Raw genomic sequence first — 144,179 nt, 5'->3', positions numbered from 1 at the left:
GCTTCGGGGGTCGATTGGCACGTTTTGGACCAAAATCACAGAACCCGTCTCCTTCCTGAGCGCCCTACGATGGCCGCACATCCTGTCATCCTGTTTGTCTTTGGTAGAATATGCCTGGAAAGCATTCCGATAACGCCTAAACTCCTGCTTTCAACGATATCTACAGTACGTATGCTGTATCTACATGTCTATATATCTACATGTCTACATATCTACATGTCTATATATCTACATATCTACATGTCTATATATCTACATGTCTATATATCTACATGTCTACATATCTACATGTCTACATGTCTATATATCTACATGTCTACATATCTACATGTCTATATATCTACATATCTACATGTCTATATATCTACATGTCTATATATCTACATGTCTACATATCTACATGTCTATATATCTACATATCTACATGTCTATATATCTACATGTCTACATGTCTATATATCTACATGTCTACATATCTACATGTCTATATATCTACATATCTACATGTCTACATGTCTATATATCTACATGTCTATATATCTACATGTCTACATGTCTATATATCTACATGTCTACATATCTACATGTCTATATATCTACATGTCTACATGTCTATATATCTACATATCTACATGTCTATATATCTACATGTCTACATGTCTATATATCTACATGTCTATATATCTACATGTCTACATATCTACATGTCTATATATCTACATGTCTACATGTCTATATATCTACATATCTACATGTCTATATATCTACATGTCTACATGTCTACATATCTACATGTCTATATATCTACATGTCTACATGTCTATATATCTACATGTCTATATATCTACATGTCTACATATCTACATGTCTATATATCTACATATCTACATGTCTACATGTCTATATATCTACATGTCTATATATCTACATGTCTACATGTCTATATATCTACATGTCTACATATCTACATGTTTATATATCTACATGTCTATATATCTACATGTCTACATATCTACATGTCTATATATCTACATATCTACATGTCTATATATCTACATGTCTATATATCTACATGTCTACATATCTACATGTCTATATATCTACATATCTACATGTCTATATATCTACATGTCTATATATCTACATGTCTACATATCTACATGTCTACATGTCTATATATCTACATGTCTACATATCTACATGTCTATATATCTACATATCTACATGTCTATATATCTACATGTCTATATATCTACATGTCTACATATCTACATGTCTATATATCTACATATCTACATGTCTATATATCTACATGTCTACATGTCTATATATCTACATGTCTACATATCTACATGTCTATATATCTACATGTCTACATGTCTATATATCTACATATCTACATGTCTATATATCTACATGTCTACATGTCTATATATCTACATGTCTATATATCTACATGTCTACATATCTACATGTCTATATATCTACATGTCTACATGTCTATATATCTACATGTCTATATATCTACATGTCTACATATCTACATGTCTATATATCTACATATCTACATGTCTACATGTCTATATATCTACATGTCTATATATCTACATGTCTACATGTCTATATATCTACATGTCTACATATCTACATGTTTATATATCTACATGTCTATATATCTACATATCTACATGTCTATATATCTAGAACACCGCGGTACCTTTGCTCTCGCTCTGACGTCAACTCGGGAAAAAATGGAAGAAAAGCAGTAATTTTACAAGAAAAAAGTCAAAATATTCAAAGAAAAAAAGTCGGAACCTAAGAAGAAATTCTCTTAATTTTAGGAGAATAAAGTCAGAATATTTTGAGGAAAAGCGACGTCATTTTCATATCATGAAGTTGAAATATTCAAGAAAAAAGGGTTAAAAATATGAGAAACAACAACAACAAATACAGCTGCTGTTTTTGGAAAATTAGGTTGTGTAAAAACATTATGAAAAAAGAGTGAAAATACTCTGAGAGAAAAAAGTCGTAATCTGAAGAAAAATTGTCATTTTATACGAATAAAGTCCAAATATTCAGAGGAAGAAGTTGAAACCGAAAGAGAAATTGTCGTCATTGTAGGAGAAGAAAGTGATCACGCTACGAGGAAACATGACATCATTTTGCTAGCATCAAGTTGAAATATTGAAGAGAAAAAGTCATCAAGTTTTTGGAAAATTAGGTTGTGTAAAAACGTTACGACAATAAAGTCAAAATATTGTTATTTTAATATTTTTTTATATGATTTTTATTGGTCCGTAGCACATTAGAAATCAAATAATTGATTTAAAAAAAACACCACAATCATCAATCATTTTACAAGAATAAAGTCCAAATATTCCGACGAAAGAAGCTGAAATCTAACGAGAAATTGTTGCGGTTTCAAGAGAACAAAGTGATAAGATTCTGAGGAAAAGTGATGTCAGTCTTGTAGCATAAATTGAACTTTTTAATGAAAAAAAGTCTTAATAATGAGAAACAAAGAAGTTTTGCAAAATTAGGTTGTTTACGAGAGTAAAGTCAAAATATTCCGAGGGGAAAAGAAGTCGTAATCTAACGAGAAATTGTCGTAATTCTACAAAAATAAAGTCAAAATACTCGGAGAGAAAAAAGTTGTCATCTAAGGAGAAATCGTGAGTAATTTTACAAGACAAATATTCAAAATATTCCGAGAAGAACGTCTAATGGGGACCAAGTCGCCATTTGGTGAGGTTCAACTTCGACCATCCCATTTTAGTAGCGTGGATTTGAAATATGAAAGAAAAAATGTGTTCTTTTTCTTTGTGGTAATACTCTGAGAAACAAACCAACATCGAGTTGGAGTTTTTGAAAAATTAGGAACAAGGTACACTCTCTCTAATATATATATATATATATATATATATATATATATATATATATATATATATATTTAAAAAAAGGTAGCAGTATTATGTAAATCTTTGGGAAATTAAAAACCAGCAGGTAATTGGTGGAAAAAAAGAGCAAAAGTTGTTGGTAGGAAATCTGAAAGTGGCAAAGGAATTCACCTCGGCTTCTTGATCAGCCTGCTTTCGTGGGCCCCCGTGGCGGGCGGGGCGTCAGGTTTGGGGACAAACGGACTCCTTTGTTACGTGCCGTGTTGCACCAAAACCCGGGCCAAGGTTTCCTTCGTGTTTTGCAGAAGAGCGAAGGATTGCTGTGCCTGTAAAAACATGCAAACGGTGCCGAGTGCACATGAGCTCATTTGCCCTCCTCGATGACGATGATGATGATGATGATGATGATGACTATTGTGTTTTTTCGACTCTTTACTTTTGAATGTAGAAAGCGTGTTGTTGGTTTCTTTCCCTCCATTTTCCTTGCAGCTGCATGGAAGCTTCTTTGTGTTGTCCAGTAGATGACGGATAGCTCGTGTTTTGATTGGTTGATTGATGCCTTCTGGCGGCTCCGCGGCTTCCTGACTTCCCCACGCGTCCACGAGCAGCTCCTTCTTTGCACTCATCCTTGTGTAAGACAATAAAAGACCTGTTTTCTCTTTCTCTGATGTCATCTTTTTCAAATGGGACTCCGCTGGAAACAGCGTGACCTCTGAACTCGGCGGCTAGCACGTCGAGCTCGCTGGAAAACAAACCGAGTCTGGAAAGTTAACCTTATGTTTTTATTTGATTTGATATTTAATGTATAGCTTCTATTTAATTTAAAGCCGTTACAAAAATAGCAAGTCCTAATGTTTCAGAAATCTGTTCAAGTATATTTCTATTTTGTATTTCATTTAAAATATAATTTCTTTTTTAGTTTTACTTGAATGCTATTTGAAAGAACTCAAATACGTTTAGTATACTTAGAATTTATATTTGATTTCAAATGTAGTTTGTTCATTTACATTTAATTTAAAAGTATTTAAAAAAGAATAGATATAAATGTTTTATATTTAGAGTATATTTACTGTATATTTTATATTTAAAATGATGAAAAGATTAATATTTTATAATAATAATGAGTAGTAATTATTTGATGTTTATAGCATATTTCTAATTTATATTTGATTTCAAATGTAATTTATCTTCTTTATTTAATTTAAAAGTCTTTAAAAATAATAAATGTAGTAATAATAAAAATATTTTATATATATATTATATATTACTATTACAAATTAAAATGGCATAATGACAAGAATGATTAATAAAATAATCATTACTGTTATTATTAAATAATTAAATTGTTTTTAAAAATAAAAATACATGGACTTTATAGTATATTTATAATTTATATTTAATGTATTTTTCACATTTAATTTAAAACTATTAAAAAATTACCAAGTAATAAGAATGGTTTATATATATATAGTATATATAGTATTTTTATAGTTTATATCTAATAAAGACAATTATTTCTATTTTATATTTAAATTAAAATGTAATTTATCTTTTATATTTATTTTTAAGTGACTTTTATAAAAAAAAATATGTAATAGTTATAAGTGATATTTAATTTAAAATGTAATTTCTCTTACATTTAAATTAAAAAACTATTAAAACTCTTAGAAAACTACCACGTAATAATGATGACTAAAAATTGTATATTTATAGAATATTTATATTTTATATTTAATTTGAAATATAATTTGTATTATGTTTAATTTAAATGTTTGCTTTATAGGCCGCACGGTGGAGATGGGAAGACCTGGGTTGGAATCTCCCTTGGGCATTTCTGTGTGGAGTCTGCATGTTCTCCCCGTGTGTGGGGGGGGGTTTTCTGGGTACTCCGGTTTCCTCCCACATTCCAAAAACATGCATGTTAGCTTCATTGGAGACTCTAAATGGTCCATAGGTATGAATGGGAGTGTTTGTCTATATGTGCCCTGCCATTGGCTGGACACCAGTCCAGGGTGTACCCCGCCTGTCGCCCCAAGTCAGCTGGGATAGACTCCAGCATGCCCTCGCGACCCTCATGAGGAGAAGCGGTATAGAAAATGGATGGATGGATTTAATTTAATAATATTTATATTATATTTTAATATAATATAATATATATATATATATATATATATATATATATATATATATATATATTTAATAATATATTTTTGAAATTCTGGAAGTGCAGTGGAATATTTCATCTTTTTTTTCGAGTACTTTGGCCATCTTGCAATTTTTTTTCCTTGAGGATTTTTTCAGCACTGTTACATGATCCATGGGTGCCCAAAATGCAGCCTGGGGGCCATTTTTTGTTTTTATTGACCGGCGGCACATTCAAGAAATAAAACCTAAAATCCCAGAAAAAAAATGGAAAAATAGTGCTAAAAAGGCAAAATGTCAAGAGGATCAGGTCCAATTTTGATATCGAGAACTAATAATAAACAAAAAAAGCTGTGCTTTAAAATGTTGTTTTTTTTTAGCCTTTTTACAAAATTTAAAAACGTAGCTAAAAATATGCAAGTAAGAACCCTTAAGAATGAACACCTTTCATGCTTTCAAAATGTGTTGATGAGCGGGTGAGGCGCATTTAGGCTTAAACCTCAAACCTTTTCAAACGGGGGTGAGCAAAGTGCGTACCGCAGCTGTTTTTTTTGTTGATTCATTTTTGAAAAATATATTTGAGAAATTCAATAATTTATATGAAAAAAAATACAGAAGCAGAAAAGGAAAATCACCAGTAATTTGCAATAATAAAGTCAAAATATTGAGAGAAAAAAGAAATTGTCCTAATTTTAAGAAAATACCAAAAATATTGAGAGGAAAAATTGTTTTCATTTTCGCAGCATAAAGTTGAAATATTACAGGAAAAAATTAAACAACAACAGCAAAAATGGAAAATCATCAGTAATTTTAAAAGAATAAAGTCAAAATATTCGGAGAAAAAAGTTGTAATCCAAGTGGAAATTGTTTTAGTTAGAAGAGAAAAACGTCTTGTCAGGACAAATAACGTCATTTTCATAACATAAAGTTGAAATCCTAACGTTGTTCCAATAATATGAAAAACAACAAATAAAGTTGTTGTGTTTGTGGGAAACGAATAAAGGCCACACATGATGGGAAGAAGGTCATCATTGAAAGGGGAAAATTTAACAAGAAGAAAGTTGAATTAGTTTGACATAAAAAAAGACAACAGCAAAATAGTTGTCATTTTAGGAGAATAAAGTCAAAATATTTCAAAAAATGTCCTCCTCTGATGAGGACAAAGTTTCAATTTTACGAGAATAAACTTGTAACATTATGAGGAAAAATACCGCAATTTTAGTGGCATAGAGTTGAAATATTAAAGAATGTTTTTTTTCCAAAAAGTCCTAATATTATGAAAAAACAAGCAAAACAACCAATGAGGTTATCACATTGTGGGAACAAAGTCAGAATTATGAGAAGAAAGTTGAAATAGTTTGAAAATAACACAAAACAACAACAGCATTTTACGAGAATAAAGACAGAATATTTGGAGAAGACGTCTTTTTCTAACGAGGACAAAATTGCAATTGTTTCAAGTTGTAATATTGTGAGGAAAATAATGCCGTTTTAGTAGCGAAGCGTTGGGAATGTCAACATCAGCGTAGCAGGAGAGTTTGTAGGGGGAGGAGCGAGCCTTCCATCTGTCCACTTTCTACTGCTTATCCGAGGTCGGGAAGCAGGCAAGCCCGGACTTTCCTCTCCCCGGCGACTTTGTCCAGCTCCTCCGGGTGGATCCCGAGGCGTTCCCCAGGCCAGTTGAGAGACATAGTCTTTCCAACGTGTCCTGGGACTTCCCCGAGGCCTCCTACCGGGCGGACGTGCCCTGAACACCTCCCCAGGGAGGCGTCCGGGAGGCATCCTGATCAGATGCTGGAGCCGCTTAAATGCAGAAGAGCAGCGATTCTACTCTGAGTTTTCCCAGATGATGGAGCTGCTCACCTTGTCTCTAAGAAAGTGCCCCGTGTTAAAACCCTTGTCGCCTGCTAGTGCAAGACCCCTCCGTGTGTTGAGCAGGCGCACCTACCTCTCTGACTTCTCCGCTCCAAGGGTTAAAGGCCCCTGTGTTAAAAAGGACACTTCTAAGTCACCTTGAAGGAAACTCACCCAGGTTTTCACAGCTGGTGTAGAGGCGGCCCCGCTACATCCAGACCAAGCACAACACACTAACCACATTGATTTGTACTGCACCCCGCACCGGACCCGTCACTTGCATTTGGTATCGACCTGGGAGATTTTACCAATCTGTTAGCGATCAGAAGGACCTGTTTGTAAGCTTAAAATAATCACTGGAACAACATCCCTGGAATTCTCTCAGGCAAAAAGCCAACTCTTTTATCACACAAGACGTAAAAACAACAGTAAAAGTCAATGAAGGAAATGGAATAGTCAAGCAGGCAAGACAAAAACAGGAAGTAGGCAGAAACCATACATGACTTCGTCTTAAAGATGTTGGTGAGCTCCAGTTACATACATGAAGAAAAGTTGTAAAAATGTCCAAAGTGGTCTAAAAAGGATGACTGGGTCACTGCCACCCTCTCAGTTTCATCCCAAAATGAACAAAAACATGCCACAACAGCATCCAGATAAAAAAGCAAAAGACCAAAGTAATCCTCTCTGAGATCCACTGCTGGGGGGAAAATCCTCATCCCAAAGGTGGGACTCGTCAGTGTACGTTCGATGAATCCTCTTTGGTGTCCTTCAAGGCTCCAAGTGGCACATGGAAGCAGGAGAGAAGGAGAGCTGCATCTGTGTGTGGCTACCTCCGATGTCCCGGAACATTCCTCTCCTCCCCAAACTGCGCCTTGTTGGTCGAACACTAAGTTTGCAAAGTCTGTGTTTCTTTTGACGAGAGAGCAAGTTGCTCTTTTCCTTCCCAGAACAAAGTCACAGGATTGGTCAATTTCTTAGAAGCAGCTACACGTAGTCCGGGGACTCACACGGAAGAAAAAGCCCCGATAGTTTTTTATCCCTTTTTGAGGTTTTTATACCTTCTCACCCTTTGGTGTCATAGCCCCCACCTTCTGATTTAAATATTCTCTTAAGTTAAGTGACTTCGCGGAACTCGCCCTTCTCGGAACGTTGCAAAATATTCCTGTAAGTTTTGCCTCAACCCCCCCCCTTTCCAGCAGTGGAGTCACATGTCATAACCATACATTTCTCAAGCAGGCTGCAAAAGGTTCAAATCAACACTTCCCTTTTTTGGGTGACTGGTCTGTGTGTGTGTGTGTGTGTGTGTGTGTGTGTGTGTGTGTCACAGTGTCCCTAACAATGCATTCACTCTAAACTAGGTGAAGGTTCAACTAACTTGTGTAGAAAATGTAGTTACTTGGTTTAAGTAATTGTAATAGTAGCCAATAATGATCGCTAGCAAAATAAGCAAGCTTAAAAGGTTTAAAATGTATCCCTCCTGTGAGCATAGCCATCTTTCAATAACCATTGTGTCACGATCTATGAGTTAGCCTGCGTGACAGTTTAGTGTGTTTACACTTGTATGCCTTAGTTCCTGTTCTGTGCTCTTATTTTGGTAGTATTTCCTGTTTTGCCTGGTTTGTGTCCCTGCTTTGCTTTCTTCTTTATCTCTTGCACCTGTTGCTAATTTGAGTTGTCCTTCTATTTAGTTCAGGTGCGTGCATCTTACTTTGTTGTTGCATTGTCGGTGTTTGTGTTCGTGTTCGTGTAAGCTTGACACGCTACTGCAAAGCTTTCTTTCTTGACTTCCTGCCGCTGCGCTGCAGCCATCATTAAAAGATAAGCTTTTCCTGCAAGTCGTGCCTGCTTTCTGCATACTGGGGCCATCGCCACTATGCCAAAGACAAGACGTGACAGAATGCAACAACCAGAAGAAGATGACCTCGCAGAGAGCGATTTCTGGACCTGGCAGATCCTACAGGCTATGGAGGAGGAGTGCACGATGTTCTCTCCAGAGGAGCTGGAGGACATGGTGTGGGGGCCGGACGGCACGCTTATTCCTATGGCGTGGGTGTACCCGGGACCCACCAAAGGCACATCTGACCATCCGCGACGCCAAGGCATGTTTGGACCGGCTCCAGCGAGAGGTTGACGGCGTAAAAGGGTGAAGCCTCTCAACTCCTCCTCGCCACGCCAAGCAGAGGTGCAACTCCCTCCTTGCAATGTTGCTGAGTGCCGGCTGATGGCTCAGCCCATTACGGTCCCCGCTCAGCGTCAGCACGACGAGCTCTGGCTGCCCCCCTCCTCCGTTTCTCTGCTTCCCACGCAACGCCAAGAGGACGTCAGTTTCCTTCAGATTCCCGCTTCCCGAAGCTCCGAGCTCCAACTGCCTTCCGTTGTTTCCAAGTTGCTTCCCAGGCAACGCCAAGAGGTCAGTTCTCCTCCCACCCCTGCACCTCGGCTCAAAAAGTGTCAGACTCACCCTGTGCCCACTCCACGCGGTGTGAAGTCACAGACGCTGCTAGAGCCCACACCACACAGCTTCAAGCTTCAGTCCCTCCCGGTGTCGGTGCCGTGTTGCTTGAAGTCACAGACTCCCCCGGAGGCCACACCTGGCTGCCTCAAACCTCATAACCCCCCGGTGCCCACCCCACGGCATTTCAAGCCCGTTCCAAGACCACGCCTGAGGCCACCTGCAGTTCCGTTCGGGAGGTCAGAGCAGGTGGAAGTCCTGACCCGTCGCTTTTAAATGATGAGCTGGACCAACCTGTAAGAAATTCACTGCGTACATCAAAGAAGGCTCAGTGTGACTCTTATATTTTTAGAAAGACAACAAAATGTTGATGTGAATTACGTTAATCCCAGAACCCGTTGGTGGACATCAGCGGCGCCGTCGAGCTGAATAAGGAGTCCTATCGGGCCTTTTTGGCCCTCAGGCCAGGTGTCCAGGGCCCCTCTCAATCCTGGTTCTCCTGACCTCCACGGCAGCACACTGGTGCTGCTCTGATTGCGTGTCTGACATGAGGGCTCGCCGTCGGACGGGCCAGGTGTCTATGGCCCCCCTCAATCCTGGTTCTCCTGACCTCCATAGCTCCTTATCGCCGTACACCTCCGTGTCCTACCAAATGTTCAAAACAAAAGCACAGAAGCACAAAAGCATGACAAAGGAAGGAGTCACACCAGCAATTGTAAGTGGCTGTAGTGCAAATGGAGTATTTCCCACGTGGAGACACGTGATGAGGATTTAAATATAGTGATGTTGATGTGAGTCACTGCTGGAGAGCACAGAAGAAGTTAGTGGAGTGGCAAAGAGGACAGACAGGAAAATGGATGGATAGATCGAAAGAGGAGGACAGCACAGCCTCTTCTTCCCGACCACCACCGCCGACGTCCGGCCTCGGCCAGCCAGGCGTAAAATAAAAAGTACAAAAAACGCCCACAATCTCCCCGAGACCAGCAATGGAAGGAACGCCACCAGAGCGTGAACGTTTGCAAGCATAGCTTGTTGGCCGATTTTACTTTATTCTCCTAAAATCACAGCAGTTTTTTTTCATTTCGGCTCTTTTTTTACATTTTACGAACTTTCTTCTCGTTGATTTTCTTCCCGTAATTCTGAATTTATTCCCGTCAGAATCATTTGGCTTTATTTCTGTAATGTTACGACTTTTTGCCCGACCTAATATTCCCAAACATTCCAACTTTATTTTTTCTTATAACATTACAACTTCAAAACAACTCACACATTTTTTAACTCTGCAATAAAAAGAGTTATTTAGTTTATTCCTGCAAAAATGAAACTTTTTTTTCTCCTTCGAATACGACTTTTTCTTTTAATGTTTTGACTTTATTCTCATAAAATGACAGCTATTTGTTTTAATTTCTGCAGTTTTTCTCCCAGCTATTTCCACCTTCTTCTCCTCATAACATTATGATCTATTCTCATAATATTTCGACTTTATTCTCCTAACATTACAACTTTTTTCGCAACCTAAATCACCAATAATGACAATTTTATTCGTTGTTTTGTTGTTTACAATTTTTTTTAAAATGTCTTTTTTTTCTCTCATATTTCAACGTCATGCTACTAAAATGACAAAATATTATGACGTTATTCTTGTAAAATGGCCACTTTTTCTTGTTACATTCCAACTTTTAGATATCTACTGTATGTGGTGTTGGACTGGCTCTGCAGGTCAGAATGAAGTTATAAAAGGGCGCCCGACTCTGCGGGCACACGCTGATGATGAACACAATTCATGAAATAAATTCCAAAGAGGACTAGAGACATGTCTGTGAGTTGGAGATACATTTATGGTGTTGGAATTGCACTGCTCTTGATGTGTTTGGGTCAGAATAAAACAGTGGCAGACTCTGTGGGGACACACGCATGTTTAATTACGCTAAAAATGTTAACGTAATTAATTAAATAAATTAGTCACTGCTATTTCTGACAGCCCCGGTAATAACATCATGAGATGGTGATACATTTATATGTTTTCTGAGTTACATACCGTAACTGTGATGCGGCCCACGCTGAAAAGGAGTTTGACGCCCCTGCACCAAATTTTCCAATCATCTAATCATCAATTCGTTGCTAAGACGTTTTGCTTGATGTTTTCCAACCAATCTTACTCAAACCTGGCACACATGTGCCTGCCAGTCCCCTGAAGGTGTGTTCCCAAATTTCTGGCGACTCACCTAAACACCCTAAAGTGACAATGGACGTTTTGTTGTGCTACGTGAGAAATTCCAAGTCCATTTGACTTTTGGGGTTTAATAACAACTCCACCATGTGGTGTTCTGACCCATTTTCACCCTTTAGTGTTCAGCGCTTCTGGAGATGAAGATGCAAACATGGGGACACCCCAGGGGGTTGAGATGAAATCAAATTGGATGAGAAGCTGACATGAATCTCCCAACAAGCCCAATAAAACCCAAGAGTGTCATTCCTGCTGACGTAATGCGCCACCCTGGGGCCAATGCAGCAGCGACACATTGGCTGGGCCACGGCGGCACCGAGGACCGTGGGCTCGTCTTTATTCATTTAAAGACACCCACGGAGCTCATTATGCTGGGGGAGCTTTTTGGACACCGAGAGAGAAAGACAGCAGACGCTGGGCTGGAAAAAAAAAAAGACATCCCACAAGAGGGATGTCCTGAAGCGTCCCACGGCATCGTTGCTCGCACCTGTACGGGACTGACGGCACAGCTGCTATGCTCGCAGGATGCAACGCAGCATAGTATCCTCCTCAGACGCCGTAAATAAGACCTTACGTAATGACGAGGACAAGAGAGAGGAGGTGACCCTGGCTCGCCCTCCAGCGGGTCGTATGCGCGCCCATCTGGCCTGTTTGTGTGCAACCACGACCGCCCATGCCACATCCTGGCTGGCATCCACTCGTGGAAATTGCTAACTAGAGCCAGCTCTTCCAGGACGTGTCACCATTGTCTCCAGCAGCATGGCACGTCATTAAAAAACATCCGAATGTCACAAAAAGAAGAAAAGAACACAAAAAGAACACCCCTATAGTCACCTTTACACTCCTATTACCCAATATAGTAGATATAATCAGAGTAAATAGGACATACAAGACACAGAAAACCTGTTTACCACCTTCTAAATATGCTTTCTAACATGAATAGAGCCCTCTGGACATGAAATAACACCCCTATAGTCACCTTTATACTCCTATTAGCCAATATAGTAGACATAATAGTTGTTATTATACATGTAATAACACCCTATAGTCACCTTTATACTCCTATTAGCCAATATAGTAGACATAATAGTGGTTATTATACATGTAATAACACCCTATAGTCACCTTTATACTCCTATTAGCCAATATAGTAGACATAATAGTGGTTATTATACATGTAATAACACCCCTATAGTCACCTTTATACTCCTATTAGCCAATATAGTAGACATAATAGTGGTTATTATACATGTAATAACACCCTATAGTCACCTTTATACTCCTATTAGCCAATATAGTAGACATAATAGTGGTTATTATACATGTAATAACACCCCTATAGTCACCTTTACACTCCTATTAGCCAATATAGTAGACATAATAGTGGTTATTATACATGTAATAACACCCTATAGTCACCTTTATACTCCTATTAGCCAATATAGTAGACATAATAGTGGTTATTATACATGTAATAACACCCCTATAGTCACCTTTATACTCCTATTAGCCAATATAGTAGACATAATAGTGGTTATTATACATGTAATAACACCCTATAGTCACCTTTACACTCCTATTAGCCAATATAGTAGACATAATAGTGGTTATTATACATGTAATAACACCCCTATAGTCACCTTTACACTCCTATTAGCCAATATAGTAGACATAATAGTGGTTATTATACATGTAATAACACCCTATAGTCACCTTTATACTCCTATTAGCCAATATAGTAGACATAATAGTGGTTATTATACATGTAATAACACCCTATAGTCACCTTTACACTCCTATTAGCCAATATAGTAGACATAATAGTGGTTATTATACATGTAATAACACCCTATAGTCACCTTTATACTCCTATTAGCCAATATAGTAGACATAATAGTGGTTATTATACATGTAATAACACCCTATAGTCACCTTTACACTCCTATTAGCCAATATAGTAGACATAATAGTGGTTATTATACATGTAATAACACCCTATAGTCACCTTTATACTCCTATTAGCCAATATAGTAGACATAATAAGAGAAAATCAGACATTTCAGACATAGCAAACCTATTTACTACCTTCTAAATTCACTTTTTAACATGATTAGAGCCTTGAAGACATGAAATAACACCCCTATAGTCACCTTTATCAATCAGTATTTATACTGCTACTGTACATGCTTGACCAGTAGAGGGTACTGGGACACTGCTAATGGGACCAACAGTTACAGGCAGACTGGGGATGAGAAGTGAAGAAAAGCTACTGTAGCTTTATGATACAACCCGGACAGAGCGTGTGAATAAAGTTTATGAAGAGTTAATAGGCTTAATTCTACACCACCCACACAACACTACCTCTTTTAGAAGAGTCTAACCACCACCACCATTTGTCCTTTTTTTCAATAACTCCTCCTCCTCCACCACAACGACGTATGCTGGACCACTCCTCTTCAAAGGTAAATAACATTTATCATTATGTATTATTATATCACTTTTATTATTGTTTTTTTCATTAATTATCCTGGTTTAATATTACTACTGCATCCAAAGTCATATTTACATACATACACATATACTGTATATGTATACACGTACATGTAGTACTTATATCATTGGTAATAACATACATACACATATACTGTATATGTATACACGTACATGTAGTACCTATATCATTGGTAATAACATACATACACATATACTGTATATGTATACACGTACATGTAGTACCTATATCATTGCTAATATTACCTTTTCCCCTTCTTAAGAACAATTCGACTTAAGAAGGGTCGTCTGGAACCAATTGTGTTCGTAAGTTGGGGACTTGGTGTAATTTTGGAAATGGACGGCAAATGCTGGCCAGGTGGGCCCGCGTGTTCACGACGTCCAATTTAACACCGCTTCTGTTTCCCTTCCACGAACCCCCACCTCCTTCCCTCTGCCGCCTCCAGGCTCTAACCAAGGCATCTCTGCGGGGGCCGTCTCCTCACTGCAACATCGTCCTCACCATCTCTTCAACCTCCACCTGTGAGGTCCGTCACCTCCACAGATCTACGCTTGGTCTAACGTACACACGCACACACACACACACACACACACACACACACACACACACACACACACACACACACACACACACACACACGCATGCGCACACACACACAGTTAAACCCAAACTGATCCATATCCTGGCCAAAATTCAAGTGACATAGATTTTCATCTTTTAATGAAATAGATCACAGGTTTTCCAAGTTTTATAAGTCGAACTCATAGAAACACTTTGTGCCAGTATGCTAACGTTAGCATAGTAGCATTTCTGCCATTATTATGAGATTAGACGTACGCCGACACTTAAGACGGTTTGCCATATTGTTAGCAAGCTAAAGATGCTAACAGGATGCTAACAGGATAACGTCAGTTGGACTCATGCAGCATATTAATGACACGACAAGCAGCGCTAAACAGAAAACACACCAACCGGGGCAGATGCTAGCCGAGCTTCCGTGGTATGGTCTGTATGTTTGAGATTTTTAAAATGATGCGAAATATAACTCATTTTAATATCATACTAATATGTTTCCAGTATGTCATGATTTTCAAGGGTTTTCAAGCCCATTCTTCATTTTCACACAAAAAAGGGCTATTAAATATTAAAGCTACAACAGCATTTGGAGAGCGCAGATCTCCGCCAAGCGCCATAGTTCCCCCCATATTTTGATTTACACAATAAATATTAGTTCTCCATTTATTTTATCTACTTATTTAGATTCCTTCACCATGAAAACATACCATGTAAGGGTCTGAATGACTTAAAGAATGCTTAACACCTAGCACTGCATTCCATTTTCCTCCGCTTATCCGGGTCCGGGTCGCGGGGGCAGCAGTCTCAGTAGAGAAGCCCAGACTTCCCGGTCCCTGACCACCTCCTCCAGCTCCACCGGGAGGACACCAAGGCGTTCCCAGGCCAGCTGTGAAACATAATCCCTCCAGGGAGGAGTGGATGAGAGGGGAACAAAAAAAAGGGAGACAAGAGACAAGGATAACAGCAACAACAACAATTGTGACAACAAGAACGGAACAAAAGAAACATACAGAACTACATCAGCAAATAAATGTCTGTGACAACTATAAAGACGAACAAGGACATAAGGACAAAACAATATCAACAACCACAATGACAATGCTGTCAATGACAATCACTCATAATAGTAGTAATGAAATGATGAACTATGATAGTGATCACAATGATAATACTGCATTAAAACAGTCACACATAATAGTAGTAATGAAATGATGAACTATGATAGTGATCACAATGACAATACTGCATTGAAACAGTCACACATAATAGTAGTCATGAAATGATGAACTATGATAGTGATCACAATGACAATACTGCATTGAAACAGTCACACATAATAGTAGTAATGAAATGATGAACTATGATAGTGATCACAATGACAATATTGCATTGAAACAGTCACACATAATAGTAGTAATGAAATGATGAACTATGATAGTGATCACAATGACAATATTGCATTGAAACAGTCACACATAATAGTAGTAATGAAATGATGAACTATGATAGTGATCACAATGACAATATTGCATTGAAACAGTCACACATAATAGTAGTAATGAAATGATTATCTATGATACTGAACAGAATGATAATTACTATAATGCACATCATTGTAAAAAAAAACATAGTCGCACTGCTGATATCACCGTCGCTGTAATAAAAGCAACAACATAATAACACCCTGGTTAACTCAGTGAGTAATGTGGGGAAGTACGTATGTACTGTGAGTGTGCATATGTACAGGTATCTCTGTATGTGGGGAAGACTTCATATATATATTGTAAAGGTGCAAGAATGTGTGGGCGTGTAGTTGTCACTGAGAATGCATGAAAGGAAAGGGACCGCCTTCCACTTCCCAGAGAGCCCCGCCCCCGCCCCCGCCTCCGCCGCCAGAAGGCCACCAGGCCCACAGGGGCAGGCAGCACAAAGATCAGTGCCCCAAGGGCCAGCCCAGAGAGCCCTCCCCCCGGGAAGACCAGCAAGGGGCCGAAGAGAGGTAATCCCAGCCAAGGACAGGGCGCCGGCGGGCCGGAGGACTGCCAACCCCTGAGACCAGCGAGAGATCACACCCCACAAAGGCAGACGAGTACCGGGGGCCACAAACTGGCAGGCCCAGAGACGCCCCCACAACCAGAAAGAAGCCCGCCCGCGCCGGAAGTGCCAATTCCCACCCACCGCCACCCCCACCCCCAGGGAGCGGAGCCCGGCCCTCCCCGGGCCAACCCCCGCCCGACACCCGACACAGGGATGCAGGAGGCACACCCTCCACCCACCCGGCGGAGGCACGGGCGGCAGAGATGTATCACCCAGCACCCAACCCCACGGAGCAAACCCCTGTATGCCCCCCCCCCCAAAAATAAATAACTGAAATAAATAAATAAATAAATAAATAAAAGTACACACACGCACGCACATACACACTCTTACGCACCCACACGCACGCACATACACACTCCTACGCACCCACACGCACGGACATACACAATCCTACGCACCCAAGCGCACACACACACGCACGCACGCATACACACATGCGCGCGCACACACACGCACGCACACACACACACACAGTGGTCGACTGCCCGACACCTGGAAGCCTCACCCTATCCCCCGTTGGTAACCCAAGGAGCAGCGGAGCCGGGGCCCCGGGGTCCCAGACATACAATCCAGAACCCAGGCGCGGAGAGCGCAGACCGCCGGGGAGCAGGAAGACACCAGGCCACACCCTCCCAACGGTAGGACGCCGCCAGCAAGGCAGACAGAGGAGCCATCAAGGAGGAAAGCGGGAAACCGAGCAGGCGGGTGGGAAAACGGGCGAGCAGCCAGGCAAACCACCACACAGCGCCGACCGACACCAAAGCTTCACACTCAGATGCAAACCGTCCCAGTAAACGCTGCAGGTCACAGCCCGATGAGGCCATCAGGATCACATCGTCTGCAAATAGCAGAGATGAGATCCTAAGGCCCCCGAACTGGACTCCCTCGACACCTTGGCTGCGCCTAGAAATTCTGTCAATGAAAATGATGAACAGAATCGGTGACAAAGGGCAGCCTTGGCGGAGGGCCAACGTTCACCGGAAACAGGCTTGACTTACTGCTGGCAATGCGAACCAGGCTCCTGCTCCGGTTGTACAAGGACTGAATGGCACGTAGTAGCGCCACCAATCCCATACTCCTGGACAACCCCCCACAGGGCACCATGAGGGACATGGTCGAACGCCTTTTGCAGGTCCACAAAGCACATGTACAGTAGACCAGTCGGGCAAACTCCCAAGTACCCTCCAGTACCCTTGCAAGGGTGTAGAGCTGGTCCAGCATTCCGCGACCAGGACGAAAACCACATTGCACCTCCTGTAGCCGAGGTTTGATTAACAGTCGTACCCATCTCTCCAGCACCCTCAAATAGACTTTCCCATGGAGGCTGAGGAGTTTGATACCCCTATAGTTGGAACACACCCTCAAGTCACCCTTCTTGAAAAGGGGGACCACCACCCCAGTCTGCCAATACACGCAATGTTGAAGAGACATGTCAGCCAAGACAGCCCCTCAACATCCAGAGCCTTGACGAATTCAGGGCGAAACTCGCCCACCCCCGGAGCGTTTTGACTACCCCAGATACCTCAGCCATGGTGATGGAACTGTCCGCCTTCGTGTCCTCAACCTCTGCTTCCTTCATGGAAGGTATGTCAGTGGGATTGAGAAGGGCCTCAAAGTATTCCTTCCACCACCCAACGATGTCCTCAGTCGAGGTCAGCAGGCACTGCTTCCCCTTTCTGAGGCGCCGGACGGTTTGCCAGAACCTCTTCGAGGCCGACCGAAAGTTGTGTTCCATGGCCTCACTGAACTCCTCCCACATCCGAGTTTTTGCCTCGACCACCGCCGAAGCTGCATGCCGCTTGGCCTGCCGGTACCTATCAGCTGCTTCAGGAGTCCCACAAGCCATCCATGCTCGATAGGACTCCTTCTTCAGCTTGACGGCAGCCCTGACCTCCGGTGTCCACCATCGGGTTCGGGGCTTGCCGCCACAACTGGCACCGACCACCTTGCGGCTGCAGCTCCGATCGGCTGCCTCAGCATGGAGGCACGGAATAGAGCCCATTCGGACTCACTATCCTCGTCCTCCCCCGGGATGCAGGCGAAGCTCTGCTGCAGGTGAGAGCTGAAGACTGGACGAACAGGATACTCTGCCAAACATTCCCAGCACACCCTCACTACACATTTGGGTCTCTCGGGTCTGTCCGGAATCCTCCCCTGCCTTCTAATCCAACTCATCACCAGGTGGTGATCAGTTGACAGCTCAGCCACTCTCTTTACCCGTGTGTCCAGAACATGCGGACGCAGGTCTGATGATACGACTACAAAGTCAATCACAGACCTGCGGCCTAGGGTGTCTTGGTGCCATGTGCACTTATGGACATCCTTATGTTCGAACATGGTGTTTGTGATGGAACTGTGGTTCGCACAAAAATTCAACAACATCACACCGCACGGGTTGAGATTGGGGAGGCCGTTTCTCCCAATCATGCCCCTCCAGGTCACACTGTCATTGCCCACATGGGCGTTGAAGTCAAAGTTGAAGGGTCCGGTGCATTGTGCTTTGGGTGGCGGTCGAGGGTGGGCGCCTAGGCGACCTGGTCTTCGGCGGCCAAATCTGCACGCTCATCTCGCATATGCATAAACCCACATCACATCCTCACTTTAGTTGGCTTAGTTCATTCAGGATTACTATATTACACTTTGCCTATGTACAAATTAAGCATACATTTAAATGTACTGTATATACTCCCATGATTTTTACTTCCAGGTACACATACTTCACATTTGATCTTGTTCACACACACATCACTAAAGCTATTCTAGGATGAACTCACTACAGTTTGTCACTTGGAATGTCAGGGGAGTTGGGTCGATAGAAAAAAGACAAAACATTTTTAACCACTTGAAGAACACCCAAGCAGACATTGTCTTATTACAAGAGACTCACATGTCCAAGTCAGCTGTCCATACACTTCACTCACCACAGTTCCCACACACATATTTAGCAAGTTACAACTCCAAACAGAGAGGGGTAGCTATTTTAATGAACAGGAGGGTGAATTTTACACTCCACAACACTATTACAGACACAGAAGGGAGATATATAATAATGAACATAGCTGTTGATAATGTACATTTCTGCATTGCCAACATATATGGTCCTAATGTTGACGACCCCTCCTTCTTTCACGCCTTCTTTTCTTCTCTCTCTGCACATTTGGATACAAGTATGATCTTGGGAGGGGACCTCAACTTAGTATTTAATCCAGAAGTGGACAGGTCTAGCCCAGCTGGGAGACATCGTGAGTCTCAATCAACATCGATACTAAAGAAATACATGAATGATTTTGGTCCTTGTGATGCTTGGTGCTCTTATCACACTACTCACAAACCATTCTCCCAGCCCCCGCCCGACCCCCGACACAGGACCGGGCCGGACTGGACAGGCCCAGGGATGCAGAAGGCACACCCCTCACCCACCCGGCTGAGGCACGGGCGGCACAGATGTATCACCCAGCACCTGACCCCAAGGAGCAAACCCTGTATGCACCCCCCCCAAAAATAAATAACTAAAATAAATAAATAAATAAAAGCACACACACATATACACGCACATACCTACTCCTATGCACCCACGTGCATGCACACACACACACACACACGCACGCACGCGCACACACACACACGGACACACATTCTCGTTTCCATGTTTTTTGAGGACCATATTTTTTCTCGTCACTTGTGAGTACCACCCTTTCTAAAGGTGCTACAAGGATGAAAAAAATCAGGTACTCTAACCACATTTTTATAAGCTTATACACGACTTCAAATATCTGAACTGTTGATGTAATGAATTTTCTCGTGCTATGTGGGGACATAACAAAAATCGAGAAAACACGGTTAATGGGGACCTCATTAACATAATATTTGCATACTTCACACCAAGTCCAATGTGATTAGTGGGGACTTTGCAACAAGTATATTACCAATGTGATTTGAAGGGACTTTGCAACAAATATATTACCAATGACATGTTCAGATTGTTACATATGTTAAAAAGGTTTTTGATCAAGAGATCAAGAAATCAACTATTACTATCACATTTCAGATTTCAGATTTAAACATTTAATGGACACTAATGCAACAACTATACATTCATTTGTGCTCTGATGTCAGCAGTGTAAATGTTTCGCTCCAGAAACTTCAGATGTAGGATGTACTGGTCACAGGTCATATTGTCTGTGGATGAAAAATGTGGATAAAACTGATTCTCCAATATTTTCACAAAGAGTGTGTACCCAGACTCTGGTGGAAGGTGTGTTGTGGGGACGCCGTAAATGTCCAAAATACGCTGATAATTAACAAGGAAAAAATATTCCTGTGAAGTTTAAATTATGCTACAAGTATTGCACGATCACTAAGTTTCTACATATATTACATAGAACATCTGTCAACAACTTGTGGGCATGCCACACACACACACACAGCCATTGAAAACCATGGGTTGTGGGCCAATGCTAAAAACCACATGGGCACCTTCAGAACAGCTTCTGGTTAATTTAAAACTATTTTCTTTATGGGGACCTGATTTTTGGTCCCCATACCGAAATCGGTCCCCATGACATGACTGTGTAAACAGATCTTTGTCCCCACAAAGATTAGGATTACAAACACGCACACACACACACACGCACACACACACACACGCACACACACACACACACAGTAGTCGATTGCCCGATACCCGGAAGCCTCGCTCTATCCCCCGTTGGTAACCCAAGGAGCAGCGGAGCCGGAGACCCCAGGGTCCCATACATACGACCCAGAACCCACGGCACGGACACAGACAACAGCCCAGCAGAGCACAAAGAGCAGCAGCGACAAACGCCCAAGCGCCCGGCAGAGCACGACCCCCCCAGCAGGCCCGGCCCCAGGGCACAGGATGCCCAGTCCGGCCCACCCAACCCTCCAGAGGCGATACCCCCAGTGCCCCCCAACACTGGAGCCCCACCGGAGGTCGCGTCCACAGCGCCACCCCCAAACCGCCAAACACCACGGACCAGCCACACGACCCAAGGCAGACCCGACCGCCACCAGAGCAGCGGGAAACGCGCCCACGCGGTCCCTGCATACCACCACGGCCGGCAAGGGAGCAACACTACGGCGACCACAAGAGAACTGGACCCCACATAGAGCAGAGCATGGCCACACCCACGAAGCACGCAAGCCAGAGGCGCCTAGGAGGGACAGAGAAGCAAGCACCGCACGACAGGGCCCACGAGAGGTCGCCCAAGCAAACGACCCCGCCACGCCGCAGACCGGCCACCACCCCATCCCCCGCCCATCCACCAACACGCCAAGGGAGAAACCCCGGAGGGAGGGAGACAACCCCCAGCCAGGAAGCAGAGACTAGCCAGACACCAGCAAGTAGCAGGGACCGCCCGCCAGCCCCCCTCCGATCAAAGGGAAGCTACACTACACTTTGGCAGCAGTCTCAGTAGGGAAGCCCAGACTTCCCGGTCCCTACCCACCTCCTCCAGCTCCACCAGGAGGACACCAAGGCGTTCCCAGGCCAGCTGTGAGACATAATCCCTCCAGCGTGTCCTAGGTCTTCCCCGGGGCGTTCTCCCGGCTGGGCATGCCCGAGCTACACTTCCCTTTGATCGGAGGTGCGAATGGAAGGAGAGGATTAGACCACAACTCCTCCCAGGCTTAGTGTAAGGAACCAATAGGAGGAGGGTGTTGGCACACCAATTCCGCCCACTCTTACTGTATTTAAGGCCTAAGCTACCAGCACTTATTAGTTCGCTGACGAAGCTCTTCGGATGAGGAGCGAAACGTCCGACACCTTCTTCTCAGAAGTACAGATGACGTCTCAAGAAGCCTTTCCCTCGTAGAAGAAAAAGTAGTTTTGTAACAACAAAAATGCGCAATTTTACGAGAATAAAAATGTCATTTTAGTGACAGGGCGTTGAAATATGAAATGTTTTTTTTTCAGTCGTAATATTATGAGACATTTTTGAAAAATGAGGCTGGGGGAACAATTGTAATATGACAAGAATGTACGACGTGTATAGACTCATAATCACGAAAAGAACATATTTGAAAGGATCTTTGAGTTTTGACTGACATTTTTGCATTGTATGCTTAAAAATAGCAGGGCGCTCCTGTCATTTGAGGGATCTTTGAATTGCCTTTTTGCAGTAGGTCCTTCAAAACTTTGGTTCTTTGACTAGTATTTTTGCCATTTGTTGTGCTTCTGTTGTATAGAAGATCTTTGACTCCTAGTTTTGCTTAGATATGCTTAAAAAGAGCAAAAGAGATGAGGAATGCCGTCACATCTGCGCGGGTTACGTAAACGCGTGCTGGTGGTGCGTTTGCGCAGCGAAGACAGAGAAGGGGGGTGGGGGGGCTGTCATTTACGGTGTGAGACTTTTGATGGTGAAACACTGAAGCCCGCATGAATCAGAACTTGGCTTGTAACGAGCTCCCGCTGCTCTTTCGACGATGCAGGCCTGCCTCCCGCGTGAGCGTGAGCGTGCGCGGCGTGGGCAGGCCGAGCCAGTTAGAGCAATTTCACCGGCGTTCCTCTTAACCTTCCTACATGTGCTCGGCTAATAAGGGCTCGCCGAGATCAAACACGGGGCCAGGACTTCAAAAAAACCAAAGCCACATCCAACACAATAAAAGCCCTGAAAGACGGCAGCCTGCAGAATTAGCGGCGCTATTTCCAGTCATTTGTGGGACGCCGGGCCTCTGTGACATGAGCGCATGCAAAATTGCTCATTTTCATCCTTACGCAAAGAAAGCAGCGTGACAACGGAGCTTCCTCTCCGGTTCCAAACTCTTCCACAGGAATATGAAATATTCCTTAAAGGCGAGTGCGTTTTCTTCACAAAAGGGCTTCTTATTATTAGTTACTTAGTTTTCATGCATTTATTCTACCAAGTCTTTTGTTCAGTTCAAATGTTTCAAAAGGGACATTTGTTGATCATATGTACAGTACAGTTATTACTATATACAATACTATATACACAGAAACCTTTAGACGTACTGTGTACTTGTATATACTGTATATCATGTTCACTTACGTACTTTACACAGAAAAAACATACTTAAAAAAAAGTACTTTACGAGAAAAAAGTTTTAACTTTACAAGAAAAAAGTTGTAACTTTACGAGAAAAAAAGTCGTACATTACGAGAAATAAGTCGTACATTTATGAGAAAAAAGTCGTAAATTCAAAAGTTGGAAATGTACAAGAATAAAAGGTGTACATTTATGACAAAAAAAGTCATAAATTTATGTCCTAAAAAAAAATCTCAGATTTTGAGAATTTTGACGGTGTAAAAAGTCATAAATATAAAAGAAAAAAGTCGTAAATTTCAGAATAAAATTTGTAAATTTACAAAAAACAAGTCATAAATTTATGACTTGGGGAAAGAAATGGGAGATTTTGAGAATAAATCCTGTAAATTTACAAGAATAAAAATCGTGAATTTACAGGAAAAAAGTTGCAAATTTATGACTTGAAAAAAAACCCCTCATATTTGAGAGAATACCAGTTGGACATTTATGAGAATAAATGTCAATTTACAAGAAAAAAGTCATAAATGTAAAAGAAATAAGTTGTAACTTCACGCGAAAAAAGTTGTAATTTTACAAGTATAAAAGTTGGAAATTTACAAGAGTAAAAGTTGTACATTTACTAGAAAATCATTGTAAATTTACAAGAAAAAAGTTGTCAAATTATGAGAATAAAAGTTGTACATTTACGCCAAAAATTCGTAATTTTTTGTCTTGAAAAAAAAATCAGAGATTTTGAGAATAAAATTAGTAAATTTACAAAAAAAAAGGCATACATTTATGACTTGGAAAAAAATGGAAAATTTAGAGAATACAATAAAAAAGTTGTCAATTACGAGAATAAAAGTTGTACATTAACAAGAATAAAAGTTGAAAATTCAGAAGAAAAAAGTCGTAAATGTACAAGAAAAAGTTGTAAATTTACTAGAAAAAAGTTGTACATTTAAGAGAATAAAAGTTGTACATTTAAGAAAATAAAAGTAATACATTTACGAGAATAAAAGTTGTAAATTTACGAGAAAAAATCGTAAATTAATGACAATAGAAGTTGTAAATTTAAGAGAATAAACGTTGTACATTTATGAGAAAAAAGTTGTAAATTTACAAGAAAAAAGTTGTAAATACAAGAAAACAAAAGTTGTCAATTTACGAGAAAAAAGTTGAAAATTTACAGAACAGAAGTTATAAATTTACAAGAAAAGAGTCATAGATTTATGACTTCAAAAAAATCTGAGCTTTTGAGAATAAAATTCATAAATTAATGAGGATAAAAGCTGAAATTTCACAAGAAATAAGTCGTAAATTAATGAGAAAAAAATCGTAAATTTGCAAGAAAAAAGTCATACATTTACGAGAACAAAAGTCATAAATTTATGAGCATAGAAGTCATAAATTTAGGAGCATAAAAGTCGTAAATTTATGAGAATAAAAGTCAGAAATTTATGAGAATAAAAGTTGTAAATTTACAAGAATTAAAGTTTAAAATTCACAGTAAAAAAGTCATAAATTAACCAGAAAAAATTGTAAATTTACAAGAACCAAAATTGTAAAAGTACAAGAAAAAAGTGGTACTATTATCGCTGACCAAGGCCAAAGGTCACATAAGTTCCCCATTTTCACAGCTGTTTTAGGCAATGCTTGTTAAGACGGAGTATTAAAATGATCGGAAAAATCATGTAATATTACAAGAAAAAATGTGGTAAATATTGGAGAATAATAATTTTGGTAATATTGCGTGTCGCACGTGTCAGCGGGAAAATAGAGCATAGTTCTTCAGGAAGGAAGGAAACTTTTATTTATAAGGTGGCAGCAAAACACAGCATCATCTCACTTCCGCCTGCCTTACCCCGCACGCTCCACATAAGTCCCTCTTTTAACAGCTACCAACTTTATTCTCATAAATTTATGACTTTAATTCTCATAATGTTATAAGTTTTTTGAAAAGAAGTCATAAATTTACGACTTCCATTCCATCCATCCATTCCATTTTCCTCCGCTTATCCGGGTCCGGGTCGCGGGGGCAGCAGTCTCAGTAGGGAAGCCCAGACTTCCCCACTGAAATTTACGACTTTTATTGTCAAAATCTCAGATTTTTTTTCCCAATGTGGCCCTAGTACTCGTAATTAAGTGTAGTACCGCCAGATTATGGAGAAACTAAATGTATAATAAAAATAAATACATAAAAAAATCATAAATATTACTTTATCACAGTTTTGTTGACAGCACAATCTCTTAAACGAGTTATTGTACCAATTAAAACATTATATTTGTCTTTACCTACACATTTCTTTGAAAATGTCAACACGGAGGGACATTCTGTACATGGACCACCCCCTTCAATTAGCACCTAATGGTTCGGTCCACTTCAAGCCGGTGTAGCTATGATACCGTAGCCAGCTGGTGCAAAGTGAGGTTGCAAAACGCCAGTTGTTGCTCCCCAAAACAACGAGACAAGAATCCAAATGAAAATAAATGAAGGGAGAGATGGAAGGAGGACATTATGTCACCATTTTGTTATCAAACAAAGGTGGGTGTCATATGAGAGAGCTAAGCTAACATATTAGCATAATGTCCACAGTAGAATGCACTGTGTAAATGTCACTGATGCTAAATGTCACTGATGTGTAAACACCTCAGCTACAGCCAGTTGTCCCTTACCTTCTAAAAGCAGGACCAGTACTAGTACCAGTAGACCTCCCCATTGACCTCCTCAACTTAATGAACCGTCTCCAGAAGAATGGTAGCTGCATTGTGATGAATGTCAGCATGGTTGCATCATGGCTTTTTCAAGTGATTTCATGCCAGAGGCGTTTCCCATAGGATACACTGGAAATAGAAAAGATCTATTCCTTCAGAAAACTCACAACATTTCTTCAAACTGGGAATGCAGCAGATTCCTAAAAAGAGACCTCCTGTCATATAGAGAATGTTTGACTCGCGTTTTTGCTGTAGGTCCTTGAAATCAGCAGAATTCTCCTTTCATTTGGAGGATCTTTGACTTGACTCTTTGGGGCAGTTTCTTAAAAATAGCAGAGTTTGCCTGTCATTTGGAGGTTTATTGACTTGCATTTTTGCAGTAGGTCCTGAAAAACATCTCTTAGATCTCCGACTAGTGGTTTTGCAGTCAGGCCTTAAAAGGAGGATCTTTGAATTGACTTTTGACGGTATGTCCTTGGAAACATCAGTTCTCCTGTCAGTTGGAGGATCTTTGACCTGTATTTTGCAGTAAGTCTTAAAAACATGGATTAGAAGATCTCTGACTAGCCTTAAAAGGTGGATCTTTGACTTGCCTTTTTGTAGTAGATCCTTAAAAACAGCAGAGATCTTTGCCTAGCGTTTAGCAGCAGATTTGAAAAACAGCAAACAGCTTCTGTTCTAATACATGACTTTATGACCTTATTTATTATTTCTTATGTATAAAAATAAGAATATCGGAATAGTGAAGGGAGAAGTCGGGCCCTTAGTGGTCCTTAGTTTTCTGGGCACGTGGCCCCCAGAAGAATTTGGTTGCATAGCCGTGCTTGAAGGCAATATGAAGTCATATTGTGGATGTTGTTATTGGCTCCCCGAGGTTTTTACACCATTGACGTTGCAGAGGCCTTTAGAATCGCGCCAGACAACAACACCGAGGAGCTAATGGCACTTTTGACCTTTCGGACGGTGTAAAAAGCGACGTGGTTGTCGTGTCGATGGGCCTCATTGTGAAGGAAGGCGGCGACGTGCATGTCACAAATACACAATTACAAACAAGGCAACCTTTAACGCGAGCCATCAGCGACGAGGCTGCTCCAGTGGGCTGTAATGAAGAAGGAAGTGCTTGATAATGACATTAGCCGGTTGAGATCTCAGGAATAATTTGCCTTGTTGTTGTCTTTCCCCAAAGAAAACATATTTATAGACCATTATCAACACATCCACCGTTAACGACTATTGCCACATAAAAAAGAGTTTCTGCCTGCACGTAATGTTGCTGAACAACTTTTTTTGTAAAGAAATTGCCGCGATCAATGGCACCATTGGGTCGGACCTCTGACTGTGACTTCCGAGTCCCATGAAAGCCATTACTGGTAAATTTGGGAAAGCTATCTCAGCATCTAATCTGCTCGACCCTCAATCAGCAGCCTCACAGGGCCTGTAGTGTACAGTGCGGGGCAGCGGGGCTGCCTTCAAAGTCTCAGGACGATAATTTTAAAGACGTTTAAAGGGGACCTATGCTACATTTCCAACTTGTCAGACTTCTGTATATGTTTAAAAGCTGCACTCTTGTTCTACATGATGTGGAAGTGCCATATCCTGAGTTGTCCATCCATCAACCCATCCATGTTCTTCCGCTTCCGTCTGGGTCACGTGTCAGCAGTCTCAATAGAGACTTCAAGGTCTCTGGCCAGCTCTTCCAGCTCCACCGAGGGGCCACCGAGGCCAGTTTCCATGCCAGCTGCAAGACATAATCCCTCCAGCGTAGGGCTACCCCGGGGCCTCTTACCAGCTGGACGTGCGCGGAACTAGGCATGGGCCGGTGAGCGATTTCAAGGTATACCAGGGGATGAAAAAGTCACAGTTTCAAAACCACTAAAATTTTGATGAGAGAAAGTGGAGGTCCAGCGCTGCCACGATGTAGAAATACTTTGTCATTTACAACATCCTGTGTTATTCCTCACAGTGGAAACTGGGCTTCCATGTGTTGAAACTACAGGCGTGTGCTTTGTTGTCTTATGTCGGGCATATAGGGCCCTATCAAATCTGTTTTTTTGCCCCAAATTCCTTATTTGCCATCATTTTTTAGAATTAGATTTTTTTACATTTTATACTTGGTTGCACGGTGGCCTAGTGGTTAGCATGTTGGCCAGAAAGTCCGGAGATGAGGAAGATCTGGGTTCGGATCTCTGTTGGTCATCTCTGTGTGGACTTTGCATGTTCTCCTCGTGCGTGCGTGGGTTTTCTCCGGGTACTTTGGCTTCCTCCCACATTGCAAACATGCATGTTTGGCTAATGGGCGACTCTAAGTTGTCCATAGCTGTGTTCTGTGTGTGCTGAGAATGTCCGCTGACGATTAAGACGAGCTTGGTGCAAGAATAAACGTGCTTCTCATCTTTTTTTAAGTCAGAGCCTGCATATTACGTTGGCTTGTCATCACAGCTCGCGGATGGTCACTTGTCGGCAACGTCACAACCCAGCTTTTTGAGATTTTCCCACTCAAAAAATACAGTTTCAGGGCACCCAGAACGCCGTTTCCGTGTGGATGAGAGGTGGAAATAATAAAAATACTTTGCCCTTTTGACCTGAAAATGTTACCATGTTGATAGCCCCTTACTCTGTATGCAACTTGAGATTTCTGGAGTATTTTATTGAGAAAAAAAATTGCTATACTGGCCCTTACTATATGTATATCACGCCCTTACTATGTTATACTAGACACTGGCTACTGAGCCCTCAGAGCCCAGCCAACGTGCCATGACTGAGATGGACGTGCCATAGCTGAGATTGTGTGAAAAGAAGGTTCTCCTCTCATTCTGTGTGGAAGTGGTAAGTTTTTGGCTTCCTTGTCCTTCATTGTCTCCCACTCCATTTGAAACACTTTCTTGTGTTTTGTCCATGCAGTGATCGCATAGCCTGCTCAATGTGTGTGTAAACATTTCATGTCTACAAGGCTGTAATAATGTTAAAATCCATATTTAGAAGTCATAAACAGCTTTTCTATGCTCTAGGTACAACAATATTCAGTTTTTTACTTGTCGCAGTTGGGTCTGGAAGAAATTAACTGCGATAAACGAGGGAAGATTGTAAATACACTGTAGTTCCAGGTAGCAGAGAGTGAACGATCCATCACGAATGTCAGTAGGGGCTCTGGACCAGGGACTTCTTCTCATGTGGAAAAAAGCCTGTGATTTCCCTCACGCCACCCACTGCTTGTTTGACTCTCACACATCACATCCTTGAGATTCTTTTCAAAAAGAGCAAACAGAAACAAAGTGTGCCTTGTTTTTTTTCCCCTGAAGGCCTTGATTCTGCAAAACAAGTGGATCAGTTTGACACTTTCAGCGGTGCTCGTCCTCCTGGCTTCGAGCGCCAACAAAGAGTGGGCGTTTCCTCCTTCAAGTTCAAGATCCAGCATGAAATTGTCCTGCAGTCTCTCCGCCTCACATCGGTCCTAAGGTCTTTGCACATTTCCTCTTTCACCCTGCAGAAAGAGCCACGAGAAGACTGATATGATGTTTGGGATGACATGAAAAGGAAGGCTTCCTTCACATTCCTGTTAGTATTCTTGAAGCCTTATCACCTCCTTCCCTGCGCTGCCCACCTCATTTCCAGTCCAGTAAAATGAGAAACGCATCACTGACATCAGAAATCATTTCTCATGCTACTTTTGGAAGTCAGTCATAGCTGTTTTTAAGGAAATCTAATACATTTTTGAGAGCAAAAGTAATTTCTCATTGTGTTTAAGGTTAGGAAAGAACAAAACAACAAAAAGACAAAAGTGCAAAACAGCTCCATTTTAAAGAGACTCTACAAAGGAGGAGGTCATCAGGCTATGTCCACACGAATATGGAATTTTTTGGCCTCTTTTGGAAAGTTCTGGCCAGGGTGAAGATTTTGGACAACTTTGGCTTCAGCGTATGTGTGTGGACGGCGAAGACGGAGCTTTTGGCTTGTTGCCGACGAATGACGTAACAATTTTGTGCTGTCATTTCCACGCTAGACGTGAAGAAGTACAGTGGTGCCTCGGTTTATGTCATTAATCTGTTCCAGAAGGTCCGACTCAAACTAAAATACTTTAAGACTTTAAAAAAAGCAAATCCCATAGAAAATAATGTAAATCCAATTTATCTGTTCGACACCCAAAAATATTAACACAAAACACATTTTATAGCTAATTTTAGTTTTACATGCAGAAAATGATGCAAATGTAATTACAAATGACAAATGAATGGACAACTGGTAGTGACGTCGTGAAAGTGCGCCAGCAAGGATGCCTGCTGCTGCTGTTTTGCTATCTAATGTGGCAATGATGCTCCTGCCAACGATGGCGATTTGCGAGAAGACCCGATGGGACCTGTAGCTGGTGGAACAAGCTAGCAGCTAGACAGCGCGCCTGCTACTATTTACATCCATTCTCGTCATCAGCCATGGCAAGCTACGGAGCATGTGCAACAATCCATTCGCCGGCAGCCCAGGCTATCCCGTTGTTTATAAGACACTCTGTCTACCGATTGCTTCTCTTGCGTCTCCACAATCCATTCGTGTAAAGATTTATGGCTGTTTCTTGTCAATACAGGAGGCTGCTACACGGCGTAGCTGAATCATTCGCTTGTCAAACAGGGTGCCGGTCGTGTTGGTTTATTATTCACAACCCTACCAACAACCTCCAACAAGGTTTTATGGTTTTCTATCCATGCTGTGAGCATGCAGTTACGTTTTGCTAGTGGCCTGAGGCTATGAGCTAGCTGGTGTAGTGTGGCGAGGTGTCACTACGCCAGTACTGTAGTTCTTGGGCGTAACAGTCTTAATAATAATAATAACAATGTCGCTGTAGCTTGGTTAAAAATGTGCAGGTCACATTATGTAAACGAAGCGTTGTTGGCGCTTTTTTAAGGTTTTTTTAGAGGCCTTTACAGTCGACTTAACTGCCTCGTGCTAGCTGTTTTTCTCTCTTTAGAAGGCAGAGAAAAGAGAAAGACGTGTGCTCATGTCTCACGTAAGGATGGTGGATGATGGGTTTTCCTGTAAGGAATGACGTGTCTTCTCCTCAGCCATTTTGAACACATTTATTCACTTCTAGACATCCTGCCACCGTGCAGAAATACGGGTGGGCACGTAATTAAAATGTTGCCATGGCGACACTTTGCTTGAAATGAATGCGAAGGGCGGTTAATGAATGAATAAATAGTGACACGAGAAGAGACACACCTGTTTGCGACACATTGCAGTGCAGCACGTGGAGGAATGGTTGTCATCTCAAATATGGGACGTGATTGTTATTTTATAGGGGAAGGACGCCTAGATCTATTTTGTTTAATAGCAATGCAAAGTCGGTAGCAAAGGTCTACTTAGGATTCCTGAATCTGCCAACAAAAATGTAGTTTAGGCCGAGGTGGACGCACGCACGCATGAGGTCGTGTGCGTCGTAGAAAGCCATGAAAGTGTTGTAAGTCTTAACGCTGAGCAATACAGCGGGGGCTAAGCGGGGGCTTTGCAACAGTGATCCGCATGTGGTTGTGTGGCTTTATGAGAGGGCAGATGGCATCACTCAGGCAGGAAGTGATTGACATAATGACACGGCCGACCACGAATACATGTGTGTGTGCACGCACTCAATCAGCATGTGTGTGTGCCTGCACATAACCATACGTCCTTGTTTACGTCCAGGCTTTTGCATTTTTATGATAGTTTGCCTGTCAAATTTAAATAAAATGTACTTGATTGAGTATAGTGAAAATGAATCAATTAATAGTGCTTATAATGTGGTCACAGAATCTCTCTCTGAATGTTCTGCACTCCTGCTTTAATGCTATAATGCTGTTTGGTAAACTTACAATGGTGTGAAAAAGTGTTTACCCCCTTCCTGATTTCTTATTTCTGTGCATGTTTGCCACAATTAAATGTTTCAGATCATCAAAGAAATGTAAGTATTAGTCAATGACAACACAACTCAACACACAATGAAACAAAGCTACATGGCCCTGTGTGAAAAAGTGATTGCTTCCCCCTGTTAAAACGTAACTTAACTGAGATGAATTGAGATCTATCAGTGTGGAAAAGGTTTTAAAGCCATTTCTAAAGCTTTGGGACTCCAGCCAACCACAGTGAGAGCCATTAACCACAAATAGCCAAAACATGGAACAGTGGTGAACCTTCCCAGGAGTGGCCGGCCAACCAAAATGACCCCAAGAGCACAGCGACGACTCATCCTAAAAGTCACAAAAGACCCCACAACAACATCCAAAGAACTGCAAGCCTCACTTGCCTCAGTTAAGGTCAGTGTTCATGACTCCACCATAAGAAAGACACTGGGCAAAAACGGCCTGCATGGCAGAGTTCCAAGACCAAAACCACTGCTGAACAAAAACAACATTAAGGCTCGTCTCAGTTTTGCCAGAAAACATCTTGATGACCCCCAAGACCTTTGGGAAAATACTCAAAAGTTTAACCTTTTGGAAGGTGTATTCCCATTACATCTAACATAAAAGTAACGCCGCATTTCAGAAAAAGAACATCATAGCAACAGTAAAATATGGTGGTGGTAGTGTGATGGTCTGGGGCTGTTTTGCAGCTTCAGGACCTGGAAGACTCGCTGTGATAAATGGAAGCATGAATTGTGCTGAAGGAGAATGTCCAACCATCTGTTGGTGACCTCAAGCTGAAAGCAACTTGGGTTCTGCAGCAGGACAATGATCCAAAACACACCAGCAAGTCCACCTCTGAATGGATGAAGACTTTGGAGTGGTCTAGTCCAAGTCCTGACCTGAATCCTATTGAGATGCTGTGGCATGACCTTCAAAAGGAAAAGCCTCCAATGTGGCTGAATGACAACAATTCTGCTAAATTCCTCCTCAGCTCTGGAAGAGACTCATTGCAAGGTGATTGCAGTTGTTGCTACTAAGGGGGGCCCAACCAGTTATTAGGTTTAGGGGGCAATCACTCTTTCATACACGGCCATATACTGTAGCTGTGGATGTCTTTTCTCCCTTAATAATAAAAAGTTTCATTTAAAAGCTAAGCAGTTTTATGATCTCTGACTGACACTTAAGTGAACCCAACTGTGACCTTAAAATTGAGGCATGTACCAAACCGTGCTTATAGGACATCGTTTCATGTTCCAAATAACCATATGACAGGTATCATGACGAGGAGGGTCTCACTTTTGTGCCCCTCTTAATACGCAGGATGACAAAAGACCACATCACCCCGCCGCTTCCCGTGCGTGAGGTCGCCGAGTGAGGCATCGCCACCAACACTTGTTAAGGTTGAGCCGGGAATAGAAGAAAATAATTGCCTTCATTTATCATAACGACTATAATAGATACAGTCACCGAGTACTCCCCGCATGTGTTTTTGCTCTTATCTTTCAGATGACGCACACACATTAAGGGCACGGGGCCGGCACACAGAACTAAATTCCAGTTAGTTCAAAAAGTGCTGCTGCTCGAACACGGCCGCCCACTGTGATCCTGGCAACTCAGGTTCGATGTTGAGACTCTGATTTCATGTCTTGCTGGGTGTTTACCTTGTACAAAATGTACGGGAGCCTTTTCGTCTACACAAAAGTGGACAGACAGCATGCCAAAATTATCTTAGAGAATGGTGTGGTTGCGTGTCTGCGTGTCTCTCCTGCACGTCTCAGTTCGTTCAACATGTAAATAAGAGAGGAGCCTTGCATTTTCCTAGCGTCACTATAAGAAACGTTGTCGATATGATTAGTTTGACAGGCTGGCAACAGTTTAAAACACGTTTGTGGCAGCTACGGAACTGAAGTGATACAGCAACAAGCCGATCGTTAGCTTTGTGTCGTTGGTGGATCTTAAGGAGGTTCTAAGCAGAGCTTCAAAATGCAAAAAGAAGAAATGGGAGTCATACAAAAAAGCAATTTATTGCAACAAAGCATTCAAGTGATGTAGGCTGTTCGTCAGCTGATCAAAAGCTTAAAAGCACAGCCTATAAAAGGCAAACTGTTAGCAAAAATGTGATTTTCAGGTATTCACGCTCATGATCTCTTGATGACACAGGCTCTCTGAACGCGGTGGGATTGTTGAGCTGCATAAGCAAGGCCTCTCGCAGCGCACCATTGCTGCTGAGGTTGGATGCAGTAAGACTGTCATTTCAAACTTCTTCAAACCTCCTGAGGCTCGTGGAACAAAGAAGTCAAGTGGTAGACCCAAGAAATGTCACCAGTGTGACCAAGGGTTTTAAGAAGAAAAAAGCTCTTCAAAGGCCTCGTCTCCTTCAAGGTTTGGAATTTGAAGGAGAGCACCAAACGTTGGGACATTGAAGGGTAGAAGAAAGTTTTATTCTCCCTTGACGATCCTGATGGCTTCCCAACTTTACTGGCATGACAAGGAGATCCCACCGGAGATGTTTTCCATCATCATGATCCTTCAGTGGAACAATGGTGCTTGAGGTTGCGCAGGGGCGTCAAACGACAGCCGGCTATGTGGAGATGTTGCATGGGGCATCCCTCATGACTGAACGCCGTCGTCTGTGTGGTAATGACTGGCTTTTTCAACAGGAAAATGCTGCACTTCACAAAGAGGAATAAGCTCACACTTTTGGACCAGACAGTGGATGCCCTCTGTGAAGCCATCTTCATTACCTGCAAAATTGTGCAGCTATACCTACTGTATTGCACTTTAATGCTTGTTTACAATAAATTGCTTACTCAATTAATTAGTACTTGAGATCCAACAGTGCAAAAATGTACATTGTATATTGTAAGTATATTGCACAACACAGCAGGAACAGAACCAATGTTGTAACAGCGTTAAGGAGCAAAGGCGGTTAAATGAATAGAAACATTATTTGGAGCATTTGCAGTTTAGGTCACTTGAAACTTAATACACAAGCTATTGGATCATGGCAGGGACACAAGAGACAGCCATTGCTTTAACCATTAGCAAGCTAGCGAGCTAACTAGTTGGCTTGCAGTTTATTTACTGGCAAAAAACAGTAAATAAGCCAAAAACGTACCACTTCCACACAAAATTGGAGGAGAACTTCTTCTCACGCTATCATGTTGGCCATGCCATGGCTGACTCCATGCTGTATGACGGTAATCTAATGTCATGTCTCAATAATGGAACATTAGTGGTCAGAATAGTACGTATACCTTTTGTCTTTCAGTATTTTTTGACTAATAATACGCCATAGTCAACCATGAAACAGCCATTAATACATATTTGAAAAAACGCATAGAGCGAGGAAACTCATTTTTTTCACTGTGAAGTGTGCTCAAACAGGAGGCTTCAACAACGCAAGAGGGTGTTTGGAGCTCTGATTTCTCCTTGGCACTCGCACTAGCCACGACTCCCACTATAGGCAAAGGCTGGGCTGCGCTCTGTTTGTTTATCGAGTAGACATAGCGCACCTATACCAGCAAAGCAGTTACACTTCCTGTCCCTCGCTTCACGTGTACCGTGTGGGAACTAAAAAAATGTGGTTCCATATACATCGCATGTCTGCACTTGCACCATTGAACATGTCCGAATACGAGTAGGAAGAAGCAGATCTTATTTAATCCAACCCCTTCTCAGCAGTTTCTGATAGTTTGATGTTAAAAGGATAACGAATGTCTGAGACTAAAGTGTTACGCCCCGACTGGGGAAACACCAGGGCTTAACATAATGTTGAAGAGGTCCCAACTCCTTCAAGCCCCAAGTACCACCAGTTCCACTCGTCAGGCTGTACCAGGAATTGATTTTACAAAATGAAGAAAAGAAAACAGCAGATCTCTAACATAAAGTGTCCATTTGTTCAAAGTCCAACACATCCAAGGTGTGGCAAGTTGGGAGGAGAGCGAGATGGGAGGTGCTCTTCCTCTTGCCTCTCTTGTAGGAGGCGGTTCCCCTCCTGCATTCAATCCGGGGAGCCAGGGTCCTCCAAGAAAAGAAAAAACTCAGCTGCAATATTTTTGGGCAATCAGGCCCAAAAACACACAACAAAATTCTTACGCCCCAAGGTTGTAACACCCTCCAACCCAAAATTGAACATCCCCCGCCAAGGATAGGGTATCTGCCAATATATTCTCAGCTGCCTTCTTGTGCAGTATCTGCAGGCTCAAATCCTGCACAAGAAGGGACCACTGCATAAGCCGGCGACTGTGGTTCCACATCCGGTGCAAAAAAAAAAGGTTGTGGTTGTGGTGAAAACCTGCACATGGGACCTGAGATAAACTTTGAAGTTTTGTAGTGATATTAATAGGGCGAGGGCGTCTTTTTTGATGGTACTGTAGTTAAATTGGGATTTATAGAATTTTCTTGAGAAGTAGCAGATAGGATGATCTGTGCCCTGTTCATCTTCTTGTAGGAGGACGGACCCGGCGCCTCTAATTTGAACATTCGTGCGAAGTCAGGTGCAGCGAGAACTGGAGCACTACACGATATCAGTTTGGCAACTTTAAAGAAATTTTGGCACTCGGAGGTCCAAATGAATGATGTTTTTGGGATTACCAGGCTTGTAAATGGTGCAACCACGTCAGCAGAATCTTTGGTAGTAGCCATACATTCCCCGGAATAAGCGCAACGATTTTCTCATCTGGGATACCGGAAAGTCTCACTGCTTGAATGTTTGCGTCAACGGGATGCACCTGTCCCTGCCCTGCTTGTTTACCCAAATATGTTACTGTACCTTTTCCAAACATTTAGCCAGGTTCACTGTGAGAGAAGTATTACGGATATGTTCACCAATTTTAGCAGTGCTAGATTTTCCGCTACTCCAAACTAGAAAATCCTTGCGCAGATTCCAGGCTCGTAACAAAAATTGTTTGCATATAGTTTATTCCGTGTTAAATTAATAAAATGACAAACACTACCTTAAATGGTAAAACTACAGGAGTAATTAATACTCCATAAGAATCTGGTCGTGAGCTGTGGCTTTTTTCTTACCAATTAAATTTGAAAATGGACTCAGCCTGTGAGGAAATGAAGCCGCCTGATAAACATGCAAGCCTTCACATAGGGTGTTAATGACATGAGAACATATCCATCCTCATTACGCAAATGCATATTACCTGAGAATGCCTCAATGCAACAAGCCTGCAAGATTATTATGTGCACTGATACAGTGCCCTTCAAAAGTATTGGAACAGTGAGGTCATTTTTTTGGTTTTCTTCTTTTTTCATAAATTTTTGCTATGGACTGAAAACATTTGGGTTTGACACCAGATGAAGCGCAGAGCAACATTTCAGCTTTTATTTCCTGGTATTTACATCCGGATCGGAAGATAGTATCTTTTATTTGAACACACCCATTTTTCATTTGAACAAAAGAACTGGAACATGTGACTGACAGGTGTGTTTTTACATTTACATGAATCATTCAACAATAAGTACTTTCACTTTCAGATTGGGTAGGATATGAGAGAAACTTTATGAGAGTCCAAAATGACAGTTAGCGATGTCAGCAACATCCTGCAGAAAGCAGAAGTGAAAGTATCATTATGTACTGTTCAAAAGTACAATGGCTGATTCAAGAGATGCATCCATCCATCTATCTAACCACCTTCTTCCACTTATCCGATATCGGGTCGCGGGGCAGCAGCCTAAGCAGGGAAGCCCATGCATAATGCATAGTCTCTTCAATGTGTCCTGGGTCTTCCCCGAGGCATCCTACCGGTCGGACGTGCCCCGAACACCACCCCAAAGAGGCATCCTGACCAGATTGGCTCCTCTCAATGCGGAGGAGCAGCAAGTTTCTCCCGGATAACAGTGCTTTTCACTTTATCTCTAAGCCTGCAGTCTCCCTGCGGAGAAAACTCATTTTGGCCGCTGGTACCCACAATCTTGTCCTTTTGGTCACTACCCAAAGCTCATGACCACAGGTTAGGGTAGGAACGTAGATGGACGGGTAAATTTAGAGCTTTGCCTTTTGGTTCAGCTCCCTCTTGATCACAACGGGCCGATGCAGAGTCCGCATCACTGCATATGCCGCACCAATCCGCCTGTCCATCTCACATTCCATCCGTCCCTCACTCATGTACAAGAACCCGAGGTACCTACACTCCTCCATTTGTGGCAACTTGAGAGGACAGGTTCCAGAGCCCTTGCCGTGCGTTGAGGTGCGTTGAGTCCGATGATGTCTAGCCGTTACCTCACGTACCAGTTCAGGCTCTTTCCCATCAGGTACAGAGAGCTTCTGCAGCCGAGGACCAGCTCATCAAGTTACCTGCATTTGGCTGCCACCCAACTCTCCCTTCACCCGACATCTTCAGCCTCTTCTATGAGTGGTGGGCTCATTGGAAGGGGGACAAATGTTGCCCCTCTGGGCTGTGCCCGGCCAGGCCCGTTGAGTGCAGGCCACCACATGCTTGCCGCTCCAGAGGGGGGCCCCAGTGACCTACATCTGTGCAAGGGACACCTTGCTCCATATATGTTGCACGTCATAGGGGTCTATTTGGGCTACTGTTTGTCTGGTCCCTCACCTACAAGCTTTTTATGTGCCCTGAACACCAGCGCATGGAGGCGTCCGGGAAGTATCCTGACCAGATACCCGAGCCACCTCATCTGGCTCCACTCAAGGCGGAAGAGCAGCAGTTCTAATCCAAGATTCTCCTGGACGACATTGCTTCTCACCTTGTCTCTAAACCTGCAGCCACCCTACGGCGAAAACTCATTTCGGCCGCTGGTACCCGCCATCTTGTCCTTTCGATAACTACCCAAATCTCATGACCACAGGTGAGGGTAGGAACCTAGATTGACAGGTAAATCAAGAGCTTTGCCTTTCGGCTCAGCTCCCTCTTCACAATAACAGACTGATGAGCTAGCGATATATGTTGCTTGTCAGGCATCTGTTTGAGCTACCCTTTGTCTGGTCCCTCACCTAGAAACTGTTTGTCTACCAGGGACATAAAAGCCCCTGGCAACTTAGCTCTTAGGATTATCGGGAAAGGAAAACTCCTCCACTAAGATAAGGTGTTAGCTCAGAGAGGACACACCATTTATTAGCAAGACGAATAGGAAGGCCAGGTTGGCATTTTGTCAAAAAGTACAGAGATGAGCCTCTAATATAGTGAGACAAATGTTTTATGGACTGTCGCCATCGTAAGACCCTTTAACTGTAGGGGCAATTGTGTAAGAACAACTCAACTACTGTGATGAGCAGGGGTGTAACAGTACATGTATTCGTAACGGGAGTACGGTACACATTAACTGATGGGCAGGAAGTGTAACTGCCTCCTATTATGGTCACGCTGTGTCTACTCGGTAAACAAAAACTCTGCAGCCATGACTTTAAAAACGACAACTTGCCAAAACGCTTAAAAGTATACTGTAGGTCTTATGTTAAACACACACATCATTTTCAATTCTTTATTGACACAAAATAGGCTGTTTCTGTATCAAAACGGGCTATTTATAACAAAAACAAAGACATTCTATGTATAAATGTATGCTCGCCCCCACCATGTAGTCAGAATGCTACAGTCTTGATCACATAATACTGTATTTTCATATGATTGGGCAGCGTGATTGGTAGTCGAATGAGACTCCTCCAAATTGACTCATCGAATAGTTGACTATTCTAAGACACTCCTAAGATGAGGAAAAAGATTTCAAGTTGTGTTGAACCTCAAGGGTTTTTCTGTTTTGACCTCCTCCTTGTGGTATTGACTTGTCACCTGACGAGGTTAGTAGGACTTGTTGAGGTTCTAAAGGGTCCCTGACCTGATTCATCAACTTTGCTTGAATATGTAATACTGTATATTGTTATATTGTCATCATGTTCTACTTTGTTTTTTTGTTTTTAAGCAAACGGTACATTCGCAAAAATGACATTTTCGTTGATGACGGCAGCCATGATGAGCTAGCACTCGCTGTTCAGCCTCATTTCTGGAAAATGACGCCATCGGAGTACGATCACTCAGCTACACAAACATGGAGGTGTACGAGGTGGAAGTTCATTGATTATAGCGGAGATTTGAGCGATGCGTCAATAGTTTTCAAAGAGTAAGAAACATTTGGAGACGAAATAGAGAACTTGCAGAACATGGACTTAAGCCCTAAGACATGGAAATGAAAATTGGTCGCCTTCAGAACACAGAATGGAAAGTGTAAATGACTGGAGTTGCCTATCCTTCAATTATTGTTTTAAATCGGCTTCTTAATGAGTGTGAAGGGGTTGCCGCCCCCGCTCCCGCAGAAAACATACATATCACTGTGAACAGATGTTTATATAACATGTATAATTCTCTACAGCAGGGGTGCTCACGCGTTTTTAGCCTGCAATATGAAAATAAAGATCATTCCACATAAGTCCTAAATAGTTGTGTACTAGTGAGTGAGTACTGCTAATATGTCAGTCACATTAGCTACGTAACGTTCATGAGGGCACACAGTTCATGTATTACATCCTTTTAGCATTTGCTATCAAATATTAGCCATATACAAGAATGTAAAATGATGATGCAAAAGACAATGCAGCCCAAGTCAAGGCAACATATTGAAAAGGTTTCACCAATGGGCACATTTTTAATTTCATCATGAAATAATAGTTTAAGAAGCCAACGTGTAGAAAACACTGATTTCTGTAGTAGAGTTCATGATGCCAAGCAAAGCCAGTCAACAATACACTTTTTTCCGACTTAGCTAGCCGCTACAAGTGAACAGATAACTTTTGTTATACATATAGACATCTTACCGCAGAGTTAGTTCATCCATCATCACAATCATAAAGATGAAAGTTGCATCTTCGTGTGTAGCTTGAAACGCTGCGGGGGAGCGAGCGCAAATCAGGAAGGGAGCTTAATGTCAGCTAACTGATATCATATGACAACTACAAAGTGACGTTAACACGATCTACCCAAACTACCTTGGCGATCTACCGGTAGCTCGCCATCGATGTAATGGCCACCCCTGCTTTACAGCCTTGTCGCTATCAGTGTTAGTGTTAAGAACACGTTATGTAAAGGCCCTGTCACACCTTGACGATTTAGCTAGCGTATGCCAACGTATGAAAAATTTGGCCAATACGCTGGCGTACGTCGAATAAGTTATGGGTAAGTTTTTGTGCATGCACAAAACTTTTCAACGTATGTCAAAGCATGATTCATATGTCCCGCATACGCGGGCAATAAGTTATGCGATTGTTGACGCCCGTTCACACACGTTATTTGTAAGTTACGCACAAGTTGTAATATGTCAACATACCTTGAGACAAAACTGTGTCTTCTTGGCTTTCTTCTTGGATAGGGTTGGCTCAGAGGAGATGGAGATAAAGTACAGATAAAGTACATTATGCGATGCCTTGAAGGATATTTATACTGCTACATGCTCGACCAGTAGAGGGCACTGTGGCACTGGGAATGAACCTGCGTCATCTCCGTCAGAGTGAGAGTGGGAGGGGGAGGCTGTGGGTGGTGATGGATCCCTCTGCCCTGATACTTCTTGGCAGCGGTCTTCGAAATTTTCTTCGGCATGATGGTGATGTTGACACTGCGATGTCTCGTGAGGTGAGTCATCAAGTGGCAGACTTTTTATAGGCTACGGCACATCATTGTCGGCCATGCGCTGCCGTGCGGTTTGCATGGCGATGGGCATAAGTTGTGAACGCCGGCAACACGCTACACATTCGTTGGTATAAATTGTCTATAAGTTATAGAAACATTCTGTATAAGTTACTAATACGTCATGTATACGTCAAACTCGTTATGAATACGCTATGTATACGCCCAAAATTGAAAAAAACGTCAGCAGTTCAAGGTATGCCATCAAAATGATCACATCAGGCATGCGCTGGCTAAATCGTCAAGGTGTGACAGGGTCCTAAGCAAGACATGACTTACTCTGTTCTGCAGCAACTTTGACGCCGTTCTTCTTGTCCTTTTTTTCCTGTGTACCGCATCAGGAATAGCATCCTTTTTCAGAATGCATTTACAGTCGTCCCTCGCTACATCGCGATTCACCGGTTTGGTGGATTTTTGTGTGTGCAATTTTGCATGCTTTTTTTGGGGGGGGATGTCTGATATTGGCATTTTTGCCAACATCCGAAATGCCGATATTGTTTTTTTTTTTGTTTTTTTTTCAATCAGAAAATCAATCAGAAAATCAATTTCTGATTCCGATATGAACCAATACTGATACCGATATATGTAACATCTCATATCTCCTGTGGTGGAATTAACACGTATCTGTTGTGAAACTAATGGATACAGCATCAGCAATTTAGCTTCTTGGCAAACCAGCAAGCAAACTACCGCTTCTGCCTGCCGCTGTTTCAGCGTTTTTTTTACAGGCCACTACCCCATAGACATATCAAAGAATGATTTGTGCGCGGAGAAACAGTGTTTTCCACGTTGGCAAATTATGCTCTCAAAATGATGTTATGAAGGCCAAATCATGCAGTCTATGGGCCAAATACTGCTACATCTACTACATACACACCCCTACTTTTTTTTTTTTTACAGCATATGAACACGCATTGTGTTCTGCATCCTGATTGGCTAACGATTGGAACGTGGGTGTCCATCTGTCTCTTGTTTTCTGCACTTGCTTCTTAAAACTTTTGGAAAAGAAAACAAACTTACAGTATCGCTCAGATACTATGAACATCCAGCAGAAACACAACATTTTGGCACGACTGCTATTTGGATGTAAAATATACTGAACCAAGTCGACCATCTACCTTGAGAAAAGTACGAAATGAAGCTGAGCTGCGAGAGCTAGTTCGTCATGGGTGGCGCCATCATCTATAAATGACATTTTTGCGAATTTACTGTGAACAACGTAGAACATAATTACAAACAATACATTACATATTTCAGCAAAGTTGATGAATCATGTCAGGGACCCTTTAAATGTACACAATGAAAGTATAGTGATGTTCTTCCACTGTGTACTGCGGCAGGGACATTACTAATGACAGCGACTCCAGCAGCAATAAAACAGTTGAAAGAAAGTACTTAACCAGCTCTTTAAATTCTTCATACATCACAAAACAACACCAACATTTCACCGGAGTGACATTTAGCAGAAACATATATCATGCGCTTCCCAGAAATGTTTACTAGTGCGGTACACAAGCTCCAAAATAGTTCCATCGGTTTCAGGTGCAGTCGGGGCGGTGAGGTGCAGTCAGGTGCAGTGAGTGCTTTCAGCTACGTGCTCGTTTGACTGCATTTGTCATGGGCACCGCTGAGGACTACAAAAAGGCCAGATATGACCTGAGGAGGTCCATACGAGAGGCCAAAAGACAGTACAGACAGAAGCTGGAGGGCTACTATTCCACCTCAGACCCTCGGCGCATGTGGGCGGGGCTCCAGCACATCACAGACTATCGACAGCGGAGTAGCGTAGCCACGTCCAGCCAAACCACACTTCCAGATGAGCTGAATGAGTTCTATGCCCGCTTTGACACCCAAACTCCTGATGAGCAGAGAGGGTGGCTGAACTTGGGGAGCACACAGGACTCACCTCTCATGGTGACATCAGCTGATGTGCGCAGGGTTCTGAACAAAACAAACCCACGAAAAGCAGCAGGCCCAGACAACATCTCAGGACGTTCACTTCGGGTTTGCTCATCAGAGCTAGCTGATGTGCTTGCTGACATATTTAACCTGTCGCTTGCACAAGCATCTGTACCGACCTGCTTTAAGTCCACCACCATAGTGCCCGTACCCAAGAAGAGCAACGTGACCTGCTTGAATGACTATCGCCCTATAGCACTCACTCCTATTGTTATGAAGTGCTTTGAAAGAATAGTCATGACCCACATCAAAAAGAGCATCCCGGCCACTGTGTACCCTCTACAGTTTGCATATCGCCAGAACCGGTCCACGGATGATGCAGTCAACACTGCCATCCACACAGCCCTTTCTCACCTACAGGGCCAGGACACATATGTCAGAATGCTATTTATAGACTATAGCTCTGCTTTTAATACAGTCAGCCCCCACAAACTCACAAATAAGCTCCTCATACTTGGCCTGTCACCCTCCCTCTGTAACTGGGTGTTTAACTTTCTCACAGGCAGGCCCCAGTCAGTCAGAGTCCACAATCACACATCCAGCTCAAGAATTGTGAGCACTGGGACCCCACAGGGGTGTGTGCTGAGTCCGCTCCTCTACACGCTCTTCACCTACGATTGCGTGGCCTCCCACAACAACACCAGCATCATTACATTTGCGGATGACACTACAGTCATCAGACTGATCACTGGTGGTGTTGGAACATCATACAGAAGAGAGGTGGCGGACCTCATAGCTTGGTGTCGTGATAACAATCTCCTTCTCAATACAGATAAGACTAAAGAGATGATCATCGACCCAAGAACAAAGGAAAAGGAGCCGCATAGACCCCTGTTTATTGATGAGACTGAGGTGGAGAGGGTGAAAACCTTCAAGTTCCTTGGCACACACATCAGCGAGGACCTCACCTGGTCTCACAACACCCAACAAATTCTGAAGAAGTCCCAAAGGAGACTGTACTTCCTGAGAAGACTGAGGAAATTTGGCATGTCCACCACAATCCTGAGTTGCTTCTACAGACACTATGGAAAGTGTCCTTACCGCCTCCATCACTGTTTGGTACGGTAACTGTACAACACGTGATAGGAAGGCACTCCAGCGGGTGATCAAGACCTCACAGAACATTGTTGGGGCAGCCCTCCCCTCACTGCAAGACATTTATAAAACTAGAGTCCTACGAAGAACACACAACCTCATCAAGGACAGCACACATCCACAACACTCATTATTCACACTCCTACCGTCAGGCAGACGCTACAGGAGTTTGAAGTCCAGGACCACAAGGCTGGCAAACAGCTTTTACCCACAGGCCATCAGGCTTCTCAACGAAGCACTCGCACACGCCGCACGCAACACACACACACACTCATAGCACTTTATTTATTTATTTATTTATTTATTTGTATTATTTATCTGTATTAATGTCTCTTCTGTTGTTGTTGCTTAATTTATTGGTATTTATGTTTCTTATGTTCTTATTCATTTTCTTGTGTTTGTCCTTCTTTTCTTGGAAGAATGAACAGAATAAGAATTTCATTGCATAGCAGAACCACCAGTTTTACTGTGCATATGACAATAAAACTCTCGAATCTTGAATCTTGAATCTTGAATCTTCCAACTAGCAGCTGATGTTTTGCTTGGGGCGCCTGCGAGAGCAAGATGAAGATGAGTTTCACCTGCCAGCAAGACAATAATGACAGCAGACATCCAAACCAGCAGAAGAATGGCTGCATTAGGTGTGGAGCGGCCCAACCAGTTCCCAGACCTGTACGTAAGTCTTCCAAGGTAAGTCAAATCCAGTTTTAAAGGGGAGTCTTTTAAAATGATGGGGGGAGTGTCTTATTCATTGAATACCTGTCAAATTCAACTCCGTTTTTTTGAGGTGGTTTGCCATTCCAACATTTTTAGCATGCAATAATGCAAAGCAATGTGTAGAGTTCTTTAGTGTCAGGTGGTTCGGCAGGACTCAGAGGATCGAACCTCCATCTTTCTCTCTCGCTGGGATGTGCAGCCGGAGGGGGACGCTCGGAGGACGAGGAGCCTCCCTCTGCAACCTGAGCGATGACGAAAGGCGACGGAGCCCCACACCCCCCCGCCCTTCCTCCTCCTTCTCGTCCTCCCCCTCCCCCTCCCACGTGTGAATGGCCGCGCACTTAAAAGGCGGGCACGGGTGCGCGCCGAGCCACAAGCGTGCCTCCAGAGAGGCACAGCGCGCCGCACTTGGACTTGGACACCTTTTTTCTTTTTCTTTTTTTCCCCACCTTCCTGCGGAGGGATGAACGACGTGTGCCGCTGAGGAGCGCAGGAGTTTCACCACCAAGTTTTTGTTGTTGTTGTTTTTTTGTGCATTGAGCGTTTTGGCACGTTCGGCCACCATCCAGGCGTTGTTGTTCTCAGTGGTGAGTTGTTGCCTCTTTTGGTTTTGCATCTCTGCATTTCTGCGCCAAAATTGGATGTGCGCGAGTGCACACTCGAGACGCGCGCGGTGCCAACTTCCACCACCTCCACCGTCTTTATTTTTAGCAGCAAAAAAGTGCACGGAGAACTTGTTGCTGCGTGAAATGATCCATTTGACAGCAACCGAGAATTGTTTTTTTGCTCACTGTAGCGAAGCTTCAAAATTTTTTAGGAAGCACATGTAGTCGAATTTAGAATAATAATTTTTGTAGATATTTTTTAATCCACCCCTTTTTGATTTAGTCTAATGCAGAAGCCAAGCCATGCTCTTTAATATGCATTTTAGTTCATGTCTTTTTTTTTAATAGCAGGTATACATTATCTCGCACCCCACAAAGTAGTAGTTAAAGCAGCCTGTGCTGTTTGCCATATGTTGTGCATTGCACACCATATTGCACACCATTGCCTGTGATGTAGCTTTTTTTTTTGGTCTGCTTGATTACACAGTCCTCCTCTTATATGCATGTGTGACTATGCATGCTTGTGAGTGCATGTAAGCTGCAAGATGTTGTCACTTTAGCAACATCTTATAGTCACCAATGACGCGAGTAGACTCAAATGAGCCTCATATGTACAGTATGTACTTATATATATGTGTGTGTGTGTGTGTGTGTGTGTGTAGACATTGAACAAATCCAATGTGCAGTTCATTTCCATGGCGATGCTGGTGTTTCTCAGTCTGGCACCAAATAGCACTCTTCCCCATCAACATTCACATCATTTATTGGTCATCTCGCACCTCAGTGGGGTGCATGCACAGAGAGGGGGAGGATTAAAGTTATTCCTGTGCCTCGGGACACCGGAGTCGATCAGGAAAGGGAGCCGCTCGCTCTTTCTCCCCCAAAGCCACAAACTCAACTGCTTTAAAGGTTTTGGGTAGGATATGCAAAGCAAGGAGCAGGTGGGTGGGTGTGATGGGGGTTGGGGGGGGGGGGGGGGGGGTTATCTTTAATAAAGATGAGCCAAAGCATCAAGGTCGTCTCCTTTGGAGCTTTTTGTGACAGGAGGTAAGAGTTCATGGAGGCAGTGCGCTGTCCTTGGTGCTGAATGTCTAACCACAGCGGCCTCAGCCGTGTCTTTTTGTTTGTAATTACATTTTCGAGGTGCTATACGTTCCATGTGACGCCGCCCACACGGCCAGATGCAAGTTGGCCTCTCCAGCAGGCTCAACGTCAGAGGGAGCGTCACTAAGGATGCGCTTTTTTCCTTCCTCATTGCAGTGAGACGGAGCAGGAGTTATTTCTTTGTTGCTTCCTTGATTGTGCTGAATGACTTTAAAGGCTTTCATTTTGCAAAACAGATTATTGCACTGGACTGGCCTGAAGTGAATAAGTCAGAGGAGCAAGTCAAAGGTGTACAAATTGTGTGAAAGTGGGTTGGGTTTGTTTTGTGTACAATCAGGGAACAAATCCATTTTCTTCTGCTTGCCCGAGATCGGGTCGCCAGGGCAGCAGCCTAAGCAGGGAAGCCCAGACTTCCCTCTCCCCATCTTCTTCGTCCAGCTACTCCCAGTGGATCTCGAGACGTTCCAAGGCCAGTTGAAAGACGTAGTCTCCACAACGTGTCCTGGCTCTTCCTCGAGGCCTCCTATCGGTCGGACGTGCCCTGAACACCTCCCCAGGGAGCCGTTCGGCAGGCACCCTCACCAGATGCCATAGCTACCTCATCTGGCAGCAGTTTTGCTCTGAGTTTCTCACCTTATCTCAAAGGGAGAGCCCAACCACCCTACGGAGAATCATTTCAGCCGCTTGTACCCGCCATCTTGTCCTTTTGATCACTACCCAAAGCTCATGACCACAGGTGAGGGTAGGAACGTAGACGGACCGCTAAATTCAGAGCGTTGCCTTTTGGCTCAGCTCCCTTTTCACCACAACAGACCGATGCAGAGTTCGTCCACATCACTGCAGACGTTGCACTAATCCACCTGTCCATCTCGCGTTCCATCCTTCCGTCACTCGTGAACCCAAGACTCCAAGGTACTTAAAGTCCTCCACTTGGAGCAGGATCCCATCTCCCAAGGTGGCACTCCACCCTTTTCCGGGCGAGAAAAATGCAAATATAAAACTGCTTTGATATTTGTATGCTCGGCTTTGATGCTGTCATCATGGTTGCTGACGAGCATGCATTTGCAGTTTTTGGTTTGCAGTGGTGTACACTGCACTGCATCACCTCACATACTGAATGAGGTCACGAGAATATTAGAAACAACTCTCAGTTAAAGTAAGTCAGTAAGTGACCACACCCCACCTGCACAAGTGTGTGTCCCTGAATGGTTTGATGAGCACGGATGTGATGTGAATAGCATGCTTCAGCCCTCAATCACTCGACTCAACTCGATCTAATTTGACACCAGATAGCTGTGGTGACCGTGCGGCGCTCTCCTGTCGCCACCGTGCAGGGAATAACATCGGGAAGACGAGCGTTCACCCCTCACCCACGCCCACTTGTGCAGCTGCTTCTTACCTCTCTGGAGGTGTGACCTGACTTGTATGCAGTACAAATATTTTCATAGTTAGAGCAAAGAAAATTTCTTTATGGCCTTCTAAGTACAGGTTTTAACATCATTAGAGCACTTCAGATATGAAATAACACCCCTATAATCACCTTTACACTCACCAAATATAGTAGACATAATAAGAGACAATAAGACGTAGGAAACCTGTTTACCACATTCTAAATATGCTTTTTAACATGATTAGAGCCCTCTAGGCATGAAATAACACCCCTATAGTCACCTTGACATGCCTATTACCCAATATAGTAGACATACTTTTTTTTTCTTTTTTCAAAATGGCGCCGTGTGAGTAGCTGCCGGTTACAGCAGCTCTGTACTTTTCTCCCACCTTTTAGTGTTTTTATAGTATTTTAGTCTTCTTCTTACTTTTTCTTTTGGTCGCATTTGGTCGAGTGTGCAGCTATGGAGGTTCATCTTGTTACTTTTCTAGTCTGCGCCTTGATGCTCTTTGAACTTTTCAGTTCAACTGTGGGAAACCTCTTCAGCCACGGCTCCCCATTCAACCAAGGCTCCATTGTTTACACCCGGGATCAGCTGTTAGCCCTGTGCCACACACCCCCTCTCTGCGCGGAGAGGCCGGAGATCCCCAAGGAGCTACGGAGGAGCAGAAGAGGATGCAGGTCGGGAGTGAAGTGCAAGAAGCGGAAAAGACGGTACAAGCCATGTCTACCGTCTGTCATCATGGGGAACGTAAGATCTCTCCCCAACAAGATGGAAGAGCTAACGGCGCCGACCCGACTGCAGAGGGAGTACCGGGAATGCAGCCTCATGTGCTTCACGGAGACGTGGCTGAGTGAACTTTCTCACACACTGGACGGATTCCAGCTGGTACGATCTCCATAACTGATGATCAGGTGAGGAGTCAGCTGAAGAAGATCAAGGCAAGGAAGGCCCCGGGACCGGACGGCATCAGCCCTACAATCCTCAAGGACTGTGCTGACCAGCTCTGTGGAGTTCTCAGGCACTTGTTCAATCTCAGCCTGAGCCTGGAAAAAGTCCCGGCCCTGTGGAAGACCTCCTGTGTGGTCCCGATACCAAAGACACCGCGTCCCAAGGAGCCTAACCACTTCAGGCCTGTTGCCTTGACCTCTCACCTGATGAAGACCATGGAGAGGATTATCCTGCAGCACCTGCGACCCCTGGTGGGTACTCAGCTGGACCCCCTGCAGTTTGCTTACCGGCCTCGGATCGGAGTGGACGACGCAGTGATCTACCTGCTGCACAGATCACTGCTATACCTGGAGGACAGCGGGAGCGCTGTGAGGGTTGTTTTTTGACTTCTCCAGTGCCTTCAACACCATCCAGCCGTCACTACTCAGAGTGAAGATGGAGAGTGTGAGAGTAGACCAACACCTGACTGCATGGATTATAGACTACCTCACCAACAGACCACAGTATGTGAGGCTCCGTCACTGTGTGTCTGACATGGTACTCTGCAGCACAGGTGCCCCTCAGGGTACGGTGCTCTCCCCTTTCCTCTTCACCCTCTACACCTCGGACTTCACACACAACTCCACACAGTGTCACATCCAGAAGTTCTCCGATGACACAGCCATCGTTGGTTGTGTTTCAGAGGGGAATGATCTGGAATACAGGACGGTCATCAGGGACTTTGTCAGCTGGAGTGAGCTTAACCAGCTGAAGCTCAACACCAGCAAGACAAAGGAGATGATCATTAACTTCCAGAGGAAAACATCTCACTTCACACCGGTGAACATCCAGGGAGCAGACATAGAGTTGGTAGACAGCTACAAATTCCTGGGTGTTCACCTTAACAACAAACTGGACTGGTCCGTCAACACCCACGCCCTCTACAAGAAGGGCCAGAGTCGCCTCCACCTGCTGAGGAGACTGAGGTCCTTTGGTGTGTGCAGGACTCTTTTACGGACCTTTTATAACTCTGTGGTGGCCTCAGCCATCTTCTATGCTGTGGGCTGCTGGAGAGGGGGCAGCACGGACAGGGACAGGAGCAGGATCAATAGGCTGATCAGGAGAGCGAGCTCTGTCCTGGACGGTCCTCTGGACTCCGTGGAGGAAGTGGGGGAGAGAAGGATGTTGGCTAAGCTGACATCCATCATGGACAACACCTCTCACCCGCTACATGACACTGTGGGTTCCCTTAGCAGCTCCTTCAGCAGCAGACTGTTACACCCACGGTGTAAGAAGGAGAGGTTCCGCAGGTCCTTCATACCGACCGCTGTCAGGCTCTACAACACCTGCACCACCTGAACCATGTTGTAGTCAATATGTATTCTTTACACAGTATTCTTTACTTGCGTATCTTGCTTGCTGTTGTAACAAGTGAATTTCCCCGCTGTGGGATAAATAAAGTACAAATACAATACAATACAATAATAAGAGAAAATAAGACACATAGGGCATAGAAAATCTGTTTCCGACCTTCTAAATACGCTTTTTAACATTATTAGAGCTTTCTAGGCATGAAATAACACCCCTATAGTCAACTTGACACTCCTATCACTCAATATAGTAGACATATTAATAGAAAATAAGCCATCTTAGACATAAATAAGACAACATACTGTAGGCTCACATGTAAGCATTGGCTGCGTACTTTCTGGTGGCTGTTGTCTCATCAGTGTAACGTCACTGACACCTAGAGACCGGTGTAGAGTACGACTCTACTGCCGCTGTTTGTGGTTAAGGAGAGACTCACGATGTACTTTGATGGCTTCATGAACACGCAGTGAACATTCACACAGGAGCTGCTGTCGGCCACTCTCGGCACTGCTACCCTGCTGCTCACACTCAGCTCACAGTCAATTTGACTGCCTGACGTCACACATGTCACTTCCCAGGCACCGCTTCTGAAAGGCGTACACAGCAAGTCACAGATGCTGTATTACACTTCATATCACGTCCTCTGAATGCATTATATTTGTATTTTCGTTAATTTAAATACTTGATTTAGGCCATAAATATGTACATTTTGCTTAAATATGCGTATATATTTTAAACTACAAGTAATAATGGACCCTTTTCAACTATGAAACGGAGATGATTCATGAATGAACGAATTTGTGAAAAACTGCGATAGAGTGAGGGCGCGATGTTCAAACGGCGATGTAGCGAGGGATGACTGCACTGTAACTCTGCACTTGATAGGAGATAGGTGCCACATGCATCTAGGGTTGGGCATCGTTTGAATTTGAACGATTTCCGTTCCAAACGATTCTTGATCCCGATTCTATTAAGAGGCACGGTCAGAAAAGTTTGCAGGGTTTAAATAAGCGTGCTAACCAGAGTTCTTTTTGGATGAAATGTCTGAACTTCTCTATGATTTTTTTAATGATATATACTATGAGTTTCTCAAAGGGCTATTGTCAACACGAGATCGACAGGCAGATTGTGAGCGGGCTCTGCATCGGCTCGTTGTGGTGAAGAGGGAGCTGAGCCGAAAGGCAAAGCTCTCAATTTACCGTTGGTTCTCAAGATCAAGAGATCAAGATCAAGAGAGTTTTTATTGTCATGTGCATAGTACAACAGCAGTTATACCATGCAATGAAAATCTTATTCTGTTCATTCTCCCAAGAAAAGAAAGAAAACAAATGAAAGAATAAGAACATAAGAAACATAAACACATAAACATATAAGAAACATAAACACATAAACATATATACCAATAAATTAAGCAACAACAACAGACGAGACATTAATACAAGTAAATAATACAAATAAATAAATAAATAAAGTGCTATGAGTGTGTGCGTGTGTTGCGTGCGGCGTGTGCGAGTGCTTCGTTGAGGAGCCTGATGGCCTGTGGGTAAAAGCTGTTTGCCAGCCTTGTGGTCCTGGACTTCAAACTCCTGTAGCGTCTGCCTGACGGTAGGAGTGTGAATAGTGAGTGTTGTGGATGTGTGCTGTCCTTGATGAGGTTGTGTGTTCTGCGTAGGACTCTAGATTTATAAATGTCTTGCAGTGAGGGGAGGGCTGCCCCAACAATGTTCTGTGAGGTCTTGATCACCCGCTGGAGTGCCTTCCTATCACGTGTTGTACAGTTACCGTACCAAACAGTGATGGAGGTTGTAAGGACACTTTCGATAGTGCATCTGTAGAAGCAACTCAGGATTGTGGTGGACATGCCAAATTTCCTCAGTCTTCTCAGGAAGTACAGTCTCCTTTGGGACTTCTTCAGAATTTGTTGGGTGTTGTGAGACCAGGTGAGGTCCTCGCTGATGTGTGTGCCAAGGAACTTGAAGGTTTTCACCCTCTCCACCTCAGTCTCATCAATAAACAGGGGTCTATGCGGCTCCTTTTCCCTTGTTCTTGGGTCGATGATCATCTCTTTAGTCTTATCTGTATTGAGAAGGAGATTGTTATCACGACACCAAGCTATGAGGTCCTCCACCTCTCTTCTGTATGATGTTTCAACACCACCAGTGATCAGTCCGATGACTGTAGTGTCATCTGCAAATTTAATGATGCTGGTGTTGTTCTGGGAGGCCACGCAATCGTAGGTGAAGAGCGTGTAGAGGAGTGGACTCAGCACACACCCCTGTGGGGTCCCAGTGCTCACAATTCTTGAGCTGGATGTGCGGTTGTGGACTCTGACTGACTGGGGCCTGCCTGTGAGAAAGTTAAACACCCAGTTACAGAGGGAGGGAGACAGGCCAAGTGTGAGGAGCTTATCTGTGAGTTTGTGGGGGCTGACTGTATTGAATGCAGAGCTATAGTCTATAAATAGCATTCTGACGTATGTGTCCTGGCCCTGTAGGTGAGAAAGGGCTGTGTGGATGGCAGTGTTGACTGCATCATCCGTGGACCGGTTCTGGCGATATGCAAACTGTAGGGGGTCCACGGTTGCCGCCGGGATGCTCTTTTTGATGTGGGTCATGACTAATCTTTCAAAGCACTTCATAACAATAGGAGTGAGTGCTATAGGGCGATAGTCATTCAAGCAGGTCACGTTGCTCTTCTTGGGTACGGGCACTATGGTGGTGGACTTAAAGCAGGTCGGTACAGATGCTTGTGCAAGCGACAGGTTAAATATGTCAGCAAGCACATCAGCTAGCTCTGATGAGCAAACCCGAAGTGCACGTCCTGAGATGTTGTCTGGCCCTGCTGCTTTTCGTGGGTTCTACGTTCCTACCCTCACCTGTGGTCATGAGCTTTGGGTCGTGACCGAAAGGACAAGATGGCAGGTAGAAGTGGCGGTTTTCTCCGTAGGGTGGCTGGGCTCTCCCTTAGACATAAGATGAGAAGCACTGTCATCCAGGAGAATCTCGGAGTAGAAGCGCTGCTCCTCTGCACTGAGAGGAGCCAGATGAAGAGGCTCGAGCATCTGGTCAGGATGCTTCCCTGGGGAGGTGTTCAGGGCACCTCCGACCGGTAGGAGGCCTCGGGGAAGACCCCGGACACGTTAGAGAGACTATGTCTCTCAACTGGCCCGGGAACGCCTCGGGATCCGCTGGGAGGAGCTGGACCAAGTGGCTGGGGAGAGGCAAGTCTGGGATTCCCTGCTTAGGCTGCTGCCCCCGCGACCCAACCTCAGATAAGCGGTAGAAGATGGATGGATGGATGGATGGCTAATGTCAACCAGTATATACTATAGATATCAAACTATGCAACAGGAGGTGAAAACGAACCTCCAGAAGCCAGGGAATGGTGCCTGGAGGCCGGCCTGAGAAACAAGGTGCTCCGCTTGGAGTAAGCCCACCGAGGCTTCAGGGAAGGCGGGAAAGTCTAGCAGGGAACTCTGCTTTATGCAGCTCGGAAAGGGTGCGTGGAGCCCGGCCAGAACGGGGAGGTGCTCCTCCTGGAGCACGCCCAGGGAGGCTCCATGGAAGGTGGGCAAGTGCAGTGGGGAACTGGGCCTCCAGCAGTCTGGAAAAAGCACCCGGAGCACGGCCAGAAGGGCGTCTATTTCTTCTGTTTGGCAAACTGGTTATCAAAACTAGGAATCGAAATGAAAAAATTTGAGCAATCCCAGGCATTAAGGAAAAGGACAGGAGGACACAAACGTTAGCAATACTTGCATAGCCATGTGAGCTACAGTGCTAACATTACACTCACCTTTTACAGCAGCATCATGCTAGATTAGCATATTCGCTGAAGAAAAAACAAATGATCAAACTTACAGCAGCCGCACCTCCCTACCCGACTACTCCGTCTAACAGGCTGAATCTCCCCTGTGGATGGTGAGACCTCTAACTCGGGGCGAAGGGAACTCACCCAAGTTTTCACAGCCTAGTTGTGCAGAGGCGGTCCCACTGCATCCAGACCATGCACAACAGAGTAACCAATTTATGCCATACGTGGTGCCGGACCCTCTACTTTACGGCTGCTCTCCTCCAAATGGTTAGTTGCTTCTGATAAGGACCCGGGATCATTTACTTATCTGTTAGCGATCAGAGGGACCTGTGAAAGGTGTTTGTTGCACCGGAACAACCTTAAAGGAATTATATACATGGGGGCAGGTTCATCTAGAGGTGGTATCATGTCCATTAGGAATGAGGTCAGGAAAAGATACAACTTCAACCAAGCTCCTTGAACTGATTGTGTTCATTTTGATATTTAATCTTGTTTTTTTTAAAAAAAAGGTACTTTCCTGCTAAATGAATAGAACTGCTTGCTCTTCTCCCTGTTTTGCTTTGCAGAAACTCCCAGGGGCCACACAAACACATTAAGCCTCTCACACATACACACACACACACAAATCGGCGCCATGCAGGAGTCCGAGGCAACCGTGTGCCAGCTGCAGCCCAACATCATCTCCGTGCGTCTTTTCAAGAGGAAGGTGGGCGGCCTGGGCTTCCTGGTGAAGCAGAGGGTGTCCAAGCCACCCGTCATCGTGTCCGACTTGATCCGGGGCGGCGCTGCCGAGGAGTGTGGCCTGGTGCAGGTGGGCGACATTGTGCTGGCCGTCAACAACAAGCCCCTGGTGGACCTGTCCTACGAGCGCGCCCTGGAGACGCTGAAGAACGTCTCGCCCGACAGCCACGCCGTGCTCATCCTCCGCGGGCCTGAGGGCTTCACCACTCACCTGGAGACCACCTTGTCAGGAGACGGGCGCCAGCGCACCACGCGGGTCACGCGGCCAGCCTTCCCGGCCTCCAAGTCCTACGATCACTGCTCCCCGCTCAGCCCCTTCAGCCCTGCGCTGCAGCAGGTCAACAAGGAGCCCCAGCTGAGGGCCATCGAGAACCTCACAATGCAGAGGGGCGGCGTCCAAACCCAGGACCCCCTGCTCATGAGGGACGGCAGCCGAGGAGCCCTCCTGTGTAACGGAATGGAGGAGAACAATGACCTGCTGAAGGAGATCGAGCCGGTGCTGCGGCTCATCAGGAGCACCAAGAAGGAGCTCAACGGGGAGGGCCAGAGGAATGCCGCGCGACAGGACTCCGAGATCCAAGTGGCCTGGTGAGTTGTGCCGTTGGCGTTGCTAATTGTCAGTTCTGTTTCAAAAGGATGGAACGCAACAAGCAGGTTCTCCTGTAACTTTGTGTGATTTTGCATAATAACTAAGGAACCTCACGTCAGCCTTTCCACAGACCAGGAAAGGACTTGACTTTATTTCCATCATACTGTAGCTTTTCCCCCAACCTGATTTTCCAAAAATTACAACTTTATTTTGTTACAACTTAAAAGAAAACATCTACCTTTCTCTGATATTTTAACTCTGTGCTACTAAAATGATTTTTTCTCACAACAACTTTTATTCTCGTAAAATGACAACATTTTTTTGTTAACTTTTGTATATATATATTTGTACTTTATTGTATATATATTTGTACTTTATTCTTGTAAAATTACTGCTGATTTTTCCATTTTTGCTGGTGGTGTTTAAAAAAAAAAAATGGAAAATACAATTTTTCAAATGTGCCACACTTTGGACACCCCTGATTTAAAGAAAAAAAAAAGGATAGCACTTTCTGCCCAAACGGACCTAAATTCAAAGGACACATGAAGGAAATATAAAATAAAAAGATTGAATAATCAAACTGAACAGTAATGAAAATGTTATTACTGTCGCTTTCATAGGAGCAGATCCTTTCACATGTTGAAGGATACAATCTTCCTCCTTGATAATGGTCACGGCCTTGAAGCATGCAGCCGTTATAGATTGGCGTTTCTCCCCTTTCGGAGCATTTTTCTGATTTCTGCTTTTACTTCTATGGTGGTGGCTTTCCTTTCCTTTGGCGCGCTGCTGTTGGGTGAGACCCGATGAGCGGTTGGATGTTGGTAGTTAAGTCGTTCTGGACCAAAGTGTTTACAAACAGACATCGAAACAAAGTCATTGGTAATTCATAGGAGTGCGTCGTAACACCAAACGTCATAAGCCGAGGACCGCCTGTATGCTTAAGAGTCAACCGTCCACTTCTTGTAGAAAACTTGTTTACAACCTTCTAAAAATGCTTTTTAACATTATTAGAGCCCTCTAGGCATGAAATAACACCCTACAGTCACCTTTACATCCCTATTACCCAATATAGTAGATATAATAACAGAAAATAAGACATATAAACATAGAAAACCTGTTTACCACCTTCCAAATACACTTTTTTAAACATTATTAGAGCCCTCTAGACATGGAATAACACCCCGATAGTCACCTTTACACTCATTATTATTACTACCTAATGTAGTAGCTATAATAAGAAAAAATAAGACATATAAGACATAGAAAACCTGCTTACCACCTTCCAAATACACTTTTTTAACATTATTAAAGCCCTCTAGACATGAAAAAAGAGACAATAATATATATGAACATAGAAAACCTGTTTACAACCTTCTAAATATGCTTTTTTCACATTATTAGAGCCCTCTAGACATGAAATAAGAGAAAATAAGACATATAAGACATAGAAAACTTGTTTACCACCTTCTAAATACAGTTTTTAACATTATTAGAGCCTTCTAGACATGGAACAACACCCACATAGTCACCTTTACAATCCTATATACCCAATATCGTAGACATAATCAGAGAAAATAAGACATACAGTGTAAGACATAAGTAAGATAACATAGACCTGCGGAGGGCAAACTTTTTGACTCGTGGACCGTACTGAGTTAACAAAATTGGCCAGGGGGCCGACTATATATTTGATACATGCACGCTATTTTACGCTTATAACAGTCCACCTGGAATTATTTGTCTTATTTTATCTGTGAACGATAAAACATTGACTATTAAACAATATGTGACTAGTCCTCATTTTTTTTCCCCAGGCAGTGCAGCGGGTAGGTTAATTTGTGTGTCACATATTTGACTTGTGTGTGTTTGGCACCACGGATGTGGCAGTTGTCTGGATCGCTGCATGTGAAAAGCTAATTATGCCATCAATAGGTTGTCTCATGTTGACTCGGACTGCTGGCAAGTCATGTTGTTAGTTTGCATGTTAAAAGCTTTAATAAAATAATTTGGAAGCAACTGGCAGGCCGGATTCAAACGCTTGGTGGGCCCCCGGGCCGTAGGTTGCCGACCCCTGGCATAGACTGGCACTTTAGCAGCTCCTTGTTTTTTCCTGGACAGCGTACTTCCTTGTGGCTTTGAATGGCCTTACACTCGTATTACTCAATATAGTAGACAGAAGAAGAGTAAATTAAGCCTAGCTCATAAAATGGGACTTTTTCCTTAAAAAAAAATACATTTTTCTCAAGTTTTTTTCTCAGTAATCCACATTTTTATTGACATTAACCAACTTTTTTTCTCAAAAATATGTAACATTTTTCTCAGTAATACTCATTTTTACATTTTAAAGTAGGCAACTTTTTTCTCAGTCATACTTTTTTCTAAAAAATATACAGTAGCTTTTTCCTTTTAAAAAAACCACAGTTTTTTCTAAAAAAATACTTTTTGTTAAAGAAAAGAAAATAGGATTTTTTTCTCAAAAACATAATTTTTTTTTCAAAAATGTTGTAGATTTTTTCTCAGTAACACACATTTTTATTTAAAGTAAACAACTTTTTTCTCAAACGTACTTCTTTCTAAAAAAAAACCATTTTTTTCAAAAATATGCAACTCTTTTCCCAGTAATACACATTTTTATTGAAAGTATGAAACTTTTTTTTCAGTAATATTGATTGATTGATTTTTCTTGAAAGTATACAACTTTTGTTGTATAATATAAAATAAGGTAATAAATAAGATTACTGTAAATGAATAAAACTGAAAAACAAAAACAATCCTATCGTTCAGGAGATGTCTTGATCAGGAGCGCAGGTGGAGGCAGGAGGAGGAGGGGGAGGGGGAAGGGAGCCTGTCTATCACACACAAACACGGAAGTGCTGGATACATCAGCCAATGAGATGAGAGCGTAGGCGATGCTCCGATAATCAGCCAATGAGATGAGTGTGTAGGCGGTGCCCCGATAATCAGCCAATGAGTGCAAGAAGCGTCAGAATTTGTGGATAACTTCCTGCTTTGTTTTGATCGACAACTTTTCCCATTTTTCTTCTCACTTCCACTTGGTTTAGAGCCCATGACTACGGTCATTTTAACACAAAGAAAAGTAAACAAATTAAGAAGAGATTTCAATGCGTGCGAACTAGTTTAAGGGCGACTACGATGAGGAAGGGAGCTCACATACAAACGCGGACGTGCTGGTAAGTCAGCCAATGAGATAAGAGCGTAGGCGGTGCCCCAAATAATCAGCTAATGAGATGAGAGCGCAGGCGGTGCCCCGATAATAAGCCAATGAGAGCGTAAAGCATCAGAAGGCGTCACCAAGTGTACTCTGTTAGTCTCTCTGTCGCTTCCACCGACTTGACGCTTTACGTTATATGGAATTCCTTGCGTAATACATCAATTCTTTACGTTCAGTGGAATTTACGTAAAAGGAGGTTTACGTTATGCAAGGTACTACTGTATTTATGTCTTCCAAAAATACATACCAACTTTTTAATCAAATTTTAGATGTAGATATGACTTGTTTAACCGTCTTTGCGTGGATACCATTGCAGATAAAAGTTCTTTAGCAAAGTTCTTTAGGGGCTATTCACGCGGAAACGTTTTCAGGTCAAAGCAGCAAAGTATTTTAGCATTTCAGCATTTCAACCACACGGAAACGGCGTTCCGGGTGCCCTGAATCTGTATTTTTTTTACCTTTCTTCTTCGATAGTTTGGTGTGTCACGTGGTTCCGTCTTTGTGTCCGTGCACGGCGCCACACTTAGGTGTGCCTTGTGTATTACATGCTTTCCACCTAGGGATCCGTTCCCGTCTGGTTTCTGGGGATGTTGTTGGACAAGTTCTGCTTATCCATTGTACTCCCGCAACCGATTGAAATCAAATTGAAGAATCAATATCTCATTCTTGACCCGTCCATGCGCAGCCGCTCTTCTTCCATAAACACCCTTTAAGATGATGTATTGCTTTCTGGTGCAAGTGCAGTGGGAGAGGGAGAAAACAATTTAAAGGCAATAAAGGGTGACATCCTGCTTAGCTAGCTTGCCTAATGGGGCCTCCCATGTGCGCGGGGATGCAGTTTAAAATGCATTTTAATCCCTGGATGATGTGGAAAACATGCTGACATTTGCCGAGTGCGCTAATGAGACTCGTTGGTACGATGACATCTCTCTCGTTTACGTCTTGGTGACCTCCTGGTTCACAAGCCAAGGGCGCATGATGATTGCTTTCAAGAGGAAGCGCGGGATGGATGGAAAGACCTGCACTCAGCCTGATGCTTTTAAAGGCTCCCTGACATGATTCATTGACTTTGCTTAAGTATCTTCTATATTGTTTGGAATCATGTTCCATTTTTGAAGGCAAATGGTCAATTGGCGAAAATGACATTTATGGTTGATGGCACCAGCTAGCTCTCACAGTTCAGCCTCATTCCGGAAGTGACGTCAGAGTAAACAAACGTCTTGCCTACCCTCATCTGTGGTCATGAGCTTTGGGTAGTGACCAAGAGGACAAGATGGCGGGTACAAGCGGCCGAAATGAGTTTTCTCCATAGGGTGGCTGACCTGAAGAACGGTCATCCGGGAGAAACCGCTGCTCAGCTGGTCAGGATGCCTCCCGCACGCCTCCCTGTGTTCAGGGAAGACGCGGGACATGTTGGAGAGACTATGGGTAAATTTCTTGATCCAGGGTCAGGTGTCTGAGTAAAGGTCCTAGTTCCTAGGTAAAGTTCCTGTTTCCAGGGTAAAGTCCTTTGTTCCAGAATAAAGTCCCTAGTTCCAGGGTAAAGTTCTTAGTTCCAGAGTAAAGTCCTTGGTTCCAGAATAAAGTCCCTCATTCCTGGGTAAAGTTCTTAGTTCCAGAGTAAAGTCCTTGGTTCCAGAATAAAGTCCCTCATTCGTGGGTAAAGTTCTTAGTTCCAGAGTAAAGTCCTTGGTTCCAGAATAAAGTCCCTAGTTCCAGAGTAAAGTCCTTGGTTCCAGAATAAAGTCCCTAGTTCCAGAGTAAAATCCTTGGTTCCAGAATAAAGTCCCTAGTTCCAGGGTAAAGTTCTTAGTTCCAGAGTAAAGTCCTTGGTTCCAGAATAAAGTCCCTAGTTCCAGAGTAAAGTCCTTGGTTCCAGAATAAAGTCCCTAGTTCCTGGGTAAAGTCCCCAGTTCCTGGGTAAAGTTTAGTTCCAGGGTAAAGTCCTTAGTTCCTTGGTTATAGTTTTTTAGTCAATGCGTCGTTTTACTGTTGACCAGCCAATCAGATCTGTGCGTTGGTGCGAAACATTGTGACTCTAACAACAGATGAAAGGGGAGAGGAAGCGAAGCGAGCAACATGAAAGAAGGAGAGGGAAATACAGGGAAAGAAGAGAGAAACAAGTCATGGATACGGAGAGAAAGAAAGTGAAAAGCTTGGTATCTTGGATCTATGTGTGGGTTCTAAAATAATCATCATCATCATCATGATATTAGATTGTATTTGTATTGCACTTGACATTTCAGCAATCTCAAAGTACTACAGAGTGGAAAAAAGTATGATTCATTCATTCAATAGTCATTCAAGAGTGGAAAGCCTATATTGGTCCCAAGAAAGTGAAAGTGAGTTAAGCCTGGTCTGCTTGTGGTAAGGAAACCACACCTCCAAACCGCCCCCAGCTGGAACGTACAAGGGTAGGTTCTTGTTCATGATACAGTCTTTGCCAAGCCAAGTGTTTGGTTAGTCGGTATCACTGATGGAATTGTCTTCATATCACTGCTAATGCTAACATGCTCGTGTAGTCGTGTGGCTTGAAGAACTCTTCCCAGCACCAACATCATGTGAAATGTAGAATGACGAGAACAAGTTTGACTGTTATCAGATCGACGGTAAACAAGTCTGGATAGGTTGTGTTATTATTATTTTTTAATTTAAAAGTTAACATTTAAAAGTAAAAAAAATAAACATCTGAGGATCCGTAGTGGAAATGGTCATGGAGGATCACGTCATCGTCTAAATTGCATAATTTGGCCGATGCAAAACGGAGCCTTTTTGTTTGTGTCATAACAAATATGTGACATTATCTTGGGTTTTTAAAGCTTATTTAAGAACAGGGTTTGGCTGTGTGGTGTTTATTTTGAAGGCGTAATGTTGCCCAATCCAAGATACAGCATACAGGATACAGGATGCGGTGCGCCTAGGTTGCCCGGGAGTTGTGAGGACCCAAAGGTTGCTTGAGGTTGCGAATAAAAAGCTTAGTGGAACGGGTTGAACTCATCTCGCATCTCTCAAAAGCGAGCATTTGAGCGCCTCTTTTTAAAAAAATTTTCTCACACTTGGTGCCCATAAACAGGTTCTAGGGGCACATTTTACTGTTAGAACGTCATTCAAAAGTCACTTTTGTACAATGGAGGATCTTTCATGTAGTTTTTGTTTGTAGTGACCAAACATCACGTGCTTGCAGAGGAAGGGATGTTGTTGTTGATATGATAAAAATAACTTTTGAACTCCTGGATTTATTTTATGACATGTAGCAAAGCCTGTTCTTTTGTTATTTTGGGATTTTTTTTTTATTTTCGTCTTTCATCAGAAGAAAAAGTTTGTTTCTTCTTTCCTTTTTGCATTCTTTAGTAATCAGCAGTAGAACATAGGTACGTTTCAGGAAAATATTAGTTCCCAACTAAAAAAAGGGAGAAAACCAGCTTTTTGTGAAAAGATATGTTTCAAGCATCACTTTTACTTTGACACAAATATTTTTTTGCTTTTGTGACAATTCAAATATCTAAACAACTTAACACAAAAAAGGCTTGTTTTACATCAAAATAACAATTTCTTTACAAATATAACCTCATGCACCATTTATAATTTTCACATTTGGAAATCAACTGTGTGTGTGCACGCATGCATGCACACGCACGAATGCGTTAAAATTTTCCAACAATGCATAGCCTTCTGCATGGTGCACTCCTCCGTGCTCTTCCACTTCCTCCTTCCTGTCGCGTGTGTGGCCATTTTCATGGCTTCAAATTGCTGTAAAAGTGGCATCTGTTAGTGGGGAGTTGCGTCATTACCTCTTTTTGCCTCTTGTGCAAAAAAACCCGTAAAAGACGTATAAGTAAGTTGTTGGGATCGGGCGTTAGGGTTTATAAAAACATATAAATATGTCTTTGGTATTGATGTTGATGATATGATAAAATAACTTTTGAACTCCTGGATTTATTTTATGATGTGTAGTAAAGCCATTTTTTTTTATTTTTTATGACTTGATGAAGACCAGAGTCCACAACTTCCAAAGCAAGCTTTTGAGCGTCTCTTCTCTCAAAAATGCTCAAAAACAAGTTTTCAGGCAACAAGTCACTAAAAATCCACCTTTTCCAATCACTCCTATTGACAAGCAGCTGCTGCACACATGAGAGATAGAAAAGTGTTTCATGCGTGGGATTGTAACATGTACAGCCATGTGACTTCCAGGGACATCGCCGTGGGAAACGGTACCTCACCCCAGCTGGCTTCCGATAACAACAGGAGGCGGGAGAACATGCCGGTGGTGCTGCACAACATCGAGGCCGAGCAGGTAAAAAAAAACAACTTCTCACCATCGCGACTGACAGATGCTCACGAGTTTGTCCTCTCATCAAGTGTCCCTCCGCGCTTTGAATCATGAATGGTCCCCCCGCCCCTTGTCCCGCTTGCGGCGGTAATCCTCACTTGTGCTTTTAGGAAGTGAGCACGCATATTTGTGTTGCCTCTTGGCTCATCCTAATAAAGCCCCTGCTCGCCGTCCAATCACCTAGGCATTAGATCCTTCCGGCGACAAGCTGCTGCAGCATTAAATCCAGATTACGCCTCGCACACTGGAGGCTCTGGTCACAGGTCTGAGTGTCTGCAGCCCGGATCGCGTCCTAATCTACACATGCTCTGTGTTTATCCACCCACTTGTCATGTCGCTCCCCACCCCCACATGGGCCTTCCCGAGGCTAAATATCATTCTCTCGCTCTTGTATCACTTGAAAGCACCTCCCCCCTCGGACCTGCAAAAATGGGTTAGAGTTGGGGGTTAGTGTGGTTACGTTACAGGGTTCGGGTTAGGGGTTTGGTTTAGGGGGTTACGATTAGGGGGTTAGGGGATTAGGGGTTAGGGGGTTAGTTGGGAGGTTAGGGTTAGGGGTTACGTTAGTGGGTTAGGGTTGCGGATTAGGGGTTTCGGGTTCGGGTTAGGGGGTTAGGAAGTATTAGGGGGCGGGGTTTCATGCGGATGAGGAGCCATATGTTGTTCTTGATGGTGGGCGACCGCAGAGGCCCGTGTGCTGGTTGCATGTGTGTGAAGGTGTGTGTGTGTGTGTCCAGTTTGCACGAGGACTGACTCACGCAGCAGGAAGTTCCCTCACTTAGTGTTTAATTTGATCAACTCAGACACTCGGTTCAGGAAACGTTATCTTATTTCAGCCTCCAATCTAGTTTCTCACACTCTGCTGAAGGATTAACCACGCTTCCACCCCCCCAACACACTCACATATTGCCGCCCCCACCCCCACCCCTGGGTGAGCCTGCTGCATAATGTATCATGTATTTAATAAGGCTGTTGCGGAGGAAAAGTGGCAGGATGTTCCATCGGATTCCAGAGGCGAGTTGATTATCCATTAATATTCGTCCGTGCCGTATACCCACTATGTCTGAGTCATCACTGAATAAGGCAGCAGCTCTCCAGCTGCGCGCCTGACATGTCATGCAAATCGTAACGATCCATACAAATATTTCATAATGTTTGCCAGGCTGTCGTTCTCACTCGGCCTCATCTTTGCCCACTTCCCGTCAAAAGTTCAGAAAAAAAAGTTTGGCAGCAAGAAACCCCAAAGGACTGGTGTGATTAACAGCTTGACATCCATCGTCTTCATCGGCGCATGCTTTGATGCGGCCATGCCTCCTCCTTCAAGTGCTTTACTTGCTTTGGTTGCATTTTATTTGATGAGCTTTATTGCTTTGTTTTGTTTGTTTATTTTGACAGGGTGACATTGGAGCGCAGCACGTTTGGAATTATAGTAATCCCTCGATGATGGCAGTTAATTGGTTCCAGACCCGACCACAATCAGTAAATTTCAATAATAAGTGAATGATTCAATATTAATAAATGGAATATTTTTGTAGTTATACGCTTTTTAACATTATTAGAGCCCTATAGAAATGAAATAACACCCCTACAGTCACCTTTACACTCCTATTACTCAATATAGTAGATATAATGAGAGGAAATAAGACATAGAAAACATGTTTACCACCTTCTAAATACGTGTTTTAACATTATTAGCGCTCTCTACACATGAAATAACACCCCTATAGTGACATTTACACTCCTATTACCCAATATACAGTCAAACCTGTCTATAGTGGCCACTGAAGGGAAACGGCAAAAGTGGCCACTATAGACAGGTGGCCACTATAGACAGGTTGGCGGCCATTTTGAATTTGTGCACGCACATATTAACAAATAAAAAATTTACCCTGAGACACAAAAATAAAAAATTTTGTGTTTAAAAATAATTTTAAAAATTAAATCAAAGAAGGTAATAAAATTATAAAAATATATGTACGGGAGAAATATTTAAAAAAATTAATTTCCATATTTGATTTTTTTTAAACATGATTTTAAAAGCAAGAAATAAAGATTTTAACGAACAAGCCTGAGGAATGGGATCTAACAGGATACGCATGAAGCAGTCATGAATGGGTGTGTACGTTAACAATAGAGTGCGGAGGAGGTGCGAAGATTGTAGTAAACTAACAACACCATCGCTCCTGTGAATGCCTATTGAATGGGCTTCTAATTGCTAATTAGTTGGCAATTAAGTGAAATTTTAGATGTTGTATTCAGGTGTTTTGGCCATTTTAGAATCTATTCACGGTGGCATTGCAAAGTGGGAAGATTACCGTTTTGGCCGTCATTGAATCTTTTCAGGGCGGCATTGCAAAGTAAGAAGATGGCTTTTTTATGTGGAACAACTGACAGTTTGTGTGGATCTTGTGAATGATTGTGACTGAGCTAGGACTCAGTAATTAAAGTCTACGCACGACGGCTTCATTTCTTAAAAAACAAAACTTTTTTGTGCATGAAGCTTCTGCTTGAGTCGGTATTTTGGCCGCTATATGCAGTCAGATGTTGACCAAGGGAGACAAAATGGGTGGCCGCTGGCCGCGGACAGGTGACTGCTATACACAGGGTCTACAACACGCAAATTTTCTGCGGGGGATTTTTCAGTGGCCGCTATAGTCAGGTGGCCGTTATATACAGGTGGCCGCTAAGACAGGTTTGACTGTAGTAGATATAAACAGAGGAAATAAGACATATAAGACATAGAAAACCTGTTTACCACCTTCTAAATGCGCGTTTTAACATTATTGGAGCCCTCTAGACACAAAATAACACCCTTATAGTCACCTTTACACTCCTATTACCCAATATAGTAGATGTAATCAGAGAATATAAGACATATAGACTTAAATAAGATAACATAGACTCACGTGTTAGCAGGTCCTTGTTGTTTTTTTCTGTACAGTGTACTTCTCAGTGGCTTTAAATGGCTTTACACTGGTATTATCTAATATAGTAGACACAATAAGAGTAAATAATCGATGTAAGGCATAAATAAAACTCCTGAAGAATCGTTTTATGTTTTTGGATGTATTGTGAGCGCTTACGAGTAGGTTGTGTTGGAATTGCCAAGCAGCGTTGTGACCAAAATGGTTTCTTCTTGCGGCTCTATAATATTCGCGAGGGCGTCGCTCAGCATTTTCCTCAATTTATCGTGCATAGTAAATGCATCCTAAGAAAAAAAAATCTGTCTTTTTTGTCATTTGCTGCTGAAATAGTTGATTGATTGCAATTGAGCGCTCTGTTCCTACAGAGTGACGTTTTAATGATACCTTAATTGTAGCGCTCTCGAGTCAACAAATCGTCGCTCGTGGGCCCGAGAGCATCTTCACGGTAGGCTGACCTCGCCAACGAGCGTACTGATAGCGATGTGTCACATCTGAGCCTGAACCGACAGGAAGTGGGTTCTTTGCTCGCTATGTGCAAAATCAAACTCAATTCAATCCCTCCGCCACCCCGAGGTCGCTCGCTCTTTGCGTGGACAGGAAATGACAGCGAAGCTCGAGCGAGGTATTTGAGATCCATCCGGCATGAGCGTGATGATTGCATCGCTGCGACTAACAATGCCTGATGAGTGCTCAAGGTGTGCGATTGATTACTGTGATCTTTGGCAGGACTGCCGGGGTTAAATTGCAGGCCTCTCATCAGTCAATGGCCACTGGAAAGGTTAGAAGCTGATTAGATTCATCATGGACTCCAAAGTAAAAGAGGAAGTCGATGGGGAGAGATTTGAGCTGAGCCACAAACTGATCACACAAAAGAAAAACAAGCCAATCAATTTCCCATCCCGTCCCTTCGCCCACTTCACCCCAAGTGCTGATTTCTTCTTAACTGTCCTCCCTGCAGAGCCCCGCCACAGGAAAGACCTCGCCCACCAAGTCGCTGCAGAACGGAAGCCCCTCCAAGTGCCCGCGCTTCATCAAGATCAAGAACTGGGAGTCCGGAACCGTCTACAACGACACTCTCCACCACGGCTCGGCAAAGGTGAGGTGGCAGAAAACGCGGGGACGAATTGAGGAGGGAAGGGGATCAGCTTCGGAATTTGACGGTGGGGAAACTGCTCAAGAGAGACAGTTCCGAGGGACGGAAAGGGGGCTCGAGTTAACGTCCACAGTAAACAAGCTGGGAATGTGGCGGCGTACTTGGCGAAACTTTTACTGATGAAAACTACCACGCACGTGAGGTGAGAAGGAACATTTCTTCAATGCAATGCAGAGTGGCGCCGAGGTTTTCTTTTCAGGCAAACCAGTGAACTCCCATCCAATACAAGGTGTCAACCGTGGCCTCCAAACGGGGGAGGGATGTGTCCGACTATTGACAAAGAGCAGTTACCAGGCAACCAGAAAGACGTCCAGGAAGTTCCCGCGTGCTTTCAGCAATTGTGCCGTTGGTTAAACCAGCGAATGTTGTTGTTGCCGTTGCCTCGCTCTTCCAAATAAGCCTCATCTCATGTGCGAGTGCAAAGTCGTCTCTCAATAACACGAGGGTGTTTTATATAACGCCGTCTCTGCCAGCCTGTGGCGGAGCTTGTTGCCTGAAAGACCACTCGGCAGCAGCATGAAGCAGGTTTGTGAACGACAAAAAAAGCATACGGTGGTGTGAAAAAGTGTTTGCCCCCTTCCTCATTTCTTTTTATTTTTTTGCACATTTGTCACACTTAAATATTTCATATCATCAAAGAAATGTAAATATTAGTCAATGACAACACAACTGAACACTCTATGCCACCCTGAGCAGCAACAACTGCAATTAAGTGTTTGTAATAACTTGCAATGAGTCTCTTTTTTTAGGCCTTTTTTTTTGCAGAATTGTCATTCAGCCACATTGGAGGCTTTTCCAGCATGAAGCGCCTTTTTAAGTTCATGCCACAGCATCTCAATAGGATTCCGGTCAGGACTTGGACTAGGCCACTCCAAAGTCTTCAGCCATTCAGAGGTGCTTGAGGCCACCAACAGATGACCGGACATTCTCCTTCAGCAGAATTCCTGCTTCCATTTATCAGCAAGTCTTCCAGGTCCTGAAGCAGCAAAACAGCCCCAGATTATCACACTACCACCATACCACCATATTTTACTGCTGGTATAATGTAATGGGACACACGACTTCCAAAAAGTTAAACATTGGGAGTATTTTCCCGAAGGTCTTGGGGATCATCAAGATGTTTTCTGGCAAAATTGAGACAAGCCTTAATGTTGTTTTTGTTCAGCAGTGGTTTTGGTCTTGGAACTCTGCCATGCAGGCTATTTTTGCCCAGTGTCTTTCTTATGGTGGAGTCCTGAACACTGACCTTAACTGAGGCAAGTGAGGCCTGCAGTTCTTTGGATGTTGTTGTGGGGTCTTTTGTGACTTCTCAGCTGAGTCGTCGCTGTGCTCTTGGGATCATTTTGGTTGGCCGGCCACTCCAGGGATGGTTCACCACTGTTCCATATTTTCGCCATTTGTGGTTAATGGCTCTCACTGTTGTTGGCTGGAGTCCCAAAGCTTTAGAAATTGTTTTCTAACCTTTTCCACACTGATAGATCTCAGTTCATCTCAGTTAAGTTACGTTTTAATGGGGGGGGGGGGGGGGGGGCAATCACTTTTTCACACAGGGCCATGTAGGTTTCCCTTAACAAGTTTAATTTTAAAACTGCATTTTGTTTTCAGTTGTGTTGTCATTGACTGATATTTCAATTTGTTTGATGGTCTGAAATGTTTAAGTGTTTAAGTGTGACAAACAAGCGACAAGCAAAAAAGCGAATTTGTTGGAAAGCGGTAGCAGCATAACAGGCAACACAACTAACTTGCCCACCTCAAACATGTCCACTCAACCCGGTTTTCCCATCTGAGAAAAAAACTACAGCAGAGCCTTTGTTCTGACAGTCAATACCTACTCGAGTTGTGAAGTATAAACCGATGCGACCGGATATCCGGTTTGACAAGCGAGCGATACAGTTACACGGGGAGAAGCCTCCTGGATGGATAAGAATCAGCTATAAATCCTGAGATGAATGGGTTGCAGAGGCACGCACAGGGTATCTCAAAACGAGCAACAACATGAGAGCCGCTGTATGTTATTTTTTGGAATAAAATAATGCCCATATTTCCAAAATTAATATCCATTCACATAAAATTTGATGTAGTTATTTACAATTTTTTTCAGTGTTTATTTTTTTTATTTATTTTTTTTAAGTTTTATTTCTTTCCCCCTGTCCTGTCCAGCCTTTAAAGCAGATAGAATTGTAGATCTAAATGCCGTCAAGTGCTCAACAGATTTACTCTGCCAGGGAGAAGTATGATATACACTTCCCCCGTTATACAGAATTTATTTGACTTTGATGCTTGTTATTAAGCAAATATCGAGCGACCGGACCGGAGCAGGAGGGGACAGAGAAGAAGAGAAAAGAAAACGGGGGGGGTGGGGGGGGGTGGGCGGGGATGACAGGGGGACAAAAAAAAAGAGAGACAAGAGACAAGGACAACAGCAGCAACAACAACAATTGTGACAACAAGAACAGAACAACAGTAACATACAGAACGACATCAGCAAATAAATGTCTGTGACAACTATAAAGACAAACAAGGACATAAGGACAAAGGACAAAACAATATCAACAACCACAATGACAAAGCTGTCAATGACAATCACACATAATAGTAGTAATGAAATGATGAACTATGATAGTGATCACAATGACAATACTGCATTGAAACAGTCACACATAATAGTAGTAATGAAATGATGAACTATGATAGTGATCACAATGACAATACTGCATTAAAACAGTCACACATAATAGTAGTAATGAAATGATGAACTATGATAGTGATCACAATGATAATACTGCATTGAAACAGTCACACATAATAGTAGTAATGAAATGATGAACTATGATAGTGATCACAATGACAATACTGCATTAAAACAGTCACACATAATAGTAGTAATGAAATGATGAACTATGATAGTGATCACAATGATAATACTGCATTGAAACAGTCACACATAATAGTAGTCATGAAATGATGAACTATGATAGTGATCACAATGATAATACTGCATTAAAACAGTCACACATAATAGTAGTAATGAAATGATGAACTATGATAGTGATCACAATGATAATACTGCATTGAAACAGTCACACATAATAGTAGTCATGAAATGATGAACTATGATAGAAGAATGTGTGGGCGTGTAATTGTCACTGAGAATGCATGAACGGAAAGGGACCGCACTCCACCTCCCAGAGAGCCCCACCCCAAATAGCCAGGCCGAGCCCTCGCCGCCAGAAGGCCACCAGGCCCACAGGGGCAGGCAGCACAAAGATCAGCGCCCCAAGAGCCAGCCCAGAGGGCCATCCCCCCCGGGAAGACCAGCAAGGGGCCGCAGAGAGGTAATCCCAGCCAAAGACAGGGCACCGGAGGGCCGGAGGACAGTCAACCCCCGAGACGAGGGAGAGATCACACCCCGCAAAGGCAGACGAGTACCGGGGGCCACAAACCGGCAGGCCCAGAGACGCCCCCACAACCGGAAAGAAGCCCGCCCACGCCGGAAGCGCCAATCCCCCCCGACCGCCACCCCCACCCCCAGGGAGCGGAGCCCGGCCCGCCCCGCCCCGGGCCAACCCCCGCCCGACCCCCGACACAGGGCCGCCCCGCCCAGGGATGCAGGAGGCACACCCTCCATCCACCCGGCGGAGGCACGGGCGGCAGAGATGTATCACCCAGCACCCGACCCCACGGAGCAAACCCCTGTATGCTCCCCGCCCCCCAAATAAATAACTTAAATAAATAAATAAATAAAAGTAAACACACGTACACACACACGCACATACACACTCCTACGCACCCACGCACGCGCACACGCACACGCACGCACGCACGCACATGTACGCACGCACGCACGCGCACACACACACACACACACACACACACACACACACACACACACACACACACACACACACACGCACACACACAGTGGTCGACTGCCCGACACGAAAGCGGGAAACTGAGCAAGCGGGCGATAAAACGGGTGAGCAGCCAGGCGAACCACCACACAGCGCCAACCGACACCCGCGGGCCAGCAAACCCCGGAGAGGGAGGGGGAGCACCGCACCTCAAGCCGCAGGGAGGCCAAGCAACAGAGCCGAGAAGGCGAGACCCGCAGCAGACCAACCGACGGACCCCACCAACCACCAGAAGCCAGACCAGCCACATGCCACCAGAGCCGACAGCGCACCACCCGTGCACCGGAGCCCCACCCCCAACAAGCTCGCAGACAGACCGGGGGAGGCGAGGACACAGACAGCGGCCCAGCAGAGCACAAAGCGCAACGGCGACAAACGCCCAAGCGCCCGGCAGAGCACAAGCCCTCCCAGCGGGCCCGGCCCCAGGGCACACACCCCCCACCCCCACCCCACCACCCAGGCCCACAGTACCCGCAAGCATGACCAAGCCCCAACCCACCAGTCGGCCCGGCGTCCCAGCAGCCGCCGCAGCGCAGCAACCACAAGCACCGGCACCGCCCCCCGGAGACCGCCGAACCCGCCCCAAGAGCGCAGAGGCGCCCGCGGCACGTGTCAGTCCAGGGGAAGCACCACAAGCCGCCCCCCCGGCGCAAGCCCCGGCATCAACAGGCCCCAGAGGGCCACCCCAGGGAAAGGCAGGCGAACCAGACACAGGCATCCCACAAGCCAGGCCACCCCGGGCGAGCCACCGCGAAGGCCAGGCCCCCTGTCACAGTGTTTATTTTTAATCATTACACCTGAAAGTTACAGCACGCTTGCCGTTAGGATGTGTTATTTTGTACATTTGAAAATACTGTAAGAATGACACTTTTATACAGTTGACTTCATTCATGTCTACATCAACAAACATTACAACTGAAAAAGTGTACAAGTCGTATCGTTTGTACACTGTATCGAATCTGTATCGTTCTGTTTTTAAAATATATCAGTTTTGGATCGCATCGTAACCACGTATCTGGATTTGAATTGAATCGTCCATCACAAAGAGATTACATCCCTGCACCTACTGAGGCGTTTGGTCAGCAAAGTAAATCCAAACTTACAGCGCAAAACCAGAAATGTTGCTCTTGAATACACTTGAAAAGCCAGCATTTCAAGAAATGCTGCAAACGTTTGGCAGACTGTACGAATTGCCTGTGAGAAAATACATGACACAAAACCAATTCTGCAACTTTACAGAAAGATGACATATTAAAGGAAATATTGCATTTTTATGATGTACTATTATTTGCTCTTAGAACAGTTGTTTATTTGGTCTCAAAAAATGTTGACAATAATGTTCAGCGTCCATTTGTTGGACAATAAACGTTTCAATATGCACTTAGTGAAATCAAAAAGTTTGTTTGTCCAGTCAGATTTAGGACCCAAGCATGTAGCAAAACTGCTCTTATTCTTTTCTTCTTCTTCTTCTTCTTCTTCTTCTTCTTCTTCTTCTTCTTCTTCTTCTTCTCCATACCTACGCCATGGAGGTTATGTTTTTGCTGGCCTTTATCTGTTTGTCTGTTTGTTTGTTTGTTTGTGTTCAAAATAAGTCAATGGATTTGGATGAAATTTTCAGGAATTGTCGGAAATGGGACATGGAAGAACTGATTAGATTTTGGGGGTGGTCCGGATAAACGTCTGGATCCAAGAATTTTATAAAGAATTCTTTAACATTGCGAGCTGGGACCATTTCCGGTATTTGTGCTTATAACTCCACAAAAAAAAGGTCAGAGCACTGGGGAAAAGTTTCCAACAGGTTCTATAAAGTATCGAAGACTGATCCAGCTAATGGAATCATTCCAGATACTATGGAAGGATGAGCCCGGAAATGTAAAAAAATAGGAGACTTTTTGGAATTTTCATTACAGAAAGACAACAAATGAAGCTATAAACATGCAACAAACACCATTCTATATAGCCAAGACACCGTGGAATCTATATTTGTTGTGTCTTCCAAAGCTATGGAGCTAGATCCAGAAGAAAACCGCCATTACGGAAAATGACATTTTTGTGAGTAACTACTAAACCAATATTGATATCATTATGAATCCAATTGCTAATGCTATGTTTTAATGGTCAAGGAATCTAAATATGTAGATCAAATAAATGTAGGACTAATATTTATGCTGTAAATCAAATATGGGTGGGACTATGGCCTGCGCTCTGCGAGTGCTTTTCTAGTTCTTATTATTATGCTCCTGATTTAATTGAATTTTTGAGAGCCTTAACATGCATGAAAACACACCAAAATTTGCAAGCGCATCAGGTCCGCCGAAAAATTTTATATTTCAGGGGTCCCAAACACGAGCCCCCAAAACTCACTCAGTAGCGCCCCCTTTAAATTTTGAAAAAAATTAGTCCCTGCCACCAATTTCGCAGATCGTCACGACATTTGGTGGAGACGTCAATCGTGACAGGACGCACAAAAATGTCTCAAGAACTTATGTTCCAAAATAAACAGGAAGTTGGCCTTTTTGGTTTCCGGCAGTGATTTTAGGGGGAAAATAAGGGGTTGTATTTCAACAAACTAGTCCAGGGCACTTTGACCAAATGAGCCCAAATGAAAATCACGGACACCAGACAGACGGGCGATGATATATTGCAAAGGATTTTATGCTGTTTGGTAAGATGTGGGCGGGACATGGCAACAAACGTTGATGATCAATCAGGCAATTGGCCACTAAACTGTAAACATGAATAACTCAGTTCCACAAGGTCAGAGCTTCATCATAATTGGCACATACCATGACGACAACACCTTGAAGCTATACATAGGTCACTTCCTGAATTTGTCTCAGCGCCACCCAGTGGCAACAGCAAATGGAACACTTACGCCCTCTGACTTAAGAGGGCGAGGGCCCGTTCAATGCTGCTTGCAGCTTTAATTTTTCATTGTTCTCGTGGACCCAATCTCGTGCACTGGTGACAGTCCGGGTATTTAGATTATAGAAGACATCGTGTGGGGTGCCCTATGTTTTTCACATGACTGCAGGTGCTACCTTCTGTTGTTTCCACAATGAGATGTGTTTACGGCGATACACGAAACCACCTCACGTCGTTGCCAGCAGAGGTGATAACATAAATAAAGCAACAAGTTCTTTATAGGCCAAAAGCCACCACCCTTCAGTCACCCTGAATAAAGCGCAGCGTCATAATCATCCTTTAATAGCATGCTGAGGATTTATTGTGGCACACGTGCCGTCACATTTGAGGCACATCCATCTTCCTCGAAAAGGGGCCAGCTGGCCGCCATGAAAGGCCGATTTCTCGCTTTTATTTTTAACACTTCCCACCTTTTTTTTCTCTCACTCTACTCCTCTCTAATCATTCCTCAGCATCCCCGTCTGAAGATTATATTCAAGTATGTCGGCCATGTTTCCTGGCTCTATTTCGTCGCCTTGTGTTTTGACTGGCCGCGCGGCGTCTCGTTCGGGTTGGACGATGAGGGAAAAGTTAATTTTGGACACTGTCGCCGATGTTCAGAGAGTGCCAGTGTGGGTTTTCCGTGTGACGAGTCAAGTTTAGACGCGACAGTGGGTCACTGTCAGAGTACCCCGCTGTTATTCCTATCATCCAGCACTCCGTCTCCGTCCGCTGACGGCGTGCATAACGAGGCTAGGCGACAGCTGACGTTAAAGCCGCTGAAGCGGCCACTGTGAGAAATGTTCTCTTTGCGTCCGCTCTCTTCTGGTCTACGCATGGTTCTGTCAAAGTGCATGGATGCGGTCCGATACGTGACTCACCGCCTCGATCGTATGCCTGCGATCTCATCAAAGAGTGTCAAATAGTCGTGGTTGCCTCCGGGCCTGTGACTTTATAGCTTTATTATGAAAACCAGAATGATAATATACTGTACACTTTCATTTCATTCAACTGCAGGGGGTATGTGGTATCCAGGAGGGGTAAGGCGTTAATTGGCTAGCAGCAGGTGGTGAGTTGTACTTGAAGAAATGCCTTCTTGTAATACTGTAATATGGTTGTAATCAATCATTCATCTGAGGACAGAGTGTGTACAGTGTATGTACACTGGTGGAAAAAGTGTTTGCCCCTTCCTGATTTCTTGTTTTTTTGCATGTTTGTCACACCTCAATGTTTCACATCGTCAAACAAATGTAAATATTAGTCAATTATCCACAAATGGCCAAAACATGGAACAGTGGCGAACCTTCCCAGGAGTGACCCCAAAATGACCCCAACAGCACATCCAATCCATCCATGGCCTGCATGGCAGAGTTCCAGAATCAAAACCACTGCTGAACAAAAACAACATTAAGGCTCGTCTCCCATTTTGCCAGAAAACATCTTGATGAGCCCCAAGACCTTTGGGAAAATACTCAAAAGTTTAAACTTTTGGAAGGTGTGTGTCCCATTACATCTGCCGTAAAAGTAACGCCGCATTTCAGAAAAAGAACATCATAGCAACAGTAAGATATGGTGGTGGTGGTGTGATGGTCTGGGGCTGTCTTGCTGCTTCAGGACCTGGAAGACTTGCTGTGATAAATGGAAGCATGAATTGTGCTGAAGGAGAATGTCCGGCCATCTGTTGGTGACCTCAAGCTGAAAGCAACTTGGGTTCTGCAGCAGGACAATGATCCAAAACACACCAGCAAGTCCACCTCTGAATGGATGAAGACTTTGGAGTGGTCTAGTCCAAGTCCTGACCTGAATCCTATTGAGATGCTGTGGCATGACCTTAAAAAGGTGCTTCAGGCTGGAAAAGCCTCCAATGTGGCTGAATGACAACAATTCTGCAAAATTCCTCCACGGCGCGGAAGAGACTCATTGCTAGTTATGGCAAACGTTTGATTAGGGTGGCCCAACCAGCTATTAGCTTTAGGGGGCAATCATTTAAAAACTGCATTTTGTGTTCAGTTGTGTTGTCATTGACTCATATTTACATTTGTTTGATGATCTGAAACAAGAAAAAAAATAAATCAGGGAAGGAGCAAACACTTTTTCTAAATTATCACTTTTTAAAATTATTTTAAAAATATGTAATATGATTGTAAAAATATATATAATAAATGACTGGTATATCTAAAGCTAAAATAATGAATATAAAAAGTAGATAAAATAATAAGACTAATAATACTGTATGAAGTTATTAAAATAAAATAGTTGGGGGGGTTTACAGTGTATATTGTCATGCTGTTCATCGTGAATAACTGAAGAAATGCTGAATATGAGCCCGGCAACCAACATGGAGGTGGCAACGTTCCGCTTCGGGGATGTTTCTGTGATGCTTCTGTGTTTCTGAGAGGAAGCTCGGATGCTGTTTGCAGACTCGTGTGCCATAATCTGCCCGTGCGTTGCGTGTTGTTTGTCTTTGCAGCTGCCAAGCTGCAATGAGAACGTGTGCCTCGGCTCGATCATGATGCCCAACCTGCACGCTCGCAAGCCAGACGAGGTGCGGAGCAAAGAGGAGCTCCTTCCTCTGGCCACCGACTTCATCGACCAGTACTACACGTCCATCAAAAGGCAAGGCGCGAAAAAAAAAAGCATTTTGTTATGCAATTTGGCCCGTAGTCTGCTTTTTATAAAGTCACTGCTATCACCTTGCATTGTTACCTCCGCCAACTTCCTGTCTGCACTTTTTCATGCAACCATTTCACCAAATGTTGAAAATGATCAGATTTCATTTTCATTTATCAAATTTGTTTTGATGACCCAATATGAAATATGTTGGTATTTTTTTGATGACTTATTATATACTTTCTATTCAATACTTCCTGTTCCCTGTCTAGTACTTATTTGTTTAATAATTCTATTAAACATTTCAATTTGATTGAATAATTTTACTTTGTTACATTTAATTTTGGACTCCAATATGTTATCAACTATGACATATTGATCATTTTTTTTAATACATTTTGAAAATAAAAATTATATTTTTATTATTTTAATCATAGCTTAATTGTATTAAACCATTTAAATGAAGTTTAAAAATTGAACTTATGTTAAGTTACAATATCTATATAATAATATATATATTATATTGTATAATCATAGACAATAATAAATGCTATGCTATGCTATGCTATGCTATGCTATGCTATGTTATGTTAAATAAAATTCTATATAATAATATGTTGTATAATTCTAACAATTGATACGGGTACGTCACAGGTACGGCTCCAAGGCCCACACGGACCGGCTGGAGGAGGTGACCAAAGAGATCGAGGCATCCGGAGCGTACCAGCTCAAGGACACGGAGCTGATATACGGAGCCAAGCACGCCTGGAGGAACGCCGCCCGCTGTGTGGGGAGAATCCAGTGGTCCAAACTGCAGGTGTAATATCGGCACACGGTGCCTGTGATGTCATGTCATGAAAAAGACGAGCATATCGTCAATGGACGACGTGGTCATTGCAGGTTTTTGATGCGAGGGATTGCACAACAGCTCACGGAATGTACAACTACATCTGCAACCACATCAAGTACGCCACCAACAAGGGCAACCTGAGGTAAGCACGTCTTCATCTGCCCGGACTTGACCCACTGCCTTCATCTGTCTCCGCTCGCTCTCCGACTGCTTAACGCCGCCTCCGACTCTAACCGTCAGTTTGTCAGCGCTCGCCGGGCGAGGAGGCGAGAAGAACTGGCTTTCTGTCCGCAGACTCCTAATCGCATGTGACACTTCATCTTGTTGCAGACCTGTTAGTCAGCGTCTCCTGACCTTCAGGAGGTCGACTTCTTTTGATAAGCAGCAGCTGGTCTTCTCCAAGCAACAACCAAATAGCACCTTTGCAACCTGGAGTGTACACCTGAAAACAATCATCTCATCTCCTAACAAGTTCAAATATGATCCCATCTCTATTTGTTAGCGCTGGAATGTATGTGCTGCATTTGTAATGGCATTTTTCATGGTCACCTTGTGGACAGGAAGGAGCAAAATACGCAACATAAAACTGCTTAGCTTTTGTGTAAACACCGCTCAGGATTTCTAAAGTTCAGCATAAAAAAGTGCAGGTAATTCATTCCAAAAATAATAAATATGTTATGTTATGTTATGTTATGTTATGTTATGTTATGTTATGTTATGTTATGTTATGTTATGTTATGTTATGTTACAGTATGTTATGTTATGTTAGGGGGGTAGTAGAGGTATTTCATCAGTGCTGATCACCCCATCCTTGGCCAAGCAGTTCCTCCCGGAACACGGTCTGTTATGAGTCTTCTTGATGCTTTCAGACTAGGTCATGTATAGCACATACCTCTACCGCACTTCAGGGTAGACAGCCTTGGTTGGCAGTCCATCTAGGACAAGGACAGTCCGATATAAAATCTATGACCCGAGGACCTTGCTGTCGCCGTCCCAGCTTGCTAGGCCACGACAGATGAACCCTGGGTGTAATAGGGTGGGAAACGGTATGCGCACACCGTCTCTCACCTACAAAAAATCCTTTTGCGCAGGCCCTAGGGACAGGCTCCACGTCCTCTCACCCTCCTAATCCCCCGCCCCTTTTTACTACCTCAACTCTTCCAAGTCCTGTAGCGATGGGAAAGGGGCTAACACGGTGAAAGAAAGATGAAAGTGATGGAAGTGAAAGATGTCACTGGAAGACGCAGTCTCAATCCCGCATGCAGGCGGTTCAGGATATTGGTCGTCTGATTGTTGACCCGGAGATGACAACAACATTCGGCAGCACCTTGAATGACCAAGCAGCCCTCTTTAGGGACAGCACTGCTTGCTCCGTATGGAGACGGGCCTAGAAAAGGTGGCCTAAACAAAGCTCATCTTCATTCCACTCAGTTGGCTAGCCGCAGTCAACGGGCATCTTCCCAAGCGGTAAAAGAACTTCCAGTGGTTCTGCACCTTGCCTCTAAAGGTGCATCTGCACTTAATCTGGCATGCTGGAATATCAGGACTATGCTAGACACAGCAGAGAGCAACTGTCCTCAAAGACGCTCTGCCTTAATTGCACATGAACTCTCCCGCCTGAACATCGACATCGCCGCCCTCAGCGAAGTCCGCTTCCCAGGCACAGGCAGCCGCATAGAACAGGGAGCAGGCAACACTCTCTACTGGTCAGGCAAGCCCCAAGGAGAACGACGCCTTTCAGGCGTCGGCTTCATGATCCAGAATACCATTGCCTCAAAGCTGGAGAATTTACCATCAGGTCACTCCGACCGCATCATCCCCATGCGCCTACCACTGAGAAAGAAGCAGTTTTTTACCCTCTTCAGTGTGTATGCTCCGAACCTTCAAGCGGACCCTGCGGAAAAAGACAAATTTTACACACACCTGCGCCATCAAGTACGGAACACCCCTTCAGATGACGAGGTTATGATCCTTGGGGACTTCAACGCCAGAGTGGGCCGTGATTCAGAGACCTGGAAAGGTCTTCTCGGGAAACACGGCGTTGGGAACTGCAACGATAACGGGCTTCTTTTGCTGGAACTCTGTGCAGAGCTGCAGCTTACAATCACCAACACCATTTTCCAGCAGAAAGTCAGTCTCAAGACAACCTGGATGCATCCTCGGTCCAAACATTGGCACCTCCTAGACTATGTCCTAATGCGCAAATGAGACCTCAGAGACGATTTACACACCAGAGTCATGCCCAGCGCAGAATGTCACACAGACCACCGTCTTGTGCGGTGCAAGCTCTACCTCCACTTCAAGCCCAAGCCAAAACAAGGAGGTCCCCTTAGGAGGAAACTCCAGGTTGACTGCCAGTCAGCTGAAGTGAGAGCCGTCTTCCAGTCCAATCTTCAGTCGAAGTTGGAAGATTCAGATTCCCTCACAGATCCTTGTCCTGAAATGCTCTGGGCCCACCTGAAAACCACCATCTTACAGTCCTGTGAGGTGGACTTAGGGTTCTCCATAAGAGGAACCAGGACTGGTTCGACGAGAATGACAAAGAAATCCAACAACTGCTGGCGAAGAAGAGATCTGCCCACCAGGCCCACCTAGCACAACCATCGTGCCCTGTGAAGAAAACTGCCTTCCGTTCTGCATTCAGCAACCTCCAGCACAAGCTGCGAACCATCCAGAATGAATGGTGAACCAACCTTGCAAAGAAAACCCAGCTTTGCGCGGACACTGGCGACTACAGGGGATTTTATGAAGCGTTAAAGGCAGTCTACGGCCCTTCGCACCAAGTTGTTGGTCCCCTGCGCAGTACGGATGGCCAGGCACTCCTCACAGATAAGGCGTCCATCTTGAACCGATGGGCAGAACATTTCCAGACCCTCTTCAGTGCCGTCCGCTCTGTCGACGAATCTGCGACCCAACAGATTCTGCAGCAGCCTGTTAAAGATGAGCTGGTTGAAGCGCCATCCCTCGACGAGGTCATCAAAGCCACAAACCAGCTGAAGTGTGGTTGGCTGCAGGCATTGACAGAATCCCACCAGACATTTGAAATAACGGAGGAGCAGCACTGCACTCCAAACTTCACAACCTCTTCCTATGCTGTTGGGAACAGGGAAAGCTACCGCAAGACCTCCGAGATGCTGTTATCATCACCTTGTACAAGAACGAAGGGGAAAAGTCTGACTGCTCAAACTACTGGGGTATAACGCTCCTCTCCAACGCGGGCAAAATCCTAGCAAGAGTTCTCCTCAACAGACTGGTACCAGCTGTGGCCGAACTCCACCTCCCAGAGAGCCAGTGCGGCTTCAGAGCAAGCAGAGGTACCACTGACATGATCTTCGTGTTCAGACAGCTCCAAGAAAAATGCTGTGAACAAAACAAGGGTCTATACGTCACCTTCGTAGACCTGACAAAGGCTTTTGACACCGTGAGCAGAAAAGGCCTGTGGCAGATCCTGGAGTGTCTTGGCTGTCCCCCAAAGTTCTTCAGCATGGTTATGCAGTTGCATGAAGATCAGCGTGGTCAGGTCAGAAACAGCAACGACCTCTCGGAACCTTTCCCGATCATCAATGGCGTGAAGCAGGGCTGCGTCCTCGCACCAACTCTCTTCACTATCTTCTTCAGCATGATGCTTCAACGGGCCATGGATGACCTCGGTGACGAAGATGGCATCTATGTTCGATACCGCACTGATGGTAGCCTGTTCAACTTACGACGCCTACAGGCCCACACCAAGACCCTAGAGAAACTGATTCGGGAGTTACTCTTTGCTGACGATGCCGCCCTCGTAACCCACACAGAGACTTCCCTGCAACGTTTAACATCTTGCTTCGCAGTGGCATCCTAGCTCTTCTCGAAGTCAGTCTGAAGAAGACACAGGTTCTCCATCAGCCCGCCCCCCCAGGAAGCGTACTGTCCACCACACATTACAATTGGTGAGACAAATCTGAAGGCAGTCCAACAGTTCACCTACCTGGGATGCATCATCTCCTCCGATGCAAGAATCGACAAAGAGTTGGACAACAGACTGGCAAAGGCATGCAGTGCTTTCGGCAGACTCCATAGTCATGTCTGGAACGACAAACACCTGAAGAAAGCCACAAAGATCAGCGTGTACAGAGCTGTGGTACTAACCACCCTCCTTTACGGCTCCTAGTCATGGGTCACTTACAGACACCACCTACGACTCCTGCAACGTTTTTCCATCAACGGTGTCTCCGTTCCATCCTCAGCATTCACGGGAGTGACTACAGCACAAACACTGAAGTACTTCAACTAGCGGGGATCACCAGTATCGAGGCTATGCTGTTGGAAACGCAGCTACGCTGGGCATGACACTTCTCCAGAATGGAGGATCACTGCCTACCCAAGATCGTCCTCTATGGTGAACTCTCCACTGGGCACCGTGACAGAGGAGGACCAAAAGAAGAGGTACAAAGACTCTTTTAAAAAATCCCTGTGGATCTGCCACATCGACCATCGACAGTGGTCAGTCCTAGCTGCTGACTGAGGGGCTTGGCGGCGCGCTGTCCACCAGTCAGTCTCCTCCTTTGAGCGCAACCGTAGAGCTGCCATCGAAGAGAAGCGCAGTAGGAGAATGAACCGTGCAGTCACAGCACCAGCTCCAGATTCATCATTTCCCTGCCCCCGCTGTGGCCGAGTGTGCCTGTCATGAATCGGCCTTGTCAGCCACCAGCGCACCTGTGCTAGACGTGGTCAATGCCCCTAAAATCTTCGTTTGCGAAGCCTAGCCAAGAAGATATATGTTATGTTATGTTATGTTTATGTTATGTTATGTTATGTTATGTTATGTTATGTTATGTTATGTTATGTTATGCCATGCCATGCCATGCCATGCCATGCCATGCCATGCCATGCCATGTCATGTCATGTTATGTTATGTTATGTTATGTTATGTTTATGTTATGTTATCATAGAAAATAAGAAATATATGCTATGTTATGTTTTGTTTTGTTATGTTAAATAAAATTATATCTATTTCTATCTAATAAAAATATATCTGTGGTGAACATCATAAAAAAAATTATGTAAAATTATATATGTTATATTGTGTAATCATAAAAATAATACATGTGCTATGCTATGTTATGTTCAATTAAATGACATATTATATATATATATGTATATATATATATATAGACTGCTCAAAATAATCAGAGAAACACTTCGAAAACACAACAGATCTAAACTGGGGGAAAAATTATGTTGAATATCTTTCCTGATAATAAGTGGGTGATGTATTAGTAACAAAATGATGCCACATAATTTGATAGAAATGAAAGTGAAAAAATGATGCAGCAGACTGGTCCATTTTGCCAAAATGTCATTGTAGGAACTCAAAATGATTCTCAGTAGTTTGTGTGGCCCCCACGTGCTTGTACGCATGCCTGACAACGTGGGGGCATGCTCCTAATGAGACTACGGATGGTGTCCTGGGGGATCTCCTCCCAGATCTGGACCAGGGCATCAATGAGCTCCTGGACAGTCTGAGGAGCAACCTGGCGGCGCCGGATGGACCTAAACATAACGTCCCAGAGGTGTTCTATTGGGTTTAGGTCAGGTGAATGTGGGGGCCAGTCAATGGTATCAATTCCTTCATCCTCCAGGAACTACCTGCATACACTAGCCACATGAGGTCGGGCATTGTCGTGGACCAGGAGGAACCCAGGTCCCACTGCACCAGCGTAGGTTCTGACAATGGGTCGAACGATTTCATCCCGATACCTAATAGCAGTCAGGGTGCCGTTATCTAACCTGTAGAGGTCTGTGCGTCCTTCCAGGGATATGCCTCCCCAGACCATCACTGACCCACCACCAAACCGGTCATGCTGAATGATGTTGCAGGCAGCATAACGTTCTCCACGGCATCTCCAGACCCTGTCACATCTGTCGCATGTGCTCAGGTTGAACTTGCTCTCATCAGGGAAGAGCACAGGGCACCAGTGGTGTAGTTGCCAATTCTGGTGGTCTATGGCAAATGCCAATGGAGCTCTACGGTGCTGGGCAGTGAGCACAGGGCCCACTACAGGACGTCAGGCCCTCAGGCCACCCTCATGGAGCCTGTTTCTGATTGTTTGGTCAGAAACATTCACACCAGTGGCCTGCTGGAGGTCATTTTGTAGGGCTCTGGCAGTGCTCATCCTGTTCCTCCTTGCACAAAGGAGCAGATACAAATCCTGCTGAGGGTTGAAGGACCTTCTACGGCCCTGTCCAGCTCTCCGGTAGTAACTACCTGTCTCCTGGAATCTCCTCCATGCGTCCAGGTACCGCAGTGATGCCCTGGTCCAGATCTGGGAGGAGATCCCCCAGGACACCATCCGTAGTGTCATTAGGAGCATGCCCCGATGTTGTCAGGCATGCGTACAAGCATGTGGGGGCCACACAAACTACTGAGAATGATTTTGAGTTGCTACAATGACATTTTGGCAAAATGGACCAGTGTGCTGCATCATTTTTTCACTTTCATTTTTGGGGTGTCTTTGATTTCCCCCCTCTATAGGGTGATCATTTTCATTTCTCTCAAATTATGTGGCATCATTTTGTTACTAATACATCATCCACTTATTATCAGGAAACATATTCAACATCATTTTTCCCCCAGTTTAGATCTGATGTTCACGATGGAAGATGGTTTTCAAGCTCTGATTTCTCCTTGGCGCTATCGCTGGCTAGCTAGGCTGCGCTGTGTTTGTTTACGGAGTAGGTGTGGAACAATACTTCCTGTTCCTTACATAATCTATACTGTACCAAATGGTCCGTATGAGAAATGTGATTAGGAATATTGTTCCACCCGCTAGTCAAGGTCATATAATGAGAACGATCCAAGGCTGTGGCTCACGTCATTAACAATCATTCCAAATCCAATGCAGGCTTCAAGTAATCATGGGAATACATTATGAATGACTTCTACTTTCTCGTTAAGAGGATGATAAACTGTTTCCACTTTTTGCTTTTCAGGTCAGCCATTACCATATTCCCTCAGAGGACGGACGGTAAACACGACTTCCGAGTGTGGAACAGTCAGCTGATCCGTTACGCCGGGTACAAGCAGCCTGACGGACACATCCTGGGAGATCCTGCCAATGTGGAACTCACCGAGGTGGGCGGCGGGGGACGGATGAGGCAAGACGAACCGAGGTGTGCTGGACTTACGTGTGGCTTGTGCTCGCCAGATCTGCATCCAGCTGGGGTGGAAGGCTCCCAAGGGTCGCTTTGACGTTCTGCCCCTCCTGCTGCAAGCCAACGGCAATGACCCCGAACTCTTTGAGATCCCCGAAGACCTCATCCTGGAGGTGCCCATCACGCACCCAAAGTGAGTCACGGCTCCTGGCACATTTTGTTCAACAGATGCTCACCCTTTCCAGCACTGTGGATCATTCCTATGAAATATTTCAAAAGCCCCCCATGATGCAAAATTCACTTTTTAATGATGTCATAACAATTATGTGCCTCCCTAGAGCCTCTCCCTCGCTTGTCATGAAAGGAAAAACTCTTTCCTCATGGTCATAGAGGACAACTTAATAATAAAAAAAAAAAAATAAAACAGGCTTCGCTACACATCTTAAAACGATCAGTCAGCTCCTCCCATCATCATTTTGTTTTCCTTCAGCAAATAGACCACCTAGCATGATGCCGCTGGTAAAATGGGAGTGTAATGTTAGCACTTCAGCATCACATAGCTATCCTAGCGTTGCTAACGTTTGTGTCTTCCTGTGCCGCTCCTTATTGTTATGTTGTTCTATGTGATATATGGCATGTGTTACATTGGACAAGTGCAGGTGATCGGGGCACGTGTCAAAGGTGGAGACTTGTTGGAGACAAACAAAGCTCATGAGCGTTAAAGCCACAGACACACAACACGGCATGTTCGCTGTCTAAATGTTTGCATGATCCAAATGTTAAAACCAGTTGCAACAAAGGACATTTTGCACCGTTGGAGCTTCTAAATAGAGCTTGAAGATGCAAAAAGAAGCAATGGGAGCAATTTATTGCATTCAAGTGAAACAGGCTGTTCATCAGCTGATCAAAAGTTTAAGACCACAGCTAAAAAAAAAACACTAAAATAGTTTGGGTATGTTTCCAGGAGGCTAGTGGGAATGTTGCTCCAGGTGGTGAAGATGGCTTCACGGAGGGCATCCACTGTCTGGAACTCGTGTCCATTTTTGTAAATCCACCCCCAAATGTTCTCCATTGGATTTAGATGAGGGGAACACGCAGGACGGTCCAAAAGAGTGATTTATTCCTCTGGAAGAAGTCCTTTGTGAAGTCATTACCACACAGACGAGGGCTGTCAGTCATGAGGGATGCCCCCCCTGCAACATCTCCATTGAGCCTTCTGCCGTTTGACACCCCTGCACAACCTGAAGCTCGATTGAAGGGTCATGATGGCGCCCCCTCCACTGTGCCGAGTGGAAAACATCTCAGGTGGGATCTCCTTGTCATGCCAGTAACGTTGGAAGCCATCTGGACCGGGAGAATAAAACTCTCTTCCACCTTTCAATGTCCCGTGTTTGGTGCTCTCCTGCAAATTCCAAAAATGCTTTTTTCTTCTTCTTAACAGCCTTCTCTGGCAGATGGCGTCTGATTGGACTGCACTCGGCACCAGTAACAACCTTCATTTGGGCCGAGAATGGTCCCGTGGTCCCAATGGCGCCCTTAAGATCCAACAGTGCAAAATGTACTTTCTTGCCATTTTTCAAATGGTCTTAAATTTTTGATCAGGAGTGTGCTTCTAACATTTGTTTAAAGTTTGTGAAATGTTGTGAAACGTGAAAAATACTAGATGATGGAACCTTTAAAAGGCAGCTGACATGATTCATCAGTATTGCTTGAATATATTACATATTGTTTGCAATTATGTTCTCCAATGTTCCATTTTTGAAACCGAACGGTAAATTCGCAAAAATGACATTTGTAGTTGACGGCGCCATCCATTACGAGCTAGCTCTCACAATTCAGCCTCATTTCCGGAAGTGACGCCATCGGAGTACTATCACTCAGGTAAACAAACATGGCGGCGTACGAGACAGAGGATGTTTTCAGTCATTACAGCCAAGATTTGAGCCATGTATCAATAGTTTTCGAGGAGAAAAGACGGGAGATGATTGCGGAACATGGACTTAGAACACAGAATGGTTATATAAAGTACTCTGGAGTTGCTTATCCTTCAATTATTGTTTTAACTTATTTACACTGTCGCCGTCGCAGCCCCCGCCTCCCACAGTGAACAAAAGATGTTTATATGACATGTATCACGCTTTAAAGCCTTGTCACTATCATGGAATGGTGTTTAGAAGACATTATGTAAACAAGAAATGAAGTACTCTCTTCTGTGGCAACTTTGATGTCGTTCTTCTTGTCTTTTTTTACTGCGTACTGCTGGAATAGGAACCTTTTTCAAAATGCGTTTATAGCGTACTTTGAAGCCTAATGCTTCTTGTAAAGGTGTTCCTTCACAGCATTCATCAGTGAAACGATCACTGCAAAGGACAGAACTCGAGGTGGGCGTCCATCTGTCTCTCTGTCCATTGTTGTCTTAAAGCTTCCTCTTTTGGAAAAGAAAACAAACTTACAGTAGCCCTGGGAATCTGTGAACATCCAGCAGCAACACGACCTTTTGGCACGACTGCTATTTTGATGAAAAATATACCGAACCAAGTGAACCGTCTACCTACAAAAGCGTTTGTTTACCCTGCTTTAGCTGAGAGGTGTCACCTCGATGACATCACTTCCGGAAGTGAGACTAAACAGCGAGAGCGAGCTTGTCATGGGTGGCGCCATCAACTATAAATGTCATTTTTTCAAATTGACAGTTCACTTTAAAAAACAATTACAAACAATATACAACATACTGTATTTACGTAAGCAAAGTTGATGAATCACGTCAGGGACACTGCATGTGAGGCTACACTACAGTAAACGTCGTGATAGCATCACACGCAGACCCCTCACATGATGTTCTTCCGACCCAATTGGACGTGTCGCAAACGACTCGTCAGCTGGCAGTTGGCCCTGGCTCACCACACAAGAAGGACTTAAATACGTGAAAAAGCCATGTGATCAGTCCCCCAGTGGGGTGTGTTCAGCTAGTCAGAAGTGGCTTATTTGCGCTAATGCTTGATTTGGCTCAGGTCCTGTTGCCATTTTCTCTGCCCAGGTTCGAGTGGTTCAAGGACCTGGACCTGAAGTGGTACGGTCTGCCCGCCGTCTCCAACATGCTGCTGGAGATTGGCGGCCTCGAGTTCACCGGCTGCCCCTTCAGTGGATGGTACATGGGCACGGAGATTGGTGTCAGGGACTTCTGCGACAGCTCCCGCTACAACATTCTGGAGGTAAGGTGGATCCCCACAGCTAAAAGCAAAACCATGAAGAAAGCGCCTCAGGACACATTTTTGCTGGGTTTGTCTCCTGAAAATGGAGCTTGCAAATTGGACTGAGGGCATTTTATTCTCAAAGCTTAACTGGTAACATCAGCGCGTGATTCATTCACTCAATGAGATGATAATGTATCACTGGCTCTCCACAAATCCAGTTCTAGACTGAAGGCCGTTTAGATGAAACCGCCATGTATGAGAGCGAGGCGTTTCATTTCATTCTGGTGGTATACTTCCAGGATGGGAAATAAAAACTGGTTCAAATTAGACCAAAAAAAGGAAAAACTCGTCATTGTGAGTTTATTTCTGCAGGATATCGCCAACAAGATGGCCTTAGATACCAGGAAGTCCTCCTCCCTCTGGAAAGACCAAGCTCTGGTGGAGATCAACATCGCTGTTCTCTACAGCTTCCAGGTGGCTCCTCTTTCATTGTCTTCTTCTTCCACACACATGTTTACACCGTGACACAAGAATGTGTTCATTATGCTAAAAGCTATCCACTGTACAGCCGTGGACCTCGCCTGGCCTAAACACTGCCAGAAGCACTGACCCATGTTTACATGTTTACTTCACTTCTCTTACAGTTGTGCCTTGTTTAATGTCATTAATCTGCTCCAGAAGGTCTGACTCAAACCAAAATGGACTCCCCAATAGAAAAGAATGGAAATCCAATTCATCCGTCCCATACATCCAAAAATGTTAACAAAAAACACACTTTGCAGACAATAATTCTAGTTTTACATGCAAAAAATGATGCAAACATAATTACAAATGACAAATGAACGGAAAACTAAACATGATTCATCAACTTTGCTGAAATATGTTATGTATCGTTTGTAATTATGTTCCACAGTGTTTCTTGAGACGTCATCTGTACTTCTGTGAAGAAGGTGTCGGAGGTTTCGCTCCTCATCCGAAGAGCTTCGTCAGCGAACTAATAAGTGCTGGTAGCTTAGGCCTTAAATACAGTAAGAGTGGGCGGAATTGGTGTGCCAACACCCTCCTCCTATTGGTTCCTTACACTAAGCCTGGGCAGAGTAGTGGTATAATCCTCTCCTGCTATTAGCACCTCCGATAAAAGGGAAGTGTCGCTCCCTGAATTGGGTATGAACGACTCTGATACTGGCTCGTTAGCATCTATTGTTCTGGCTCGGCCCTGGCTCCACCTCATTTGCAAGACTAAGAGCTGTGGGTTTTGGTCTCAGTAACCTGCTGAACACAGGGTCCAAATTAAACCTCAAACCACCATTCCGATTCAATGATGGGTTCTGTTGTTTGACAAAAATAGCTTCCTTTACTCCTCTTTCAAACCATCAGTTTTCTTTGGCCAAAATCTTTACCTCGCTGTCCTGAAAGGAGTGATTGGTTGCTTTAAGGTGTAGATGTACTGCTGATTGAGGACCACTAGAATTGTCCCTGCGATGTTGATAAAGCCTTTTTTGGAGCATTTGCTTAGTTTCCCCAATGTAGTGCTCTTTGCATTCCTCATCTTTACAGTGGATGGAATAGACCACATTGCTCTGTTTTTGGTTTGGAGCCTTGTCTTTAGGATGCACTCATTTTTGTCTCAGGGTATTTACTGGTTTGAAATAGGTAGGAATTTTGTGTTGCCATAAGATCCTCTGGAGTTTTTCGGAGACCCCCGCTACATAAGGGACTACCACTCCTCTCCTTTTTGCTTCTGTGGGCTTTTGGGTTTCTTTCCCTACTCTCTTCTTTTGACATTTGTTAAAAGCCCACCGTGGGTACCCACAGGTTGAGAGCGCTCTCTGGACATGTTGTGTCTCCTTTTTCTTTCCCTCAGCACTAGTTGGTATTTGTTCCGCTCTATGTTGGAGGGTCCTAATAACCCTTAGTTTATGTTGTAGTGGATGGTTTGATTCAAAAAGCAGGTATTGGTCAGTGTGTGTGGCCTTTCTAAAGACCTCTGTAAGTAGCTGTCTGTCCTCTCCTATAATTACCTTGCAGTCTAAGTAGCATTGACTCTACCACGTACAATGTAGCAAAATATGTAAAAACAGTCTTATCCCCATTGGTAGGCAACACTGATCATCATATAGAGAACACAAAAGGGTTTGTGGCGAGCATCAAAGACCTCAGGTTGGAGCCAGAGGAAACTTTGGTGTCTTATGATGTGACTTCACTTTTCACATCTGTCCCCACCTCAGCAGCAGCTACTTCCAGAGGTCTTTAGAAAGGCCACACACACTGACCAATACCTGCTTTTTGAATCAAACCATCCACTACAACATAAACTAGGGGTTATTAGGACCCTCCAACATAGAGCGGAACAAATACCAACTAGTGCTGAGGGAAAGAAAAAGGAGACACAACATGTCTCATATGTCCATCTCATATTTTGTATAATTTTTTTGTTTTTTGTGTTTTTTGAATTTGCTCACCTCTGTACTTTGTTTGAGTTCCTTCCCTTAATCCGTTCCATAATTTAATTCCACATACAGAAATGCTGTGGCTTTTCAGCGTTGTTCTGGCGTAGAAATGTTTTAAGTTTCATTTTCCTCCATATAGACTACCTGCTAGTAAGTCATACTTATTAATAAATTTGTCCAACCTGTTATTAAATAGCGTCTCTATAATTTTAGAAAATTGAGGTAACAAGGAAACTGGTCGATAATTTCTAAATTGATGTTTATTTCCATTGGGGATAAGAGGGGGACAAAAAAAAGAGACAAGAGACAAGGACAACAGCAGCAACAACAATTGTGACAACAAGAACAGAACAACAGAAACATACAGAACTACATCAGCAAATAAATGTCTGTGACAACTATAAAGACGAACAAGGACATAAGGACAAAGGACAAAACAATATCAACAACCACAATGACAATGCTGCATTGAAACAGTCACACATAATAGTAGTAATGAAATGATGAACTATGATAGTGATCACAATGACAATACTGCATTGAAACAGTCACACATAATAGTAGTAATGAAATGATGAACTATGATAGTGATCACAATGACAATACTGCATTGAAACAGTCACACATAATAGTAGTAATGAAATGATGAACCATGATAGTGATCACAATGACAATACTGCATTGAAACAGTCACACATAATAGTAGTAATGAAATTATGAACTATGATAGTGATCACAATGACAATACTGCATTGAAACAGTCACACATAATAGTAGTAATGAAATGATGAACCATGATAGAAAACACAATGACAATACTGCATTGAAACAGTCACACATAATAGTAGTAATGAAATGATGAACTATGATAGAAAACACAATGACAATACTGCATTGAAACAGTCACACATAATAGTAGTAATGAAATGATGAACTAGGATAGTGATCACAATGACAATACTGCATTGAAACAGTCACACATAATAGTAGTCATGAAATGATGAACTATGATAGTGATCACAATGACAATACTGCATTGAAACAGTCACACATAATAGTAGTAATGAAATGATGAACTATGATAGTGATCACAATGACAATACTGCATTGAAACAGTCACACATAATAGTAGTCATGAAATGATGAACTATGATAGTGATCACAATGACAATACTGCATTGAAACAGTCACACATAATAGTAGTAATGAAATGATGAACTGTTATAGTGATCACAATGACAATACTGCATTGAAACAGTCACACATAATAGTAGTAATGAAATGATGAACTATGATAGAAAACACAATGACAATACTGCATTGAAACAGTCACACATAATTGTAGTAATGAAATGATGAACTATGATAGTGATCACAATGATAATACTGCATTGAAACAGTCACACATAATAGTAGTAATGAAATGATGAACTATGATAGTGAACACAATGACAATACTGCATTGAAACAGTCACACATAATAGTAGTAATGAAATGATGAACTATGATAGTGATCACAATGACAATACTGCATTGAAACAGTCACACATAATAGTAGTAATGAAATGATGAACTATGATCGTGGTCACAATGATAATACTGCATTGAAACAGTCACACATAATAGTAGTAATGAAATGATGAACTCTGATAGTGATCACAATGATAATACTGCATTGAAACAGTCACACATAATAGTAGTAATGAAATGATTATCTATGATCGTGAACAGAATGATAATTACTGTAATGCACATCGTTGTAAAAAAACCTATAATCATACTGCTGATATCACCGTCGCTGTAATAAAACCAACAACATGACACCCTGGTTAACTCAGTGAGTAATGTGGGGAAGTACGTATGTACTGCGAGTGTGCATATGTACAGGTATCTCTGTATGTGGGGAAGTCTTCATATATATAAAGGTGCAAGAATGTGTGGGCGTGTAATTGTCACTGAGAATGTATGAAAGGAAAGGGCCCGCCCTCCACCTCCCAGAGAGCCCTGCCCCAAATAGCCAGACCGAGCCCCCGCCGCCAGAAGGCCACCAGGCCCACAGGGGCAGGCAGCACAAAGATCAGCGCCCCAAGAGCCAGCCCAGAGAGCCCACCCTCCCGGGAAGACCAGCAAGGGGCTGCAGAGAGGTAATTCACTCTTCACCCCCACATCCCCATCCCAGCCATCCTCTACTCCCCTCTCCATAACTGATGATCAGGTGAGAAGTCAGCTGAGGAAGATCAAGGCAAGGAAGGCCCCGGGACCGGACGGCATCAGCCCTAGAATCCTCAAGGACTGTGCTGACCAGCTCTGTGGAGTTCTCAGGCACTTGTTCAACCTCAGCCTGAGCCTGGAGAAAGTCCCGGCCCTGTGGAAGACCTCCTGTGTGGTCCCGATCCCAAAGACACCGCGTCCCAAGGAGCCTAACCACTTCAGGCCTGTTGCCTTGACCTCTCACCTGATGAAGACCATGGAGAGGATTATCCTGCAGGACCTGCGACCCCTGGTGGGCACTCAGCTGGACCACCTGCAGTTTGCTTACCGGCCTCGGATCGGAGTGGACGACGCAGTGATCTACCTGCTGCACAGATCACTGCTATACCTGGAGGACAGCGGGAGCGCTGTGAGGGTTGTTTTTTGACTTCTCCAGTGCCTTCAACACCATCCAGCCGGCACTACTCAGAGTGAAGATGGAGAGTGTGGGAGTAGACCAACACCTGACTACATGGGTTATAGACTACCTCACCAACAGACCACAGTATGTGAGGCTCCGTCACTGTGTGTCTGACATGGTACTCTGCAGCACAGGTGCCCCTCAGGGTACGGTGCTCTCCCCTTTCCTCTTCACCCTCTACACCTCGGACTTCACACACAACTCCACACAGTGTCACATCCAGAAGTTCTCCTGATGACACAGCCATTGTTGGTTGTGTTTCAGAGGGGAATGATCTGGAATACAGGACGGTCATCAGGGACTTTGTCAGCTGGAGTGAGCTTAACCAGCTGCAACTCAACACCAGCAAGACAAAGGAGATGATCATTAACTTCCAGAGGAAAACATCTCACTTCACACCGGTGAACATCCAGGGAGCGGACATAGAGTTGGTAGACAGCTACAAATTCCTGGGTGTTCACCTCAACAACAAACTAGACTGGTCCGTCAACACCGACGCTCTCTACAAGAAGGGCCAGAGTCGCCTCCACCTGCTGAAGAGACTGAGGTCCTTTGGTGTGTGCAGGACTCTTTTACGGACCTTTTATGACTCTGTGGTGGCCTCAGCCATCTTCTATGCTGTGGGCTGCTGGAGAGGGGGCAGCACGGACAGGGACAGGAGCAGGATCAATAGGCTGATCAGGAGAGCGAGCTCTGTCCTGGACGGTCCTCTGGACTCCGTGGAGGAAGTGGGGGAGAGAAGGATGTTGGCTAAGCTGACATCCATCATGGACAACACCTCTCACCCGCTACATGACACTGTGGGTTCCCTTAGCAGCTCCTTCAGCAGCAGACTGTTACACCCACGGTGTAAGAAGGAGAGGTTCCGCAGGTCCTTCATACCGACCGCTGTCAGTCTCTACAACACCTGCACCACCTGAACCATGCTGTAGTCACGATGCTTTACTTTACTTTACTTTACTGTTCTCTTTACTTGTCTTGCTTGCTTGCTGCTGTAACAAGTAAATTTCCCCGCTGTGGGATAAATAAAGTACATACAATACAATACAATACAATACAACAATCCCAGCCAAAGACAGGGCGCCGGCGGGCCGGAGGACAGCCAACCCCTGAGACCAGCGAGAGATCACACCCAGTACCGGGGGCCACACACCGGCAGGCCCAGAGAGAAGCCCGCCCACGCCGGAAGCGCCGGCCCCCCCGCCTCCCACAGACCGGGGCCCAACAGAGCACAAAGAGCAGCGGCGACAAACGCCCAAGCACCCAGGAGAGCACGACCCCCCCAGCAGGCCCGGCCCCGAGGCAAACGTGATAAGGTGTGATTGCGTCTATTATGCAATTAAAAAAAAATAAATAAATAAAATAAGATAAAAGAGGACAGCTATGAAGAGCTGGTCTCTGTGTCCCTGAGGGGTGTATCTTTGTGCATGTATATGATATGGGTGTATGTGGATGATGCAATTAAAATTGGGGGACAGCTGCCGCTTGGTGGGCCCCTCACCTGACCAGCCCCCCCAAACCCTAAGTGTCTACTGTGCGATAAAAATTGGGGGGCAACAGGTCAGTGGCATGGCAGGGGCAAAGGAGCCCCTGCAAGGCAACTCTCCCCCCAACCACGCCCGACCGTAGGCCACCCCCCAAAGTCCTATATGTATGTGAGGTGGTGCAGTGGAAGAGGAAGGACGGGGGCCCCACATGCCCACACCCCAACGCCTCCCAAACCGAGCAGGGGGGGGACCAGGGACACATGACCGACTGGCCACCCACCACAGCCCAGGCTCGGTCGAACCACAGGCCGCAGGACACACCACAGGCCCTACCCGGCCCGCCAGGATGCCGAGTCCGGCCCACCCAACCCCCCAGAGGCGATACCCCCAGCGCCCCCCAACACCGGAGCCCCACCGCAGGTAGCGTCCACAGCGCCACCCCCAAACCTACAAACACCACGGACCAGCCACACGCCCCAAGGCAGACCCGACCGCCACCAGAACAGCGGGAACCGCACCCACGCGGCCTCCGCATACCACCACGGCCGGCAAGGGAGCAACCCTACGGCAACCACAAGAGAACTGGACCCCACATAGAGCAGAGCACGGCCACACCCACGAAGCACGCAAGCCAGAGGCGCCAAGGAGGGACAGAGAAGCAAGCACCGCATGACAGGGCCCACGAGAGGAGCGACCCCCCCGCCCGTCGCCCAAGCAAACGCCTCCGCAACGCTGCAGACCGGCCACCACCCCACCCCCCGCCCATCCACCAACACGCCAAGGGAGAAACCCCGGAGGCAGGGAGACAACCGCCAGCCAGGAAGCAGAGACTAGCCAGACACCAGCAAGTAGCAGGGACCGCCCGCCAGCCCCCCGCCAGCCCCACCACCAAAGCCACCCCCGACCGCCCCACCCCAAGGCAAGCATCCCCCCGTCGATCCCAGCCAGCGCCACGCAGGAGAACACCACGCTGCCCGCACCCGCACCCACACGCCCACCCGCCCTCGGCCACCACACCCCCCACCCACCACACCACAACAGCCCCGTCCCTGAAGGAAGAAAGCAAGGGATCACCCCACCCCTGCACCATGCCCCCCCACCCCAAGCCCAAACTGCACATCCGTGCATAAAATAAAAAAAGTAATAATTAAAAATAATAATTAAATTAAATATTAAATAATTAATTAAAAATAAAAAGCACCCCAACCCACCCTCCCACCCAGGGGAGATGGCTCCGCAGGAGCAGCTGGGCTCGAGCACCCCACCACGGGGAGAAGCCGGCCCCCACACCCCACACCGGACGACCCCACGCGGCAGCCGAGCAGGAGGGCCCAGGGCAGACCCCACCCCACCCCCAGAGGCAAAGGAGGCCGAGGGAGAGCCAGCGCCACCAGCCACACACGGGCCCCCCCTTAGCGGCAGTAGGCGCCCAGCACCCGCAGGATGCAGCACCCCGCCCTCCCACCACCCCAGAGGTCGACCAACGTGGCCCCCTGGACAGCCACCCCGCCCCTGCCCCATCACCCGACCCATCCCCACCCCCACCCACCAGCCCCCCGAGGCAGGCAGCCCAGCAAAGAAGACCCAGGACACCAAGCCCGCCCCGCCCGCCCTGGAGGTACCAGGGCCACCCAGCGACCAGGACGACACCCCAAGCCAGATGAGCAAGACTCTCAGGGGCAGAGACAGACGCCCTCAGCCCCTGAGAGTCAGGTCAGGGAATTAATTATTGGTGCCCATATAGACTGAAATTCTGACATTTGTTCCTTAGATTCAGCAGACATTCTCTCCATAGCTATATGATCTAACAAAAGATTTTTGTAAAGAGCTATGTTCACTTTCTTCCTTGATTTCCAATTGATGAGAATGGTTTTCTTGGCGATGCTAAATGCAGTGATGAGAAGCTGTGTTTGGTTTGTTTCTACATCAATTGTGGAGAGATCGCCCAGCAGGCATAGTAAAGGGGAGGTTGGAATGGAGAACCCAAGTGCCAAAGATAGGTACTCACACACTCCGTGCCAAACATTTTTAATGGGAGCACAGGTCCACATGGAGTGTAAGTAGTCATCTATTCTATGGTCTGAGCAGTGTGTACAGATGTTAGAGTCAGTTAAGCCCATTCTAAACATTCTATGTCCTGTGTAGTGTACTCTATGAAGGATTTTAAACTGAATCAGCTGTAGGTTGGGATTATTGATTAACCGGGAAGCATTGAGACATATTTGCTTCCAGAATTCAGGGTCACAGCTTTAGATAAATCTGAGTTCCATTTGGAGATTGCATTGTTAAAGTACAATATATAATTTAGATTATGTTTTAGGGGCATATATTCTTAAAAATTGGTCAATAGTGTTATTGCTTTCCCATGATATAGTCCTGAAACTTGCTTAATTATGGATTTAATTTGTATGTATTCAAGAAATTTGTTACGATTTATTCCATACTGTGTAACGAGGTCGTTAAATGAGATAAAGTTGTTTCCTATAATTATATTTTTCATACAACTTATTCCTTTTTCATGCCACGTCGGAAAATGTAATGGTTTCTTTTTAAGCCAGATATCAGGATTATTCCAGACGGGAGTGTATTGGCAAGGAGTGAGCGAGAATTTAGTTATTTTTAGAAATTCCCACCAAGCTGTCAGCGTGGTGCTTATATTTATACTTTTAAAACAATTATTTTTCTGGAGGATTTGGCTAATGAAGGGCAGGTTACAAATTGGGATTTCGTGGTTCAGTGATTGTTCGATGTCTAGCCATAAATAATCCAATGGGTTAGGTTTGATCCATTTTAAGATATACTGTAACCTGTTTGCAAGGAAGTAGTTGGAGAAGTTTGGGAGTTCTAAGCCCCCATATTCTTTAGATTTTTGTAACGTTTTGAAACTTATTCGTGCTGGCTTATTTTTCCAAATAAATTTATTTATATATGAATCTAATGACTTGAACCAAATTATAGATGTTTGGTGGGGATCATGAAAAACAGATAATTAACCTTTGGTAAAATCATCATTTTCACGGTGGATACTCTGCCTGTAAGTGAGATGGGCAAGGTTCTCCAACGTGCAAGATCATCCTCTATTGACTTCAATAGTGGAGTATAATTCAAACAGATCAGGTCTGACAGGTTGGAGGAAATGTTAATACCCAAATACTTAATGTTCCCTGAACACAGTGGTATAGAGGGGGTGCTCTGGAAACCAAAATTAATGGGCAGTACTGTGGATTTAGACCAGTTAATGGAGTAATCTGAGAAGGTGCTATAATTGTTAATGAGTGAGATAGATTGGTGAAGTGAAGAATGTGAATTATCGAGGAAGAGTAATACATCATCAGCATAAAGGCTTATCTTATGATGAACATTTGTGGTGTGGATCCCTTTAATATTTTTATGTTGTCGAATTGCAGCTTTCTACAGTTCTACAGTACAATCTCATTGATGACCCTTTTAATTGTTTCCATTTTGATTCCATAACAATCAGTTGATGTTTTTGCCTTAAAATGTTTGACAATGTCAGTGATCTCCTTTTTAGTTACAACAGTGAGAAACATGGAATTGAAATTCCTATCAAAAATATCATTCCATTCATCCATTGTGTCTTGTTTTGGAATTTCTTCTTCCAGTTTTGGTCCAATATTTACAAAATAATCGTTAAACATTTCAACTACCTCATTCATGTATGGCTGTGAAAAGATGTTTATATAACATGTGTTTGCAGCCTTGTCGCTATCATGGAATCATGTTTAGAAGACATGTTGTAAACAAGACATGACTTACTCTGTTCTGTGCCAACTTTGATGTCGTTGGTCTTTTTTTCCCTGTGTAGAGGCGGAATAGCATCCTTTTTCAAAATGCGTGTATAGCTTACTTTCAAACTAAATGCTTCTTGTAAAGGTGTTCCTTCATAGCAGTCGTCAGTGAAATGATCACTGCATAGGACAGAACTCCAGGCGGGCGTCCACCTGTCTCTTGTTCTCTGCACTTGCTTTGTCTGTTGTTGTCTTAAACCAGTGGTTTTTCATTATGTTCAGTAATGCCTCCACTGGGGGACAGAGATGTTTTTGGGCCACTCCTCGGTTCAACATACTATTACGAAACTGATAATATGCATTTATCTGTACTGTACAGACTGAACTCAAAACTGAAACCAATGAAATGCAACAAAATGGAAAGCAGTGAAGCAGACAAGCGTATTCAAGAGTCAAATTGCATGCTCGAGTATGACAAATTCATACTTGTCGGCAGGTCTGCACGAATATTGAAAGCCCTCCCTGCCTCGCGCTCCTCCCTGACAGTTCACCGCAACCCCTCAGGGGGGCCTACCCTGATATTTGAGAAGCACTGTCTGAAACCTTCCTCTTTTGGAAAAGAAAACAAACTTACAGTATCCCTGGGAAACCGTGAACATCCAGCAGCAACACGACGGTTTGGCATGACTACTATTTGGATGACCCATATACTGAACCAAGTCCACCATCTACCACACGTTTGTTTACTCTGCTTTAACTGAGAGGCGTCACCCCGATGACGTCACCTCCGGAAATGAGACTGAACTGTGAGAGCTAGCTCGTCATGCGTGGCGCCATCAACTATAAATGTAATTTTTGCAAATTTACCATTCACTTTAAAAAATGGAACAATGATGACAAACAATATATAACATTCTGTATTTAAGCAAAATTGATGAATCATGTCAGGGACCCTTTAAATGTGAACTACCTAAAGCGGCGCCGCCCTGCTTTCAGATGTGCAAAGTGACCATCGTGGACCATCACTCGGCCACTGAGTCCTTCATGAAGCACATGGAGAACGAGTACCGGGTGCGAGGGGGCTGTCCCGGTGACTGGGTGTGGATCGTGCCCCCCATGTCGGGAAGCATCACACCCGTCTTTCACCAGGAGATGCTGAACTACCGCCTCACGCCGTCCTTTGAGTACCAGGTGAGTCGTCTCCTCTGATTTCTCATTTCCTGCTTGGAAAAAAAGCCAACTAGTCTCCCTTCCCGTCTGCTGTAGGCGGATCCCTGGAACACTCACGTGTGGAAAGGAGTCAATGGGACGCCCACCAAGAAAAGAGCCATCGGATTCAAGAAGCTTGCCAAGTGAGTGTGCGCCGATGGTGAACATTTGTCCTGCTTTACACAAAATGAGGGCCGCATAGCACGCGATCATCCGAGGCGGGGAACAATCACTTTTGTGAAGATGTGTGTACTCGACTGTAAAGTATATTCAATCAGCACCTCAGGGGGGTAATCACACCTTTGTTGGGAAGGGGGAGGGGGGGCGCTTGTGTGTACATGCGTTCTCGGATTAATTGCCTGCAGGATGACAAGCTCAGTAATCACAATTGTCATCTGTCCGCCTCGTCGGCTACCCACTGGACCGAACATCCATTTTTCTCATCTTTTTAGCGTCCTGCTAACATATGCATGGTAAGAGAAGCCGTCCAGCCCAACACCCCAACCCCCGGCATTTTTGTTTTTTCAATACTACATAAAAGCAGCCTGCATAAGAACATTAAATATGACCATTGTAGAGCCACACAAAAAAAAGCAATTTAAGTTGTTATGTAACAAATTTTCAAGAATAATAAAAAATAAAATTGCAAATTCAGCATTTTCAGACAAAACGGAGCAGTCTGTCATCTAATGTTTAAATGCAGTCCATCATATACTATAATATTTCACTTTGTCCCAGAAATAAAACAAATATTGACCTGTGTGTTATTTCAATAGTATTTGCATTGCCGGAAAATGTACACATTAATAATGATGATTTTATGCACATAATATTTGGACTGGATTTACGTTCCCAACCTAAAAACCTTCTAAAATCTTTTTTTTTCATATTACGACTTTAAAACAAGAATATATTTCTTCTGACATTATTTTTCATCACAATATGACACGTTTATTCTGGTAACAATGAGGCTTCCTTTCTCATCACAATACAAATTTTTTCTCTTAAGTTTTTGGATTTTGTGAATGTAAAATTACGGCTCGTTTTTCCATTTCTGTTGTTGTTTTTTGTTTCAATTCAACAATTCAATTCAACAATTTCAACTTTCTTCTTGTAAATTTTCTTGTCATAATTACGACTTTTATCCCATCATATTTATTGACTTTATTCTCATAATATTATAACTTGTTCCCCAACTTAGTTTTCCAAAAATGACAACTTTATTTTGTTTTGTTTCTCATAATATGACGACTTGTTAAAATAAACATATTTCTTCTTTAACATTTCAAGTCCAGCTCAAGAATTGTGAGCACTGGGACCCCACAGGGGTGTGTGCTGAGTCCGCTCCTCTACACGCTCTTCACCTACGATTGCGTGGAAGAAGTCCCAAAGGAGACTGTACTTCCTGCGAAGACTGAGGAAATTTGGCATGTCCACCACAATCCTGAGTTGCTTCTACAGATGCACTATGGAAAGTGTCCTTACCGCCTCCATCACTGTTTGGTACGGTAACTGTACAACACGTGATAGGAAGGCACTCCAGCGGGTGATCAAGACCTCACAGAACATTGTTGGGGCAGCCCTCCCCTCACTGCAAGACATTTATAAAACTAGAGTCCTACGAAGAACACACAACCTCATCAAGGACAGCACACATCCACAACACTCATTATTCACACTCCTACCGTCAGGCAGACGCTACAGGAGTTTGAAGTCCAGGACCACAAGGCTGGCAAACAGCTTTTACCCACAGGCCATCAGGCTTCTCAACGAAGCACTCGCACACGCCGCACGCAACACACGCACACACTCATAGCACTTTATTTATTTATTTGTATTAATGTCTCTTCTGTTGTTGTTGCTTAATTTATTGGTATTTATGTTTCTTATGTTCTTATTCATTTTCTTGTGTTTTCTTTCTTTTTTTGGGAGAATAAACAGAACAAGAATTTCATTGCATAGCAGAACCACCAGTTTTACTGTGCATATGACAATAAAACTCTTGAATCTTGAGTCTAAAATGACATGACTTTTCCTCATAATATTAAGATTTTCTTGTTAGAATATTTCATTTATTCCCACAACATTTTGTCTTTATTCTGGTAACATTACTTTTTCCACAACCTAATTTTCCAAAAATGGCAACTTTTTCTCATAATATTCCTTTTTTTTAATGATGTCTTTCTTTAACTCATTCAGTAACCAAAACCAAAGATGTAACAGCGTACGTAACAAGAACGTAACATTGTATTTATATGTCTTTTAGGTTTTTGTGCAACGCCCCGCTGATGGGTTTCACTTCAGAGCAATTTTAAGCCATAAAAACGATTGAATGAATTAATTATGCCACTAAAATAACGTTATTTTTTTCTCATATAAAGTCCTTGTTCAATTATTTACTAAATGACTTCCAGGCTGCACTTTGGACACCCACGTTGATGGTTTTTTACATTGACATATAGAAACGTGTCCTGCTGAAGTTAAAAGAGATATTTTGAGCAACATTGTTCATTGATACTTTAAGAAGTTAGCACGTACCCCCTGAGCGTGATAGTCACTTCCCCGTGGGCCAAAAAGGAGCTCCCAACTAACCACATTGCTTGTTTGAAAAAAACAAATGTCACTGTGTTAAAAAGTCACATTTGGCGTCCCAACTAGCGAGCTAGCTAGCCGCTGCCAGTGACAGCTAGCCAAAACGTGTAAACAAAGATGCAAGAAAAGCCTGTTTCAAGCTGTCAAACTGAAGGCGTTGAGGTTTTACAGACTTGAGGTTTTTCTCGCTGTGCGTCCCATGTCGGTTCAACCCGGCTGGCAACCCTCACGTAACACAGCTCGCACGCAGGCTTTAGGGTCACGTGTTTTTTACAGAATCAGCTGATGTCGATGATGTTGAAGCAACATTTTTTTGGAAACCAACAATTGTTTTTTTGCTTTTCTATGGACCAGGTGAACTTGCACGAGACGCATGAGTAGGTAAACGTTAGGACGAAAGAACATCTGCTTTTTCAGGGTTCGGCGCTTCCCGTCTCGTTTGTCACTTTCATCAAAACTCACTTTTTTCACAACATTTCAGTGCAGGCGGAAAACGAGCTGGGCGGAAAGGAATTCTGATGGTACCCAGTTGCTCATTGCCAGTGTATGTTTGTGTGTTTGCAGGGCGGTGAAGTTCTCGGCCAAGCTGATGGGTCAGGCCATGGCAAAGAGAGTCAAGGCCACCATCCTGTTCGCCACCGAGACGGGCAAGTCTCACGATTACGCCAAAACCCTGTGTGAAATCTTCAAGCACGCCTTCGACGCAAAGGTACGCTTGCCTCGGCCTTGCATCATCTCATGAGGAGTGTTTCAAAAGAGCTCTTTACCGCGTGCCCTCCCTCCTTCCCTCCTCGCCGGGGCGGACAAACGGCGAGCCGAGACCAACAACAAAGTGTACGCCTTTTCTCACATCCTCGTCTCCTGTCATGCGGCAGGCAAAGTGCCGCGGGTCAGCTGCGAGATTTAAGCAGCCGAGCTTGTTTAAGACGCCGAAGTACTGCCGGCTGTGTAAATCTGTGCAGAACAAAAATATATAAATGACAAAAAAAAAGCAAGCATCGCTCAATCACACATTGTGTGCTTTTCCCCTGCGGGTCATGTCTTATTTTGCCCGTGTGATCAATCATACAGGAAGACAATCATGCACGCGTCGGCTGTGTGGATGTGCGTGGCAGCGGGAGTGGGCGTGTGGGTGTGCACGGCAGGCAGATGCAAACGCCCCGCGGCGGCTCCCTGCTAAGGCTTCCTCTTCATGCCTTTGCTCGTGTGAACTGTACCAACGAAGATGCGGTTCAGTGCGTACCCGGGTTTTAAGATTGCGGTCAGGTTTGTTTTGGGGTACAGTGAGGGGACTCAGTGGCACGGTGGCCTGTTGGTTAGCATGTTGGCCACACTGTAAGGAATAATGAAAAGAAAGGTTGAATTTTTAGCAAAAATAGAAGGGTACCTGTACCAGAAAAAAGTAATAATTTTATAAGAAAATACCGTGATTTTATGAGGAAAGAAACTGTGTACTCCTATGAGAGAGAGCAGTCATTTTATGAGGAAAATACCACAATTTTGTGGGGAAAAAATGTGCACCTCAAAGAGAAAAAAACGTACACTTATGAGAAAATACTGCAAGAAAAAAGACGTAATATTATGAAAAAAAATAGAAAAAGAAAAGAAATTAGTGCAATTTTCCAAGATGATGGTAATATAAGGAAAAAGTTCTAATTTTAGGAGAAGAACTCGAACTAATCGTACAAAAATAAATTCGTAATGTGATGAGAAAAGTTGGAATTTTCAGCTTAAATAAAGAGGGCGTACAGCTCCCAGAAAGAGCAATAAAGATATGAGAAAATACCACCAAGTTATGAGACCAAAAGCGCACAGTAATAATTTTGTGAGAAAGTACCGCCAGTACCTCTAAGAAAAAAGTAATATATTTAAGAGAAAATACTGAAATTTTACGATAAAAAAGTTGCAATATTCTGAAAAAAAAATGCAAGCAGCTAGTGCAATTTCACAAGATGACAGTCGTGATATGAGGAAAAAGAATAACTTTTAATTTCACTACAAAAAAGTCGTAATATTATGAGAAAAGTTAAAATTGTCAGCATAAAAAAGGGTGTACGGCTATGAGAAAGTAATAGCAATAGTTTTATGAGAAAGTACCACAAAGTTATGAGAAAAAAATGTACCTCTATGAGGAAAAAGTAATAATTATATGAAAAAATTCATCAAGCGTCGTGGCGGAAGTGTGAGACAAGGCTCCTCTTGTGTGTCGGCACTGACAGGTGATGTCCATGGACGAGTACGACATGGTGGACCTGGAGCACGAGACGCTGGTGTTGGTGGTGAGCAGCACGTTCGGCAACGGCGACCCGCCTGAAAATGGAGAGGTAGAGATCCTCATGTCATTATTGCTTGGTTGGAGGCGGCGTCCTCTTCGTTCAGCTGCCTGAAATCTCCGTCCCCGCTTTGTTGTAGAAATTCGGAGCGGCCTTAATGGAGATGCGGCACCCGACGTCAAACACTGAAGACAGAAAGTGGGTTGGGTTTTTTTGTCTGTCGCTTTCCCACCTCTCCGCCTCGCATCCCACGACTCATCTGTGTGTTTCCCAGGAGTTACAAGATTCGTTTCAACAGCGTGTCCTCCTACTCGGACACCAGGAAGTCCTCCAGCGACGAGCCCGAAGCGAAGGTCAACTTTGAGAGCACCGGACCGCTCGCCAACGTCAGGTACAGTGACGTGAAAAGTTCACAAAGCAGCTTCTCTTTCTTCTTCTTCTGAAAAATTGCATCTGATAAAGCAGCCTTCCCCAAACTTGTTCAAACTCATGCTAATGATGCAATGATGATGTCATGACGTCTTGCGCTTTGCATATATTTCTACTTACATACATGTGCCAGTCTAATGCCAATACATCAGGGGTGTCCAAACTGCAGCCTGTGGTCAGGGGACGAAAAATACAGAAAGAAATAATACATCAAATAAATATGGAACAGTATACTGAATGTATTTTCGGTATGATCTGTCACATTTTCTTAAATCAAAATTCCAGATTTCCTGATCAAACACAGGGAAGAAACCTAAGGCGATGCAAGGCTTCTCGCCTACCCGCTGAGTTTGTGTTTGTCAGCCTGTGACTTAGAGTACACCTGTATTGCATTTGCACAGCCTAGAGGGCGCCACTAATGTCCTTAACAGTCATGTAAAAATATATACAGCATATCTATACTGGGGATGGACGGTTGACCAAATTTTAAAACAACATTATTCATTGTTTGCATCACATTGCAAGCTAGTGCGCAAACTAGTTAGCCTCAAATGTATTTTTTCTAAACCTAAAAAGCCAAAAACATCCTATCCACACGGGATAGGAGGAGAACCTCTTTTCACTCTATCCTGTGGGACATGCCATGGCTGGCTTCATCCAGGATTAAGGTAATGTAATGCAAGCTACTGTTTCGATGCTTTGTGGCGGTACTGCCACCTCGTGACCATAATACTACATAACACTTGTATTTCAATGTTTTGACTAATAATAGACCATAGTCTACCAGGAAACAGAGCTCAGTTATTCATTCATTTAGCGAGGCAGCGACAATTGAACCAACTGTATACCCAAACTCACCAGGAGATGATCAGGCTTTTACAACAAAGTATAAAACTTTTCCTGGAGAAAGGAAAGGCTGCATATACAAGGGAACAGGTAAAGGGAACAACATCAAATGTTTTTCAGTTCATAAAAATAATGGACAAGGTCTGGGCACCCCTGTAAGACATGACATGAGTTTGGGTCCTAGAAGAGAAATCACATTTCTAATTTGGATACAGAGCTGAAAAAAAAGTTTGGTGAAAAAGAAAGTTTGGGAAACCATTGCTTTAAAAAGTGGGAAAAGGGATGGATGGATGATGGATGGATGAATGATGGCATGAATGGAGATGGTACCCGCAGGCCAGGAAAGACGATTGTGATGGATGATGGCAAGAAGGAGGAAGGTGGATGGCAAATAAAGAAACAAGAAGGATGATCAGTCATAGTTATTAAAGGGTCCCTGACTGATTGATCAGATTTGCTTAAATATGTTCTATATTGTTTGTCATTATCTTCTACATTGTTCCATTTTTGAAAGCAAACAGTACATTTGCAAATGACATTCGTAGCTCATTTCCGGAAGTCACGCCATCGGGGTACCATCACGCAGGTAAACAAACATGGCGGAGTACGAGACAGAGGATGTTTACGGTGATTATAGCCAAGATTAGAGCAACGCCTCAATAGTTTTCGAGGAGAAAAGAAGGGAGAAACACTTGGAGATGATTGCAGAACATGGACTTAAGCCGTAAGACATGGAGATGAACATTGGTCGCCTTCAAAACATAGAATGGTAAGTGTAAATGACTCTGGAGGTGCTTACCCTATAATTACTGTTTTCTTAATGAGCGTAAGGGGGTCTTTATAGCCTGATTTATAGCCTGATCATTAACTTCCAGAGGAAAACATCTCACTTTACCCCGTGAACATCCAGGGCGCGGACATAGAGTTGGTAGACAGCTACAAATTCCTGGGTGTTCACCTTAACAACAAGCTGGACTGGTCCGTCAACACCCACGCCCTCTACAAGAAGGGCCAGAGTCGCCTCCACCTGCTGAGGAGACTGAGGTCCTTTGGTGTGTGCAGGACTCTTTTACGGCCCTTCTATGACTCTGTGGTGGCCTCAGCCATCTTCTATGCTGTGGTCTGCTGGAGAGGGGGCAGCACGGACAGGGACAGGAGCAGGATCAATAGACTGATCAGGAGAGCGAGCTCTGTCCTGGACGGTCCTCTGGACTCCGTGGAGGAAGTGGGGGAGAGAAGGATGTTGGCTAAGCTGACATCCATCATGGACAACACCTCTCACCCGCTACATGACACTGTGGGTTCCCTTAGCAGCTCCTTCAGCAGCAGACTGTTACACCCACGGTGTAAGAAGGAGAGGTTCCGCAGGTCCTTCATACCGACCGCTGTCAGGCTCTACAACACCTGCACCACCTGAACCATGTTGTAGTCAATATGTATTCTTTACACTGTATTCTTTACTTGTCTTGCTGCTGTAACAAGTAAATTTCCCCGCTGTGGGATAAATAAAGTACATACTGTACATACATACATACATACATACATACATACATACATACATACATTTATTTTGTATTCCATCTCCCCCACAGTAAACATACATATGGCTGTTATATAACATGTATCATGCTTTACAGCCTTGTTGCTATCATGGAATAACGTTTACAAGACATTATGTAAACTAGACAAGCACTCGCAGCACCAAAGCCCCCCCCATATTGTGATTTACATCATAAACATTAGTCCTTTATTTATTTGATCTACACATTTAGATTCCTTGACCATGAAAACATAGCATTAGCAATTGGATTCATAATGATATCAATATTGGTTCAGCAGTTCTTCACAAAACTGGTGATTGCCGTAATGGCGGTTTTCTTCTGGATCTAGATCCATAAAACAAATCCGTTGGCACATGCCAGATGCCACAGTGTCTAGGCTAGGATTTCATTTTCTGGATCAGTCTTTGATATTTTGTAGAACCTGTTGGATACTTGTCCAGTATTTTTTTCCCAAATCCTTTTTTGTGGAGTTGTAAGCACAAATGCCGAAAATGGTCGTAGCTTGCAATGTTAAAGAGTCCTTTAAAAAGTTCCTGCATGCAGACTGTGGTCTGGATCACCCCGAAAATTTAACCAGTTCTTCCATATCTCGTTTCCGACAATTCCTGAAAATTTCATCCAAATCCATTCAGAACTTTCAGTTATTTTGAACACAAACAAACAGATAAACACCGGCAAAAACACAGGAAACAAGACATGAGTTACTCTGTTCTGTGGCAACTTTGACGTCATTCTTCTTGTCTTTTTTTAAATAGCATCCTTTTTCAAAATGCGTTTATAGCCTACATTCAAGCCAAATGCTTCTTGTAAAGGTGTTCCTTCATAGCAGTCGTCAGTGTCTGTCTCTCGTTCTCTGCACTTGCTTCGTCCATTGTTGTCTTAAACGTTCCTCTTTTGGAAAAGAAAACAAACTTACAGTATCCTGGGATACTGTGAACATTCAGTAACACAGCATTTTGGCATGACTGCTATTTTGATGAAAAATAAACTTAACCGAGTTCACCGTCTACCTCGAGAAGCCTTTGTTTACTCTGCTTTAGCTGAGAGGCGTCAGCCTGGTGACGTCACTTCCAGAAAGGAGACTGAACTGTGAGCTAGTTTGAACTATAAATGTCATTTATGCAAATTTAACGTTCACTTTCAAAAGTGGAACAATGTGGAACATAATTGCAAACAATATATAATATATTTAAGCAAAGTTGATGACCTGTGCCAAGGACCCTGTAAGTATGGAGGAGTTTATGGATGGGTTCAAAAAAAGGAAGGAAGGATGATAGACGAAAGAGAAGAAGCACGAAGGATGATGATCATGGTGTATTCTGTCTTCGGTACCTTCGAATCAATCGTTGGTGAGTCTTTTGCCGTCCTGGGCTCGGCGCTCTAAGCCTTCTAAAGAAATGACTTCCTGTGAACGTGTTCTTGTGAAAGCAGTTGCAATGGCGCCGATGTCTGCAAGACCACCAGTCAGGAAAACGGCAAGACGACGTGCTCAGACTCCCTGCAGGGAAAGCAGCGGGAACGAAAACGGCTAAAGTATTGGCCAACACGTTGGCTGTTCTCACGTTTGGGGGGACGGTTGCCTATGCTTTCTTGTGGGCGGGGGGGGGCTTTTGTATTGCCTTAACACTGTCGCCACCCGTTGTGTGCTCTAGGTTCTCGGTCTTTGGCCTGGGATCCAGGGCCTACCCACACTTCTGCGCCTTTGCCCACGCTATAGACACGCTCTTTGAGGAGCTCGGGGGGGAGCGCATCCTCCGCATGGGGGAGGGGGATGAGCTGTGCGGCCAGGAGGAGTCCTTCAGAACCTGGGCCAAGAAGGTTTTTAAGGTTGGTTGATGATGAACTCATTCAATCCCAGCCATTTTTCAAAATTCAACCCTTTCAGTACCACCCACTTTAGACGATTTTGACTGATCTTTCAAGGGACACAAAATATTGGGTACTATGGCATTATAAACATGGAACCTACCAAAACAAAGATTAGACTCCCGCCCCTTCCTCAGAAAGAAAAAGTTTGTTTCTATCTTTTTCTGTTCTTTAGTAATCAGCAGTAGAACATAGGTAAGTTTCAGGAAAATATCAGTTCCCGACTACTTGAGTATCTTTTTGTGAAAAGATACTCAAGCATAACTTTCACTTTGACACAAATTCTTTGCTTTTGTGACAGCTCAAATATCTAAACACCTATACCACAGCATAAACAACACAAAAAACGGTTGATTTACATCAAAGTAACAATTTATTTACAAATATAACACCATGAACTATTTACCATTTTCACATTTGGAGCTAAAGTGTGCGTGTGCATGCGTTAAAATTTCCCTACAATGCGTAACTTTCTGCACGCTACACTCCTCCACACTCTTCCACGTCCTCCTTGCTTTTACATGCAAAAGATCCATGCCGAACTCTTATCAAATGCGCTTCTGCCACCTTTTTATCACCTCTTTTTGCTTCTCGTGCAAAAAAGACGTCACGGATGTATGAATACGTCTTTGGTATTGAATGAGTTGACGAAGTCCAAAGCCAAAGGATGACTTCATTATTATTCATTATTTCAAACCTTTGGGAGGTCAGTCGTCGCTGCTTGAATAACGGAATAACGGGCGCTGCCTCTTCTCCCGATTTCTTTACGCGCCCAGGCCGCCTGCGACGTGTTCTGCGTGGGCGACGACGTCAATATCGAGAAGGCCAACAACTCCTTGATCAGCAATGACCGCAGCTGGAAGAAAAGCAAGTTCCGCCTGACATACGACGCTGAGGCGCCGGCTCTCACTGACGGTAAGCGATGGGATTCCTCGTTTTGGTCTTCTTCTTCCTCCATGGGGCCCGTGTCCTCTGCTGGTCCCGCTCCAAACTGGACAAATGAGTTTGTGCATAAATTACACAAATGAATTCACGCTTTGGAATTAAAAAGTGATGGATGCTTCCTTCGGTTCATGGTCACCTTAAAGCTGCAATTTGCCATCCGAAGACGTTTAAGTGAAAAAGTCAGGATCCTCCGAGGCTCGGGCTTCCATCGTAGGGACTAGAAACTTTCCACATCTTCAGTGAGGTGTTCTTTTTTTTTTGCTCCACAGCTCTGTACAGCATCCACAAGAAGAGAGTTTATGGGGCCAAAATGCTGGAATCTCAAAACCTCCAAAGTTCCAAATCCAAGTAAGTCATTTGATGCACGTCATCCCTCGCTATCACCACGCTTCCAATATCGCTCCCTCACCGTATCAAAAAATATTTAATTCATAGATGATGGCTGTTTCGTGGTTGAAAATATTGAAAGATAGATCAATACTTTATTCATCTCCATGAGAAATACTCTACTCATAAAAACGTCTACAAATGCTACTATGTTAATGTTAGCAGGCTCACAATGCTAACATGACAATGTTAGCATGCAACACCGAGCATGATAGCTTAAGTGCCTGCGTATATTAAAAAAAGTTAAAAAAATGCTAATGTTAGCATGCTAACATGGCACCAAATGTTTATATGTGCTAAAATGTGACTATGCTGATGTTAGCATGTTCGCAATACTCACATTAACATGCAAAACCTAGCATGATAGCACTAAGTGTCTGCCAATGTTAACATGCTAACTGATAGCATGCTAACACTTAGCATGATAGCGTAATGTACATGTCCTGATTGAGTTGGGCTTCTAGACCAGGGGTCACCAACGTGGTGCCCGAGGGCACCAGGTAGCCCCCACGACCACATGAGGTGCCCGCAAGCCTGCTTTTCATTCAGGTTTCCAGTTAATAATGAAAGAACAGTAGAAAGAAATGCATTGTGAAATACAACATGTGAGTTGTGGACACCAGCATTTTGTTCATGTTCTGGTAAAACAACAAGCATATTCGCTTTGTTTGTTTGGGTTTAAAATAAGATCTGAAAATAAATGTTACAAAAATGAGTAGCTCTTGGCCATTTTCATTTTGTAAAAGTAGCTCTCACAAGGAAATACGTTGGTGACCCCTGATCTAGACTTTGGACTGGTGTTTATAATAAAAAAAAAAAGACATTTTAAAGTTTTCCCATAGTGCGTTTCGTCTGAGCAAAGATTTTCATTGGAGGACAAGCAGCCTAGAAAATGGATGGATGGCGCTGCAGTGCTGCCTCTGGCCACCAGATGGAGACTGACATCGTTGCAGCGCCCCAATGAATGCAATGCATGATGGCAAAACTCAAATAGTTGTTTTCTGTCCCGACTCGTATCGATACATGTTTGTATATTTATTAGGTCAAATGACACCGTGAGTCAGACTGCGATATTTCGTAATGACCTCCTGTGATTTCTAAGCTCGTTGTGAGTGCACTGATCGCTTGTGATTGGCTCCGGCCACAGAACGTACGTTTGAAGTCTGTCATTTGTGCAAAAACACAACAATGTTGGAGTTTGAGCTTCCCGTCGTCCTCAAAATCCTCAAACGCTGCTGCGACTGTCACTGCTGCACTGTTCGCCCGTCTCTCTTTTTCCTTCCTTTTCCCAGTCGCTCCACCATATTTGTGCGCCTCGACACAAACAACCACGATATGCTGAGCTACCACCCCGGCGACCATCTGGGCATCTTTGCCGGCAACCACGAGGACCTGGTGACGGCGCTCATAGACAAGCTGGAAGACGCACCACCTGTCAATCAGATCGTCAAAGTGGAGTTCCTGGAGGAGAGGAACACTGCCCTAGGTGTGTGTGTGTGTGTGTGTGTGTGTGTGTGTGTGCAGTATGGGGAGAGAGGCGACTTAACAAGATGTAACAACGTTCACAACACCTACACATTGTTGTGCTGGCATGGCTGGGGCGCCATGGCAACGCCGAGCAAAGAAGTGACCGTGTTTTCCCCATCTTTTTTTTTTCTTTTTGACCCTTTTCGCATTTTTTGGGTCTCTTGAAACAAACAAATGAATACTTAGCTCATTAGTGGATGTTTATTTATTTCTTATGTTTATATGTTGTGCATGGCCTCCACCCATTCAGGGAACGGCGTCACATGACGTCATTTAAGCACAAGGGTCGACTGGCGCCTCCGATTGTTACATGAGTGACCTCTGACATGTTGCTTGACCCCTCCTTCCCCCACTGAAAGCTCGGTAACCTCCCTCTTCTCCGCAGGCGTAATCAGTAACTGGACCAACGAGACCCGCATACCCCCCTGCACCATCTCCCAGGCCTTCCAGTACTTCCTGGACATCACTACGCCCCCCAGCCCCGTGCTCCTGCAGCAGTTTGCCGCCCTGGCCACCAACGACAAGCACAAAAAGAGGCTGGAGGTGCTCAGTAAGGTAAATTTGCGTCTTTCGCTGCCTCTGCCGAGGAAAGTTTTGTTTTCAAAGTCCCCTGTGATGCAAAAGTGACTTTTCATTGATGTGCAAACACTAATGTGTGTCTCTGTTGTTTGTGTGGCTTTCTTATTGGAGCAGAAAGTTGAAATATTTGCAATATATACAGCACAAATGGGGGGAAAAAGAGCAAAGAGCCAACTCAAAGTGGCAAAGTTGCATCCTTTCATTTTTCAGTGTGCAGCATCACCTTCCATTTATTGGTCAGATAGCTTTTGTGGCTCAGAGTAGAATTGAATTTGGTGGAAAGTGGAGCATCACAAAGCTACGCTGGAGTTGCTAACTTCTGTGCCCTCCTGTCGCGCCTTAAAGTTACGTTGTTGCATCCGTTAGGTCGGACAAAAGTGGATCAAGTGCATAGCAGCGCTTTTTGGAGACACACACTTTGTCAGAAACAGGCGTGGACAACAAAAGTCAACAACAACAACAAAAAACAGGCTTCGCTACACATCTTAAAACAAAGCAGAACTACTGCCCTAGTTTAGTTAGCATTGTTGTCATGTCACAGAACTACCAAAACAACACATTCTCTCTCCCTCTTTGCCCCAGAATGACAGCAGAGTAGGGTCACATTAAAAAAACCCAAAACAGATTAGCATGGGTTAGCGTCATCTCACTTCCGCCTTCCTTACCCCGCCCCTCCCCTTTTCAGAGCTGTCTCAGGCAATGCCTGTGACATGAAGTTACCACTTTTATCCCCGTAAATCCACGGGTTTGACTTTATTCTCGTAATATTACAAGTTTTTTCTTGTACATTTACAGCTTTATTCTCAAAATCTCAGATTTGTAATGTACGACTTATTCTCATCCAATTAAACATTTTTCTTGTAGATTTACGACTTTTTTTTACAATTCTCAAAAGCTCAGATTATTTTTTTATTTTAATATTTGTAACAGGCATTGTGTAGGACAGCTATGAAAACGGGTTCAAGGTAATATTACAACTTATTTTAAGAGAATGTACAACTTTTTTTTCTTAAATTTATGACTTTCATTTTCATAAATTTACGACTTTTATTCTTGGAAATTTACAAATATTTTTATTGCAAATGTAAAAGAAAAATATTACGAGAATAAAGGTGTACATTTACGAGAATGACCTCGGGGATTTATGAGTTACAGGAATCACAAAATCAAAAAATATTCTTGTATATTTCCCCCTCTTTTTCTTGTGGAATTACAACTTTTTCTCATGAATTTACAACTTTTATTCTCGTAAATGTAAGTTTTTTCTCATTAAATTGTGAGTTTTTTTTGTGTTTACGACTTTTTGTATGACTTTTATTCTCGTAATATTACGAGAAAAAAGTCATAATATTACCTTTGACTCCGTTTTCACAAGCTGTCCAAAAATTTAAATAATAATCTGAGATTTTGAGAATCGTGAAAAAAGTTGTAAATTTACAAGAACAAGAGTAGTAATTTTATGACAATAAAAGCCATAAATTTACAAGAAACAAAGTTGTAAATTTATGAAAATAAAAGCTGTAAATTCAGGAGAAAGAAATGACATTTTACAAGAATAGGTTATACATTTATGAGAATAAAAGTTCTAAATTCACAAGAAAAAAATCCTAATTTTACGAGAAAAAAGTTGTAATTTTACGAGAATAAAAGTTGCAAATTTCCAAGAAAAATGTTCTAAATTGACGAGAAAAAAGCTGTAAATTTACAAGAATAAAAACTGATAGTTAAGAGGAAAAAGTTATAATTTTATGAGAATAAAAGTTGTAAATTTCCGAGAAAAAAAGTCCTAATTTTCAGACACCAAAAGTTGTACATTTATGAGAACAAAAATTGTAAGTTCATGAGAAAAAAGTTGTAATATTACCTTTGACCCCGTTTCCATAGCTGTCCCGGGCAATGCCTGTTATAACAAAGTATTATAATAATCAATATTTCAAAGTTGGAAATTTACGAGAAAAAGCTTGTAAATTTATGAGAATACGAAAATAAAAGTGGTAACTTTATGTCACAGGCATTGCCTGAGACAGCTATGAAAAGGGGGGACTTATGTGGAGGGGGCGGAGGTGAGAAGGGCTAGCCATGCTAATCTAAATGCTGAATGCTCAACTGCTGTGTTTTGCTGCCACGTTAGAAATAAAAGCTCGCCTGAAGCAAGAGGAAAGTTTCCACCACCTCGCATTACCACTTTATTCTCATACATTTAACACTTTGTTCTCGTAAATGTACTACTTTTATTCTCAAAATCTCCCAATTTTTATTTCAATGTGTCCCTGATGCTCCGTCGTACAGGACAGCCCCTCTTAGTGCTCTGCATACAGAAATGGCGCCTCGTAGGTACTTTTACCCGTTCCAGCCCATTCAAAGCAGCGCTTCCTTCTCCATTTCCCGAGACGTGTGAAGACGGGCTGAGGCCGAGCAGTGAGTCACGCGTGTGTGATGACTGTTGCCAGAGCCAGAGGTAAAGACGGAAAGAAGGCTTCTCAAAACAAAGCCACGGCGTCGGATCCATTTTTATTTTTGTGTGAACTACATGTGAACTGAAGCCATCTTTGCTCACATCCTTTTGTGCGCGTGACACAGATTCCCCTCCTTCTGCAGGCATGACAGTCAAGCCCAGTTTGTTTCAGAGAAAAGGAACTGATACAGAATCGGTGGCTGGCTTCCATCGAGCTTGATCAGTCGCATGCCTGTGCTGCGTGGCTCGGAAGCAGCTTGTGAACAAAGCAAATGTTTGCAAGGCAACAAAGTTTGGCAGGCTAAAATAATCGCGTCCAAATGTCACTGATGACACACGCAAACTGTTGGCAGAAGCCGCGTGTGTGCTCGCTTCCTGCTCCCGAGTCACAAGTGTTTACACGTCTAAAGGAGGAAAACTGTGTGTTTTGTGTGTGTCCAGCAACAGTTGTGCATCTTAAGACTGTAAGTCTCGTAAAGCAAGCGTCTCCACCTTATTGGCCGCCTTCCAATTTGTTCCTCATTTAACTTTTCATTTGTTTCCATAAAATATCATGAGAATTATATTCTTATTAAATCCATCCATCCATTTTCTATGCCGCTTCTCCTCTTTAGGGTCGTGGGTGCATGCTGGAGCCTATCCCAGCTGGACTGGTTTATTATTATATATTGTTTGTAATTATGTTCTACATTGTTCAATTTTTGACAGCAAACGGTAAATTTGCAAAATTGACATCTATAGTTTTTAATTAATTAGTTAGCCATCATCTTTAATTAATTAGTTTTTAATTAGTTTTTAGTATTTAAATCTCGCTTTTCAGTCTCGTTTCCAGAGTGACGTCATCATGTTGACACCTCTCAGCTAAAGCACAGCAAACAAACGCTTCTATTGTATTTGTATTTGTACTTTATTTATCCCACAGCAGGGAAATTCACTTGTTACAGCAGCAAGCAAGATACGCAAGTAAAGAATGCATAGTGACTACAACATGGTTCAGGTGGTGCAGGTGTTGTAGAGCCTGACAGCGGTCGGTATGAAGGACCTGCGGAACCTCTCCTTCTTACACCGTGGGTGTAACAGTCTGCTGCTGAAGGAGCTTCTAGAGGTTGACGGTCCACTTGGTTCAGTTTATTTTTCATCCAAATAGCAGTCATGCCAAAATGTCGGGTTGCTGCTGGATGTTCATAGTATCCTAGTGATATTGTAACTTTGCTTTCTTTTTCAAAAGAGGAAGGTTTAAGACAAAAATGGACGAAGCAAGTGCAGAGAACAGGAGACAGATGGACGCCCACCTCGAGTTCTGTTCTTTGCAGTGATCATTTAACTGGTGACCACTACGAAGGAACACCTTTGCAAGAAGCTTTTGGCTTGAAAGTAGGCTACAAGTATAAATGCATTTTGAAAAAGGATGCTATTCCGCCGGTACACAGGGGAAAAAAGAACGACGTCAAAGTTGGTACAGAACAGAGTAAGTCATGTCTTGTTTACATAATATCTTCTAAAGCAGGGGTCACCAACGTGGTGCCCGTGGGCACCAGGTAGCCCCCACGACCACATGAGGTGCCCGCAAGCCTGCTTTTCATTCAGGTTTTCAGTTAATAATGAAAGAACAGTAGAAAGAAATGCATTGTGAAATACAACATGTGAGTTGTGGACACCAGCATTTTGTTCATGTTCTGGTAAAACAAGCATATTCGCTTTGTTTGGGTTTAAAATAAGCTCTGAAAATAAATGTTACAAAAATGAGTAGCTCTTGGCCATTTTCATTTTGTAAAAGTAGCTCTCACAAGGAAAAACATTAGTGATCCCTGCTTTAAACACTATTCTTACCATTCTGTGTTTTGAAGGCGACCAGTTTTCATCTCCATGTTTTAAGGCTTAAGTCCATGTTCTGCAAGTTCTCTATTTCATCTCCAAATGTTTCTTACTCCTCAAAACCTATTGACACCTCGCTCAAATCTTGGCTATAATCACTGTAAACATCCTCAGTCTCGTACACCGCCATGTTTGTGAGTGATAGTACCCCGATGGAGTCACTGACGAAATGAGCCTGAACAGCAAGAGCTAGCTCGTCATGGCTGGCGCCATGAACTGTAAGTGAAGTTTTTGCTAATTTACTTTTAGCTTTCAAAAATTGACAGGGACCCTTTAACGATTCTCTCTTATTATACCCAAGAACGCATGGACAACGACAGCTTTTGTTTATAATCACACGCACGAGACATCGCTTTGCGACACGTTCAGGGTCGTGGTTATTTTGCAGCCATACTCAATAAAGAAAAACACAGTGACTGTCTAAAGCCTATTTGCATAACACTTGAACGCCTCATCACGTGAACAGCCGCACTGACAGCGCAGTGCTTGATAGGTCCTGACCCTGGTACACACAGGATAAGGATGATTCAAAGATTCACTGCCCAAAATGTTGAGTCACCAGCACGCAGACGCTTTGTTTGGGCACTCGATTCCGTGAAATGCTACACTAGTTTGTTCAGCGCAATGTTTGGTCGTAGGACAGCCTGAGAGAGTTTACGAAAAACAGAATTTAGGCACTTTAAAAGTGTTTTAGGTCAGCCCTACTGGGAAAACATTAGCTTTATTGCTAATGAGCTGTGCCTTTCTCAGATGAGGGATCGGGTACTTTATCCACCTTGGACATGTGTAAAATGATGCCTTACAGTCAGTATATCACATGGTAACATTAAGGAGTAGGAGTGGAGGATATGTGCGTTAGCAAAACTAGCATAGCTGTGTGATGCTAAAGTGCTAACATTAGCGCAGCAACAGTTTGGTTAGCCCGTTTGCTTAAGAAGAAGAAAACGATCAAACTTCCATCTCCCACGTTTGGAGCTGACTGACGGAACTTTGACAGAGCTCCATTTTAACATGTGTCGCGAAGCCTGCTTATTTACAAACAAGTGTTTGAAGCTCACACACGGGCTCTAGGGACACACATTGCTGTTAGATTGGATTTGAAACAGGGGACCTTTTAAACGTACACGCTGTTTTCCGTGCGCTAGGGCCTGCAAGAGTACGAGGAGTGGAAGTGGTACAATACCCCTACGCTGGTGGAGGTGCTGGAAGAGTTCCCGTCCATTCAGGTGTCCTCCACCTTGCTGCTCACCCAGCTGCCTCTGCTGCAGCCTCGCTACTACTCCATCAGCTCCTCACCGGACGTGCACCCGGGGGAGATTCACCTCACCGTGGCGGTGGTTTCCTTCCGAGCCAAAAGTCAGTGTCTCTCATAACATTCTTTAATGATGCCACGCTACCAAACTGCATGTTAAGAGAGAATGGTGCGCATAAACATGCCCTTAGGTCATTTACCAAATATCGGATACACATAACTAGGATCTCTTTTTACAAAGCAGCAAACGAGCTGCTGGCACCTGTGAAGTCCCATGAACCTCAAGGTGTATGATCCTCCAGAGGCTTGCAGTTATGCATAAACCTACTATTTGGCCACCCCTAACCCATACTCACAAGCAGGAACGATTGCAGTGGGCCAACAAATGCGGGCCGTGCAACCTCGGGTGGTCCGGATGGATGAAGAAGAGTATGGCCAGCATATCTCAACGAGGCTGTGATGTCAGCAAGGAGATGGCGAGTCATGTTTTGGATGGGAATCATCGGGAGAGAGTTGGTAGGCCCTTTATGTTGAGTGAAGGTGTGAAAATGACCTCAGCAAACTATGTAGACTTTCTGACTGACCACTTTCTACCATGGTACAATATGAACAACCGAAATGACCTTCATGCATGACGATGCACCATCTCTTGATGCAAAGAATACCTACCTCTCTGTCATTGGCTGTTATGGGCATAAAAGGAGAGAAACTCATTGTTTGGCCCCCTTTTTTCCCCTGACTATAACCCAATTGAGAACCTATGGGGCATCGTCAAGCAAAATATCTATGAGGGTGGGAGGCCGATCACAAGAAAACAGCAGCTGTGGGAGGCGATTCTGACATCTTGCAAAAGAATCCAAGCAGAAACTCTCCAAAAACTGTCAAGTTCAATGTAAGAATTGTAAGGGTTACATCAAGGAAGGGACCTTATGTTAGCATCTAACTTGGACTGTGATTGAAATAGCTTTTGCTTTCGGTAAATATGACCTCCGTATTCTGCAAATTCAACAAATGATCATTTTGGCTTCCTAACAACCAGTGAAATGCTTTGAAACCCTGTTGCGCATAATCATGTGGAACAGTACATTTGAAGCTTTTATTTTTGTAAAACAACATTCAAATTGTACTCTAAAGATTGATGACTTGAAAACGATAATGACTGTCATTTACAGTGACTATTTAGCAAAATCAGAGAACAATATCATTTGCATAATCATTTGGAACACAGTGTGTTGTTGCCGCTGGACTACACAGCATGCCTTGCGGGCATTTGGAAACAACAGTTTTAAGTTACGTGTTATTTTTAGCGCTTAGTTGTTGTTTAGTTGATTTATGTGATGCGTTCGCTGGCTGTGGAAGAAAAACTCACAATGGTCACAGAAATAAGTTGAATCTGGAAAAAGTAATAATAAATAAAAATTCTATGAAACGTAACCAATGAACGTCAGACATTGCTTTTCAACCAGGCTTCAACAGAAGGATTGAAAAAAATAAAGTCATGAAACAAGCCTGGACAAAAATGATGGCACGCCTAGAAAAGAGTGAAAATAATGTGAGTAAAGGGACATGTCAATTCAAAGTGTGTCCACTAACAGGTGTCTACAACCTTGCCATCAGTCACTGGGCCTATAGATAGGACTACAGTCAGTCCCTGTGCTGTTTGGTCACATGGTGTGTACCACACTCAACATGGACCAGAGGAAGCAAAGAAAGCATTGTCTCAGGAGATTAGAAAGAAAATGATGGACAAGCATGTTAAAGGTAAAGGCTAGAAGACCATCTCCAAGCAGCTTGATGTTCCTGTGACAACAGTTGCACATATTATTCAGAAATGTAAGATCCATGGGACTGGAGCCAACCTCCCTGGACGTGGCCGCAGGAGGAAAATTGATGACAAATCAAAGAGACAGATAATAAAAATGGTAACGAAAGAGCCCAGAAGAGATTAAAAGTGAACTTCAAGCTCAAGGAACATCAGTGTCAGATCCCACCATCCGTCGTTGTTTGGGCCACAGTGGACTTAATGGGAGAAGACCAAGGAGGACACCACTGTTGAAAACAAGTCCTAAAAAGCCAGACGGGACTTTGCCAGACTACATGTTGACAAGCCACACAGCTTCTGGGAGAATGTCCTATGGACAGATGAGGAAAAATGGAACTTTTTGGCAAGGCACATCAGCTCTACGTTCACAGACGAAAAAATGAAGCAGATCAAGAAAAGAACACTGTCCCTACTGTGAAACATGGAGGAGGATCTGTTATGTTCTGGGGCTGCTTTGCTGCATCTGGAATCTGTGCAGGGTACAATGACATCTCAAGACTATCAAGGGATTCTAGAGAGAAATGTGCTGCCAGTGTCAGAAAGCTTGGTCTCAGTCGCAGGTCATGGGTCTTGCAACAGGACAATGACCCAAAACACAGCTAAAAACACCCAAGAATGGCTCAGAGGACAACACCGGACTAAAGTGGCCTTCTATGAGCCCTGGCCTTAATCCTAGTGAGCATCTTTGGAAGGAGCTGGAAAAGACACCCTTCAAACCTGAGACAACTGGAGTAGTTTGCTCATGAGGAGTGGACAAAAATACTTACTGAGAGGTCCAAAAGTCTCATTGACAGTTACAGGAATCGTTTGACTGCAGTGATTGCCTCAAAAGGTGGTGCAACAAAATATGAAGTTATGGGGTGCCATCATTTTTCATTCGTCATTACCATCATTTCATGACTTTATTTGTTTCAATCCTTCTGTTGAAGCCTGGTTGAAAAGCAATGTCTGATGTTCATTGGTTACATTTCATAGAATTTTTATCTATTATTACTTTTTCCAGATTCAACTTATTTCTGTGACCATTGTGAGTTTTTCTTTCATTGGACGAAGGGTACCAACAATTGTCCACAAGTGTATATAGATAGCCCCTCTGCCTAATTTTTTAACCCACATATATGATCTATATCTATAATATTGTCTTTTGACAAGATATTCTGTCCAAACATGTGGGCTGCGCTCACTTTTGTCAGATGCATCAGGTCTTGCCATGACATCAACTGGCGAGAAGAAAAAGTAGTCCCAACAAGTGAGATTCGATCAATAGTGTGCATCGAAGTTGTTGTTGTTTTGTTTCAAGGCCGGAAAAAGTCAAGAAGTGAATCAGCGTCTGTGAAAAGCCTCCGCTGGCTGCGAAGAAAATAACTTGGAGGCCCTGAATGTGCTCCATCTTTAGCCTCCTTCCCACACACACACACGCACACACACTTCCTGCAGCATCCGACACCCCTCTCCACTTTCAGGTTGCGCCGGTCCCCAGAAGGCGAGCAGCGTACGCCATTCAAGTTTCCGTTTCGGTGTTAATCGCAGTGCGCGGTCGTCACAGCGTGACAATGACGACGATGATGCCGCTCTCCTCTTCCGACCTTTGCAATTAGCACGCGCTCTCCCCGCTCGTCAAGTGGCCGCCAAGCGTGAGCAGATGTCGCACACCCGCCCGGCCGCTCGCACGTGTCACGACCGTGTAGGAATTATGGTTATTTCCTCCAGGCGAGCGTCTCAGGCCTGGAAAATGAGAGCATGGGGGGGCGCCACTCGTCCTTCCCCCACTTAGCGGCCGCACTCAGAGCGAGTAGGAGGCGGAGAGCAGAGAAGATGCTAAAGTGCTCGCTTGCTAATCATGCTTTTCAGATGGAGAGGGACCCATCCACCACGGCATGTGCTCCTCGTGGCTCAACAGGATTGAGAAGGGCGACATGGTGCCGTGTTTTGTCCGAGGGTAAACACCGCCCGGCGTTTGCAAAGTCAACATCACGGGTGAAGAGCACTCGTCACTGGTGTGGTGTGTTTTTTTTCCACCTCTAAGGGCGCCTTCCTTCCATCTTCCCAAAGACCACCAAGCTCCTTGCATTCTGGTGGGCCCGGGCACGGGCATCGCCCCTTTCAGGAGCTTCTGGCAGCAGAGGCTGTTTGACCTTGAACACAAAGGTGAGGATTCACGTTTGATGGACGTGTTGGAGGTAAAGGTAGATTTAAAAATAGGAGAAATGCATTGCTGAGTTTAGCGGTGACTGAATGTCTTTTTCCGTGCATACAACTCAGTGTGTGTACTTTTGTACTCCTACACTTTTGAGTGGACAAGTGTGCTGGAGGTTTGACTTTTGGATCATTTTAAGTTTTTGTGTTTCATTTCTGTCATGACTGGTGTCGGTCATCATTAACTTATTCAATCCCAGCCATTTTCCAAAAGACAACCCCTTCAGGACGGCCATTTTACACGATTTGGACTGATCTTTCAAGGCCCACAGAATATTGTGTTCTATGGCTATATAAACATGGAACCTACCAAAAGAAAGGATAGACGGCCGCCTTTCATCCGAAAAGAAAAAGTTTGTTTCTACCTTTTTGCGTTCTTTAGTAATCAGCAGTCGAGCACAGGTAAGTTTCAGGAAAATATCAGTTCCTGACTAGAAAAGGGAGAAAAGCAACTTTTTGTGAAAAAATACATTTCAAGCATAATTTTCACTTTGACACAAATATTTTTTTCCTTTTCTGACAGTTCAAATACTTAAACATCTGTACCAAAATAAACAACACAAAAAAAGGGTTGTTTTACAACCAAATAACACTTTATTTACAAATATAACACCATGAACCATCAACCACTTTCACATTTGGGACTAAACTGTGTGTGTGCACGTGTGTGTGCGAGGGTCTGCACAAATTTCCCTCCAAGGCGTAACCTTCTGCTCGCTACACTCCTCTTCCACTTCCTCCTCGCTGTCAAGTGTTTTTACATGCAAGTGATCCATGCCGCGCTCTTATCAAATGCACTTCTGCCACCTTGTGGCTGTTTTTATGGCTTAAAACTGCTCTAAAAGTGACATCGATTAGTGTTCAATTGCGTCGTCATAGAAGATCTAATAAGTGATAATAAGACATTTAAGATATAGAAGACTTGTTTACCACCTTCTAAATACGATTTTAACATTATTAAAGCCCTGTAGACATGAAATAACACCCCTATAGTTCCCTTTACATTTTTATTCCTCAATATATTAGACATAATAAGAGAAAATAAGACATTTAAGACATAGAAAACCTGTTTACCACCTACTAAATACACCTTTTAACATGATTAGAGCCCTGTAGAGATTAAATAACATCCTTATGGTCAACTTTACACTCCTGTTACCTAATATAATAGACATACTAAGAGAAAATAGGAAGTTTAAGAAATAGAAAACTTGTTTACCACCTTCTAAATATGTTTTTAAACATTATTAGAGCCCTCTAGAGATGAAATTACACCCCTGTCCTCACCTTCATACTCCTATTACCCAATATAGTAGTAGACGTAATCGTAGATTATAAGACATGACGTGCGTGTTTTCTCCAGGGATCGAGTCGTGGCCCATGATCCTGGTGTTTGGCTGTCGGCAGTCGGAGATAGACCACATCTACAAGGAAGAGACCATCCAGGCTAAGAACAAGGAGGTGTTCAAGGAGCTCTACGCAGCCTATTCCAGAGAACCCGGCAAACCAAAGGTAGCAAATCTCGTTGAAGAGCGCTTGTGCTGCTTCTGTATGCGTTATAAAGACTGTGCACCTAAAGTTGCATGGTTGGTGGTGCAGAAATACGTGCAGGATGTTCTACGTGAGCAGCTGTCAGAGAGAGTGTATCAGTGCCTGAGGGAGGAGGGAGGACACATCTACGTGTGCGGAGATGTCACCATGGCGGGCGACGTCCTCAAGACGGTGCAGCAAATCATCAAGCAGCAGGGCAACATGAGCCTGGAGGACGCCGGCTTCTTCATCAGCAGGCTCCGGGTACGAGGCAGAATCTTTTGATTAAAAAAAAACAAAAAATAGGTGTCCAACTCCAACCTGCCGTCCCCAGGATGAGAACCGCTACCACGAGGACATTTTCGGGGTCACCCTGCGCACTTACGAGGTCACCAACCGACTGCGGTCTGAGTCCATCGCCTACATCGAGGAGAGCAAGAAAGATTCTGACGAGTGAGTGGAGCTTTTTCACTCTAATAATGATTTGGAGTGCATAAGAAAGTGGGAAGGTTTGACCACATGCTTGTTTATGAACAGTACAACACAGCAGCAACAGAACCAATGTTGTAATCCGCAGCGCTGATGAGTGCATTGTAAAAAACAGCACTTTCACACCCAAAGCAACATTTTAAAGCGCAGGGGGGCAATCACTTTTTCAGCTTTGGATTTTTTTTCTCCCTTAATAATAAAAAGCTTCATTGAAAAACTGCATAAAGTGTTCAGTTGTGTTGCTATGGTGCTTCCACACCACTATGTGATATAGAGCATGTAGGTTTGTTTATTGTTGCCTTCATGAATGCTGCATGGGCTTATCCCATCCATATTACGTCCTACGCTCCTTTATACCGCGCATTCCGGCTCCTCAAAGCCGCTTTAAGTGTCTCCGTCTTCCATCAAAGCACTGGAAATGCACACTGACTGCAAACCTGTCATCACGTGAACACACACAGAAAAACAACAAGTGTGTAACCATGGGAACACGTCAGAAGAGCAAAACCAGGGCTGTCCGATTCCACATATGCTCGTCGAGTGCTACATCTCTCTTTCTGTGTGCATCCTCGCAGGGTTTTCTGCTCGTAGGCCTGCGACGTGACGACGGCAGACGGACGCCAGGATGCAGCAGCACTGGTTAGACAATACTGTGCCAACTTTTGTACTGTAAAAAAAAACAAGTAACTATATATATATATATATATATATATATATATATATATGTTCATGTCTTTCTTTTTTTATACCACGTTTCTGTTCTGCTGAGGCTCGTTAGCGACTGCAGATGCTAACTGGGTCTCCTTACGTGTAATGACCTGCCTCGTTGTGAATGCATGACCTGAGACTCAAGAATATAATCCAAGTCTGTGTGTTACTGTGCTGCACCGCAAAGGCTTCCTGTTACGTTTGTGTGGCGTACTGTATAACTGCGACAAAAAAAAAAGAAGGTGGGGGTCCGCAGGCAGGCATTATGGGATGTCTGAGAGTTTGGAAGCATGCAGGTGAGGATCATCCAAGCGTCGCATCTTTCACGTCCCTTGTTTGTGTGTGTTGCCCCAGGACGTAGACAGAGCCCACCCTGTGATCCAACAAATACACTTAGCCGATGTAAGTGGACTTTTGGTGTAAAGCTCTATACTAAGACCACTACACTACTTACTCATTACTGTCGCTTTCAACAAAACACAAACAGAAAGAAATGTGGCTCATTGCCAACAGGGGGCGATATTTCATGCAAAAGAAATGTACTTACATTGATGGCCAACAGGGGGGCGATGCTTTTTAGTTTAAAAACAACAATCGTACGTACAGTAGAACCCCGGAACTTTGACCACAATGTCCATATTGTTCGGCCTTTGAATCAGTGACTTGTTTCCCCCAAAATTGAACTTATCTGCTCCAGAACATTTTGCCAGAACGGTTTGCCATTCTAGAACTTTTTTTGATGTAACGTTTTAAGTCACAAAAATACTTTTGTACTCATTTGTTCATGTTCTGGAATCCTTTTCTCATGCGCTTAAGCATAAGTTTTAAGTTATACTTAATAAAAAAAATAGGATGAACCAATTTGTCTTATGTCGCTTCAAACAAACAAATTTTGTTCAAATTTAGAACTTTTTTTCCTTAATCTTCTGCCATTGTAGAACATACAAGGTTTATAACTTAAATGTAAACCTTATTTTACAAAAAGTAAGTTACAGTAATTAGTGTTATGTCATTTTGAATAGATTTTGTTCAGATTTTGAATCAATAAATATTTTCTGAAAAAGTGTTTGCCATTCTAGAGCATTTCAGTGTAGGTTTAAAAAAAGGTTATTTTCGAACAAAAAGATTTTGTTCAGATTTAGAATACATGTTTTACCCTAAAATCTTTTTCCACTTTAGAACATTTAAGTATAAAGTTTGTAACTTAAATTAAACCTTATTTTACAGAAAGTAAGTTATGCTAATTTATCTTACATCATTTTGAGGAGATTTGATTCAGATTAATTTTGAATCAATTAATTTTTTTCCCGAAAAACATTTGACATTCGATAACATTTAATTGTAAGTTTTAAGTTATATTTTGCAAAAAATAGTTTATCCTAATTTGTCTGCAGTATGTTGTTTCAAACACATTTTGTTCAGATTTTGAATCAATGATTTTTTTCCCAAAATGTTTTTGCCGTTCTAGAACATTTAAACATAAGTTATATAAGTTATATTTGATTTAAAATAAATGTTATACTAATTTGTCTTACGTAATTTTGACCAAACAGATTTTGTTCAGATTGTGAGTCAATTTTTTTCCCTCAAATCTTTTTCCATTTTAGAACGTGTAAAATAAGGTTTATACCTGAAACTTAAACCCTATTTTACAAAGCCTTCTTTTTACTTATTTGATGTTGTTTCAAACAGGTTTTGTTCAGATTTTGAATCAGTGAATATCTTCCCCTAAATATTTTTCCATTTTAGAACATTTAAACATAAGATTAAAGTTATATTTTATAAACACACATTATACTGATTGGTCTTATGTAATTTTGAACAAACAGGTTTTGTTCAGATTTTGAATCGTTTTTTTATTTCCCTAAAACCTTTTGGCATTTTTCATTTAAATATAAGGTTTATAACTTAAACTTAAACCTTATTTTGCAAAGCCTTATTTTTACCTGTTTGATGTCGTTTCAAGCAGATTTTGTTCAGATTTTGAATCAATTAATATCTTTCCCCCAAATCTTTTTCCCCTTAAGAACATTTAAACATAAGGTTTAAATTATAGTTTATAAAAACAGGTTATACTAATTTGTCTTATGTCATTTTGTAAAAACAGATTTTGTTCAGTTTTTGAATACATTTTTTATTTCCCTCAAATCTTTTGCCATCTTTGAACATTTAAACATCAGGTTTATACCTTGAAGTTAAACCTTATTTTACAAAGGCGTATTTGTACCTATTTTATGTCGTTTCAAGCAGACATTGTTCAGATTTTGAATCAATGAATCCCCTCGGGGGGCACGGTTCAAGTTCCGGGGATCCGCCAGATGTAGATGTCGGTGTCGACCCGGTCAGTCGGAAGCACCCACGCCGGCCTAGGCTCGCTTCTCACGTCCACATCGTAGGAATATCGGCTTCAAGAAAACGCTGCGTTCCCATGGCGTCCCGTGGATGAACGTCTCCTCTGTGTCTTTGGTTTATTTATATGGGAAGGGGCGAGGTTGCATTTGTGGTGTGAACTGTGTACCGGCCTGACAGTATACATACAGTATATACTACCTGTACCTGTACGTACAGTACATATAGAAACATATATGCCACTTGGATCTTTTCTAAGAATGTATTTTCAAGATGTAAAAGGGCACTGCTTGTTTGAAAAGAAGATAAAGCCAAATGCATGGTGATGTTCTCGTGCTCGTGCCGGCCCGTCTGTGTCGTGACTTTCTTTGTCCGGCGGGCTTTTGGGCGGCTTCCTGTCCTTCTTTCCTTCTTTCCTTCTTTCTTTCTTTCTTTCTTTCTTTCTTTCTTTCTTTCTTTCCGTGTCTTTGCGTTTTTGGCTGCTGCTCTAAAGAACGCGTGTGATCCCATGTAATCTAATCTAATCTAATCTAATGGCCTCCATTGTGAGGAGATTCCATTGAATGCATCCACTGCAAGGACTCGGCTTTGACCAATAAACCACAACATTTACCAAATACTCTCACGCCTTCCGTCTCTTTCTTCTGCACACCAGCACACTGTTCCTCTTGTGTAGAGGATCTCTGACCAGCGTTTTGGCACTCGGGCCAAAAAACTGAAGCATGCGCATGAAAATCTTTGACTTGGTGGGTTGTCAAAAACAGCAGAGCATCCCTGTCATTTAGAGGATCTTTGACTTGCATTTTTGCAGCACATTCCTAAAAGCAGCAGGGCTCTCACCTTATAAAGAGGATCTTTGACTAGCATTTTTGCAGCATATTCCTAAAAAACAGCAGCACAGTCCTGTTCCATGGAGGATTTTTGCAGTAGGTCCTTAAAAACAGCACAGCACTACTGTGATGCAGAGCATCTTTGACTTGCGTTTTTGCAGCAGATTCCTAAAAACAGCAGAGCGCTCCTGCCTTATACAAGATTGGTGTCTAGCTAGGTTAAACAAAACAGCACACCACTCCTGTCATTTAAAAAAAATTCCTTGGGTTGTGTTTTTACAGCAGAGCTCTCCGCTCATAAAGAGGATCTTTGATTCGATTTTTTACAGCAGAATGCAACTAGGTCCTTAACTAGGTCCTGAAAAATAGAAGCATGCTCTTATCATATAGAAGATTTTTGACTATTGTTTTGCACTGTGTCCTTGAAAAGAGCAGAACACTCCTGTCGTATAGAGGATCTTTGACTACAGTTTTTGCAGAAGATTCCTGAAAACAGCAGAGCACTCCTACCCTATAGAAAATCTTTGTCTAGGTAGGTTCTAAAAAAACGCCAGAGTGCTCCTGTTATTTAGAGGATCTTTGACTTACATTTTTGCAGCAGGTTCCTAAAAACAGCAACGTAGTCCTGTCATATAGAGGATCTTTGACTAGCGTTAATGCAGCAGGTCCTTAAAAGCAGCACAGTGCTACTGTGTCACATAGAGGATCTTTGACTCGTGTTTTTACAACAGCTCCTTAGAAACAGCAGACCGCTTGTGTCATATAGAGGATCTCTGACAAGCATTTTTACACCTGGTCCTTAAAAACAGAAGAGTGCTTGTGTCATGTAAAAGACCTTTTGATAGCGTTTTTGCAGCAGATTCCTAAAAATAGCAGAGCACTCCTGTCATATTGAAGATCTTTGACTAAGTAGGGCTTTAAAAACAGCAGAGCGCTCCCGTCATGAAGAGGATCTTTGACCAGCGTCATTGCAGTGTGCAGCAGAGTGTGCGGTGGGGGGGTCAAGGGTCGACACAGTGATTGCGTGCAGGTTGTCATAGCTCGGCGTCGCCATGGCAACCTGTCAACAAAACACAGTCATCTTACACAGTCCACTGCAGCGCAGGGATTGAACACGCGGCGCTTCCAAAGAAGACAACGATGACTTCTCAAGTTGCGCTGTTGTCCGTTTGTGAAGAGGACGCCACTGACACACCAGGAGAGGACCTGCAGGACGTGGAGGTAAGATGTCCATCGTGGACTTTCAAGTAAGACTCGTGGACTTTCAAGTAAGACTCTTAGACTTGCTGAGGAAGCTTGGAGAAAGTCAGGTAGACACACTTCGTTATGACGGCTGCCGTAGGACATGACGTCTTCACCGCTCCGCTCCACTCCGGTCCGGTCCAGCCAGCGTGCTCGGGCGTCTTCTTGTCGTCTTCGTCGTTCGCCCGTCACACGCTGATCCTGACGGGAGGTGACATGTGTGGGGGTGGCCAGCCACAGCGCCGCCCTGATGTGGACGTGCGAGACAGAGGTGAAGAAGACGCTGGATCGGAAGGTACCGTTGGATATTTATAGACTGGACAAAAGTATTGGGACACATCTCTTCATCAATCACATGTTGGACTCCAGTCCTTAGTTGTCTCATGTCTTATTTCTCATGCCTCCTGAATAACATCTGTCTCATGTCTTGTCTCATATGTCTCATTGCTTATGTTGCATGTCATATCTCATGCCTCCTGTCTCACATCTGTCTCATGTCTTGTCTCATATCCAATGTCTCGGGTCTAATCTCTTATGTCTCACATCTCGTGCGTCATGTCTCATAACGTTTCATATCTGTCTTATGTCTCATATCTCATGCCTCATGGTTCACATTTGTCTTATATCTTATGTCTCACATCTGTTTTATGTCTGTGTTTTGTCTCGGGTCTCATCTCTTTTGTGTCGTCTCTCATCTCATGCCTCATGTGCCTTGTGGGACACAGCTCTTCATCAATCAGATGTTGGACTCCGGCCCTTCGTCGTCCCTCTGTCCTGTCCCATGTCATACAGCTCATGTCTCACCTGTCTCAAGCCTCGCGTCTCACGTCTCATTGTGTGGCAGATGAGAAGGCGTCCTGTGAGCGGTCCTGGTGGACAGGCTACACGGAGGCGTGTAAGCAGTTCAAGGTGGTCCCCGTCTCTTACGTCCTGCAGCACATGCAGGAAGACCGCTTCAACATGGCGCATCGTGGACTTGGACCTCAGTTACTGGAATGGTCCCCAGAGCAGCTGAAAGGAAAGGGGGTCATGCTGGCTGACGTGAGGATGCTAAGCAGGCTGAATGAGATTGAGAAGTTTGAGCTTTGCGGCGTAAAGGACTCATTAATTCCAAGTCACATCCCCCCCAGGAGGACAGAGCGTGTGAAGTTCTCTCATTCCAGCAGCTCATATTTGTACATAACTTGACACGCTACCTACACACCACCATCTGCACGCCTCAAGTGGACACTTGCTTTTCAGTCTTCTTCTTCAAGTTTCTGTGTAGCTTCAGACATGACCAATGGATGGGTGATGCAAGTGTAAAAAGAAGTGAAACAGTCAAACAGTACATCTGAGTCAAGATTCAAGATTCAAGAGTTTTATTGTCATATGCACAGTAAAACAGGTAGTTCTGCTATGCAATGAAATTCTTGTTCTGTTCATTCTCCCAAGAAAAGAAAGAAAACACAAGAAAATGAATAAGAACAGAAGAAGCATAAATATCAATTAATGAGGATGAAGTGGTATAGAAAATGGATGGACAGATAAATAAAGTGCTATGAGTGTGTGTGTGTGTTGCGTGCGGCGTGTGTGAGTGCTTTGTTGAGAAGCCTGATGGCCTGTGAGTAAAAGCTGTTTGCCAGCCTTGTGGTCCTGGACTTAGGAAATAGTCCAGGACTATTGCAGTGAGGGGTGGGCTGCCCCAACAATGTTCTGTGAGGTCTTGATCACCCGCTGGAGTGCCTTCCTATCACGTGTTGTACAGTTACCGTACCAAACAGTGATGGAGGCGGTAAGGACACTTTCCATAGTGCATCTGTAGAAGCAACTCAGGATTGTGGTGGACATGCCAAATTTCCTCAGTCTTCTCAGGAAGTACAGTCTCCTTTGGGACTTCTTCATAATTTGTTGGGTGTTGTGAGACCAGGTGAGGTCCTCGCTGATGTGTGTGCCAAGGAACTTGAAGGTTTTCACCCTCTCCACCTCAGTCTCATCAATAAACAGGGGTCTATGCGGCTCCTTTTCCCTTGTTCTTGGGTCGATGATCATCTCTTTAGTCTTATCTGTATTGAGAAGGAGATTGCAGGTGGGGGATTCAAGGCGGAGGACGCCACTGGCTTGAGGCGGGAGACGTGAAACACTGGGTGGCACTTGAGGGAAGCTGGCAGTTTAAGGCGTGCTGTCACTGGGTTGATCATCCACTCCACTTCATAGGGTCCAATGAATCTTGGAGCCAGTTTCTTTAACTCCCCCCCAGGGAGATCTCCTGGGCAGATAACCAAACCCTCTGACCGGACTTGTAGTTTGGGGCTGGTGTACGATGGCGGTTGGCCAGTCTTTGGTTGCGTCTGGCGGTGCGTAGTAGCGCCTCCATTGTGTTGCGCCAGATGCGGTGAGCACGGCGGAGGAATGCTGCCACAGAAGGGGTAGTGCAGCCGGCCTCCTGGGATGAAAAAAGGGGGGGTTGATAGCCGTGGACAACATGGAAGGGGGAGAGGCCTGCTGAGGAGCAGATGAGAGTATTGTGGGCATACTCGACCCACGGAAGGTAGATGGACCAGGTAGAAGGACGCTGGTGACACACGCAGCTCAGTGCCGCCCCCAAATCTTGGTTGGCACGTTCAGACTGTCCATTCGACTGGGGATGATGGCCGGACAATAAACTGGCCGTAGCGCCCAGCGACTTGCAAAAGGCTTTCCATGTGGCTGATGAGAATTGCGGGCCTCTATCGGACACCACGTCCTGGGGGATCCCATGAAGGTGAACCACATGCTGGATCAATAGTTTGGCAGTCTCCAATGAGGAGGGAAGCTTACGTAGGGGGATAAAGTGAGTCCATTTGGAAAACCCGTCCACTATCGTCAGAATGACCGTAAAGCCTCTGGAAGAAGGTAATCCAGTGACGAAGTCTACCGCGATATGAGTCCAGGGTCGGGAGGGGATGGGGAGGGGTTTGAGCAATCCCGCAGGAGCCTGATGAGAGGGCTTGCTCCTGGCACAACTGGTACAGGCCGCAACGAAGCTCCGCGTGTCCGCTTGGAAGGTAGGCCACCAGAAACGCTGGGCCAAAAGGAAGGCCGTCCGCCTAGCTCCCGGATGACAGGCAATCTTGGAGGCGTGGGCCCACGTCAGCACCTTGGAACGAAGCGCCGCCGGAACAAACAGTTGGTTGGGAGGGCAACCAACCGGGGGAGGGGAACCCTTTCCCAGCCTCAGTGATGCGTCTTTCCACTTCCCATCGGAGGGCCCCCAGGATCCTGGACTGGGGTAGGATGGTCTCAGGAGAGGAGTTCTCTACCGCGGGTGCAAACATCCTTGATAGTGCATCGGGCTTCAGGTGATGCAGAAGTCGAATCTGGTTAAGAAGAGTGCCCACCGTGCCTGTCGGGGGTTCAAGCGGTGGGCAGCGCGGATGTAGGCCAGGTTCTGGTGGCCCGTGTAGATAGTAAATGGCAGCGTAGTGCCCTCCAGACAATGTCTCCATTCCTGAAGGGCCAGTAACACCGCCAGGAGCTCCCGGTTGCCGATGTCATAGTTCCTCTCCGCTGGAGACAGGCATCGGGAGAAGAAGGCGCAGGGGTGCAGTTTCTGATCCATGGTGGAGCGCTGGGAGAGCACGACCCCTACCCCTGAGTCGGACGCGTCTACCTCAACAAAAAAAAAGATAGAAGGGTTAGGGTGTATTAACACAGGTGCGGAAGTAAACGCTGCCTTAAGGCGTTGGAAGGCCCGGTCTGCCTCCAGCGACCACACAAAGGGTAGTTTGGAGGATGTAAGCTTATTCAGAGGTTCCGCCACCTTACTAAAGTTCAGAATAAAACGGCGGTAAAAGTTGGCGAACCCCAGGAGCCTCTGCAACAGCTTCCTTGATATAGAAATGGGCCACTCGACCACTGCCTGGATCTTGGCAGGGTCAGGTTTAAGTTGACCCTTCTCCACAATGAATCCCAAAAAAAGACACAGAGGGTGCGTGGAACGTACACTTCTGGGGCTTAACGAATAATTGATTCTCCAGGAGTCTTTGAAGGACCGTCCGCACCTGATTAATATGTAGAGAACTGTAAGGGGAAAAAATTAAGATGTCGTCCAGGTAAACGAACACAAAGCGGCCAATAAAGTCACGTAAAATGTCATTAATAAGGCACTGGAAGACGGCCGGAACATTGGTAAGCCCAAAAGGCATCACAAGATACTCAAAGTGCCCGAGTGGTGTATTAAAAGCCGTCTTCCATTCATCCCCCTCTCTCACGCGCACTAAATGATAGGCGTTGCGCAGATCAAATTTAGTGAAAATGACGGCGTCAGGCAGCGAAGTAAAAGCAGAATTGAGAAGGGGGAGGGGGTACTTACTCCTAACTGTGATCTTATTGAGGCCGCGAAAGTCGATGCATGGGCGCAATGAACCGTCTTTCTTCTTAACGAAAAAGAAGCCGGCCACAAGAGGGGAGGAAGAAGGGCGGATATGGCCAGCGGCCAGGGCGGTGGAGATGCTAATGAAGTGGTACTCCCTAGGAACCGAGGACAGGGCTGGAGGGATAGCAGGTGGTGACTTAACCGCAGGAGCGGGGTGAGATGAGGCGTGAAGGCAGTGACTATGGCAAAATGTGCTCCAATTAGAAATCATTAATGTTTCCCAGTCTATAACGGGACCGTGCTGACGAAGCCGTGGTAGCCTGAGTACTAGCGGTGCCGAGCGAGACGGCATGAGAAAAAAATTTACGACCTCACGATGGGGAGCAAAGTTATGGTGCAGGTTTGATGGGTGATATTAGCCAGGAGACGTCCATCGAGCGAACGGATCTGCTTATGATTCACTAGCTCTACAGTGGGAATATTCAAAGTCTTGACTAATTCACAGTCAATAAAATTCTTGTCCGATCCTGAGTCACTAAGCACTCTAACCGGACATGCTCCCCCTGACCAAGACAGCATACCTTCCACCTGAAGTCAGCCCACCACAGCTGATGAAGCAGCAGAAGTTGGAGACACTGATGACAACTGTTGAGGAATAGTAGCCCTCCAGCTTCTGTCTGTACTGTTTTTTGTTTTATGTATTATATTATATTGTCTTATGTCTTATATTCTTATGTGTCGTCTCTCGCCTCATGCCTCATGTCTCTTGTCTCAGGTCTTGTCTTATGTTCTAGGTCTCATGTCTCATCTCTTGCATGCTTCACATTTTTCTTATATCTCGTTGTGTCTTATGTCTTGTCTCATATCCTTTGTTTCGGTCTCCGTGGAGACGCTGTCCTGTTATTAAATTTGGTTTTGGACGTCTGCAGCTGTCAGTCATGCTGCTGTGTTTTAAAAAAAAAAAAAAAGTTGTTGAATGGGTTGCAGTTTCCAAAAGAAGTGACGAGATGAAGATGAAGATGAAGAGCGTCTATCAGGAAGTCTTCCTTCGTCTTCGTCTTCTTCTTCTTCTTCTTTCTGGCCGTCCGCCGCAATATCAAATGTCTTTTTCAGGTTGACTGTCTGACCCTGCAAGCCTCCACTAAATGTTCCTCATCTGCTGGCTTTGTATTCTTATGGCACACTCGTGAGGAGGATGATGACGATGATGATGTTTGTAGGGTACCAGAGCGCTGGCGGTCGCCATGGCAACCAACACTTCAATCCTCAGCCTCAACCTGCGAGATAATGGCTTGGAGGGGTCGGGCGGAGCTGCCGTGGCCGCCGTGTTGAAGGAGAATTGTCACATTCCAGGTGCTTGTCGCACGTGCACACACGTGCACACACACTCGGTTGTGTTGAAATGTCAGTTGGCACATGAAGATTCATGCGTGTCCACAAGTATTGGGACAGTGACAGTTGAGTTTGATGTGAATTTGGTCCAAATACTTTTCAGCCTAAAACTGCAAGAATGACCTCATGTCTTATTGTCCGATGTCTCGTGTCGTTTGTGTCATACCTTACATCTCCTGTTTCGTATCTTAAGTCTCATGTCTCATCTCGTGTCTTTTTGTGTCACACTTTCATGTCTCGGGTCTCGTCTCGTCCCTCTTGCGTCTCACGCTTGTCTTATGTTCCATGTGTCAAGCCTTTCGTCTCCTAGTTTTATGTCTCATGTCTTATGTCTAGGGTCTCATACCTCACATCTCATGCCTTATGTCGTTTCTCTTATGTCTTATGTCTCTTGTCTTACATCTGTCTTGCATTTCATGTCTTAGGTCTCATAGTCTTATAGTCATGCCGTATGTCTCTTGTCTCTTATCCAGGCTCTCACGTCTCACATATTAGGTCTCGTGTCTCATCTTGATTGCATTATTCCATGTTTAGGCTAAAAAATATTTGGACGACAAGGTCTCTACAACTCTACTGTCACCGTCCACCATACTTGTGGACGCCGAGTGTGAGCGTCGTCCACGTTTGCCGATTGCAGAAGCGGATCTCTCAGACAACCATCTCGGGCCGTGTTGGCGATGCCGAAGGAGAACGGCAGCTTGCTCCGCCTCAACCTGTCAGGCAACCGTCTCACCGACCGGGCCGCCGAGCACCTGAGCGCCACCCTGGTCGGCAACGCCACCCTGTGACGCCTCGACTTGAGCCACAACGCCCTGAGAGAGCGAGCAGGTGGGGCAGAGGATTCCTGTCATTTAAAGGATCTTTGACTGCAGTAAAACAGAACGATGTTCCCATCATATTTGACTAGCACTTTTCAATTCAGTCCTTAAAACCAGCAGAACGCTCCTGTCACATAGAGGATCTTTGACTCACATGTTTTTCAGTCAATCCTGAAAAACAGCAGAGCGCTCCTGTCGCATAGAGGATCTTTGGCTCAAATTGTTGCAGAAGGTCTTTAAAAACAGCAGTGCTCCTGTCACATAGAGGATCTTTGACTCAAAATATTGCAGTATGTCCTTAAAAACAGCAAAGTATTTACTGTATGTAATAGAGGATCTTTGACTCACATTTTTGCAGTCAATCCTTAAAAACAGCAGCGTGCTCCTGTCATATAGAGGATCTTTGACTTGCTTTTTGCAGTATTATTTTAAAAACAGTCGCAAGCTCCCATCATGTAGAGGAGCTTTGACTTAACAGCAAAGTATTTATGTAAGAGAGGATCTTTGACTCAAATTTTTGCAGAACGTCCTTGAAAATAGCAATGTTCCTGTCACTTAGAGGATCTTTGACTTGCTTTTTGCATATATTCTCTTGAAAACAGCCACGAGCAACCGTCATACAGAGGATCTTTGATTCAACAGCAAAGTATTTATGCAATAGAGGATGTTTACTCACATTTTTTGCAGTTGGTCCAGAAAACCAGCAGAGTGCTCCTGTCACATAGAGGATCTTTGACCATTGTAAAGATATTGCTTGTATGATAATATGATCCATTAGATGAGGTAAAAATGTGACGATATGAACCTTGCATTGACATCGTGTACAAAATAAGAATCCGCCCACCGTTAGAGCCGCCCCCCGCCCCCTGGCACCTTTGAGATGAAGAGTGGCTCATGTACTTCGCTAGCTTGATGAAGTGCAGCAGCGGTGCGGGCAGGTCTGTTGAGCGTCACGATGACAAGACAGGGATTTTTGGGTGATGGAAGAGAGGCGACAGCTTGCCGAGAGCCTGCGTCTTTTTTGGGGGGGCGCCGGCAGCCGCAGCAGCAGACTGTGGCATTCAAAGGTCAACAACGTTGTCCCTCATTAAAAGGCCTTTCAGTTGTCATGCTTATGAGCTCCGTGACAGCAACACTGGTGCAGGAAACGCACACCGCCATTGGATAGTGCTTGTGTGTGTGTGTGGGCTGTGGGGGGGCCATCACATTGTCCGTTGAGCTGATTCATCCGAGCATGTTTGAAATGTCATGCGGCCACGTTTGCTGCTCTTTGAAACCCAGACACTCACGTCCAACTTTATTGCTTTTCCAATCAAACACCAAAGTTTCCTCATCCAGAAACGTCCATCACGCCGTCGGGGGCGTTTGCCGATGCACGCTTGAAAAACACACCATCATCATCATTATTATTAAGATTATTATTATTGCCACAGCTGCTGTCAATCACATATGCAGTAGTCCAAGAAACAACTGCATCAAAAGCATATTAGTGGGGTTTTTCTCCATTTCTGCTGTTTTTTTTAAATGTTTCAAATATTTCAACTTTCTTCTTAAATAATCTTCATACATTTTCTTTTTGGAATATTTTGGCTGTATTCCCATCATATTATAACTTTTTCCCCAAGCTGATTTTCAAAAAGTGCAACTTTATCTGTTGTTTTATTTGTTTCTCATATTACCACTTTTTTAAAATAAACATTAACATCTTTTTTTATTATTTTAACTCCACGCTACTAAAATTATTACATTATTTTACCTCATAATATTACAAATTATTCTCAAAAATTACAACTTTTTCCTCAGGTTTTTTCTCTTGATATTTTGACTTTAATCTCGCAAAATTACAGCTGGTTTTTTTTTCATTTTTGTTGGGTTTTTTTCCAACTATTTCAACTTTCTCCTTAAGTAATCTTTGTACATTTTTTCAATGATATAATATTATGACTTTATTCCCATAATATTATAAATTAACCTCATTTCCCCCAAAATTACACCTTTGTTTTGTTTTTCATATAAAAATAATTATTTCAAGTTTCAAGTTTATGCTACTAAAATGAATTATTTTTCCTCATAATATTACGACTTTATTCCCATAAAATTGCGACTGTTTTTTTCATTAGAATGCGACTTTTTTCTCTTCATAGTTTGTGTTTAATCTCGTAAAATGACATGTTTTTTCCATTTTTGCTGGCTTTACTCTTTTATGACAACTTTATATTGTTATAATTTAAAAACAAAAACAGCAAAATGTGGGAAAAAACAGCTGTGATTTTACGAGATTAAAATCAAACTCTGAAGAGAAAAAAAGTTGTATTCTACTGAGAAAAAAGTTGCAGTATTACGAGAATAAACTTGTAATATGCTGAAAAGTAATGCGCATAAACTTGAAACATTAAAGAAAACAGTCTTTTTTGAAATTGTAATATTATGAAAAACAAAACAATATAAACTGCTATGGGAATAAAGTCATAATATTATTTAATAAAGAAAATGTACAACGGTTTATTAAGAACATTCAAATTGTTGGAAAATATAAAAAAAAAAACAGCAGAAATTGAAAAAAAGTCACAATTTTACCAGAATAAACTTGTAATATTATGAAAAATAATCTCATTTTAGTAGCATAAACTTGTTTTGTAATATTATGAAAATCAAACTAAAGTTCTAAATTTTTGGAAAATTAGGTGGAGCTTCCAGGTACGCGAGAAAGCACCCAGCGAACTTCCGATCCTGATGATCGCCCGGCGCGGCCTCGTCGCCCCAGCAGAAGAGCAGCTTCAGTGGCAGATTACTATCACTGCCCTGCTCCACCACAAGACTGAGCAGATCGTTCCTCCCCCACGCCACGCAGATTTTCAACACAACAGAGGGAGTGCCATAAAAACACACACACAGGACGGGACTTATTACCTGATCATCAGCGATTATTATTATTGATTATTATTATCATTATTATTATTATTGCACTACAAATTGGAATTATTATGTATTTAGTCAAACTTTTCTTTTCTTATCTTGCCTGCCTTGCCTTGATTGTTTATTATGACTTTAGGATGAGTTTTGGAGAGCTGCTCGAAACTCTAGCTTAGCTTACTCTCTCTCTCTCTCTCTCTCTTTCTCTTTCTCTCTCGCTCTCTCTATCTCTCTCTCTCCCTCTCTCTCTCTCTAGCTTAGCCTTCTTTGGCAAGTGTTAGCCACGTGGCTGCGTTAGCTTGGCCAATGATCACCTGATCGATGAGGCTCAAAGACGCACCATTCTGGGTCCATTGTTTGTTCCTCAAATGCCGTATGAAACCTCTTTAAAAGGTGTGAGCCCCGCACGATAGTTTCCATGGCAGTTGCGTTCTGCACGGCAGACATGATCGTTGCTGTTGTTGCGGGAGGGCGACACTGCCAAAGACGTTAGGTTAGTTAGCTCAAGACACCGCAAAATGGATGGCTGCGGGCTGCAACTGCAACACATGAAGATAATTGTCTTGGACGTTTATCAAGAGGTCCTCTTCTGCTCCCGCCCCTCCAGGACAAACCCTGGGAGACGCTCTGTCGGAGAACCCGGGCTTGAGGTGGTTGAGTCTGGCGTGGAATGGGATCAGAGGGAGAGGAGCCGCCCCGTTGGCCGACGGGCTCCGGGTAATGAGCGTGGCAGCACAAAATAAGTCAAATAAAAAGCCCCACACGCGTGTATGTTTTTTGGGAAATGTCTTTCTTCGAAGTGTGGATTTGTCTTCCAACGGCTTCAGCAAGGAAGGCGCTTGGGCTTTAGGACGAGCTCTTCAAGACAACAACGTGCTGGAAGAGCTGAACGTCAGGTACCGGACGCCACGGGGTGGGGGGGTGGAAGAAGCACCAAGGAGGACACTCAGTCTTGCGTGCGTCTTTCCTTCAGTAACAACAGAATCCCGCCTGAAGGAGCCATCGCCCTCGCCTCGGGCCTCAAAGTCAACAAAAGCATCCAACGCTTGAACATACGTTAAGAAATGGCCGTTCATCAACGGTCGTCTACAATTTGGTAGGCGTTTTTAGCAAGCAGATCACTCATCTGATGGTGGAATTGCCTGTGATGTCACGGATATGGCGAAAGGCCGAAGTTGATCTATAATTGGGTAAAAAAAATAAAAATACAGTAAAGTCCATTGAGTCGTATCTCAAATGAATGGGCCCGGCGAGGGCTTTCTAGATATGGAACTATTTCATCAATATACCTTAATATACTCATGTACTGACCAAAAAACATGATTTTTTTTTGCCCGGAAATGTCACAAAATAGGGCACAGGTTTAAGGTCAAATGTGAAAAGGTCAACATACTAACCACAAAACAAACACCTGAATGCATAAAAAATGTGCATTTTTCCATATGCATTGGAAATAGGTGATGTAGAAGCACAGTTATTAAAAAGCCCAACACAATGTGGCGTGAGGTCACTTAAAAACTGGATCACATATTACATTTTTTTAATTTTTTCTTCTTCTTCTTCTTTTCATATAATAATGATGATATATTGTTTCTATTTTATTTATTACTATATTTTTTTATTTATTGAAATTATACAGATTATTTTGAGTATCTGGATTTTTTTTCAATAAAATTGAGCTTTTTTGGCTTTTTTTTATATGTATTTTATTTATTTATTTGTGTTAATATTGTATTTTTTATATTATACTTATTATTTTATATTTCCATTCCATTCCATTTTCCTCCGCTTATCCGGGTGCGGGTCGCGGGGGCAGCAGTCTCAGTAGGGAAGCCCAGACTTCCCGGTCCCCGACCACCTCCTCCAGCTCCACCGGGAGGACACCAAGGCGTTCCCAGGCCAGCTGTGAGACATAATCCCTCCAGCGTGTCCGAGGTCTTCCCCGGAGCCTTCTCTCGGCTGGGCATGCCCGAAACACCTCACCAGGGAGGCGTTCAGGAGGCATCCGGACTAGATGCCCGAGCCACCTCAGCTGGCTCCTCTCGATGTGAAGGAGCAGCGGCTCTACTCTGAGCTCCTCCCGGATAACCGAGCTCCTCACCCTGTCTCTTAGGGTGAGTCCCGCTACCCTACGAAGAAAACTCATTTCAGCCGCTTGTATCCGCGATCTCGTTCTTTCGGTCATGACCCAAAGCTCATGACCATAGGTGAGGGTGGGAACATAGATCGAACGGTAAATTGAGAGCTTTGCCTTCCGGCTCAGCTCTCTCTTCACCACGACGGTCCGGTACAGCGACCGCATTACTGCAGACGCTGCGCCGATCCGCCTATCGACCTCACGCTCCAACCTTCCCTCACACGTGAACAAGACCCCGAGATACTTGAACTCCTCCACCTGGGGCAGGACCTCATTCCCAACCCGGAGGGAGCAATCCAACCTTTTACGACTGAGAACCATGGCCTCAGATTTGGAGGTGCTGAGTCTCATCGCAGAAGCTTCACACTCAGATGCAAACCGTCCCAGCAAACGCTGCAGGTCACAACCCGATGAGGCCATCAGGACCACATCGTCTGCAAATAGCAGAGATGAGATCCTAGTGCCCCCGAACTGGACTCCCTCGACACCTTGGCTGCGCCTAGAAATTCTGAAAACAGAATCAGTGACAAAGGGCAGCCTTGGCGGAGGCCAACGTTCACCGGAACCAGGCTTGACTTACTACTGGCAATGCGAACCAGGCTCCTGCTCCGGTTGTACAAGGACTGAATGGCACGTAGTAGCGCGCCACCAATCCCATACTCCCAGAGCACACCCCACAGGACACCGTGAGGGACACGGTCGAATGCCTTTTCCAAGTCCACAAAGCACATGTACACCGGTTGGACAAACTCCCAAGTACCCTCCAGGACCCTTGCAAGGGTGTAGAGCTGGTCCAGTGTTCCGCAACCAGGACGAAAACCACACTGCACCTCCTGTAGCCGAGGTTCGATTAACGGTCGTACCCTTCTCTCCAGCACCCTGGAATAGACTTTCCCAGGGAAGCTGAGGAGTGTGATTCCCCCTATAGTTGGAACACACCCTCCGGCCACCCCAGTCTGCCAATCCAGAGGTACTGTTCCCGACTTCCACGCAATGTTGAAGAGACGTGTCAGCCAAGACAGTCTCGCAACATCCAGAGCCTTGAGGAATTCAGGGCGAAACTCGTCCACCCCCGGAGCTTTGCCACTGGGGAGCATTTTGACTACTCCAGATACCTCAGCCACGGTGATGGAACTGTCCACGTTCGTATCCTCAGTCTCTGCCTCCTCTATGGAAGGTGTGTCAGTGGGATTGAGAAGGGCCTCAAAGTATTCCTTCCACCGCCCAACTATATCCTCAGTCGAGGTCAGCAGGCTCCCGTCCCCACTGTAAACAGTGTGGACCGGGCACTGCTTCCCCTTTCTGAGGCACCAGACGGTTTGCCAGAACCTCTTCGAGGCCGACCGAAAGTCGTGTTCCATGGCCTCACCGAACTCCTCCCACACCCGAGTTTTTGCCTCGACCACCGCCGAAGCCGCGTGCCGCTTGGCCTGCCGGTACCCGTCAGCTGCTTCAGGAGTCCCACAAGCTATCCATGCTCGATAGGACTCCTTCTTCAGCTTGACGGCAGCCCTGACCTCTGGTGTCCACCATCGGGTTCGGGGCTTGCCGCCATGACCGGCACCGACCACCTTGCGGCCGCAGCTCCGATCGGCTGCCTCAGCAATGGAGGCACAGAATAGAGTCCATTCGGACTCGATATCCTCGTCCTCCCCCGGGATGCAGGAGAAGCTCTGCCGGAGGTGAGAGCTGAAGACTCGACAAACAGGAGACTCTGCCAAACGTTCCCAGCACACCCTCACTACACGTTTAGGTCTCCCGGGTCTGTCCGGAATCCTCCCCCGTCATCTAATCCAACTCATCACCAGGTGGTGATCAGTTGACAGCTCAGCCCCTCTCTTTACCCGCGTGTCCAGAACATGCGGACGCAGGTCTGATGATACGACTACAAAGTCGATCATAGACCTGCGGCCTAGGGTGTCCTGGTGCCATGTGCACTTATGGACATCCTTATGTTGGAACATGATGTTTGTGATAGACAAACTGTGGTTCGCACAGAAGTCCAACAACATCACACAACACGGGTTCAGATCGGGGAGGCCGTTCCTCCCAATCACGCCCCTCCAGGTCACACTGTCATTTCCCACATGGGCGTTGAAGTCTCCCAGTAAAACGACAGAGTCACCAGTTGGGGTGCTCTCCAGCACCCCTCTGATGGACTCCAGGAAGGCTGGGTACTCTGAACTGCTGTTTGGCGCGTACGCACAAACGACAGTCAGGACCCTTTCCCCAACCCGAAGGCGTAGGGAAATGACCCTCTCGTTCACCGGGGATGACTCCAACACAGAGGCACCGAGCCGGGGGGCTATTAATAAGCCCACACCAGCTCGCCGCCTCTCCCCTGCAGCAACTCCAGAGTAGAACAAGGTCCAGCCCCTCTCGAGGAGTTTGGATCCAGAACCCAAGCTGTGGGTCGAGGTGAGTCCGACTATATCTAGTTGGAATGTCTCAACCTCTGTCACAAGTTCGGGCTCCTTCCCCGCCAGAGAAGTTGACGTTCCATGTCCCAAGAACCAGATTTGTCCGCCGAAGACCAGGTCGCCTTGGTGCCCGCCCTCGACCGCCACCCAAAACGCAATGCACCGGACCCTTATGCTTGCCCCCGCAGGTGGTGGGTCTACGGGGGGGGAGATTCGGCTTCTTCGGGCTCAGCCCAAAGAAGCCAAATTTATATTTATTTTTAAAAATTTTATGAAGATTCATGCATTAGTTGCATTTT

The 144,179-nt window shown here is 44.0% G+C and overlaps 2 protein-coding genes and 1 long non-coding RNA gene across 7 annotated transcripts in view; all 3 read left to right on the top strand.

Annotated features, from left to right (window-relative positions):
- The window catches only part of ksr2 (kinase suppressor of ras 2), a 97,364-nt gene extending 97,075 nt beyond the window's left edge, over nt 1–289 (top strand). For all 3 annotated transcript variants that reach the window (XM_054772477.1, XM_054772476.1, XM_054772475.1), the window contains one exon: nt 1–289. This exon is cut by the window's left edge and continues 6,037 nt beyond it. The gene's annotated coding sequence lies outside the window, so the exon portion shown is untranslated.
- Nucleotides 290–29,810: 29,521 nt separating this feature from the next.
- On the top strand, nt 29,811–45,677 carry LOC129180142 (uncharacterized). The gene is made up of 4 exons (XR_008570099.1): nt 29,811–29,938; nt 33,667–33,746; nt 33,853–33,963; nt 45,572–45,677. It is a non-coding gene; the product is annotated as an uncharacterized LOC129180142 (long non-coding RNA).
- Nucleotides 45,678–46,129: 452 nt separating this feature from the next.
- nos1 (nitric oxide synthase 1 (neuronal)) lies at nt 46,130–128,400 on the top strand. 3 transcript variants are annotated; one of them, XM_054773361.1, is made up of 29 exons: nt 46,130–46,348; nt 55,539–56,301; nt 63,726–63,828; nt 67,747–67,884; nt 77,227–77,372; nt 78,021–78,183; nt 78,267–78,358; nt 85,189–85,330; nt 85,404–85,543; nt 88,388–88,562; nt 88,917–89,018; nt 99,898–100,092; nt 100,168–100,253; nt 103,267–103,411; nt 104,922–105,026; nt 105,115–105,173; nt 105,250–105,366; nt 109,465–109,639; nt 110,455–110,593; nt 110,893–110,971; nt 112,303–112,496; nt 112,923–113,092; nt 118,592–118,802; nt 122,372–122,459; nt 122,547–122,668; nt 124,080–124,228; nt 124,316–124,510; nt 124,581–124,699; nt 125,311–128,400. In XM_054773361.1, exons 2-29 carry the CDS (start codon nt 55,607–55,609, stop codon nt 125,324–125,326), a joined length of 4,260 nt encoding a protein of 1,419 aa, XP_054629336.1. In that variant the 5' UTR covers nt 46,130–46,348; nt 55,539–55,606; the 3' UTR covers nt 125,327–128,400. The 3 variants fall into 3 exon arrangements, 1 of the variants encoding a protein (XP_054629336.1); XR_008570053.1 differs by lacking the exons at nt 118,592–118,802; nt 124,581–124,699; nt 125,311–128,400 and having other exon boundaries at nt 124,316–124,462; XR_008570054.1 differs by lacking the exons at nt 122,547–122,668; nt 124,080–124,228; nt 124,316–124,510; nt 124,581–124,699; nt 125,311–128,400 and having other exon boundaries at nt 118,592–119,214.
- Nucleotides 128,401–144,179: the final 15,779 nt, after the last annotated feature.

The sequence above is a fragment of the Dunckerocampus dactyliophorus genome, chromosome 4 (genome assembly GCF_027744805.1).
Source record: "Dunckerocampus dactyliophorus isolate RoL2022-P2 chromosome 4, RoL_Ddac_1.1, whole genome shotgun sequence".
NCBI lineage: Eukaryota > Metazoa > Chordata > Actinopteri > Syngnathiformes > Syngnathidae > Dunckerocampus > Dunckerocampus dactyliophorus.
Note: the sequence above shows the minus strand (reverse complement) of the source record. Positions and strands in the feature narration are given on the sequence as shown.

Excerpts from the sequence above, each read along its gene's own strand:
- nos1 (XM_054773361.1), top strand. The coding sequence starts at position 55,607 with ATGCAGGAGTCCGAGGCAACCGTGTGCCAGCTGCAGCCCAACATCATC. Across the intron at positions 85,331-85,403 it reads CCAATGTGGAACTCACCGAG|ATCTGCATCCAGCTGGGGTG; the intron begins GTGGGCGGCGGG and ends TGTGCTCGCCAG. Across the intron at positions 105,027-105,114 it reads ACCCGCCTGAAAATGGAGAG|AAATTCGGAGCGGCCTTAAT; the intron begins GTAGAGATCCTC and ends GCTTTGTTGTAG.